The sequence below is a fragment of the Gobio gobio genome, assembly GCF_949357685.1.
Source record: "Gobio gobio genome assembly, chromosome: 21".
Classification (NCBI taxonomy): domain Eukaryota; kingdom Metazoa; phylum Chordata; class Actinopteri; order Cypriniformes; family Gobionidae; genus Gobio; species Gobio gobio.
This window is the reverse complement of record NC_137117.1, coordinates 27114146-27257667: the sequence shown is the minus strand read 5'-3', so window position 1 is coordinate 27257667 and position 143522 is coordinate 27114146. Positions and strand designations below refer to the sequence as shown.

General features: G+C 38.3%; 5 protein-coding genes across 12 annotated transcripts; all 5 read left to right on the top strand.

Annotated features, from left to right (window-relative positions):
* Positions 1 to 1133: 1133 nt before the first annotated feature.
* On the top strand, positions 1134 to 29808 carry LOC307118191 (collagen alpha-1(XX) chain-like). The gene is made up of 42 exons (XM_079803718.1): positions 1134 to 1239; positions 2063 to 2184; positions 4982 to 5086; positions 7042 to 7185; positions 8598 to 8750; positions 10095 to 10283; positions 11596 to 11763; positions 11958 to 12077; positions 12657 to 12821; positions 13863 to 14021; positions 14124 to 14293; positions 14579 to 14708; positions 15141 to 15286; positions 15388 to 15517; positions 18303 to 18442; positions 19082 to 19208; positions 19291 to 19430; positions 19567 to 19699; positions 19785 to 19927; positions 20940 to 21069; positions 21220 to 21336; positions 21456 to 21602; positions 21694 to 21750; positions 21971 to 22009; positions 22485 to 22623; positions 22716 to 22858; positions 22972 to 23081; positions 24515 to 24673; positions 25758 to 25835; positions 25958 to 26044; positions 26172 to 26225; positions 26338 to 26433; positions 26520 to 26573; positions 26653 to 26706; positions 26801 to 26854; positions 26941 to 27012; positions 27163 to 27198; positions 27275 to 27341; positions 27433 to 27621; positions 27734 to 27811; positions 28329 to 28487; positions 28573 to 29808. The coding sequence occupies exons 2-42, from the start codon at positions 2088 to 2090 to the stop codon at positions 28599 to 28601; spliced, it is 4707 nt and encodes a 1568-aa protein (XP_079659844.1). The 5' UTR covers positions 1134 to 1239; positions 2063 to 2087; the 3' UTR covers positions 28602 to 29808.
* Positions 29809 to 30072: 264 nt separating this feature from the next.
* dpm1 (dolichyl-phosphate mannosyltransferase subunit 1, catalytic) lies at positions 30073 to 37491 on the top strand. The gene is made up of 9 exons (XM_079802284.1): positions 30073 to 30237; positions 30425 to 30524; positions 30616 to 30649; positions 30721 to 30797; positions 31456 to 31481; positions 31613 to 31708; positions 31878 to 31946; positions 33934 to 34048; positions 34838 to 37491. The coding sequence occupies exons 1-9, from the start codon at positions 30107 to 30109 to the stop codon at positions 34940 to 34942; spliced, it is 753 nt and encodes a 250-aa protein (XP_079658410.1). The 5' UTR covers positions 30073 to 30106; the 3' UTR covers positions 34943 to 37491.
* Positions 37492 to 38304: 813 nt separating this feature from the next.
* Positions 38305 to 47537, top strand: adnpb (activity-dependent neuroprotector homeobox b). The gene is made up of 4 exons (XM_079802283.1): positions 38305 to 38674; positions 41684 to 41799; positions 43429 to 43521; positions 43616 to 47537. Exons 2-4 carry the CDS (start codon positions 41692 to 41694, stop codon positions 46430 to 46432), a joined length of 3018 nt encoding a protein of 1005 aa, XP_079658409.1. The 5' UTR covers positions 38305 to 38674; positions 41684 to 41691; the 3' UTR covers positions 46433 to 47537.
* Positions 47538 to 60907: 13370 nt separating this feature from the next.
* camkvl (CaM kinase-like vesicle-associated, like) lies at positions 60908 to 107784 on the top strand. 3 transcript variants are annotated; one of them, XM_079802178.1, is made up of 12 exons: positions 60908 to 61099; positions 63413 to 63529; positions 98827 to 98933; positions 99135 to 99266; positions 99622 to 99696; positions 101341 to 101479; positions 102247 to 102367; positions 102453 to 102528; positions 103245 to 103381; positions 103501 to 103579; positions 103653 to 103740; positions 105387 to 107784. In XM_079802178.1, exons 3-12 carry the CDS (start codon positions 98839 to 98841, stop codon positions 106710 to 106712), a joined length of 2268 nt encoding a protein of 755 aa, XP_079658304.1. In that variant the 5' UTR covers positions 60908 to 61099; positions 63413 to 63529; positions 98827 to 98838; the 3' UTR covers positions 106713 to 107784. The 3 variants fall into 3 exon arrangements, with proteins under 3 accessions (XP_079658304.1, XP_079658305.1, XP_079658303.1); XM_079802177.1 differs by lacking the exon at positions 63413 to 63529 and adding an exon at positions 91833 to 91857 and having other exon boundaries at positions 60958 to 61099; XM_079802179.1 differs by lacking the exon at positions 63413 to 63529 and having other exon boundaries at positions 60910 to 61099.
* A 7337-nt stretch (positions 107785 to 115121) lies between these two features.
* On the top strand, positions 115122 to 140971 carry uba1 (ubiquitin-like modifier activating enzyme 1). Of its 6 annotated transcripts, none has more exons than XM_079803084.1 (26): positions 115122 to 115381; positions 122592 to 122708; positions 122957 to 123015; positions 123124 to 123292; positions 126133 to 126267; positions 126400 to 126506; positions 126593 to 126683; positions 126809 to 126941; positions 132377 to 132474; positions 132566 to 132712; positions 132887 to 133063; positions 133185 to 133292; positions 133449 to 133529; positions 133800 to 133952; positions 134376 to 134541; positions 134652 to 134848; positions 134952 to 135016; positions 135111 to 135306; positions 137736 to 137810; positions 137905 to 138094; positions 138202 to 138287; positions 138373 to 138465; positions 138554 to 138745; positions 138831 to 138932; positions 139064 to 139164; positions 139275 to 140970. In XM_079803084.1, exons 2-26 carry the CDS (start codon positions 122592 to 122594, stop codon positions 139408 to 139410), a joined length of 3174 nt encoding a protein of 1057 aa, XP_079659210.1. In that variant the 5' UTR covers positions 115122 to 115381; the 3' UTR covers positions 139411 to 140970. The 6 variants fall into 6 exon arrangements, with proteins under 6 accessions (XP_079659210.1, XP_079659207.1, XP_079659206.1 ...); XM_079803081.1 differs by having other exon boundaries at positions 115142 to 115381; positions 137905 to 138106; positions 139275 to 140971; XM_079803080.1 differs by lacking the exon at positions 115122 to 115381 and adding an exon at positions 120048 to 120382 and having other exon boundaries at positions 137905 to 138106; positions 139275 to 140971.
* Positions 140972 to 143522: the final 2551 nt, after the last annotated feature.

The window sequence follows — 143522 nt, the reverse complement described above, 5'->3', positions numbered from 1 at the left end:
TCCAGGGGGGTATTCCAGAAAGCAGGTTATGTGACATAACGGTATGTTTAAGAGTAAGTTAGCGGATAACCTCAACTTTCAATTCCAAAAATGGAGGTAACTTTCAGGGTATGTAAGTAACCATGGCAACTCATTCTCTGAACATAACCTGCACCAGAGCAGGTTATGTTCCAGGGTTAGTTTCCTGAAAAGGTATTCAGATGTGTTTTATAACATTAATATACTTAACCAAATTTGTTTCAGTTATATAATATACAATATTATATATTCTAAATAATTAGAATAAAAATAAATAAAAAATAAGTTTAAATGTTAATTCAATTAAAATATATTTATTATTTATTTTATTGTCATCTCACACATGAATCTGCATTCAATTAATTAGCATAAAAAAACAATATCATTTTTTAAAGATTACTTATTAAACGAAAAGATGATTGCATAACCACCAAATAGGTGGCAATGTGCACTAAGTAGGTTATGCAAATCGCCATTAAATAAAAGAAGAATGTCTTGTGCATAGATATACATAATAAAGGCTTTATTATGTATATCTATGGTCTGTGTTAACCTGGAACATACTCTGAGTTTGCTGAACTTACTCCCGGACTCGTTTTTGGAACCAGCATACCTTGAGTAAGCAAGGTATATATTCAAGGTATAGGCTATGTGACAGTAAGTTAACTTTGCTTTCTGGAATACCCAAATATACGTAAAAACAGCATTAGAGAAGAATTCCCCATATGCAAAAAAACCCCCAAAAAACAACATTAAATCATAATACAGACTTTTTGAGAGCACTTGTTTTACCCTGTTTAACATAGGGCTTTTGTGTTTAGGACATGTTTTGTCCCTTATCGAATCAGTGTTAATTAAAATAAAGCAATATTTGCGACCTACGCGGACGGTTTTCGCAATGCCTGTTTGTGTATATATTTTTTTTTGTCTAGGCCCTGTGTCTCAAAACATACTGAGCTGTCTACTTCGACAGCTTTTGGTAAAGTTTTGAGACAGCCAACTCTCTCGAGCTTTGCAGAACAGCTGATATACCACCCTGAGTATTTATATTCCCCGCCTCTATATTACTAGAGGAGGGCACTGCACCCGTATCAGATTTCACACCTAACCCAACCAAAGTAGAGACATAAACGGGAGCAAATGGGAAGTGAGTGACCGGGACTCAATGTGTTAACATCCCTTACCTGTGTGGAATGCGCCAGGTACACGCTTCAGCTTCAGGTAAACTGCCTTATTTCCAATAGACCCTTATCAGAGTCAGATATATATTATGCGTGTGTTTCTCAATGCTTTGCAGCGGTTTGCAGTTTAAAAAAAGGGAAAAAATACCTTTTTTAATTCGCTGTGACTTGCTGTATTTTGCTTCTAGTGGTTCATCTGAGTTTGAGCAGTAGCCTATCTATATAAGTCATAGTCGTGTAATGTAAGACAGTAAAGTCTCACCACCTAGCAATGCGCAGTTCATGAGGGCTGCTTCAGTTCTAGGTTTCATAATGCACTTGTGTAGCGGTAATAGCTTTCGACAGTTCACTTTAGGTGTGGTATCACTACAGACTCGGAGCTTTAAAGTTCCACATATCATCTGTTTATTGTATTCAATACAACAAGCCAATGCATGTAAATGCCGTCTTATTATGGCCCAAAGCAAGGGGAGGGAGGGGGTCCAATTAAAATAGGAGACAAATAATTGCACTTCTCACACATAGTATTTGTGTGAATCAGACCAGCACTACTAAGATTTGCGGTTCCCTCCATTTATTGTGGTATTTTATATATATATATTAGTCAGTCAAGGTTTGCAGACATGTCTGGTTATAAATATATAACAGGTGTTCAGCTTTCCCTCCCTCGTCTTGTAATTGACTTCAATGAGCCTGTAATGACCACTTCTGGTGCAGCCTTTTCTGTAAGTGTCTTCTTGTTCTGTCTCTCTTTCTTACTCCCCAGTCCCCCGTATTGTTTAGGAGGGTATATTTAAAGCTGTGTTACATTAAAGGGTTTGGGATACTTACTCGCCTTACTCACAGTGACTATTTTCCCACAGGTCTTTAATTGATACCAGCGCAATCATGATGGCCCACATCTCTCCTTTCATCCTCCCAGAGCGAATGACACTCATCCTGGTGACGATTCTCCTTATGCTGGTTTTTGAAGTTCACACCCAAGGTTATATGTTACCTATATACCAATATTGCAATTTTGGCTGATGTTTGGATTCATATTTCATGTTGTGACTGATAACCGAAAAATGGCTGGTGTACTATCAATGGCTCAATACTATTTTTTTCTGACTATATCTATAGCTATGTCATGCACAATTAAATACCAGCAGATAATGATACACTAAATATAATCTAATTTATATTTAGTTATATTTATAAGCAGCTTCTGTATGTTTTTTCCTGTATTTTCACACACGTCTCTGCATCCTTGAAAATGGTCAGAATTTAAGAGCCATGGATAATTGCTGGTGCCTGGTGCTTCCATAATTAGATGTCCCCTTTTCTAACCAAAATGCAAGGTCTGTGCTCTTCAAAAAGGAAATAAAGGGTCAAGTAGCATTCATGCCCGCAAAATAGCAATCCCCATTTAGCTCTTTTTGAAGGACAGGACTACATTTGCTTTTTCATTCATTTAGAGATCAAGTGTCTAATTCCATAATGTTAAAATATTCCTTGCCCAGTTTAATGTGCAGAAACAACTAAAAGTTCGTTTACATGGTAGTTTCCTAGTTTGGCACAGAAATTATATTCTTAACCGTTAATTCATATATAAAAAAAGAAAATATAATATAGATAGAAGAAATAGATAGAATATCATATTTAGCGTAAAGAAATAAACTAGACTAAATGTTTTCTTCTGTATAGCATTTGAAATACTGTCAGAACACACACAGCTTTTGTTTTGTTTGTGAAATGTCATCTGCATTCCTTAAAATCTAATGGGACCGAATTTACAACCCACATGCTAGAAAAGTATGTTGTTACCCCACAAAACAAAAAACCTGTAACAGTCAGTAAATACACATTTACACTAAACACACTTTTAGCCAAAGTCAAATGATACTGATTAAACTCTGTCTAAATTGTAACTTTCCCCAAGGGAAGGACATTTTTGGATGTCGTTAGAATGCAGACTTACTGTCCGAGGCCCTTGTGCAACATTGCTGAATCCTTAGACAGCTGCTGCACATAGCCCTTGGTGGACGTTGCTACATTTGGGAAAGAAATTTGCCTTAAAATGCTTGGAATAATTTATGTGTCCTTTCTAGGCCTCTTGTTATCTCTGTCTTCCCTAGAGGATACATGCTGTGCTTGTGTTTTCCACACTGTTTTTGTCTGAGCAGTTGGCCGCACATTTGTTGACTTCTGGGTTGGTGGTGCTGCCGTGTCGGCTATAAAGCTTCCTTTTTCTTCTGATCCACTGCCAGTTATTGGAGAGCATAGATATTTATTTGTTGCTGGTGTATAAATGTTGTTACCTTAAGGAGCTATTTCTACCAGATATGACCCTTAAAAATGACTTTTAGTTATTTAATCTAATGCAGTTGTTTGCCATATTTAATAACAACAGCAGTAAGATTTTTGTCTTCTTTTTTTTTAAACTAAAATTAAGCCTGTTAATTTAGATGTTACCACATTAAGCATATGTTTTATACCCATAATATTTTTTTCCAATGCATAATGCCCAGCATTTCACCATTCATCTCGAATGAATGAATGAATGAATACATCAATTAATTAATATTTTTATTTAAAGCAGCCCTGTTAATTTACATATTACCTCATGAAGCATAATTTTTATCCCTGATAAAACATTTTTTACAGTGCATGAAAGCCAGCATTTCAACATTCCCCTGGTTTTGTAATAAAAATACCATATCTAAATTAACAGGTTTAATTAAAGTAAAAATGTTTACCACATGAAGCACATTTTTATTCTTGATAAACTGCATGAAACCCTGTATTTCACCATTCCCCTCATATAATATTAATAATAATAACAAACAAAAGATTTTAGGTTGAATTAAACCTGGTAATTTAGATGTTACCGCATTAACCATATTTTATACCTGATAAAATTCAACATGCATGCATGCATTTCAACATTTCCCGCAGTTTATAATAATAAAAACAGCAATAATAATAATAAATCAAATATTTTTTTTACTTAAACCTCTTAATTTAGATGTTACCTTATATATGAATCATATTTTTTTTATATACATGATACATTTAAAAAAAAAAAAAAAAAAAAGGTATACAGTGCATAAAACATTTCACCATTTCCCTGATTTTATTTCCCCAATAACATAATCCGGAGCTTTAAGACACTACAGTAAGAGGGGACAAAGATCTTCATGTTTCTTGGGGTCATACCCATTGTAAAACTCATCTGGGCTATGATGTTACATGCATGCATGCCTCCCCTTCAGGCTGACCTTCAACCCCACCGAAAAGCAGATTTCCTGTGGTCCTACCCTGCAGGGCATTACAGGGCCTGCTTTGAGTGCTCGCGGACAGCTGGGGAGAGGGGAAGACGGAGCAGGAAACATGAAAGAGGGGATTGTGACAAGCTGGCATGTGGAAATTATGCAGATAAGCTGAAGACAAGGGCAGAGTTGAGCAAGAGAACAGTGATGAAGGAAAAGGAGCAATGAAAAAAAAAAACTTCCAGTTCAAATATTAGAAATTCTCAGAGAGGGGAAGTCGAGGGGGCGAAAAAAAGCCATTGAGAAGCTTTTAGAGGAAGACTTTGATCTTTCTTACATATCTTAATCCTACATACAGGCCTCTTTTCCCATGATTTTCTCTAGGCGTTACATGCTTGTACAGAGGACACACACTTATCAGACTTATCAAATGTCTATCAGGTTAATAGATTGGTTTTCTTTGCTAATAATATGCTGTGAAATTGCATTTCCACAAAGCTGGTTTTGTAAAGGCTTTGAATTCGTTTCCAGGCCGGCTGAAGCTGACTGTTCTGTCTGAAGATCGGCTGCAGATGAAATGGAAGGAGGCGGAAGGGCCAGTGCAGGGTTACAAGGTTCGTGTGCGGCCCATCACAGGTAAGACCACTTTAGTTATTGGTAAATAATTAAGATTACATTATTACTTCTTACTAAGATCACCGTGTTAATTTTCCTTGTTGTTACTTTATCTCACTGTCGGGTCAGTAATATTTTTATGTTTTTGAAAGAAGTCTCTTATGCTCACCAAGGCTGCATTTATTTGATTTATTTGAATACAGTAAAAATGAAATAAATTACTGTGAAGTGCAAAGCTGAATTTTTAGCTGCCATTATTTCAGTCTTTAGTGTCAAATTATACTTATCATCAATGTTGAAAACAGTAGTGCTGCTTAATATTTTTTATTTGAAATATATATTTTTGTAACAATGTAATTTTCTTTAATGCATCCTTGCTGAAGCATTCATTTCTCTCTCTCTCTCTCGCTCTCTCTCTCTCTCTCTCTCTCTTGAATGGGGGTGTATGCAATGTGCATTCATAATGTACATAATGACACAAAAAGGTGCACACTGATTGTCATGACAACAGCAACACTTATTGAAGCCATACCTGCTGGCTCCAGGGCACATTAAACCATCCGCTGCTCTGAGGAAACACCCAAATTTTGTCCGCTACACATAACAGGAACTGGATTCCACTGAAGCACTCAAATTTTTTTCATTTACCAGCAGCATTTTGACACTTTTGAAACAAAATTCTGTATTTGTCAGTAAATAAATAAAATCAACAGAAACGTTACTTATTTTTAAAGTCAGCATGAAACGGAGGTTCCTTATTGTGCCATATAAACGAGTAAAATGGCTTCTCCAACAAGAAAAAAATATTTTTTCGTGAATTTATTGGGTCATTGTTGTTATTTAGATTAAAGATCATGCGGACACATGCATTTAAAAAAAAAAATAATGTGCACGGAAAAATTCTTTTCAATACATTCTTATCCCACTGAGGTAAGCATTTAGAACAGGTGAGGAATGGGAAAGCAGGATTTTTGAGTGCTGATGGAATGAGGATAGTCATAACCTTTGCTCATATCACCTCTGCCTGACATCTCATCTTGTTTTTTACCACTCTGTATGTGTCTTTCAGTGAAACCCCTTCTCTCCCCCCTCTCTCTCTCTCTCTCTCTCTCTCTCTCTCTCTCTCTCTGACTGTCTTTATCTTTGGCTCTATTATCTACTGTTCCGCCCTTGTGCTCAGGTGAGTCCAGACAGGTCTGCTGCAGTCTCGAGAAAGTTCACACAGCAAAACAAACAGCACACATGCCCCACAGTGTTCCAGGCAGAGACAGAAATAGGCAATCATGTCTTGGAATAAACTCTTACACTCTGCCATCTTTTGATTGTATACCAATTTAACTTCTGTGTAACAAGCCTCAATAAAATGCCTCATTCCTATTCTCTATATAACTATTTTCATAATTCACAATTCTTTTTTCCCCTCCCTCATACCTTGAAAAACCTCATGCTGTGCCTCACTTCGAAGTCTGTGCCCTCTGGAGGTCGCATTTGTCAGCAACACACGTCTTTGAGGCTGCCTCATTTTAGAAAAGCAGCCTTTACATTCCAAATTAAGAAAGAAATTTACACCTCATGAGGAATAACATTGTTTTTATAATGGTTACTTTTCTGAAATGACACTTCCTAGATGATGTACTTTTTAACGTCTAAACACTAGATTTAAATTTTGAGCACATAAAATTATTTCTAGCCGCGATACACCGTAATTGAAAATGTGTTTTATTTTTAAAAAAAAATATTTAATTTAGATAGTAAGAAACCCTTTTATATAAAACATTCAAGTGATTTTTAATTCCTCAGCCCAACCAATGGCAGGAGTTTTGGGTGGGTTTATCTACTTATCCATCCAATAGCGTTTATTCTCAAAACCTGTTTAAAACCTTTACTTTTTCAGGTGTTTTGGTGATGCTAGTCGCATAAACTTTACACACTTTACACGCTTTAAAACTAAATCACCCTTTCTTTTTCTTTTCCAGAGGTTCAGCAGCCAGAGCTGATGCTGACGACCACACGCGGCCGGGCCACGGTAGCAGGCCTGGACTCCAGACAGGAATACCTCCTCCAAGTCCTGGTGCTCAATGGGACACAGGAGAAACTCGTTGCAAAAAGACGTTTTACCAGTAAGACCCTGTCCCAAAAGACACACTTCATATGCACTTACGGACTTACAATGGCTGCTGCGTGCGTGTGTTTGTTAAGTCCATGAGACCGTAGGGTGTCCCATTTGTTATTTTAGGTTTCAGAAGAGTGCTCATGAGCGTCCCCTTTTGCAGTCTACATACGCCTTCGATGCGCACTTTTGCCAAGCCCGCACTGAAGCGAGCTCCACAGCAGACTTCTTCCCGACAGTCAAAGTGTTTAGGGTGCCATTTGGGACAGGGCCTAAGAGTGGAGGATGAGAGGATGTTCCTATGTGGTTGCTAAGGTATTTTCGCTAGAATGTTGCTGGGTGACTTGACCCAAGCTAAAAGAGCCAACCATCAACTCCTTCCTGTAACCTCTTTGGAATTTTTCAACCATTTTATCATCTGCCAGGCTAAAATAATAAGTGTGATTACTTAGGAAACTAATTGCACATCAAGCCACATGATTTGAGGAATCATTGACATCTGTACCAAAAATGGTAGAGAACACCTCAGGATTAGAGGTTTCTCATTCAAATTGTTGTTGGAGGTGGGGGATCTTTCCAAAGATAAGGGCTTATTGTGTTCGAAAAGCAAAAAAACTGTATATCATAGTTCCCAGCGGTCAAAAGCTGTCAACACACACCCAAAGTACAGAAACCATTCCTTTTAACACATCACAAACACAGACAGTGTTCAGGGGTGAACTGTCTGTAATTGAGTGTCAAATGGTAGATTCCTGCCAGATTACAGACTGGGACTGACTCTTGTGTCTTTACAGGCACAAAACACTTTTGGAATTCCCTTTAAAACACAGTAATGTTCCACCGAAACGACCACCCTGAAAGAAACCTGATATCAGATGATGAAATGCCGTAGTAAAGAACCTGGCTTTGCATTTGAAAATCCCCTCAGCTGTGAATGTTTTCAAATAAGAATGCAGATGGGAGATCAGACTTTATTTCATAATAGCGTGGTGTTGTCATTGTCAAAAGATGCAGACTATGCCAAACATCTCTCATACGTTGGTATGAGAGATTGGGAGAGTAGGTTACTGTGTCGAGCAATGCAGGTCTGGACAGGCCAGTCATGTGGTTTGGCTAGAGGGTCATGCTTGCTTGTCTGAGGAGGATTATTCCATTGTTACCTCATAAAAGCCAAAGCATCCACTCCGTTTTTCCATGTGGATCTGCTTATATATCCAAAAGGTGTTAACAAAATAGGGCTTAAACACGGTGTACTTGTTTTATATAATCTGATTTACCTAATAGTTTACTAAATAAATAAGCAAAACCTTTTTATCATTCATTCCACATCCTTTCACGTATACAGTTCACATGCTTTATCTGTTTGTTTTCATATCCTCCACCCAGTCATCTTTACTTTCCCTGTTCCTCATGTTCTCATAGTCGATGGGTTGCGTGAGGAAGAGCTGATCCGCAGCGGGAACAGGGAGCAGAAGAAGAAAACTCCCATTGGCTCTGGCTCTGGAGAAGTGGATGACGTGACAGAGGCTCTTGCAGCCCTTCCAACTGTGCTCTACCGAGAACCAACGACTACAGGTAGAGGACCCGCAAACATTGTCTGGCAATTTCTATATATTTATTTGTCAATCACAACCATTCTCAACATTGATAACAATAAGAAATGTTTCTTGAGCATCGAATCAGCATATTAGAATGATTTGTAAAGGATTATGTGACACTGAAGACTGGAGTAATGATGCTGAAAAATTCAGCTTTGCCATCACAGGAATGAATTACATCTTAAAAATATATTAAAAGAGAAGTCATTTTACATTGTAATGATATTTCACAATAATACTGTTTTTACTTTTACAAATAAATGCAGCCTTTGAGACATAAGAATCCCCAAACATTAGAACTGTAGAGTATATGTCTTAATATTGTGTTCTAGGCCTAATTATATGCATTAAACATTTTCAATATATTTAGACTGAGGACTTATGTTAATAATAATTGATTGAAACACTTGACATAAATGAATGGCATTTTCAATGTGAAATATCAGTGTATGCCTGGTTTTGTAGTTTTCGCTCCAAGATCCAGATGTGTGAAATGGTGTTACTAAAATGATGAACATTTCTAAGTGATAATTCAAACATGCTTCTGCCTAACCAGGTGTACAAAGCCAAGGAACTCTGTGCCGACCTTCTGTCCCACAGCCTCTCTGTCATTATATGTTTTTTACTGATGGGGCTACAGATAGTTGAACTGGCGCCAGCTCCTTCACTAACCTATTAAGAAGAGTCCATTCACCCCCAAACGCCTGTAATCAATGCTGCCTTAATGGGACAGGACAGGACAAGGAGGGGATGCTGTCTTTGCTGAGTGTGCATTTAGAACAAGGCGGGGTGTGGGAACTCAGACACCATCACTAGCTATTTTGATATCCCTCAAACATTCTTCTGAAACCATTTAACATACATTCAAATTTTGTTTTGTAGACAATTTAAGCTTTTGATGTTGTATAGCCATTTTTATTTTTTTGTGTAAGCTTTGCTTTTAAATACATTTAGGATTAAAGTTTAAAAATAACTTCCCACTAAATCACCAACTGCAATAGTAATCATTGTATCATCGTAATAATTGTATACTGACTTGCATATGGTCTTCTAGCATTTCTTGTATACAGTACTTGATTGTAATTAGTCTTGCATCTATTTAACCATTATTGCCACAATTATATGTACAAATGTGTTGATTGTCATGCACATCCTTGAGTCAGATTCACCCACTTTTAAGGTCATTCAAATTCAAATTTACAGTTGCAAAAGGATCAATCTGAGAAAAAATGGCTGTATTAGACTTTTTTTAGCTGCAATACATATAAAATGTATATAGCTATGTATCTTTCACTCATGAAATGTGTTTCTGCTACTATAGAGCCTCCTGATGTACCTGAGCTTGAGCCAGAAGTTGACAGAAGCCCCAAAGAAAAGAAAAAAAAAGACAAGAATCGATCCAAGACTGAGGATAAAAATGATCTAGAAGATAATGGAGGGAAGTCAGCCAGAAAGGAGGTCACCAACACCAACAAACCGAGAAAAACCACCCCAACCCAACCTGTCACAGGTAATACCACTCACATTTCAGATGATTTAACCCTCTGGTGCTCTTCGCATGTTATCACATTTTTTTATTTCAATAAAATGAATGTACTATATTTTAGTTCGATAATGTTTTTTATTTAATATTTTGTATTTTTAGGGAATTTTATGGTACTAAATTATATTTATGCTGTAGTTATAAACCATTTTTTCACTTTGAGCATGGACCTGAAAGTGAAATTTAGGGTCCATGCTCAAACAAGTAAAAAAAAAATTACAGAATTTTATGTTTATTGTTTTGAAAAATTCACAAAAATACTATTTTCAAATTTTATATGACATAAAGCGTGTTTTTGAATATATATATATATATATATATATATATATATATATATATATATATATATATATTCAAAAACACGCTTTACTCTAAAGCTGCAAGAAAATCAAAGCTAATACATCTAAACAAGTTGTGTTCCAGATTTGAGCTTGATATCTCACAAAATGAGCTTTCAGTAATATTTTGATTGGGCGCAGTAGCAAAAGTTTCCACTAGATGAAATTCGTCTCCATTTAATTTCCAATGCGGTAATTTTTGACCATGAGGAGTACAAATGTACAAACAATTTTTTTCAGGACCATTTAACCTTTTTGAATCATGTCCATAAAGTTTTTAACCATTCAGATGAAGCAAAAAAAATAAAAATAAAAGATTATAAAAGATTTTTAGTCAAAAATGAAAGAAGAACACCAGAGGGTTAAATCAACCAGATGGACAAACAGCTAGTAAAAAGATAATGTACAATGTTGTTGAACTTATAAATATGCAAATATAAATGTAAAATGCACAATGACTCAGAGAGTCACCCGTGATGCAGGAACATGTTAGGGTCAGTGTTTAACAGAGTTAATGAGCTGTGTTGATATTTCCTGTGTCTGTATGGTGAGGGCTAATAACAGAATTAGGGACAAACTAGAGTTAATGGCACTGTAGGTTGTTATCAAGGCCCCTCGTGTGCCCTCAGGACTGAAATGAGTTCCCTCCTTCCTCTCATCTGTAAAAAACACATGCATAGATAGGAATGCACAATGGAGGAACACACACATACTGTATATGTATTGACAAAAAAAGCTCTTGCAAAACCTCTCCACAAATTGCTTGATATAGGAGCAGAGAGTATTGCAAAATGTTTGCAGAAAAGACTCATGAATACCCCTCACAGCAAAATATAACCACAAACATGCACAGACTAGAGACGATAAAAGACATTCCCACACTAGGTTTGTGTTGCCTTATTTAAACAGCAGTGTTTAAATCTTGCCCAATGTGTCTTAAGCCGTTTCCACACGAAAGCCGTTTGAATGCAGTGCTGGCGTTCAGGCAGATCTGGTCCTTCTGGTGGATGGATCCTGGAGCATCGGCCGCACAAACTTCAGAAAAGTGCGGGACTTCCTAGAGGGCATGGCTGTCCCCTTTCACATCGGCCCGAAGGGCGTGCAGATAGGTGAGATGCTATTTCATGGGGATGTACAATGCGGTCACAGCTGTGCATTTTAGTTGTAACATTTAAACTTTACTCAATTCAATATTTATTTAATGAAAGTTTATACACTACTATTTAAAAGTTTTTGGTCTCTCACCTTTGATCAATTTAATACATCATTGCTGTTTAAAAGTAGTATTTTGTTGTTGTTTCAGCATTATCTCAGTACAGTGGAGATCCACGCACAGAGTGGCATCTTAATAACTTCACCTCAAGAGAGCCGCTTTTGGAGGCTATCAGGAACTTCAGATACAAGGGAGGCAACACATTCACTGGTAACTAGATATTATTCCTTAGCAACCTTATATTAATAAATATTATAACAAGGTTAGACTCTAAATTCTCGTTGGATGAGCTGCACTCAATGCCATTGGACAATGGCAATAAATGCAGCCCTTTGAATGCACATTCTATGGTAATGTATTAAGTTGCTTGGCAACCACAAAAACCCATGAGCATTTGTCTCTAATTTATCAGTTTAAATATACCATCCTATTTTACTTATAGGACTGATACTGATAACATTATGTCACATTTACTAGCCAGTACACGTATGACCAATAATACCAATGCATCCTTTAATATCTATTTAACATCTATGTATTGTAGTTGTCACCATTTACAAGCAATTCTTTTTCCTGTGGTAAAGAGGGTTTCATCATCCCAAAGAACACCTCTTACCCATTTTAAATTCACTGAAATGCACAGCATCTTGTGTCTTATTGTTTTTTGTCTAATAATCTTAAACCAGCAGTGATGAGAGGATTCTTTTATGAAACCAATACGTGAATATGTCTGCAAATGTGAATTTCTTCCCTGTCCTTTTTTAACCTTATATGATGTCTGTACCTAAGGCCAGGCTCTCATCCACGCTCTTGAGAACAATCTAAAGGAGGAGGTGGGGGCACGGCCCAACACCCCACAATTCCTGCTGCTGTTGACTGATGGGAAATCTCAGGATGATGCCATTGCTGCAGCCAATAGGCTGAAGAATGCCGGCGTGGAGATCATTGCCATAGGTGAGAGCTTCTCATCGTGAATTGCACTTGGAGTGTAATGAATTTCAGAGAGGCTTTTGAAGATGGACACTGTTTGTTAATGAATACACTACCATTCAAAAGTTTGTGGGCGGTAAGATTTTAATGTTTTTGAAAAAAGTCTCTTATGATCACCAAGACTGCATTTATTTGATTAAAAATACAGTAATATTGTGAAATGTTATTTCCATTACTCCAGTCTTCAGTGGCACGTGATCAGGAATCATTCTAATTGTCCCTTTTCACATTTCCCGGTTTCTCAGAAGAATCATAGTTTGTTAAACTTCTAATGATGTGAATGAGAGACTACATTAAATATATTTTTTGTGTTCGAATTTGCTCAAATAGCAAAAAAAAAAAAAAATCCACAATACTGTTTTCACAACTTTCAAAAAGAGGAAAAAAATAGAGAGATTGATAACGGCAGTCAGAAGAGAGAAAGATGTCAATTTTACCGTCACTCCCACCATTAAAAACTGTCATCAAAGTCTGTGAAAAGAGTCCATATGCTTATTATCTGCTCAAGGAACATTTCTTATTATTATCAATGTTAAAAACAGTTGTGCTGCTTAATGTTTTTCTGGAAACTGTAATAAGCCTATTTTTTCAGGATTCTTTGATGAATAGAAAGTTCAAAAGAACAGCTTTTATTTTAAATAAAATGTTACATAAAAAAAAAATCTTTATTGTCACTTTCGTTTTGATAAATTTAATGCGTCTTTGCGGAATAAAAGTGTCTTTAAAAAAAATACTGATCCAAACTTTTGAACGATAGTATGTATGTATATATATATATATATATATATATATATATATATATATATATATATATATATACTACCGTTCAAAAGTTTGGGATCAGTATTTTTTATTTTTACTTTTCTTCCGCAAAGACGCATTAAATTGATCAAAACAATATATAAATGCTATTACATATTTAAAATGACCTTTGTTATAGTTATATATATATACACACACACATAAAGTTTTATATTATTTTATTTCTTTCCCACTCATGTCCAGGTGTGAAAAATGCAGATGAGGCAGAGTTGAGGCAGGTGGCATCCGAACCACTGGAGCTGAATGTATATAACGTGAATGATTTTCCTCTGCTCAGTAAACTGGTGGGAAGACTAGCACGTATCCTATGTGGCAAGATTGAAGACCGTATAAAAGCGAAGAGTAGGTCAATCACACACACGCATTCGTTTTCATTATATTGATCCTACAAATTTCTTCTATGCACTCCCTTTAAATGAAACGCCATGTGTCTTTTGTAAAAAGGAATGGAGCGACCCACTCAGGACCCAGTTCTGTCCTATCCCAGCCCAACCGATCTGCAGTACGTAGGACTAGGCTCGCGAGAGGTGCGCCTGCGTTGGACGCACCCCAGCAAAGATCCCCAACAGTACAGAGTAGTGTACCACACAGCTGAAGGACAGAGTCTGAAAGAGGTGAGCCAAGTGTCTAGCACTAAAACGTTAGTCTGCATAGGTTAGACTAAGAGTTGGCATTGATACACACTTGAGGCTGTTTTCCTGTAAAGATGTAAAAAGCTATAATTTCTTGTATCAGATGGCAGTGTTCATTTTGTCTTACTTTTGAGCACCAGGAATTGAGGAAAGGTTGGTTTGTTGGCGCCACCTAAAGGACATTTTCTCTGCTGTAGTTATAATTGCATTCGGAAAACTCACTTCATGCATGCGTCATGTCATATGCATGTTGTTAATTGATCTCAGGTGGTGGTGAATGGAACTAGCTCCACAACACTGCTGACTGGACTGTCCTCACAGACACAGTACCACCTGTCCATCTTCCCCGTCTATGAGAACAACGTGGGCTCTGCTCTCAGAGGCACCTTCACGACGTGTGAGTTTCAGCATTGAAAACGCTCATTCATTATATTTCCTTATATATGCTGCTCCAAGACCACATTGAAAATCTGGGATTTTCAAAACTTGGAAATAAGGAGAGAATTTTGACAACTTTAAAGAAATAAATGTTATGATAAAATGAATTAGAAATATTTCAGGTCACTGATCAAAAAAGCACATTTGTGATATTGATCATGTGACTTTTTGAACATTCGGCTTGATAAACCTTCTTCTACTGAAGCTCAAGGTGCTCTTTGGATCATCTCAAATCATTCAGGAGAACATGATCATCAGGTTTCTGCAGCTCATGTGCTGCTTACATTAAAGTCGTTCTGAAAATTCGTGCTGATTTTTCTATTAAACTTTTCACACATATTTTTATGCTGATAATATAATTTGGTTTAATGAAATGCTCTCCTCTTTAAAGTGCCATTGGCGGTACCTGAAGCTCTAGAGGTCACCGCCTCCTCCCCCAGCAGTCTGCGGGTGCGCTGGCAACCGGCCACAGGAGCCACACAGTACATGGCCTTATACTCAGCACTTAATGATGGAGAGCCTGATGATGCCAAAGAGGTGAGTCTGGAATCCTGTGATGTCTCACCACGTGGTTCAGTGTTTCTAAATATGTTACAATGCTTTGATGCCTTTTCGTATGCTCTTGTTTTTTGTGCCAGGTGAAATTTGGACCTGCTCAGACGGATGTGGAGTTGGTGGATCTGATGCCGTCCACAGATTACTCAGTCACACTTTATGCTTTGTATGATGAGGACCCTAGTGACCCAATCACAGCCATCGGAACCACATGTAAATATTGATTCATTATCTGCATTTACATCGAAATGTATCTACCTCTATCTGAGGTCTGTGTTGGACTGAATTTCCTTCTCATGCTCACTTTACATTTACATGCATTACATTTAATCATTTAGCAGATGCTTTTATCCAAAGCTACTAACAAATAAGGGCAATACGAGCAATCAAGCCAACAATAGGGTGCTGTGACTAGTCCCAGTTAGTCTAGCACAGTACATGTAGCAAGGTTTTTTTTTTTATAGATATATACTGTAGAATAGTAAGTATTAATATTGATTGTATTGAATTATTAAATTAATGTATTAAAGTATTAAATTAATACTTTTATCCACTTCCCGCAATGCCATTTTTCTCGTGGGCATCACAAATATGGTGTTTCCCTGTGTGACAGATCTTTATAAAATGCAAAATTCTATCAACATTTACTCACCTTCATGTCATTCCAAACCTGTATGACTGTGGAACATAAAAGAAGATATTTTGAGAAATGTCTTAAGCCGCTTTTCCACTGTCAGACTGAACGGTTCTAAGAACGTTAAGGAACGGTTCCAGTTGTATTTCAGCTTGGTTCGTTGTGGCACGATTACAAACTGTTCTCGGCCCGGAATTATCAGCACGATTGGCTAACCGTACTGGTAGAATGAGTGGAGTGATTTTGCCACTCAGGATTTGTCACTTGTCTGTTGCCTGGCTGCCGGGTTTCTCTGTAGCTGGCCAAGCTTGCTATTTGAGCAAAGTTAATGATAAAATTAAAAGAAATATCTGATCATCTTCCATAACGCGGTCCCTATTTACATCTCATTCTGTCTGTAAACTCTTTTTCTGTATTACATTCCAAAGAGCTCCGTTATCAATTAAACCATATCCGTACTGGATGAGCCAGATCGGCACAGAATGGAATGGTTAAGCAACGAGAACAGTTCGGCCCAACAGAGGAAAAATGTCTGTGTTTTATTTGTTCGTTGTCCATACAATTGAAGTCAGTGGAAGCTGTTTGGTTACCAACATTTTTCAAAATATCTTATTCGTGTTCTAGAGAAGAATAAAACTCATACAGGTTTGGAATGACATAAGGATGTGTAAATTATGACAATTTTCATTTTTGGGTTAACTATCCCTTTAATAATGTCATAACAGTAGGAAAGAGAGAAACTGCATATAGCCTTTATTTCTGTCATTAAGGAAAATAATATACACTCACCTAAAGGATTATTTGGAACACCTGTTCAATTTCTTTTTATTAATGCAATTATCTAATCAACCAATCACATGGCAGTTGTTTCAATGCATTTAGGGGTGTGGTCCTGGTCAAGACAATCTCCTGAACTCCAAACTGAATGTCAGAATGGGAAAATTAAAGGTGATTTAAGCAATTTTGAGCATGGCATGGTTGTTGGTGCCAGACGGGCCGGTCTGAGTATTTCACAATCTGCTCAGTTACTGGGATTTTCACGCACAACCATTTCTAGGGTTTACAAAGAATGGTGTGAAAAGGGAAAAACATCCAGTATGCGGCAGTCCTGTGGGCGAAAATGCCTTGTTGATGCTAGAGGTCAGAGGAGAATGCGCCGACTGATTCAAGCTGATAGAAGAGCAACTTTGACTGAAATAACCACTCGTTACAACCGAGGTATGCAGCAAAGCATTTGTGAAGCCACAATACGCACAACCTTGAGGCGGATGGGCTACAACAGCAGAAGACCCTACCGGGTACCACTCATCTCCACTACAAATAGGAAAAAGAGGCTACAATTTGCATTAGCTCACCAAAATTGAACAGATGAAGACTAGAAAAATGTTGCCTGGTCTGATGAGTCTCGATTTCTGTTGAGACATTCAGATGGTAGAGTCAGAATTTGGCGTAAACAGAATGAGAACATGGATCCATCATGCCTTGTTACCACTGTGCAGGCTGGTGGTGGTGGTGTAATGGTGTGGGGGATGTTGTCTTGGCACATTTTAGGCCCCTTAGTGCCAATTGGTCATCGTTTAAATGCCACGGCCTACCTGAGCATGTCCATCCCTTTATGACCACCATGTACCCATCCTCTGATGGCTACTTCCAGCAGGATAATGCACCATGTCCAAAGCTCGAATCATTTCAAATTGGTTTCTTGAACATGACAATGAGTTCACTGTACTAAAATGGCCCCCACAGTCACCAGATCTCAACCCAATAGAGCATCTTTGGGATGTGGTGGAACGGGAGCTTCGTGCCCTGGATGTGCATCCCACAAATCTCCATCAACTGCAAGATGCTATCCTATCAATATGGGCCAACATTTCTAAAGAATGCTTTCAGCACCTTGTTGAATCAATGCCACGTAGAATTAAGGCAGTTCTGAAGGCGAAAGGGGGTCAAACACAGTATTAGTATGGTGTTCCTAATAATCCTTTAGGTGAGTGTAGATCAGATGGCTACATTAACCTCTTTGTTTCTCAAAGTTAAACATAAAATGAAACTTGGAAAGTAACCGTTTTTGGTCTAGACACAGATGATGATTGCTCTTTTGTAAGAAGGACCTTTGTGAACCCTTTGGTGATTAACATGAAAGAATCACTGAATCGTTTTGAACCAATTCATTGAAATAAACAATTCATCAAATGGGAATCCACACCTGGAACCTGAGAACTGATTCCCACCTTCAACTCTATTTTGGTCCCTTGCTGCACCAAATTGAATTGAGTCCTGCAGGAATCCCATCGGAATCCAGACCTCTTCCTCTGTCTTTTCTCATTCCCTCTGTTCTTTCTCTTGTCTGTCTATTTTTTCCAGTCCCATTGCCGTCTCCTCTCAGTTTGCAATTTCCCATGGTCAGCCATAGCACTCTGAAGGTCACATGGGTCCCTGGTGCTGTCGATGTACCTGCACACCGCATCATCTACAGCACCAATCACGGCAGTGATGTCAAGCAGGTAAGCAGATCCCAAAAGGCTCTTGTTTGGTTAGGTGCCCCAAACAGCTTCTTTCATTCTTGTCACGTGTTTTTTAACTACCGTTTAATAGTTTGGGGTAAGTACGTTTTTTTTTTTTTTATTTAATAAAAAAAAATTCAGCAAGGATGCATTCAATTGGTCAAAAGTGACAGTAAAGACTTTCATATTGTAACAAACGTCTCCATTTCAAACAAATGCTGCTTTTTGAGGTTTCTATTATGAAAGAAATGTTTCTTGAGCATCAAATCAGCATCAAGGATCATGTGACACTGAAGACTGGAGTAATGATGCTGAAAATTCCATCACAGGAATAAATTACTTGACCTATATTTATTTTTTTGGGGAGGGGAATTTTCACCACTAATGGATCAGGCAGTCAAAGAGAAGCAATAGGGAAGGAGAGAGAGGCACAGGGTCGGAAAAAAACTAGGCTATGGCTCTGACAGAATAAATTACATTTTAAACTATATTCAAATAGAAAGCAGTTATTTTAAATTGTAATATTTCACAATATTACTGATTTTACTGTATTTTTGATCAAATAAATTAAGAATTGGTGATCATAAAAGACTTTTGAGCGGCAGTGTACAGTATGTACTCAATCTCTCTGTTTCTCAGGTGGAGGTCAAAGGTGTGAACACAGTGTTGCTGCAGAATCTCTCTTCCCTCTCCAGGTATCTGGTATCAGTCCAGTCACTCTATGAAAAGGGCCTGTCAACTCCTGTCACAGCCAATGTCACTACCTGTAAGTTACACACGTTTTTTTTCTTTTCATTTTGTGACTCCAGTTTGGAAGATTGTTCCTTAATTGCTCTTTGATATTCCAGTGAGGGTCCCAGCTCCCTCAGATCTGAGAGTCACTAACTTCTCCGGCAGTGACATAACAGTGCGATGGGAAGCCGCGGCGGATGACGTGGTCTCTTATCTCATCAAATGGATCTCCCTCAGTGGAGGAGACCTCAGGCAGGTTCGCTCCAACTCTAGCATTTCCTGTGTTATGTATGTGTAGTTAATATTGATTGAAATAGCTTCAATTACTGCATGAATTTAGAAAGAGGCGATAGTAATTTGGTAATTGGTGGTAATTCATGGGTATATTCCAGTTGACAGTAGATGGGGAGAGTGAGGGGGCAATCTTGGAAGGGGTTGAGGAAGATAAGGAATATCAGATTTCACTCTCCGCATTATATGCCGATGGGGCTCAGAGTGAGGCTGTGGCCATACGATACAGCACCTGTAAGTATATTAACTTGTACGCATATAAAAGACCTTTGACTACAAATCATAAATAACTTTTTTGCATTTTTTTGTGCTGCTTTAGTGTCTGGAGGTGGTCCGAGCAGTTTATCCATCTCAGAGGAGACAGCAGTCAGTATGATGGTCACTTGGGTTCATCCCAACGCCCATGTGCTTCAGTACCGTGTGTCATATGCTCCCCTCAATGGGGATGCAAGGGAAAACACAGTGAGTGCTTTTAGAAGAGTGAAACATCTTATTTTGTATTGCCTGTGTAGTTGAATTGTCTTTGCTCCGTCAACATGTACTATAGATTCCATATTGAGTGACCTGATGTTATAGAGGTTTTTGGTGGGCTCTTAATGCAACCACTCAGAACACTTTAGCAACCATTTACAAAGGCACTTAAATCCGCTTAGAACCGCACCACATCATATTTTCTACAGACAGTGTAAAGTTATCTAGTCTAGTTCTCAACAACTTAATGAAAGAATGTAAATATAATTTAAACTAAACTATAAAACAATTTAGTGACTCTCAAATTAATAAAACAATGACCTCTAAATGATTTGTTTTTGACACCATCACCATCATCTTACAACCATCCTGATTAATCATAAAAAAGCCAATTGATAACACTGTTCAAAACTTTGGGGTCCGTAAGAAATTAATACTTTTATTTAGCAAGTATTCATTAAACTGATCAAAAGTGACAGTAAAGACATTTATAATGTTACAAAAGATTTGTATCTTATATATCCATTCATCAAACAAATAATGAAAAAATATCACGGTTTCCAGAAAAATATTAAGCAGCACAAATGTTTTCAACATTGATTATACTAAGAAATGTTTCTTGAGCATCAAATCAGCATATTAGAATGATTTCTGAAGGGTCATGTGACACTGAAGACTGGAGTCTGAATGCTGAAAATTCAGCTTTGCATCAGAGGAATAAATTACATATTAGAATATATCAAAATAGAAAACAAAAAGGTAAAAAAAAAAAAAAAAAAAGTTATTTTAAATTGTAATAATATTACAGAATATTGCTGTTTTTTATGAAATAAATGGAGCCTTGGTGAGCATAAGACCTCTTTCAAAAACATCTTACCAATATGTTTACTCTACTCATCAAAACTTACAGACCCCAAACTTTATAATGATAGTGTGTGTATATGATTTGTTGTGTTATAAATGTGGTGTGGTGTAATGTAGTCATGTTGTTTATTTTTGATAGGTGTCATTGGCAGGCAGCGAAAGGCGCGTCCTTCTGCAGAATCTGCAGCCTGACACTCGTTACAGTGTGCTGGTGACTGCTGAGTACCGCAGCAGAGAGGGCGGCAGTGCCTCAGCCCAGGGGAAAACCAGTGAGTCTCACACACACACACACACAGACATCAATACAGTATCTTTAGTATTACAATGTGTACTGAGCAAGTATGTACTTTGCACTTCACACTGCACTGCCAGACAGTGTCTTGTACTTAATCTCCTATATGTTATCTTTGCACAACCAGCTAGCCTGCGAGTGAGCAGCGTGAGTGTGGTGCGGTCTGACCACTCCAGTATATGTGTGTCCTGGAGACCTGTACCAGCAGTCAGTGGTTATCGCATAGTCGTCCAGGCCCTCAGAGGTACCAGCTCTGAAATTAACCATCATAAAGCATCAGGAAATGTTTTTTGGAAAACATGAAGAACAGACCATTTATTTTGGGTCATTTATTTCTCTCTCTCTCTGTACGTTTGTGCTCAGACAAACAGACTAAGGAGGAGATAGTAGATGCTACTAGCAGCAGTCACTGTTTCTCTGAACTGCAGTCTGAAACGGTGTACCGCATCAGTGTGCACTCCCGTCTGGGAACAGTAGAGGGCGCTGCTGTTACCATCCTTCACCCCACAGGTCAGAATCCTGTTTGACACATATTTCAGCCCAAAAAATAACTGATGTTATGTTTTGCTCAATGGTAATAGCATGTAATTGTCTCGTAAAGCAACAACTCCTGTGAGAATTCAGGTTCCTCCTCGTCTGCATCCCATACAAAGAGAAGGTAAGAGTTGAGGTCAATTGATACCAAACAAATATTTTCGTGAATATTCAGTGGAAAGAAGATTTTGAATAGAAATGCACACCTTTTTATCTATTAATATCAAACTACTAATAAATAAACTAATACTAATAAATTAATAAAACAAATTAATAAAAATAAAAAAAAATTGGTGAGTGGATCAATCTTTCTTTAAACATAACATGCTGTCTTTCTTTCTCAGTGTGTCCTGAGATGACAGTCAGAAATCATGTGATTAAAGGTATGGTCAGATTTTTGCATTGAATTTTAGGTGTACATATTATAAATTCATGCATTTCCTGAGAATCAAATTCATGACCTTGACTTTTTATTCTCAGCAACCAAGATAATAGCCTACTGCCTTTCTCAGATAGCAATATTATGCTAATGCAGGGCTCAACAATAAGGTTTTGTCTGTTTGCCCATTCAGGACAATATTTCTAATTTTAATATAAAAAAATTTCATTTAATAGATGAATATAATTTTTTTATGTAATGTTTGTATTTAATATTTATTTTAAAATAAAGTATTTTTAACCGTTTTTAATATAAATTAGCTGGAAATTATAGTTATTTTCATTGTTGTTACAGGAAACTCCATCCTTATATTCATAAACTCTCTCATACTAACCCTGTTAAGAGGCCATCCTTGTCGTTCAGCCACAAACTGTGTTAGAAAATGTGAATTTGTGTGTGTGTGTGCATGTATTTTTTAGGTTTCAACATGATGGAATCATTCGGTCTAACTCAGAGAGCTCACTCTACTATTGAGGGTGTGGCAGCTGAACCTTTCATCTTCAGCACCTTGCCCAGTTACACCCTCTATAGAGACGTACAGCTGACCCAGAGCACAGGGTAAGAAACACAAACACACACACATACACATATCATTAAACAGCTCAGTTACACCCTGCAGTCACCACTCACACCCTGCGTGCCTTTCTCAGCTTTATTCACCCGGCTGGATTTTCTCCAGAACACACCATCAGCATGGCCTTTAGGCTCTTGCAGGATTCACCCAGGGAACCCTTCGCCCTCTGGCAGCTCACAGACAATGACTTCCAGCCCAAGATGGGGGTAGTGCTGGACCGTAAGCGTTTTGTAGATGTATTAAAGAATGGTTTGAATTCAAAAGCCAGGCTATTTAATTTTAAATTCCTAGGTAAATTCATTAGATCTCTCTTCTCTCCTCTGTTCATTTAGCTGAGAAGAAGCTTCTGCTGTATTTCAGTCTGGACTACAGAGGAGAGATACAGGAACTGACCTTTGACCAGCCACAAGTCCACTCGGTTTTCTACGGCAGTTTTCATAAGGTTTGTGCGTAAGTTACTGGTTACTGATGCTCAGTCAGACAAGCTTTACAGAATGTCCCACTAATTTCCAACAATGAATGGTTATTATTTGTATGTGTGCATTGTGGCATTTCAAAGCATTATCTGCCATTTTACTTTAAAAATGTTTTTAAATTAAAGGTGCAGTAAGCGATTTCTGAAAAACTTGAAATCACCAAAACAAACACTCCCCTATCTTGATAGCTCCGCCCTCGAATTCACAAACACGCTATTGCTGCTTACCAATTCGCCTACTTATAATCCGACCTAAAAGTATGTACTCTTTTAGTAAAGAAAAAGTACATCATTTTGAGTGTGTAGCAGAAGAGTAGACAAGCTTTGGGACATAATATCACATCATACAATTGCGTCTTTAACGGTTGCTCTGTCGCATCCTGACACGCATCCTGTCACCGTAAACTGGCCTGTCAATCATCTTGTCACAGTTACAATACAGCCACAATTCATTTAATTTAATTTCCTAATGTATCGGAGAGAAATCAGGTAGCACGTGGATCTGCAGATGCGGGTCTTTTATGTGGAGAACTCTCCTCATATTAATGCATAATGATGCATTTAAAAGTTAATGGCCAAACGTTTCTTTATAAAAGTTCACATTGTTATTGCAGATGAAATATAACATAGATAACATTTAAATAAATATTTTTGATGAGGTTAAACTTTGATTATTAGTCACTCAAACCTTTATTTTTATCTTTTTACTCGTGTTTGTAGTTTTGAACCGAATCTCCTCCAAAGCGCGATGGGTTGTGGGCAATATTAGCCTTTATAGTGTCCACAGATCCACACTTCGGAAATCTACCAGAAATAGTAGACCATCCGGGTACTTTTGACATACTCTTTTCAACATACTATGCTTTGGGACACATTTATTCTAATCTCCCATACTATTTAGGATGGATAGCATGGATATTGGGACACATGGCATATAACAGGCATGAGTTTATACACCGCCTACTGCTGATTGGCTGAAGTGTGTTTTGGTGCTCAGTCCAATCCACTTTTGACAGCGTTTCTCAGAAATCGCTTACTGCAGTTTTAAACAATAACTTGAAATCAGAACGGAGGCAAACACTTGTGAACAGCAGCTAAAAAGAGAAAAGCCTCATTTAAAAGTTTAGGGGGGTAAAATGCAGCTCATATTCTTATAGATTATAAGTGTCCCACCTTTACTGTTTTTTATTTTTTTATTTCAATAAAATGGTGTTTAAAAAACTTTCCAAACACACTGATCCTCCTTAGAAAAGAGCAAAAGCTTGTCTGTAAATGGCATAATAGCAACAGTTGCTACGGTAGGATTTGTCAGAAATTATTTAAGGCGGGGCTTAGTGAAGAGTCTTTTAGTAAGGGAAGAAAACACTAAAAAAAATCTCTTTACCTGATTTGATTGGCAGATCCATTTGTCAGTCAGTCAGTTGAGCGTATCACTGTCTGTGGACTGCCAGCGGGTTGGGGAGAGGCCTGCACGTCCCTTGGGAACTTTGCCTACTGATGGCTTTGAGATGCTGGGCAAACTAGTGAGGACACGTGGACCTCACAGCGGATCTGCAGCTGTGAGTCTCACTTCATGCCCAGAAACATACTGTTTACTTTGAATTCAAATATGATGTACAGTACATACAAGGTTTGGGTCAGTAAGATTTTTTAAAATGTTTTTGAAATTAGTCTCTTATTGTCACCAAGGCTGCATGTATTTAATAAATTTGATTTGCAAAGCTGAATCTTCAGCAGCCGTTACTCCAGTCTTCAGTGTCACATGATCCTTTAACTGTGCTGTTTATAACCCTTGCGCATCAATTAAAAAAAAGTTACTCTGAGGTCCTTAGAGGACAAAAATATCAATGTCAAAAAAACTGTCATAAAAATGTGAAGCTTTGGAGCACAGATTTAAGTTTGGTCTCATTTTAAAGAAGACCTTTGGTCGATTTTTGTTGAAGTAAAAAACTAAAGTGAAAAGGTGAAACAAAAATGTAAAGAGGTTTAAGTTCATAAAAATGATTTATGAACATTATTTTATATAAAATATATATTTAATAAAGCATGTTGACCTCAACAAAAAAAAAAATGTAAACAAGCTACATAATTTATGAAATTTGCTCTAAATATCACGAAGCAGAAAACAGGAATAAAGTGAGTATTTGCTTTATTGGCCAAACCTGAGAAAATAGCACCATATGGTAAAAAGTAATCAATTTTAATTTTGTTAAATGGCCCTGGGGACATTTCAATGGGGACATTTTGTCCTTAAGATCCTGAGTTTGACTATTTTGTGTACCAAGTGTAAAATAGATTTATTAAAGGAAATGGGTGTGAAATAGTAAAATTCTAATAAAAATACACACTTGTGCCAAAATGTATGCAGCAAAAAAAAAAAAAAAACTGAAAAAGAAGAAAATGTCCATAAGGGTTCATATATTTTGGAAACCGTAATACATGTTTTCTTTATTTCTTTGATGAATCGAAAGTTCAAAAGACAGCATTTATTGTTTTTGGTAACATTATAAATGTCTTTACTGTCAGGTTTTCTCAATTTAATGCATCCTTGCTGAATAAAAAAATCTTGCTGACCCCAAACTTTGAACGGTGATATATATATATATACACACATAAGGCCATGTGTATTGTATTTTACTCTAGTTTCAGCTGCAGTCCTTTGAGATTGTGTGCAACACTACTTGGGCATCAGAAGACAGCTGCTGTGATCTGCCCTCACAGGTACACAATCAATCTAGGTTGAGTTGACATCTCAATATGGATGGCACTGACTTGCTTATATAGTGCAGGATGCCTTAAAGTTGCCTCTGTTTTGTCACTGAATGTCCGTCTCTGTTCTCTAGAGAGACGAGGAGAGCTGTCCAGCCCCTGCTTATGCTTGCACCTGCACCACCGATGTCCCTGGAGCACCTGGAGACATCGGGCCACCTGTGAGACTGCAAAAGCTGCATTTTAAAACCGGCACAAACATTAGAAAGCTTGTGTGATAATTGTAATAGTTGGTTGGAATAATTAGTGTTATGATAATAATTAGTGTTATGATATGCCTGTTTTCAGGGGAGACCTGGCACTCGTGGGGAGAAGGGAGAAAAGGGAGAGGTGGGCCAAAAGGTAGGGCAACTCGCATACAGACTTGATGGGGTTTGAACCTACTATCCACTAAGTTTCGTTTGAACAGTATGTCTCATTCAACTGTTTCTGACCCTTTTCTGCATCTCTCCAGGGTGAGGTGGGCCCACCTGGTAAACCAGGCCCTGAAGGCGGCTTTGGCACTCTTGGACCTGCTGGTCCACGGGGAATAACTGTAATGGGCAAAGCGGTACGTCTACACTTGTTATACAGAGAACGTCTATTGCATTTGAGCATTTTGAACAGATTAAAACCATCTCTCTTTGTCTATATAAGGGTCCACCAGGAGCAAGAGGGGAAAAAGGAGATATCGGAAGACCTGGGAGTCAGGTGAGCTTCTAGGTCACAGTTGTAGCTGGTCATTTTATTTTCAGGTATATCTCACTCTTTCTTCACGTTGTGTTCGCAGGGTTTACCAGGGCCTCCTGGTCCGAAAGGTGGAGAAGGCATCCCTGGTCCTAAGGCAAGTCTCTGTGTGGCTCAAGGCTCTTATTGTCCTATGTGCATTTGAAATGTTCAGTCTGTCATTCATCTTTCTGTATATACATTTCACACAGGGCACTAGAGGAGTGGAGGGTAACATTGGCAGCCCAGGAATCACAGGACCAAGAGTAAGACAGCCTTACCTATATGCATTCAAGGAGTATCTAATGCATGCTTTCATTGCACTCATATTACATCTGTTTACACTTTGTAGGGTTTCCAGGGTATGCCTGGTCATCCAGGGCCAGTGGGAGAGAGAGGGCCACTAGGTCCTGTAGGGCCCACCGTGAGTAAAAGTCAATTACTCGTTATGTCCTTTATCCACATAATCTTGCCGAGACAGAACTCTAGAAAAAGATTTCTGAATTACGAAGATTTACGTTAAGTAGATGTTCCAGATTGGCGTGTTTAATACTAAAAAAAAAATCTTTCACAGGGTCTTCCTGGAAGTAAGGGTGAGAGAGGAGAGAAGGTAGGTTACAAAATGACTTGTTTGCTATTTGCTATTTAAACAGATTATTTTATTTTAATAATTCTTCTGTTTTTAGGGTGAGCCACAGTCTCTTGCCATGATCTTCCAGCTTGTTACACAGGCCTGTGAAAAACTTGTGCACAGTATGTAGTACACTGTCTACATCCTTTTTAATTCAATCGCAGAATTTAAAAAGCAGCTTCAATTATGAGTTGATAATAAATTGTGTTCTAGATGAAGTTCTGAAGTTGGATGCTTTTCTGAATGAGATGAATCGGAAGCCAGTGCCCATCCAGGAACCAGTAGCGCCACCAGGAGAGCCTGGTATACCAGGGGGAAGAGGGGCACCTGGACCCCGGGGCCCTCAGGGTCGACAAGGAAGCAGAGGGGTGTCTGGGAAACCCGGGTATCCTGGTGAGCAGGGTAAGCCTCAACAATTTCTTTTTTGGGTAAACTCTACATCTGATGGTTGCCATTAATCACATTTTGAATTTACATTCTGTGTTATGCAAGTCATTCTGTGATTAACTTCTAGGACGCAGAGGTATGCCGGGTGAGAAGGGGTCTCCAGGAGCAAATATGCTGGGACCAGAGGGAATAAAGGGTTTTGCAGGTATTGAAATGTATTTGTGTATCGCACAGCTGTGTTTGTAAAATTGATTAATGGGGTTGTCATCCTTTGTATCGTTATATTTAGGTTTCCTGTACCAAAATTGTCAAAAACTTTGCAAAAAAATATTTTATCAATCAGTTTTGGTCTTGTTTTCCAATAAAAATATCTAAACGTCTTTAAAACAAGATACATTTACCTGCGAGGCGCAATTGTTTAAGATAGTAAGACTTACACTACCATTCTGTCTGTAGGATTTCCACATCAATGTTTTTCAGGATTCTGTGAGACATTTTACCAACTCCAAACTTTTAAAATGTAGTGTCTTGAATATTATTATTATTTTTTTTATAATTGCCCCTCGCCCTTATTGTAAGCAGACATCTAATAAAAATGTTTTTGGTTAATAAAGAAAAAAATTAAGATTTTTTTTTTCACAAGACTTGGTCTTACTTTAGTTTCTGCACAAACCCAAATAATATATTTTGTAATGGTTTGTTATTTGTTTCTACTTCACCAGGACCTCCAGGTGAAACTAAAACAGGGGAACCAGGTCCCAGAGGCGAGGATGGAAAAGCAGGACCTTCAGGAATTCCAGGAGCTTCAGGTCAGCGAGGCGAAATCGGTCCATCTGGTGTATGTGACAGCAGTGGATGTTATCAAGGACTGCCAGCTGCAGGTAAAAAAATTAGTAATTGTGACCACCATGAAAAACAGATCTGTGGGTAAAATTACTTTTTGTCTGTTTTTATCATTTTTTTCAGAGGGTCCATACCTTGGATACCAGCCTTGAGTTACTGTTTTACTTCAGCACTGCCAGAATCCTCTTTGTAGAAAGACATTCCGTGACCTAATGGATAAAGAGATTCTGCCAGATGTTGACTTTGAATGAGCCTGTTAGAAGGACTCTATTGACTTTATTTTCTCAAAGTGGTAGTTGATTTCACCTCAATACACCCATTCTGAGATTACCAAAGCACTGATCATCCTCGGCTCTGTCTGTGTGTTACCCCGTATTCATCCTGATCTGGTTAACAGAACAGATCTGGTGCAGAACTATTTGTGCAGCACACAGGAACTCACAACACACTCAGACTCTATTTTACAGAGACAGACATTTTGCTATCCAGACGAGGAACTAGTGTGCTACTGAACAATATCCGCACTAAGAATGTTTCTACTATTTTACTTTATGTATTTTATTGTATTTAATGCACTATATGTGTTTTAAATGTATAGGTGAAGGCATATTACTTTCAATATTTGCCATTCCAGTTTCTTGATCTCTTTCTGGTTTTTGTATTAAGTGTTTTTTTTTTTTTTTTTATGAAATAAGAAATATTTTGCAAGAGAAATATATGTGCTATTATGAAATACACTGTGATATTATATTAATGTCTTTTTACATATGCAGAAGTGCTGTCAATAGTATTTTATGGGATTATACTAAGTGAACTGGTCTTTTGTCTTTGTTAATACATGTTTATGTAAATCTGTACGAAATGAAACTGTTAAAGATCAAAAAAAGTTGACTCACTTGAGATCCAAAAGAAGGAAAGTTACTGTTCGCATTCACTTTGGTTCCAGACAAAATCAGTAGTTATCTCTGCTGTTTACAAAATATCATTTTCACAAGCATAATTTTAGTGCAATGCAAGCAGTAGTGAAATCATTCAAAACATGTGAGATCATTTTAATGGCAAGCATGTCTTTTGATGTAATAGTTTGAAATGACTTGCTGAACAGATCAAATCAACAACATAGCACACAATCTATTTCAGAAGGAAAGCCTTTTATATCATTGTAAATGACAGATGTCAATCCAATTATTATTGTGTTGTTATAAGAAATATTTTTCCATTATTTTTTTTAACTGTATGCCCAGTAAAGGGTTAATTACTTTCAAATGTTGTATTTTAATTCGTATTTGTAACATTTTGCTTACAACTGAACTTCGTACAGTGTTGATTTATTAAAGAACTCGACGTTATTCCAATGTAAAGTGTATCCAACATACAACTTTAATGTTGCAACCATAGACTGTAAAAAAAAAATATGTTGCAACACACAACACACGCTTTAAACTTGTATGCCTCAATGAATTATAGTATAACACATTACTATTGTACAAGTAACTGTACAAGACCATTGCTCGATGTTTTTTAATCACACTACTTAATTTAGTAATATATTTCGCGTTATTTAAACCGGAACCAAAGGATGGAGCTAGTGATTTGCACGGACACCGTATCAGATGTAAACATCCGGTCCGGTGTTTATTTAGTCGGAGACGCCAACATGGCGAGCCGGAGAGGCAATTCGAAGCCCCGGGAGCAAGCTGACAAATATTCTATTTTGCTGCCCACCTATAACGAGCGAGAAAACCTCCCACTGATTGTGTGGTTGCTGGTGAAGTACTTCGGCGAGAGGTAATTGTTTTGTTGTAATGGGCAAGAACCGGAAAAACAACCAGTCGTCAGATTGTAGAAGTCCTAATGATGAGCTGTCACTGACATCACACAACATAACCACCCGATTAGAGAGTCACTAACAACACAATATATTTCATTTGTTTTAAAAGATCATTCTTATTCAAATGACCATGTTTTAATGCAGTGGCTACAACTACGAGATCATAGTCATTGATGATGGCAGTCCGGACGGAACACTGCAGATCGCCGAGCAGCTGCAGAAGATTTACGGCGCCGACAAGATTGTGAGTTGTGCATAATAATACACTCCATGATTGACAGCTCGTCGAATGTTGAAAAAAAATCATGAAAATGTGGCATATCTCTTCTTTTTAGCTCCTGAGACCGCGAGCACAAAAACTGGGATTAGGTAAATTGGCTCACATTTCTTAATTCTTCTCTTAAAGCTACATACCGTGACTTACGTTAGAGTCATTTCAGGAACGGCTTACATCCACGGCATTAAACATGCGTCAGGAAACTTCGTTATCATTATGGATGCAGATCTCTCACATCATGTAAGTTTTCCTAGATTATATACTGTTTTATACCTCCTAATATCCTGGTATTAAGGATTCCTACGGCCATGGATAAGCTGGACATATTTGCAAATATTTGTATTTTCCAGGTCTGGAAAAGTCATGGAAATTAATGTCAGGAATGTTTTTCTTGGATATAGTACAACGTGCTTCCAAGCCTGATTGATAGCGAGTAATATTTATAGACAATGTTTTCAATTAATCGAAGGAAACCCATTTCTGCCACATAATAAACATGCTTTGGTACATCATAATTATGACATAAATTAAAATAAAACATAAAATAAATATTTATTAGATAATGCGATTAAAAAGTCCTAGTAAAGACATCACAAGTTTTAATTATGACAAAAGACTTTACAAAAAGGCATACAATTTTTTTTAGCCAATTATGACTTGAATTATTCAGCAGAAATGGGCTTCCTTAAATCAAAGCATGCACAAAATGAGTCTGAATGACTCCTGTGCAAATCTGTTTGAATGTGATTTATTTTTAAGAACCACTGAAAATGTCTTGGAAATTGATTTGTCAAATTTTTTTTCGATTGGTTCAAGCATGTTTACTCACATTTTCAGGGAAACCTTTTGGAGCGTTTGTGTACGATACATAATTTTTTCTTCTTCTTCTCCCTCACAGCCAAAGTTTATCCCACAGTTCATTGAGTAAGTAATTTCCTTTCTTTTACCTCATGGTTCTGCTGTTAAGACTTTTTATCTGCTCATAGTAGTTTAGCGATAATAGCATTATCACATGCACTTATAACAGCCACTTACATGATTTGTTATGTGTTCAGAAAACAGAAAGAGGGTGGATTTGACCTGGTGTCTGGCACAAGGTACAGAGGAGATGGTGGTGTGTATGGATGGGATCTGCGCCGGAAACTCGTCAGGTATTTGGCGGAAAATTTCAGCTGACTAAGGAAATATATTCTATATTACAAATGTCTCATCATTTTGAAACTCTATCTATATAGATTATTACTGCCACACATCAATGTTCATGTTTCACTGATTTAATGGAACTAGATTGCTTTGTTGTAATGATTATTTTCTTTTTAGCCGTGGGGCAAACTTTATCTCACAAGTGCTGCTCAGACCAGGAGCATCTGATCTCACAGGGAGTTTTAGGTAAGTGCATGTTAATATATGAATTATTGTTTATATATATATATATATTAGGGATGCACCAATATGAACATTTTGGCCGATACCGATAACCGATAATTCTTAATATTTGAAAGCCGATAACCGATATATTGGCCGATAAATCTAAATACAAATTAATAAACTCTGAGAGCCTGATTACAAAAACAAAAGGCTCACCATTAAAAGCCATGTCCCAAACACTTCAACATAAATCAAACCTATACACTACAGTAGCCTATTTGAACCAGTGTGAGATTCCTTACCTTTTCAAATTAATTTTACACTCCTATGGCCAAAATTTTTTTTTAACACTTTACAATAAGGTTTAATTTTTGTTAGTATTAGTTAACCAACAATGAATGAACAATACTTCAACAGGATTTATTAATTTTAGTTCATGTTAATCTCAACATATTCAGACCCAAAGTTGTGTCTTTTAACATTAGGTATGAACTGTGAATGGACTGTTACAAAACACAAACATTTTATTACTAAAAGAAACAAAGGTTATTGCTCTCTGTTTGTTCATGATAATTAATGCATTAATAAAATGAGACCTTATTTGTAAAATGTTACCAAAAATTATATTGTCTAAAAAATAAAAATAATATACCTAAATAATGCAAACAAGTAATTGAACAGCATTACTTAGGCTGCATAATAAAGAATCAGAATGCAAGTGCATGAAATAACCTCCGCACAGACGATAAAGAAATGGTTTTAATCAAACCATATTGTTGATGGAAATGATACGAGAACAATAAAAGTGCTAATTATAAAAAATAATGCTTCTGTGTTTTTGAAAAAAAAAATATGTTTAATATTACAGTAATAGTAAACATCTGTAATATTAGTCTAGTCTATTAGGAATAATGTTGCTGTTTGAGAGCGCGCTGAAGCTGGAGAGAATGAACGAACAACCATAAACTGAAGCGCTTAGAAGTTTAATTAACAACTAAACGCATCATATATGAGAACAATCAGATATTTATACAAAATAAATATAATATTACAACTTATATTAGCACAAAATCACGCATAGGTGAAGGGTTATAACTCCTGTGGATGCTCTTCCCCTGTTTGAGAGTGTGCTGAAACTTAAGATGATCACCGGTACAGTGAAGCACTGCGGGTTATTGACTTAACGAAACACATCCTATATGACTTTAATCAGATGTTTATACTACAAAAACGTAATATTACGACTTACATATGCTTAAAATGACGCGAATGCACAAGCGAACTTGACTGTGCTGGTCAGAATGCGTTGTTGACGCTTCCCACAACAGCGCGCTGAAAAACAACTAAACCCAGAGAATTCACTACGTTTTATAACAGAAATATTCTCATTGCAGTGTTATGTATAGGACAGTCCCAGTAGTTATTAATGCTGTGCATTTCTGTTTGAAATGCGCGCGCCGGTACAATGAAGTGCTTTACTGCATCGTTAATTAACTCAACCAAACGCATCCTATATGGGATTATATACACAAAATAATAAATATAATATTACAACTTACAATGGCACAAAAGGCTGTGAATGCACAAGTGAACTTGACTGTGCTCGTCATGAAGGTGTAACCCCGTGGGCGCGCTCTTCCCTCAACAAACGCGCTGAAACACAACGCTCTTTTACAGCCTATTCTATTCTCATTATCATTTTATGTAGATTATAGAAGACTTGCGCTGCACATGTTGCACATAACTGTATTTTCCTTTTCGAAGTGATTCCAAACATATTTAGAGCAATTCAAACCCATCATGGTGGACAGCGCGTCCGTCTCAGCTGAAGGAAATAATACATTTTCTATCGGCTTGACTATATCGGTCAAATTTTCTTATTGGACCGATAACGATAACATCAAAAATAATCATTTATCGGCCGATAACGATATGTTGCCGATATATCGTGCATCCCTAATATATATAATTACATTATTGTATTACCACCTCCTATCATGTGTTTCAGGCTTTATAAGAAAGAGGTTCTTGAAAAACTAGTAGAGCAGTGTGTGTCGAAAGGCTATGTGTTCCAGATGGAGATGATTGTCCGTGCGAGACAACTGGGCTTTACAGTTGGGGAGGTCAGCACACATCTCTCATTCTACATTTCCTATAAATGTTGTTGTTATTAAAGGCACAAAATGTAAGATTTTTAGATTAAAATATCCAAAAACCACTAGAACAATGTTAGCCTATATATTTTGTTGACTTGTGTACTTTTTAAATCCAGAGATTTTAACCAGTGTAACGGCCCGTGCGCCCATGTTACCCTCAATGTTACCCTTGTAACATTATGTTACAAGGGCCCATGTTACCCTCAATTTCCAGTTTTGGTTAGTCTTATGGTTTGAATCTCTTGTTTTCTTGATTTACCATGAATATAACATGTTCTTTGTCCCATGCCTCAGAGACAATGCTGTTTTGTCAAGTGGCTAACATAGCCACAGTAACAGTAATACAGAATTTTCTCCATCATATAAAATACTGTATTTAAAAAAGAATTGGCATATCGATCTAGATTACTGCAGTGTGCAATAAGTGTCTCATACCAACCATGAATGCACAGAGTAACGTTATAACTTTAATCACACTAAAATGTATTTTTAAGTATGATTACACGTAAAGTAAAACAGCGCTGTGTTACCCCACAATTTTAATTTGTCAGATAAAATGACCTGTTTTAGTAAAAATTACATATTGTGCCTTTTAAAATAAAAAAATATTTCTAGATAATGCATTTACATAATAATAAGACTGTTTGCTGACTGTTCATACTTTTTGAAGGGAAGTTTTTTTTAAATCTATTTCAAAGTAGCAGAGTGCTTTATTTTATGGATCTCTGAAAGTGGTCTTGTCTGTCTATTACGCAGGTTCCTATTTCATTTGTGGATCGTGTTTATGGGGAGTCCAAATTGGGAGGAAATGAAATCGTCTCATTCCTGAAAGGATTGGTCACTCTTTTTGCCACTACATGACCTTTGACCTCTGACCTCATTTGGTTGTGGTTATTGTTGTGGTGTATGATCAGTACTTATCACTGTAATGGATCTAGAATTCATGCTCTGCTAATAATGAGCTCATTATGATGAGTTATGTCGCAAATCAGGCTACAGTAGCTTTTGGATTGCTTTGATTTGCCACCTTCCATTTTCACTTAGTTTGGGTAATTATTAGACTGTATTCTGAGATGTACATTAAAATGTAAAAAAAACACAAGAAAACTACATTTTAATAAAAAGGACCAAATTGACAAAGCTGACTTTCTTTTGAAAAAGTGCTGAGACTTATTTTATATTAAATGCATTTTCTAGACTATACTCTTAAAAAAACGGTTATTTATTGGCATTGATGGGTCCACAGAGAATTTAACTCTTTCCCTGCCATTGACAAGTTCTCATCTTGAAAGCTCTTCACCACATAAGACGAGTTTTTACGGCTTTCCGTGTTTTCACTGTTATAAGGTAGGGGGTGCTATTAGGCATCTTCTGAAAGAGTACTGAATCTCCTGAACAAAACACAGGCCAAGATGATGCAGAAACAAGCGATAACGTATGTAATCATATGTGAAATAACGCAATCATCAACACTAAACAGCATATAAATCAAAACTGCCGAACGTTACTGAATGAAATGTCGACCCAAGACGAGCTATATGACTGTGCAAGCATTAGAGGTGTTGATGGACTCAATCTACTCCATCTGTGTTTTGATCATAACGTGATTTTCTTAGCTTTTTGCTCAATGTTGCTTTTTTTATGAAACTTAACTCTCCCATATTAAAGTGTTTATTAAAAAATTATGTTCTTTCTGTTCTTTCTTTTGATATATTGCATGTTCAGATATTCATACAGTAAAATATTCTGGGGGCCATGAAATTTGATCAAAAACACGGACGGGGAACAGACGATAAAAAAAAAGAAACACTGGCGTGGAAAGAGTTTACCTCTATGGAACCTTTGCATTGAATGAAAAAAATGTAGATTATTAAAACATGGCTCCAGACCGCGACAACAGGGTATGTTTGCACGACAACGATGTACTAAAAACAGACGAAAACGTCAAAATGATATTCCTCGTTCATACGGATCTGTGAAAATTACTAAAATGATGCTGCCAGGCCAGTAGTTGGCAATGTCGCTTTGTCAAGAAACACCTCGCAAACATGTAATACGCATGTGCATGACGTCACAATTTTCACAAATTAACTTTTTTGTTGTTTACATGGAGACGGTAAAGGCATCGTTTTTAAAACCTTGCACTTTTTCAGGCCCCCAAAATGTCTTTGTCGTGTAAATGAATGCCCAAAACGCATAAGTTTCCAGTTTTCAGTTGAAAACGGTGCAACCACCACATTGCCCAACTGATAAGAGCTGCCTTTTCTGTTGCTTATGAGAAACATAAAAAAGGCAAACAAAAAGAAAACGGAACAAAACAGCGCTACTCATTTGAGCTGTTTATAGGCTCTGCCTCAGACCCATAATAGACAACACAGCGCAAACTCGGAACAGCCACGTGACTATTGGCTGGTCTTTGTGTGCAATTCTACAAACCTGGAAGAACTTTTGAACATATATAAGCAGTATATTTCTTTTTTAGAAAGCAAAAAAGTAGATAAAGTAGAATAAATGAACTAGTCTGATTATGAGTATTTTAAAACGTAATATAATCCTATTACAATTTTTGGAATCTGATTACATAATCCAGATTACATTACTACTCAGCACTGGCGATAACCGTAACCATGGTATCGAGGCAGATACCGTGTCAGATTTACTAAACGGCAAATTAGTGTGAGAGCGCACCATAAAAGCGCCAATGGGAGTGGAAAGTTCTGCACAACGTGATCTACTGACAACACGCAAATTAAAGAACACGGATGTAGCCTGTGTGTGATTCATTTAAATACTCTCCTTCGTCTGACTAGCGTCTGAAAGGGAAACTCCTACAAATGCATATGGAATAAGGTCAGCTGCAAAAATAACCCTGTCCTTTTCAGCGCAAATTTTTCACTGCATGTGTTTAGTAAATCCTGACCGTAGTTTTTTTTTTTTTTTACGTCAAAAGAGGGTTTGCGCTGACACAAGTCATTAGAAAATCTGGCCCATAGTGTCTTTACATTATTCATTTCAGGGTTTGTGCAACCTTTCAAGTGCCTTGCACAATTTTTTTCAGTCCTTCCAAGCTTTAAATGTGAATAATTGTGTTGCAGGTCAATTTAAGGTGTGCCCCTAACTTTTCTGCTTGTGCTCCTAAAATTTTCCACAAGGGAGAATTTACAGTGCTCCTAGTAAAAAAAAGTTAGTCTGGAGCCCTGTAAAATGTTCTTCACACTAAGAAAAAAATGGTTCTTTTCAGAACGGTTCACTAAAGGTTCTTTGGTAAACCCAAAATGCATTGCTTGTGAAATTGTGAAAACACCCTTTTGGAACATTTGTGTGTATATTGATTTTTTTTATAGCCCTTCAGAACGAATGTTCTGTTATGAGTGGCTACAGAGATGTTTTCCCTGAAATAAACATTTAATATTACAAAATTATTTTGCTTATTTAATGTATTCTGGATGTATAATACTTTTAACTTACATGGACTTCTGATCAAACTGATAAGGTTGAATTTCACACATCAGTCAGTGTCACAGGAAAACACTACATCCTATGATGAGATACTGCCATCAATCTAGTGTAGTAAGTGTCTACACTGTCATGTGACACATCCATATCCATTATTTTCTCCTATCTGGGTTTAGAGTGTTCAGTCCCAAATGACACACCAAACTTGTGTAATGTAAGGAGTTGCTCTGGGTGAGCTTGATGCTGCCAACCACCAAGGGGGGGAATTACTCCAGAACTCAAGGCCCAGAGGGTGGGGGATTCACCATGGTTTACAGTCTGCAACCCCAGCACTTGGCATGCAGAAGTAGTCCCGGTGAGTTGCGCATGAGCGCGGTACAGCGCCACCACCCGAACTCATGATGCTCCGATGCTGGCTAAGTACTGAGGCACTGTATACATCCGACTCTCTGCGGGGGTAGATACCAGATGCAGAATTGACGCATACGCCTCTACCCAATCAAGTTTCAGCCGATGGCGCCCCCTATGGGTTCATTCCATGCAACTGCACCCAGGGGCTGTTTACACCAACATCGGGAGCATTTAATAAAAGGTTATATGCATGCACAGACACACTTGTGCATTTCAGGTAAGCTAAGGAGGAGGGTAAATATTGGATTGGTGGTGGTCTGACACCTCTCACCACATAATCCCACACCCAACGCCTCTCCGTCGGCACAATGCTTTTTTATGCTAATCAAACACACATGTCACTTCCGCCCTTTTTCACACGCCATTTTGGATAGTATAGGTACTGGACCGGGTCGTATTGTTTAAGTGGATGGCGGATTACGCTAATTGCTGTCAATTATACCGTCCTCGCGCGCCTTGTGGACTGTGCATCATCGCATACGCAGCACGCGCTCGGCGGTTCACGTTCCTTCTTCCTCCAGGACCCCCGTAGACCAGCACAGGCAGTGCTAGATGAGTTGCAGCAGCACATTCCCGGCAAACAGACTGCCCTGGGTCGGCCCGTGACAGGAGTCGAGCTCCCTCTCTCGGCGTGGTGTGTCCGCCCGTTAAGCGGAGGACGAAGCGCTCAACTCGGGAGGCGGGAAAGTAACATTAGGGGCTGCAGCTTGCGGGAGCGCGAGCCAGGTAAACTCTCCCCGTTGTGTGTTTAGGGAACGAAACCGAGTGCGAATCAACTAAGAGACCTGCTAACTCGCTTTTAAGTGAGAGCTGGAGGCAATAAACCCGACCCTCGGGTGGAAAATGTAACGCTAGCTAATTGCATGTGCCATACAGTTGAGCAGTTCACTCAGCTCGTGAATTAAAAGTTTTTATGTGTTCTTACCGTCGTAATTGTAACTGACGTTTTGGTAGCCTACCTGAAGGGGGGTTATCGTTTATACACCGACCCTAAATCCGACCACTCGCTCCAGTTCACGGTTAACGTTATATATTTTGCTATGACAGTTGGGCTAAACTCGTCACGAATAGCTCGCGCTGCAACGAATCAATCGTTAAAGGGACCTTCACCAAAAAAAAAAAAACAATTATGTCATCGTTTATTCGCCCCCATGTTGTTCTTTGATAAACTAAATTAAATATTAGATCTTATGTTAGTCAGTATGACAGCCTCAGTCACCATTCAGTTTTATTGCATGGAAAAAGATGCACTGAATGGTGACTGAGACTGTCATTCTCTGCCTGCCAGCTCCTTTTGTGTTTCACAGGAGAAAAGAAAGTCGGGTTTGAAACAACATGAAGGCGAGGAATAAATGATTTGAATATGATTATCATTTATCAATTAAGCACGAGCAGTTTTACCAATAACGAACTAAAGTTGGCGCTCATTGGATTTGATCGCGTTTGGCATGTCAACAAACCCGAACAGTCCAACGTGTGACTGTTATTGGGCTCTAATTGGCCAGTTGTTCTCCTCGTCGGTGTGTTGTCATTTACTTGTGTACTTTGCTCTATGTAGCTTGTAATAATTGTTGGTCTATGAATAGTTAGTGTGGACTCTACTTTAGTATTTACCATCCTTGGGTGGATGTCATTCAGTAAATCAAATGCTTGAATGCGAATTTAGATATATACAACTGTACTCTTTCATCTGTAGCTGTGGTGTTGGGCCTTTGATGAACAGATGGTGCTGAATGTATTTGACAGCATTGTTTTTCTCATTAACACAGGGCTCCTGTTTTTGGATATGGAAGACCATGAGCTAGATGACATATATTTTATTTTCAGTTTTATTAGTTGAGATTTGCTTGTGTACATGCGTATGTGTGTATATATATATATACACCAAGTCATCTGCATTCTAGGGGTTCATCGAATAACCTCCACCCAGAGCAGACACTGCAGATATGGCTTTCCATGCACTGGCCTCTGCTGTTGCCTCAACAGGAGGCGCCATTCTAAGCCTGTAATGCAGAAGCCTGCACAAAAAAAGGGAGCGGAAAAAGGGCAGGCAGAACAGGGAGAGGCTTATATAACATGGAGGAAGAGCTGTTCTCTAGCGCCATCTACAAAGGATGGGAGAAAGTCAGCGAGGAGATGAGGAACGCCTAACCAAAGAGAGAGAGCCCCCATTCAGTGCCGAAGTGAAACTGCTGCTCTTTGTTCAAGCAGGGTGTACTGTGTGATGCTTGTCATCGGTGAGGCCAAGAGCTGATGCAGGTTTTCCATGAAGACAGGTCAGATAGGTACATGACCTTTGACCTTAGTTGATCTTTGACCTCATTTAAGCGGGCTGCAGTGGGATCGACCTTATTTAGCGGTGCAGTTGTGCATGTTTATTTCTTCATTTACGATATTTGTTTGAGCGCAGATCTGCAGTGCTGATGCTGTAGAATGTTGGCCACAGATTTGTTGGATGTGTTTGTGCTTTTCGGTTGTGCTATCATATTTTGAAACAGTGCCATCCCAACCAGGAGTACAGGTACATCATGTACTGAAGCTCTTTAACTTCATGAAGGATTAAAATGTTCCTATAGATAGATATATAGATAGAAATATATAATATTTTTTTATTTATTAAAATAAATTAATACTTTTATTAAGCAAAGATGCATCCAAAGTAAGAGTTAAGACTTTTGTAATGTAAAAAAAAAAAAAAGCTCAAATAAATGCTTTTGGATTTCTGTTCATCAAATATTCCTGCAAAATATAGTGTAAAGGTTTCCCCAAAAATATTAAGCAACACAACTTTTTTCAGCATTGATAGTAATAAGAAATGTTTCTGGAGCAGCAAATCATCATATCAGAATGATTTCTGAAGGATCATGTGACACTAAAGACTGAAGTATTGATGCTGAAAATTCAGCTTGATATATCACGGGGATACATTTTTAAATATTATCAAATGGAAAATATGTTTTAATTGTAGAAATATTTGAACAGTATTACTGTTTTACTGTATTTTTGATCAAATTAATGTAGCCTTGATGAGCACGAGATTTCTTTCAAAAACATAAAAAAATTGACCCCAAACATTTTTGAATGGTAGTGTATTTAAAGTTTGTGATCTCATAATTGTATAAAACATCAATGCATTCACTTAATTTTTAACAAAACAAAAAGTATGCAAGGTTGTGTCAGTTTGTTTGGATCAATCTTATAGACCACCTGTATACAGAGGTTGATTTCTGTAATTGTTGCCTTGTGTGTTTTCCTTATTCTCATTCACATTCTCATTTGAAGTTACTTTGATGATAACTACATGCCACCATACAAAGGCATCTGAATGTCATTCATGTATATAAATGTGTTGGTGTCAGTGAAGACCTAAGGCATTAAAAGTTGGAAAACACTGTTGTAAAATAAGAAAGCGATATGGTATGGTGTGAAAAATAAGGTGGCCTTTTGTTTTGTGTTTAGCATTCAGCTCATTTTCCCAGGCTGTGACGAGGACTTAGATAAAGATGCTGACTGACTCATTTGTTGTGCTTTAAACAATTTTCTCTCCTCGGGACCATTTCTCTGGCTTTATGGTCCGGATTAGGGTACATTTAAATGGTCAGATTGATAATGTCACCGTGAGATAAATTGATTATATAACCAATCAATGATGTTTTATTCATGTATTATCTGAAATCATTCAAACAATACAACATGTGTATTCATTCATGATGGTAATAATGTGATGAATTTCAGGTGGCAGAATGTTTCAACTCCCAGTGAACAACCTCAGCAGTCTAAGGAGAGCTAGAAAAAATGTGAAGAAAGTGCTGGGGGACATTGGCTTGGAGTTTTGCAGGGAGCACATTGATGTAAGTAAATTTGATGTTTGTCTACATAGGCAAAGAAGTACTACGTACATACTCACGATTATGGACCATCTGATTCCCCTTAAAACAGCTCCAAATGATTTTGTTTCCACATTATATTCAGTGTTACAGTGCCACTTGTTCTGTAGCTGTGAAATCTGTGGCCAACCTTTTTTTTGGTATGTTTTTTTTCTAGGGATGCTCCGATCAGGGTTTTTGCAGCTGATACCGACTACCGATTTCTTGTCATTAAGATTGGCCAATCCTGATCATTCAAACTTTATAAAAATTCAATTCACGTTCAGAAATTTCTTTCTGTGTCTTACCCTCTCGCTTGAGGGTGTCAATGATGGCCTTCTGGACAGCAGTCAGGTCGGCAGTCTTACCCATGATTGCGGTTTTGAGTAATGAACCAGGCTGGGAGTTTTTAAAAGCCTCAGGAATCTTTTGCAGGTGTTTAGAGTTAATTAGTTGATTCAGATGATTAGGTTAATAGATCGTTTAGAGAAACTTTTCATGATATGCTAATTTTTTGAGATAGGAATTTTGGGTTTTCATGAGCTGTATGCCAAAATCATCAGTATTAAAACAATAAAAGACCTGAAATATTTCAGTTGGTGTGCAATGAATCTAAAATATATGAAAGTTTAATTTTTATCATTACATTATGGAAAAGAATGAACTTTTATCACAATATATGCTAATTTTTTGAGAAGGACCTGTATAGTACTTTTCACAATGCATGTCTAAAATTCATGTCTACTCTTCATTACAATTTAGGGTGATCTGTTATCAGAGGTGACTGTCCAAGTAATGTCCATGTTTCAGTAAGTTCTAAGATAATGAAATAGAATACAAAAGAAACAATAAGCTCATTAAAGTGATTATTACAAGATAACATAACGATTACTATAGGAAATTTGGCAGTGTTTCCAAGTAAGTGATATGTAAGCTCTCTGTTGACTTGTTAACTCTACAAAAACAAAAAACAAAACATGGTATCATCAAATACATGGTCTCATTTGATAGAAAACCTTTCACATTTTGAAGAAAGTAGATTTTAAAATAGAAATTATTCATGCTTGACATGATGAATATTAGAAAGTATATGATAGTTCATAAATCATGTTAAAATTATAGAATGTGATTATCAGCCAATACCGATCGGTGACCGATCGATTGGAACATCCCTATTTTTTTCCATTCATCTTTTAATCTAGATTTTTTTAAATTAAATTGTTAACAGTGTGCAATTATGCATATAGCCTAGTGCTGTTTCTTTTGATTATAATAGGCCCAAGAAATTTGAGATTGCCAGAAATAAAGCTGCCTTTATTTATATTTGCGAATGTTTCCTGTGTTAATCAATATATAATTTCTGAAATATTTTTTTAGCTTTATCACCCAGCCCAACATGTGAACCTGTTCTAATACTACTCAGTGTATTTGATTTGCAGTGTTATTTTTCAGTCTCTTCATTGGTTCTATGCCCCTCTCTTTTTGCACCGAAGTACATGTACAAAAATATATGATACAATTATTCTAAAAGACTTCATATGGTCTTGATATTTATTTTATTGAGAAAACCTTATAAATTCTTTTTCACTCTGTACGTTTCTTTTCCCCCTCCAGGACTATAAGGACTTTGTTCCCAATGAGTTCTACATTAAAAACACCGCATGGGACGATGTGTGTATGTGGGATCCCTCAATGACCAAATCACAAGTGAGTAGTATCTTAAGTGTTGCTTAATCTTTTATGTCTGTTTGTTTTTGAGCACATCCCCATTTTTCCTTACCCATTTGTCCTGTCTTCTTAGGAGTACCGCTCAAAGCCGTTCTGTTGTTCAGGATGTACATTCGCCTCCAAGTTTTTCTCTGCCTACAAGAGTCACTTTCGTAATGTGCACAGTGAGGACTTTGAAAACCGCATTCTCCTGAACTGCCCCTATTGCACTTACAATGGGAACAAAAAGACTTTGGAGACGCACATCAGACTGTTTCATATGCCCAACAATGTGGTGCGCCAAAATGTTGGAGGACCTCAGGGAGCAGGGGTTAGTTTGAAAGATGGTGCTCGACTGGATAAGACACGTGATAATATAGAGCAAGCAGTGTACTACTGCAAGAAATGCACTTACAGGGACCCACTATATAATGTGGTGAGAAAGCATATCTACCGGGAACATTTTCAACATGTAGCGGCACCGTACTTGGTGAGGCCTGGTGAGAAGAAGATACCACCTAATGGGACAACAGCAGGCTCTGGTGCAGGGAGCAATGCTGATTCTGGTGGTGCCAACAGTACGAGCACAGCCATCCACTGCAAACGGTGCCTCTTTGTACCCCGTACCTATGAAGCCCTTGTGCAGCATGTCATTGAGGACCATGAGCGCATTGGTTATCAAGTTACTGCCATGATTGGACACACCAATGTAGTGGTACCTCGGGCGAAGCCTGTGATTATGGTGTCCCCTAAAGCTCATGGCGATAAGGGCCTCATTGGTGTAATGCCAAAGGGTACAGTTGTGACTGGGGTACGACCTTTATCCACTCAGCAGGTGAGCCGAATTGTTATTCCTAAAGGGAGTTTAAACTCAAGTAGTCTTCTGTCTGGTGTTCATCTGAAACAGGGGGCATTTGGTCTGAAGCCAGGGACTACACAGTCCTTGACCATTGGAGGACAGCACGTTCAGCTCTCAATCCCACAGCAGTCTCAAACAAGCAAACCACAGCTTTCTGCTAGTCTCCGCAGTTCGGTTTCTGCATCTGCGTCCACTTCAATACTAAAGATCCCTCAACTGAACTCTCGAGTTCAAGCAGCAGCTACTACGGTCTCATCTGTTACCTCCAAGAAGGGCAACTCTGTCATCGGCACATCTTACACTCAGAAATGGAAGATCTGCACCATCTGTAATGAGCTCTTTCCAGAAAACGTGTATAGTTCGCATTTTGAAAAAGAGCACAAAGCGGAAAAGGTACCGGCGGTGGCCAACTATATCATGAAAATTCACAACTTCACCAGTAAATGCTTATACTGCAACCGTTACTTACCCAGCGACACACTACTTAACCACATGTTGATACATGGCTTATCTTGCCCGCACTGCAGGGCCACATTCAATGATGTGGAAAAAATGGTGACACACATGAGAGGGGTACATCCCAATGAATCAGTCGGGCCACGGACAGACTCCCCACTTACTTTTGACCTCACGCTTCAGCAGGGAAATCCCAAGAATGTCCAGCTGATCGTCACGACATATAACATGCGGGATGCCCCAGAAGAATCTGTGGCATTCCATGCCCAAAATAGTGCATTACCGCCATCATTGCAGGTGAATAAACAGGTTACCCCACAAGTCCCAAAGATACCCTCAGATGCCTCAGACGCCATACCGGCTAGGGCTACACCGCAAGCGGCTGTACCTTATAAGAAGGATGTAGGCAAAACACTTTGTCCTCTCTGCTTCTCGATTCTTAAGGGACCTATCTCAGATTCTCTAGCTCACCACTTACGTGACCGTCATCAAGTTATACAAACAGTTCATCCTGTGGAGAAGAAGTTGACTTACAAGTGTATCCATTGCCTTGGCGTCTACACTAGTAACATGACAGCTTCCACTATCACTTTGCATCTAGTGCACTGCCGGGGTGTCAGCAAAACTCAGAACGGCCGGCCTGCTCCCTCTGCGAGAGTTGCACAGGCCCAGGGGGCTGGTCTCAAACGGTCAGGTTTAGCAAGTTTCGACCAAACGGAGCCAAAGAGAAGAAAATCTGGAACCGATGACCAGACTGAGCTTAGCCCACCACTTTCATCTGACAAACAAGATGAGCCTGTAGTCTTTGCCTTGGACCCGAAGGGTTACGAGAATGAGTCCTACGAGACACGAAAAGCTTTTCTCACTCAGTACTTCAATAGGCAGCCTTACCCCACTCGCCGAGAGGTGGAGAAGCTTGCGTCCAGTCTCTGGCTTTGGAAATCTGACATCGCGAGCCACTTCTCTAATCGAAGGAGGAGATGTATGATGAATTGTGAAACATTAAACACTCGGGTCCTGCTGGGATTTAAAATGCAAGACATTGTAGATTTGCATCATCCCATTAAATTTGACTCAAAGTGCTATTTCGAGAACCAGAAACCTGACCATAAAAGACGAACTACTAAGTACCGCATAGGCCGGTCTGCTAATGCCATTCGCTTCCGGCAAAGAGCTACAACCAATGGTGACCTGCAGCAGAAGCATGGGACGCTAGCAAGGGGTTCCGCCAAAGCCTCGCTTTACTCAAATGGTCAAAATGCCATCGTAGGGAGCAACTGCAATGATTCAGTGAAGAGCACCTTAAAACCTGGAGCACTTGTCAATTCTGAACCAATTGCTGTGGACTCAGACAGCGATAATGAGGTCAATGTGCAAAATGCTAGTCTAAATGCACAGTTGCTTAGTGAGGAACCAGAGACAAATGATAAAGTGGATGGCAGTGACTCTGACATCAGGGAGGACGCCCAAAGCGAAAACGGCTATGGGTCGAAAGACTTGTTAAATGAAACAAGGCAACAAAAGGGCGAATGTCAGTCAGGTATCACAAACAAGCTTGAACAATCAGAGACTCAGTTAACCGAGCAACAGGTCTGATTTCTGGACAGGGTTAATAAAATGCACATGTATACTTTTGCTGTACTTTAATGTACACCAACAATGCTGCCTCATTGAACTTCTGAATCTGGACCTTAGTTACGTTACAGATGGTAGCTATAAGGACCTGCTTTTCCCTCAACACCTAAAGCCATTTGAGAAAGGCAAAAAAAAGTAATGTGTTACAGTTTTAAGTATGAAGATGAATGCAAATTGTGTGATTTGTGAAGCTGGTGTTGACCTCAGGATAGGGAAAGAAAACGCTCAACATTCACCAAACAATACATGATTTGCCTTCAGTTTGTTCCTTTAACACCTAGAAACATAACCATACTTGTTCATGTTCATTCAGCCGTTATTTTGGCAAAAGGAGTGATTATTAGAACCGACAGGTATTATTAAATTTAATGTTATCATATAGTATTGGTAGTGTATATTTGTACAGTCTTTTAGATATGTCTATGGAGATGTGTAGGTGTACTCACTGATTTAAAAAAAAAAAAGATTTTCTATACTTTTTGTGCTCACACTTAATGTTCATATGCTCTACATTGGTTCACATAGACAATGGATGTGGCTTCGGTGGCTGTTTTTCCTGTTTACTTTTATTAACAAAAGTATAGCATTTTGCTAAAAAAAAATATATCCAAGTATAAATAATGCAAAATAAAAGAACATAATCTCTTGCTTTTGTTTTGCCTGTTTATAATTGAAGCATCGTTTTTTATAAATATATTCACCATCCTGTAACTTGTGTTTTGCTTCCAGAGCAGCTTTCCATACATCCACATCTGCCCTTAAGAGTTTTTGGCAGTTAAATTGACCACTGTAGCATTGTGCTAAGTAGACTAGCCTGTGTTTGGTTCAGCCTCCGCTGACTGCTATTTTCTTTTTTAGCAGTTGCACACTTTTTTTGTTTCCCCCAGCTTGTGACCTAGGATTCAGAATGAGCATCTCTATTCAGTCTAACTTTCTCTATGTTTAAATTTGTGATCTCGAGTTTATGTTGTCTTTTGTTTATCCCCTTTATTCTATTTTTCTTTGTCACTGCAAGCATTTCTGAACAATAAAGTGCTGTATTGTCCATCTCACAATGCTTCTAACCCTGGTCAGTCTCTAGCATCTTTGTCTTTTTCTACTTCCCTTTGACCTTCTGGTTTTGCTGGTTTGGACTGCTGCAAATGACACATTTCAGGGGTGAAATTGTGTTTTACTTTTATGGGCTGATATTGAAAGTATGATGTATAATTTTCTCTAAAAAGTTGTGTAGGTTGGCCTGATAATTTGAGTAACACTGTTCTCAACACCTCATAACTCAGTTCTCTGATCTGGCCATTCTTCATTTGCGTGGGCACAGAGTTTGTAAGGGAGCTGCAAATTTTAGTTATTAGAAAGTGAGACTTTCTGGACTTAAAATACAGTAATAGTGTTTTAATTAGGTTGCATGTGTTCACTTACATCTAAGTATAGCTTTTGCTTTACACGTCTTTAAGTCAACACGAAACATTGTTCACAACCCATTTCATCACTGTAAGATTACATTTCTGAGTGAAATAGAATATTTAAAGGGTCTTTTAATGACCAGTGGAAAGAGGGGACCGGTTGAAAAACAGGCTTTTACTGTAAACTCCTAAGATTGTCCTCCACTCAGTATGTTTACGTGCACTAATTTTCCTCAATCGGAATGAATACAATCCAATTTCAGATATTGATCTACTTATGAACCCTAAATGTTGCAATCTGATTCACTTATTTGTTTACTCTGAACAAAAATGTTGCGCTTGCACAGTGACCGGAGAAAACCACTGCAATGCCTTGATGACAAAATGTAAAAGAAAGTTGACGTATATCAGAAGAGCTTTTTAGCAGAATTTCTTTTAATATTCTGTCTCTTCCATTGACCATTTTATAAAACATGAGACGTAAATAAATACGCACGTTTGCAAGACGTAAAGTGTATGTAAACATACGCATCACAGCACTCTGAATGTGCACATGGTATTTTTGAATCAGACTGAGAATAGTTACAAGAGTTTAAATTTTTTTTATTTTTTAAACTATAGAAGTTTACATAGTTGGGTAAACTTCTATAGCAGTGAATGGGAGACAACAAATATAGCAAATATAATTTATGTAGTTCCATTTGCTCCAATAGCAAAAGAAAAAAATCGGATCGAGTTTCCACGACTAAAAAATGAGGGGAAAAAATAGAAAGCTCATTGATTACGTTATTGGTCAGATGTCAAATTTACAGCCTCGCAGCAGCGTTCATTTGTTTAGGGGTTTTTTTGTTTTAATTTACTGACAGGGTAATATATATATATATTTATATATATAGCGTTATAAATGTGAATTACATTTTTTTAATTTATGAAAATATGTAAACCTTGATAACTTTGGAAACAAGTCATCACAGTCTGTGAAAAGGGTCCATTATTTTGGGTCTACTGAAATAGTCCCCTCCAATCGAATAAAACAAAAATTCAGATCGAGCTCAGTTGGATCAATAGAGATGTTTACATGAAGAATCTTCATGCGGACTGAGCCATCAATCTAAAAGATAAAATAATTATTTGGGTGCATCATGTAAATGTAGCTACTGAAATCAACTCAGATTAATTTAAATATATATGCCATTAATTCTAAAGATTTGTTTTTGCATGTCATGAATTGTACTGATTGTGACCCTGAGGTCAATCACTATTAAGAGAATATAATATATTGTTGGGGTTTCAAAATGGAGGGATGATATGACTGCACTGTCACTCTCAAAGAATGACTTTTTTCTGCTATGCAAGTCTGAGGGAAAGAACGCAGCATGTGTGCTCCAGTTAGTCGGTGTGGGAGGGTTGGGACTGACGGAGAGAGGCTGAAACGAGACCTATCAGGCTGGCTGATGGAGGCCTGTGCATGTCCACAGAGCAGTATCAAAATGGGGGAGGGGAACACGAGTCTGACTAGAGGAGGGGAAGGAGGATAGATCATGAGAAAGTCTGTGGGGAAACTCTATATTGCCTCCTACAGTCACAGAGGAGCTCTGCCACTTCTGGTGGAGAGGGCCTGACTCTCAGTACAGAAACACTGCTGCACATGCCTAAAATCTTGGCATGCCTAGTTTCTTTCAAGCTATTCTGTGATGTCAAGGTATAGCTTATGGTCAATTAAAATGAATTCATATTAGAAGGAATATGAACACATTGACCAGTGTTGTGGTTGTTAATTGTTTTTAAAATCATATGAAATGTATAAATCATATCAAATTAACTGAAAAATAAATAAATAACTAGAAATAGGCTATTTAAATAAGCACAAAATAAAATTACAAAAACTTACACTAAAAAGAAATTGAAAATAGAAAAATAAAAGCTAATTCTAAGTGTTCAAGAACTTCGAAATCCAGGCCTCTGGTGTCAAAATGATGGATTTGTTTAAAAACAATTATTAAATGTCATGAAGAAGAATGATTTATCATAAAGTGACCAGTTATGTGGCATGTTGTCACAATAACATTATGAAGCAAAATGTAAAAAAAAATCATAAACCAGCAAATATGTAGGTGTTGTAGACACAAGCATGTAGACATGGTCAAGATGATCTTCTGAAGTTCAAACTGAGCATCAGAATGGGGAAGAAAGGTGATTTTAGTGAATGTGGCATGGTTGCTGGTGCCAGACGGGCTGGTCTAAGTATTTCAGAAACTGCTGATCTACTGGGATTTTCACACACAACCATCTCTAGGATTTACAGAGAATGGTCTGGAAAACGAGAAAATATCCAGTGAGCAGAAGTTCTGTGGGTGAAAATGCCTTGGTAATGCCAGAGGTCAGAAGAGAAAGTCAGACTGGTTCGAGCTGATTGAAAGAGCATCTCTGAACGCACAACACATCAAACCTTGAAGCAGACTGGCTACCGCAGTAGAAGACCACACCATGTACCACTCCTGTCAGCTAAGAATAGGAAACTAAGACTACAATTCGCATGGGCTCACCAAAATTGGACATGTTGCCTGGTCTGATGCTTCTCTATTTCTGCTGTGACATTTAGATGGTAGGGTCAGAATTTGGCATAAACAACATGAAAGCATGGATTCATCCTGCCTTCATGAACGGTTCAGGCTGCTGGTGCTGTAATAGTGTGTGGGATTTTTTCTTGGCACACTTTGGGCCCCTTAGTACCAACTGGGCATCATTTAAATGCCACGGCCTACCTGAGTACTGTTGTCCATCCCTTTATGACCACATGCACCCATCTTCTGATGTCTACTTCCTTAAGATCTTAATCCAATAGAGCACCTTTTGGATGTGGTAGAACAGGAGATTCACATCATGGATGTGCAGCCGACAGATCGGCAGCAACTGAGTGACGCTATCATGTCAATATGGACATGAAATCTCTGAGGAATGTTTCCAGTACCTTGTTAAATATATGCCACAAAGAAATAAGGCAGTTCTAAAGGCAAAAGGGCACTCCAACCCGGTGTACCTAATAAAGTGCATACTGTAAAAATGTGTGTTAGTTTAATTGGATGACTTAGTTTATTCCTTTAATACCTAATGATGACCTCATGAAAACCTTATCAAAGTCATCAACATGTTAACATCATGGCTGCTTTTTGTTTGTTTATTTAAAAACATGCACATTGATTTGGGGAGCTTGTTGTTTCATTTTTTCAAAAAAAAGAAAGAAAGAAGAATTGAAGTATTTTGGTCATGGTCAGAGCATGGCTAATGTAGGAGTCAGGGACATGGTCATAAGAGAAGTGCTGTGAGGAAAAGCTGCAACTAACCATAAAAACATTCTTTGAAAGGAAAACAGACAGCATAAGCTTTGCTGAATGGAAAGAGGTCTTTTGACTTCTCAAAACATTCAAGGACGTGCTCAAAGGTTGCTATAGCTCAGAACTGTGTAAAGTATGTTATAAAATCTCGTAAAAGCTTTTTCTTCTGCTCTTCAAATATGAGTCAACATCTGTGGGTCTGATTTTGGAGGAAATGTCGCCAGTCTTTTTCATTCCAATTGAGGTTTTCAGTAATTAACAATTATATAAAATAAATTAAATATAAAATAAGAAAGTTATTGTGAATTGAGTTTATATATTCAGCATTTCCTTCCAGTTAATTTTTTTAATTATAAATTGTTTTCAGTAAGTAACATTTTAAAATATGTATTTTTTTAATACATACATTTAAAATAAAATGGTATTATGCTTTGTTTTGCATCAGTCATTGAACACTGATATAGTAAACAGTATTAAAAATAAAATACAATTTCAAAATCTCTTGCTAACAGATGATAAATATCTGATTCAGGATGAGGTTGTTGTCTATTATCACTAGATGGCAGTGTTATAAAAAGTGTGTTTTGCAAGGCCAATGAAAACCTGCTTTTGCAATGCAAGGCTGAAAACTAAAGCAAGAGGGAAAATAAGAAAAAAGAAGGGTACTAAAATAAAAGAGCTGCTGTAGAAATATGTGTTGGCAGCCTCATGCCCTCATTAAAAGAGCAATTGCTGACTCGCACTTAATATTGTTTTATTCACCAACAGGTAGGAAAAAGTTACTTTTCTGCTCCAACTTTTCTGCTATATACATGGTATATCAGCATGCCATTTTAATTGGTACATGTTGGTTCTGTAAGATCAGTGGTGGCTGTATGATGTCCAGTGGTGTGTTATAGGTCCTGTTGGCCAGCACTGAGGCTGGAGTGCTTATGTAAGGGGAATCTCAGTGGGGCTTTCCATTGCACAGTTGGAACATTCTCCACTCTGCTCCTGTTTTGGTCCCTAGCCACAAGAGCAATCTGTGCCCCGCTCCGAGTTCCTGATGGCCGGAACTATAAACATGGCCTGTTTACCGCTTCACGTACTATGATTAGCTACATACATGCACCACATATCTGATATAATATATGTCCTAGACAAAATATCCCTTTGCTGTCATTTTGCAGTCAAAAATTTCCAGTCAAAAAAATATATCGGTGCACTTTTCTATTTGTAAGATAAATCAATAATTCAAAGAGTTTTTCAGTTCATGCCAATTGATTATTCATTGCATTTTATTTAGAGAGAAGAATGAATGAAATGGAAGCAATGCGATGAAAATAATTTTTAGCCTTGAGTTTTTGGGTCATGAATTATTGACAATTTTTTTCTCTTTAAAATTATTCACTATTCACAGCTTCTGCTCATTATGCAAAATTTCTGCCTGTAACTTGGAGTTGGAGGTGGTGATATGTTACCATCTTTATTCTCATATCACCTCCTTCATATGCTCTTTCATTTTGCAAATGGGTTTTTAACATGCATTTCAGGGACAGATGAGAAACCAGGGTCTTGATTATAAGCAGTTCATAGGTATCACATATCTGGTCAAAGCTTGGTGCTCAATAGAAACCAGTTTCAATCAGTCACTCTCATACTGCCTCAACATGACTCCGATATTCTTCAGCAGAGTGAAGCAGAGTCTTTATCCTCTAGAGATAATACAAGCTCAAGGTCAGCGGAATAGTTTGAGGGAGACAGCATACAAAAGCAACAGCCATAGCCTCAGTTAATGCTAAAAAAGTTGCTGATGGTGTGTCTCAGTGTGTGAGAGAGAAAGAGTGAGAGCGAGAGAGAGAGAGAGCGTGCTACAGGTTAGAGCTTTTGCTTGCAAAAAATTTGATGAGCCAAACTGGATACAAAGGAAAAACCTTGAGTGGGACGTGTGCAAATGTAATGTTTTCACGCAGTTACAGACAAACGTTGTGTAATATGAGGAAGAGACTGATGCTGACAGTGAATAATTAACATTAATTCTGATACTCTTCATTTAATATAGCCTATATTATGTAGCTATTGTAATAAGGCACGCCACATGAGTTAATGCTGTATTGAATAGCCTATAGTGATCTATAAAATGATCTCTATAATCTACAAAATGAATCGCTGAATGAATGTTGTAGGCAATTCCTAATTTGTAAAACTGCTTTGGATACAAGTGTCTGCTAAATGAACAAATGCAAATTTAAAGAGTGTTTTAGCAACCCCTGCCACCACTTTACCTATGTACACAATGAAGTGCTGTAAGTGCTTTTTTAAAACCGTCACCACACAATAAAAAAGGACACCATTTTTTTAATGAAAAATGTCTCTGCTTTCATACCTTTCATATCACTCCGCGCCTCTCTGTTTTTTATATCAAGGTAAATCATCGTGGTCACATTAGCAAAACTTATTTATTAGGCAAAATAAGTCCATTATTCATCATCAATTCATAGTTTTCAAGTGACATCATACCTTTACTTCCACTTAGAGGGCAACTTACGCCATGTCGTAATTACCACAATTACGTAATTTTAACAGGTACAAATCACTCATGTCCTCGTAGAGCTCGTAATTACAGCTTGGAAGATGAGAGCTGAGAGCTACTTGCAAGTGACTGCTGTAGCACCTGACCGCTGCAGATTCACTTAGGCATTGATAGTGGTGCTATAGAATAGATACAAAGTCCAAGGACGTGAACAGCTCCGAATAGAGGGGTACAGGTGTTGTGCCGCATTTTCGACCCTCTGCCAAATTATTACCCCCCTCCATTACAGGGATGGTGTCACTTTGTGGGCCAATCAGCAGTTCACGAGTTCACACTTACATTTCATTTATAGAGAGTAATTCAATGCGTATTTGGCGTGCTGTCCGGGGGGAGGGCTTCGAGCTCGGAATTAGGCCCGAACCCAGAGTACCCCCGTATATGTAAGTGGTTTTAGAGTTAAAAGGTGTGGCGAAGGGGTGGTGGAAGGGTTGCTGAGAACTGTCAACAAACGGAGGTAGGACTGCTGCGTGTATATATACCTCTATTGTTGATTAGCTGAGTCCTCTCCACCTGTGTCAATTATCTGAACGTGCTTCTCCCGAACCTTGTTTATAAAACATAATTTAGCGTTACACTGGTTCCCTCGAGAGAAAAAACCCAATAGCACCCATAGGCTTTTGGATTATAGCAAAAAACAAGCTCTGTGGTCAACAAACGTTTATAATACTTACATGTTTTGTACATCAAGATACATTTCACAGATGAACACCACTTTTATGATTTTTGAGACCTAAATGCAGGCACCAGAATTAAAAAGCGAAAGGTAGGCTATAAACGAACTACACCACGACCTTCAACGTCAGCATCACTAAGCTTCCGACAACTCTTTCAGTTTTTACCTAGGAGATTTTCCCAGAACGTTTGAGTTAGAATAGTTTAAGAGCACAATTATAAGCATAACGATCTGTATAAGCGGACTGAGTTTACCTGTTTCGGCATGATGACATTTATTCTCCTCGACTCTCCTCTGTATCACATTTAGCCATTTGTTAGCAATTATTTGTTAGCTTTATGTTGTAGAAAACGAATTCAAAAAACCCATTCTGGATGAAAAGTGCTAAAACGCTTCAGCGTTTGGCCTACAAAGTGATGTCAAACCTACAATACTCTATACGCCATACGTGTTGTCATCTCGATACTGTGATTATGACATGGTGTGAATGCAGCATTAGGCTACCCTGATAAATAAAAAAATACCTGCCGTGCAGCCGAAGATAAACGCAGAGTTTCTATGGGAGTGCAATTTTGCGAGAAGTTTTGTGAGCCTAATGCAAAAACTTAAAAATACTATCTATAAATATATTCCTCCCATCTCATAGTTTCTCCATCACCGTGTCTGCTCAGGGAAAAGTGGCTAAAAGCTTCTAATATCACCCAGATTTATTTTATGATGCACCTGCTGGCTGTACATTTTTTAATCCCCTTTTTATGGCATAATTTATTAGCCTAAATTATAGACCTGTTGTTCTGTGATTTTAAATATGTTACTCTGTTGGAGTTTAATGAAAGTATTGGAGTTTGAATTTATCTTCGAAAAGACAGTGGTAATACAATTGGCTGTGCTATTTTTACACTTCAACCCCTCCAGTTGTGGAGGGAAAAGGGGGCAACTGATTTTCATGAATCAGGTGTATCTCTTATTATGGGAGTAAATGTACATTTCTATTTGCTTGAATAGTGCATGTATGAAACAGTTAAAAAGCCTTTACAAAACCACCTAGCAAGTGAAAGAATCTCCACTCTGACCCAGTTCATGCGTTCTCTCTTCTGGGTATATCTCTTTTTATTAGTGACCTCTAAAATCTGGGGGAAAGACTGCTCTGGGTCTAGATAAATTCATTTTCTAATACAACCTGTGTCTTCTGCATATCATAATACAGATTAAAACGGAGTTGAAACTGGAACAGAGAAATTCAAGAAGGTAATCAAATATTCATTTATCTGAATTTTGGGGTGGGTTGCGAGGGTCTTTCTCAATATCTATAGTGGTAGTGGCCCTGGTTAAATTGTGTTTTTTTATCTATTGAAATGTAGTGCGCTCAGATTATATTCATACTACACACATTCATACTGTATGGAACATACTTTTTAGCAGTTGTGAAGTAAATATTTATTCAAAACAAGTTCATACCCCAGAGAGTATGCGATTTCGGACACAGCGAAACAGAAACAGACATGATACAGGAGATGATGACACAGAGGCGACTTCTGTAGACCCCCATGACTGTGTCAAGGTCAATAACTCACTCATCAAACAATTTGATCTTTCATTTCGACCCATGTCAAAATTATTTTAAGGAGTATCAAATTTGGTTTTGTTTTTGATGTTATGAGAAACCGATATAGAAAGAGCTTACTAAGAGTTTGATGTTTTTTCTTTTCTTTATTGTGGACTCTCTTATGTCATTGACCCATACATCTTTCTAGTACCACCACAGCTGCAGTTTGATTGGCCAGAATAAGGGCACATCTACCAGCTATTTCAGATGTGCAAGCGACAATATGTGTATGTGTCTGTGTGTGTGTACTCCAAAAACTAGATTTCAATGGCCTCCAAGAAGAAAGAGCAGGCTAATTGGAGACCTCTGTCTGAAGATAAGACAGCTTTTGCGCACAAAAGGCTTAAAAATAGTGCATATTTTTGAGATGCTCATAGAAATCCCACTGACGGCAAGAAAAAAAAATCAGTTTTCAAAATAAATTTCACCTTTTCCAAAATATCAGGCATCACAGAATGTCCCATATTTCTCCTCACCATTATGTCCATGTGATTAATGAACTCATCCGACTCACTTTAGTCAATGTGAGCTAGGACAGAAACCAGCTTTCACTGATCGGCCAATTAAGGACTTTCGCTCACACAAATACGCCACTGTCAATGTGTTCATTTATTGGATCAGTGATATTCAGACACAGATGCTGGACTGGACTTATCCCTTTATGATTTACCTCTATACTCAGTTAATGTCAGAGTAATCCCTGCCCTACATCCCCATTCAAATATAGCTTCATAATTAAGGCCATCTAGTACACGTGACCAATAACCCATTAGCCAGAGAACGATTCCTTTTAACTGTATTGTACGATCAGAAAACCTGTACCAGACTAAGCATATTGCGTAACTTGTTCTACAACTTTTTAGATAAGGATACAGCCTTTTTTCTCCGTAGAAGCCTTTCCTTTATGTATCTTTAAGTTAATTCAAGGACCTGCCGTTTCTGTTTGTGTTAGATTTGTATTTGAAGACACTTAGTTTTACCCGGTTTCAATGGAGCATATTGTTGAGAATAACATCCATCGGGCTCATGATCTCTCAGCAGACACCATTTCAATCTATGTTGTCTTTACTCTACCGCACATCACAGTTACTGCACATTTTTATTATATATTTTGAAGGATATTAGTTTTCTCAGAAGATGGCTTGTCACACAAACCCAAGGCCACAGTGTGAACTCATGTGGGCGAAAGCCAAATTTCACCCTGAAAGGCTATCTGAAAAAGACAAATGCATGTTAGTTCCAGCAGAGGAAATAACAGTATGATGAATAGCATTGCAACGGCTGCCTTCATCCTTTGATCCCTAATTCAGAAATACATGAACAGATCGGTGTGCGTTTGTAAACCACAGCACATACAGATTTCTTATTTATGTGCATTGAACAGATTGTCATTTAAGTCGTGATTTTCTTACATAGATTGCAATTACATTTGGGCAATATAATGATTACAATTAAATGGTAATGCATGATACAGGGACACTGTGTAGCTGGTTCAATGGGTGTGCCTGTGGTCCAATTATAGGTTGTCTTGCACAGGCCTGCCAGTGGGGCCATTTCCTTCCTTCTTAAAACCCAATAACTAATTATAGAGCTTTTGGTTTTATGGACCATGGGTCAGAGACAAGTCTGATTTAGGGCTTTGTTTTATTTTATTTTGGGGTTTTATGTCTGTGCATTCAAGAGAACCAATAAAGTAAAACAGTATTGAAAAGTCTTTATCCAAGACAAAAAATTCACTTGCAAAGCTATTTTTTTTTTTTTACATGATCAAAGTCACACTGTATTGGACTCAAATCTGATTGGCTGAGTGGCATTCCACTGTCTGTGTATGTTCTAGATGGTCAGATTATATGACTGTGTCCGAAATCGCTCATGTTCATTTGTCACACATTTGTTGTATGTTCATTGTATTTATTGTAAGAGAACAAAACAACTGGTTGTCATGCTTTTTCACTATCATGTTTATTTATTATATTAAAAATACACTACTGTCTGTCACATTTATTTTAAATGAAACCATTATTTGGTTATTTGAAATAACATAATAATGATTAACAACAATAAACAAGTGCATGAACATACATTATGTACATAATGTTATGCAGTTGAAAATAATTACTATCAGTCAATGGATCCGTATCATTTCGCTTCACAATATCTTTACGATAGATGTACTTTAATTAGCAAAAATGTTACTCTTACATTTAAAAAAAGTTGTAGGTATAAAGAGTGAAGGAATGTAAGAAAATGGTGTTGTTCACTCAGCATTCGGACACCACTACAAAATGGCCAACACCATATAGTGCACTATATAAGAAATAGGGAGCGGTTTTGGACACAGTCTATATAAGTGAATCAATTGGATTATCCAGTCAAAAAAGCTGATTCATTTAATTTAGGAACAAAACAACTGACTGTCTTTATGAATGAGTCACTGAATCATTCATTCAACCGATTCTTTCAAAATCCCATATTCTTTTGCTTCATACAAAAGCTACTGCTGCCATTTTGTGTCTCGGTTATTGAATGAAGATGACCTCAGAGGACTTCACTATTAATGTTATGTAAATTATTAATGATTGTTTTGTATATTGTAGGCTTAAAAGATATTTTTCTTAAACTGAATCTCAGATTAAGGTTATACAGGTCAAATTATAAAATAGTTTGAATCAATATTAATTGATATTAAATCATTATTTTGTGTACACATTTATTTATTCATATTAAGTGTATTTATCATTATTATTAGTCAGTCTTTAACATTACCACAAAATAAAAGACATCACATTATCCCTATATCCATATCTTTGCTCTATGTTGCTAGTCATAATGAACTCCTTGAGGCTATAAGTGTGTTTAGCACAATGAGTTTTGATGTTGAATTTCTCTCCACATTATATTGCATTACCATCTAAATTAGAGCACGTTAAATTTTCTATTCTGACCTGTCACATAGTTATCATGGAATGACGGGATGGTTGTTTCTTGAGAAAACAAGAATAATTGAGCATATTCACATTTGAAAGCGGGAAGCTACACACGCACAGGGTTAGTTCCTGCGTAATTACACAGCCATCTGTCCGTATCCTATTGGCACACTATAGACCTGATACAGCATCGCTGTCCTGATCTCTGTGCGGTTCAATGGTTCATCCCATTAAGAAGAGACCAGCTCTTCCCAGTGAGACGTAATGGCTATAGACTGGAAGAAAGGACTTCTCATTTTCCCATCTGACTGATGAACTTCATAATGGCGTAAGACCATGTAGATCACAAAACTCATCCTTACATGCTGAGATGCCAGTATTATTTCATTTGTGGAAGACTACTGGTATGTCTAAAGCTTTAATGACAACATAAAACACCACAAAACTCATTAAGAATCTCCAATAGGCTGTATTATCTCTTGTCGCTGCACATTAATGCACAATACTATTGTGCTTTCTTGATCGAGAGCCTATGTGAGTAAAAAAACAGGACACGAGAGTGAGATTTTTTGCCACCCTACCGTGCTTTTCATCTGATGCGCAGATAATGAAATGATGTTTGTTGCAGTTTAATCCGATGTAGTAATCCCGTCGCTTGCAATCTGCTAGTGCTTCTCAATCCTAGTCCTGGAGGGCCCCAGCTCTGCACATTTTGATTGTGTCCCTTATCTGACACACCCAGTTCAAGTCTTGCAGTTTCTACTAATAAGCCACTGATTTAAATCAGGTGTTAAATAAAAGAGACACCCAAAATATGCAGTGCTCGGGTCCAGAATTGAGAACCACTGCATTAATCACTGTAATGCTATTAAATACTTACAAACATACTGTCCCATCGATTACAGAAATATGAGCATATGCTTAGTCAATTCAGTCATATCTGATATAGGGCCTATGTGTGTACAATTATGCATACAAAGAGAGGAATATGTGTAATAGTGTGTTGGACTCTGCATTTTTTTATGAAGGCTCTTCTTGATTGCAGGGGCCCACTGATGAAGGGGCCCCAATAAGGTCCAATAGGGTATTGCCAACAGGTCCAGGGAAGAGGTCCTTCAAATGTAGTCCCAGGCCCTGTGAATTTTAGTGTATTCTAGGCCCTGGCTGCAAGCAAAAATAGTAGTCCCTAAAATTGCATGCATTGTGGGGACCGGCGAATACAAGGAAAATGGATAATTAAACATAATGTTTCGATTTAGATTTTTAAAACGTAGAAATGTTTGTGTGAGGGTTTTGAGAAAATATCAACAGCATATAAACACAATAGAAGTCAACGTGAAACGTGTGTGTGTGTGTGTGTGTGTGTGTGTGTGTGTGTGTGTGTGTGTGTGTGTGTGTGTGTGTGTGTGTGTGTGTGTGTGTGTGTGTGTGTGTGTGTGTGTGTGTGTGTGTGTGTGTGTGTGTGTGTGTGTGTGTGTATGTGTGTACATGTTTTTCTAGCCTGGTGGGGACTTCAACCTGACTGTAGACAGACTCATGGGGACTCGTGTCACCGTGGGGACCTAAATTGAGGTCCCCACGGGCACAAAAGCTTATAAATCATTTAGAATGAGTTTTTATGAAAATGAAAAAAAACCCTCCTGTGAGGGTTAGGTTTAGGGGCAGGGGCAATGTAAGGGGATAGAAAATACGGTTTGTACAGTATAAAAACCATTACGCCTATGGTGAGTCCCCAGAAGGATAGCGCACCAGACATGCGTGTGTGTGTGTGTGTGTGTGTGTGTGTGTGTGTGTGTGTGTGTGTGAGAGAGAGAGAGAGAGAGAGAGAGAGAGAGAGAGAGAGAGAGAGAGAGAGAGAGAGAGAGAGAGAGAGAGAGAGATTCAGTGATCCAGATGAAAGCAGAGATTATTTATTTCTCTGGGGAAGAGGGGAAGAGAGAAAGAGGGAGGGAGGGACAGACAGCAGCATTGCTCGCATATAGTCTTGTCAGAACTGCACCGGTCTAATGCGTCTCTCAAAAACGAGCCATTAACAGCCGATCAAGGGCTCGCAGTCTTCAAAGTTTGGATTTCTTCATCTATCCCGTGCGTACCCTGTGCCAACCCGAGCAGGTAAAACAACTTTAGATGTTTTGGTATATTGTCATAGATTTTTGTTTTATGTCTTATATTTAAAGCGTCATTGCGGGCGGAACATCTGTTGAAACAAACTAGGACATTAAGATTTATATAATTTCGACACATTTTCAAGTTTATAGATTGCTATAGAGTATGTGAGGGAAAACAGTCGTGAAGAAGCCGTATAAAAATCAACCTGTGTGTTGTGCGAGGTTGACATGCTGTTTCTCTGCGTACAGTTCCCTCAAGTGTTGTGTTTTATCCCTGAAGTAATTAGTGCCCTGCTGACCACATTCACACCGAAAAGTTGTTTTAACACGTCTTTTTCAGGCTACTTTTATTTTTATTTTTTTTAAGAGTGAGAGAGCTTTGCGCTTATCGACATTGCATCGTTGCGTGATATTTTCGAAACTGTTTTAAGAGCAGGTGATTGTAGTAGTGCCGAGTAATATAACGACTAATTGCCATCAAATCAAAGCGAAACGGTTTTGGAATTAATTATTAATAAGGCACGAACTAAGACATCGAGTTCCCTAATGGGTTTATCGATGCTTTTTTTGTGTGCTTAGTGATCATTACTCGTGACTGGGCAATTGTGTTCTTGTCGCATTTTTTCCTAATGTCATGTTGTCCTTGCCATTACTGAGATATTCATCCATTTATTGTACAAGTAGTCTAGGCTTAACTCTGGAGTGCTTGTTAAGAGCTGAGAGAAATTCAGGGTCATTTGTATACAGCTTTGTAATAGGCTAGCTACTTGAGGGCCAAATAAAATGACCTCACAAATATTGTGACATAACATAGCGTTTTTCCTTCTAATAAAGTCAACAGGTTTTAGGGGTAATGTAGGTTATATTAGTATAAACCATATAGTTCTCAATAATAGATTGAAAAGTGTGTGTGTGTGTGTGTGTGTGTGTGTGTGTGTGTGTGTGTGTGTGTGTGTGTGTGTGTGTGTGTGTGTGTGTGTGTGTGTGTGTGTGTGTGTGTGTTCTGAATGCATAATAAAATATCCACAGACACACATTGACATTTTTAATTTCCATTAGAGTTCCACCTGTTTTGAAAAAGTTACTGACTCTTTCAAAACACATGCAACTCCAATGGAAATGAATGGAAATAGTTTTTTGGTTTTGTTACACGAATTCAAATTTATGTTTGTCAAACCATTGTTTCTTTCACACATCTAGTTCTCTGTTGTTAATGTTTATTACCAGACCAGAGGTCTTCAACCTTTTTCATGCAAAGGACTATATTTAATGCATTATTATTATTATTATTATTATTATTTTTTTATTACAAAAATTACTTTGAGAGCAATCAATAATGGGCAGACCCAGTACGGTGCCACCACTACAGTAGAATAACAGACTCCCTGATGAAAACTTGTGGTCATTAATAGCCATTGAAGACATGCCTGCACCCTGTGGCACATCAAGTTCATTATTCAGTTCTGTCAATTGTTAAACACTCTGAAATAACTTCAATACTTCGTAGACAGAAACTATCAGACAAATTATATCTGAGATTCTAGTTCTATCAACATTTACGCTAAACTTCATAAATGAAACCATGAAAATTAGGGATTTGGATTGTGTTTAACTATATATAAAGAGCCCATCTATTTGATGGCAGGCTTTCCGTTCAGTAACGTCCTGCCTTGCTGTATGAGGATGCAAAGATTACGGTCAAACCTTCTAGAGCTTTCAGCTGCAGGTCGTAGCTGCTGAAACAGAGAGATATGAGAATTTTACCCTGTGCCACACTTAAATAGTCTTTGCAGCCAGAGAGGTGTTTGTGAAAGTGACAGACGCACCCACAGGTGAGCTGTGAACGCGACTGAAATTTTGCACATCCTTTTAACACATAGCAGCATGATGCTGGAATTCCTAGCTAACACTCATTTACAGGATTTCACAAATGCTAAGCCTCTAGAAGTGATCTGTTATAAATGGTTAATGGCCATGACAGACTCCAATTCAGAATGTGCCAAAAACCGGCGGTTGAGCGGAAGAGCAAATGGGCCACAGTGGATTAGCAATAAAAATAAACAAACAAAACAAAGTTGGTCGTGTGGATGCGGCATTGCATTACAAGATTGAAAGAGACATGATGAAATGCAAATACAGGCATTGGTGGTCTAGAAAATGTTGCCCCATTAAAAAAATAAAACTAATAATGCCCTCAAAATAAATGTTTGGGTAGCATTCAAGACCATAAATGTCACCAGGGTGTTTTTTAGCTTTTTTATTTCTGTAACTTTTTTTTAAAGTTATATTTTTGTCCTTTCTGCCATTATTTCAATAGGATATTTAAAGGAAGATAGGAAACAGTAAGACAGAAGAAGAAGATCAGGAAAGGACCATGAGCCAGGACTTATACTTGGGTCACCCAAAGTGCTGACCAGATGTTGGAGCGCTGCCCGTAAGGAAATATGGCTCTGACTACAGTGAAAAAAATATCCAGTTAAATTTACCAAAACAACTGCTGTGGTTGCCTGGAGTTCACCATAAAAAATACGGTGACAATGTTTTAGTTATTAAGGGATGGCATATTGTACATTTGTCTTCAGAACTGCCTTAATTCTTTGTGGCATAGATTTATCAAGGTGCTGGAGACATCCATATTGACATGATAGCATCTTGTCGGCTGCACATCCATGATGTGAATCTCCTGTTCCTCCACATACCAAAGGTGTTCGATTGGATTGAGATCTGGAGACTGTGGAAGCCATTTGAGTAGTGAACTCATTGTCATGTTTAAGAAACCAGTTTGAGATGATTTGAGCTTTGTGATATGGCGTGTTATCCTGCTTGAAATAGCCATCAGAAGATGGGTGCATGTGGTCATAAAGGGATGGACATGGTCAGCAACAATACTCAGGTAGGCTGTGGCATTTAAATGATGCCCAGTTGGTACTAAGGGGCCCAAAGTGTGCCAAGAAAAAAATCACTCACACCATTACAGCACTAGCAGCAGCCTGAACCGTTCATGGAAGGCAGGATGAATCCATGCTTTCATGTTGTTTATGCCAAATTCTGAACCTACCATCTAAATGTCACAGCAGAAATAGAGAAGCATCAGACCAGGCAAAATTTTTCCAATCTTCTATTGTTCAATTTTGGTGAGCCCATGCAAATTGTAGCCTTAGTTTCCTATTCTTAGCTGACATGAGTGGCACATGGTGTGGTCTTCTGCTGCGGTAGCCAGTCTGCTTCAAGGTTTGATGTGTTGTGCGTTCAGAGATGCTCTTCTGCATACCTTGGTTGAAACAAATGGTAATTTATGTTAGTGTTGGCCTTCTATCAGCTCTAACCAGTCTGGCCATTCTCCTCTGACCATGGGCATCAACAAGGCACATCTACATGCCTAAATGCATTAAGTTGCTGTCATGTGATTGGCTGATTAGATATTTGCGTTAAGCGTTAATCGAACAGGTGTATCTAATAAAGTGGCCAGTGAGTGTATTTTACTTACAAAACTTAAAACATCATCCTCTGGTTTTACAGACAGGGATTAGTTAAAATAAGATTTTAAATTACCTTTTATAAACATGACTGGTTAGTGCAAGTTGCTTTCAGATAAGACAGCTCAAAAATACATTTTAGTCTAGGATTAGGCTTAAGTCTTGTCTGTGAAATCGGGCCATATTTTTCATGAAATTATATAATCTTATATACCAAGCCTACTTGGACAATCAGTAACAGAAAGCCACATGATGAATTAGAGTTCATCATAAGTGACCTGTCCATAAAACATGGCCAATATCCCTATAGAGACTGTGCACTTGGTCATACACACAAAAATAAATTATGCTAAATGCACATGATCCTAAAATAATTAATATTAATTGTGACACAAAATACCCTAATGTACATACTGATAACAAAAATGAGAATAAACTAAACTATTTATATAAAATGTTCATATGTGATGTGTAATGTTGGATCATCTGAGAATGTCCTTAAACTGTTTTTTATTATCTTAAATTATATTGCAATTCGTAGTTTTTACTTGCAAAAAGATAAATAAATCTGAAAGTATTTTACAGTAAAATATATATATATATAATGCATTGTTAATAATTTTAAATCGCAAATGTATGATACAGTAACTTACAGTTAACCAATTAACAGGTTTTAACTATTAGTCTATTTCTGTAAAAAAAATTACATTAGCCTACAAGAATTTAACAATGTACCTATAACTTAAAGGGGGGGGAAACACTCAGTTTCAGTCAGTCTCATGTCAATCTTGAGTACCTATAGAGTAGCATTGCATCTTGCATATCTCCGAAAAGTCTTTATTTTTATTATAATTATAAAAGGAAGATGCGCTGTTCCGAGTCTTTCCGAAAAAAGCTGTGCGGCTGGGGGCGTATCGTGTGGGCGGAGCTAAAGAATGTCGAGCGCGCGCCGCTGTTACTGTGTTAAGTGCGTCTGAAAGCTGCGTCATCCCTAAAAGCGGGAAAAAACTTTATTCAACATAAAAAATGGCTTTTAATCGGATACAGCCATACATCTATGATCCGGAATCAGACCCAGAGGCTGAAGTTGAACAGGAGCAGCAGCAAAAACGACTAGAGCAGGACATCTATGTGGTATAAGTTACACTAACTATATAATATGCTTAGCGGCTTGTGTTATTTACACATTTATACTTTAATTATATCGTGTGTGTGTGTGTTTACGCGTGGTTTGTGTAGACATGATTTGTAGGAAGCGGACTGGTTTTGCGCGTCAGGCTAGTGTTTACATAGAAAGACATGGAATAGTAGCGCATTTGAATGAAGAAGCGCGCTTATTTAGTTCAACATATTTCCCCATTCTTTGTGTATTGTTGTTTGGAGTGCTTTTACAATACACAAACATACACATATAGTGGCCAGCTAAACAAATGTACACACTATACATCGCATGCTCCATTGATCAATACGTGGTCATGTTTGGGCTACTTGATGGGCATAGGCAAAAACAGACATTTGAAGCAGTCTTACTCAGTGCCTGCGGTTCCAACGTTGGGACCTTTATCGTTGGGACCGCTCCATCCTTCAGTATTAGGCGATTTGAAAATCCGGAAAAGCAAATTCCATCCACTTTTGCCTTAACGCGGGGTTATTTGGCTACGAGCCAGCGCTTTGATGGGCGTAGCCTATTGCTTTCACGGCCCATACAAGGAAATTCCGCCCTGTTGACGTCAAGCGGACCCATGATCGAAAAAAACTTTCCGAAACTAATTTTGGCAAAGAAATACTCCCATCAAACGTCCACCTTAGCTTTTGAAACTGTGTCCATGTTTAGCATGGGAATCCAAGTCTTTGACAGTGCAAAAAGATCAGTATGCATGAAACAGCATTTCACCCCCCCTTTAAAGGTAGGGTAGGCAATGTTCTCTATATGTCACTCAAACACCCCAAACACCTCTGATAATTCAGAAAAGGCCCATGAGAATTGGTGAGTTGAATTTGCATGCCACTCCCCTGGAGATGGCTTGCATCCACTCATTCAGATTTGTTCTTCGGAGCCGAGAATTCCCCTGGGCGCTTCAACGAGCTACTAAAAACAGAAAGGTTCAAAAGAAAATATTTTCTAATATTCTCTATTCTCTCTGAGTTTCTCTATAAAAGAGAAATTTCTTCTAAAAGAGCAAACATAGACAAATAACTTGTTTTTTCACCTGTGTATTTCTGGGTGCGATCAACACGTCTCCATCAGATGCAGTTTGAGAAGGGCCATGCCCATGCGGGAGCAGCTTTTGTGAATCTGTCACCACTCTTTCAGCTTTTGGACAGACCTTGTATTTCTACGTGCAGGGGTTCTCTTAGAACAAGTGTCCAGATGTGCTGTGGTTACAACAGACAAGTCCAACACAGGCGGGGGTGCTATATGCTTTCTGATTAAAGTCAGGGAGGACAAAGAACAGGTTGTGTTGGTTGCGCCGTACTCGCCCATCTAGACTTGGTTCTCGGAGCTCACGCCCCTTGAAGACAGACACCCCCAAGGTTCCCACTACCGTTTTTAGGGATCAGGTGGTGAACCTGCAAGCGCTTCCTTGTCATGAAGCAGACCCAGCCTTATCGTTGCTATGTCCGATATTGCCCTGCTTGTGTACTTGGAACGCACAGAGAACTTCAGATGCTCTGAGCAGCTCTCCTAGTCTGGTTTGAAGGACAGCTAAAGGGGAGAATTGTCTCCAGACAAAAAGAGAGATTAGCCCACTTGATTGTGGATGCCCTTTCTTGGGCATACCAAACCCATGGTGCGCTGTGCTCCATTGCATCCTCCAGGACACTGACAAATGGTGCCTCTCAAAACAGACATCTGTATAGCAGTGGGGTTGGCTACACCTAATAAGATTTTCCAATCTCCAGGTTGAGGCGGTATCGTCCCGAATGTTATCAGGTTTGAACAGGTAAAAATCGGGCAACTGGCTGGGAGTATTGTTTGCACACAGGGCCTTTCCACTACCTGAGGTATTAACATGCATTTTTGTGGTCCATGTGAGTTTCCTGTTTGGCAAACCCTGGACATCTTTCTAACCTTCAGCACCTATCGGTAGCCAAATTCAGCGGTGGAATTTTCCACCAGGCCCATTACTCATGGGATGCAACTTTTCAGGTGAGTCTGCGTAATTGGGCTCCATATGTGCTGAGTCCCTAGTGGTAATACCATATGATGTATTCTCCACTGTTCGGTTTCCCTGTCACTAAATCCTGTCCTACCCTGGGCAGAGCCTCGCTCTGCCACCGGTCACGGTGTCTGTAGAGCTCATCCCTTTTCAGGTACTTCCTGTTCAGTAAGTCCATGTAATGTATTCTCCACATGCTAACCTACCTTCGGGCAGGATGTGGTCTCCATAGTGTCCTTTCTTCTGCATAGGAGAAAGAACCCTTCCCCAATGCTAACTCTTGTCTGCACAGCTGTAAGTTTATCCTTATTTTAGAAGCAAAAAACAGAAATGGTCTGGAAGTGGCTGAAGCAACCTATTCCCATTGTAACTACTGTTCTCTCTGCCCCTGCGTGGTACGAGGGACTCTGCGGCATGGGGCATTGGGAAGGTTGCGATGTAGCGAGTGCACTTGTTACCCTCCACACCGCAGATTTCCGACATCTGCACCGACAAACCTCGTAACATGGTTCAACTTGTTGTGGCGTTTTCCATTGGGAACCCTAACCCCCATTGTGTCCTTCCTGCCACAACACTGAACTACCTGCTAATCAGAAGCGTTGGGGCTCCCAAGTGCGACTCCCTAGGGAATCCCTCCATCAGGGAATCGAGGTCATGTCTGTAACTAAGACAATTTTCATAAACACTTTTTGTTGTATTGGTTGAAACTCTACAAATCCTGATAGCAAACAATAATAGAAGTGGTCTAAAATATTCAAAGTGTACATATATCTTCTGTGGAAGTCTCAGGACCGAAAAAAATGTTCGCCCAATCATTCCAAATGCAATTATAGGATGTCCTACCTGCCTGTCAATCTGTATTTCCATACCTCCGCGTACCCTGCTCACGCAGACCTCACACGTCATCAGTGCATTCCGTAAGGCTTTGCTGAGTTGTAGACAGACAGTCACTGAGCGCCTCAAACAAACAGCACCTTTTACCATTCCTCCTGAACCAAAACAATAAGCTGATGATGTTTTTCCTGCCACCTATACATCTGCCTGAAATGGACTGCTCTTATTGGTTGATTCACTAAGTGGCAGCACTCATTTTGACTGTTGCGTTTAAGAACTACTTGAAGAAGAAAATTGAAAATGGCAACAAAAATGTATATGCGATAACAACAAATATGTATATGGGAGGAGGTGAAAAGGTATCTGCATTCGTACAACTTGAAACAATATAAACATGAAACAAACATCCTATGTGGCTCATTGATTGTCTATAGTAATTAGTGGTCAGTAAAGTATACTAAAAAGCCCAGAACACTCAACTGTGTGCAAGACAACAGCAGACAAAGCAAACCCCAGATTTTAGTATGACAATTTTTTCAGCCGTCTCACTAAAGATGCATATCCTTCCATCCAAAGGGGTTAAATCTGTCTGATCGGGGGACTCTCACAAAGGTGGCAATGAAATCAAGTCAAGACAAGCATCAGACAAGATTAAATTCCCAGCAGAGGTTTCCAAGATGCCCATGAACGTCACTCCATCTTTTTACAGTCACTCTGATTATTTTGGCTTAAAAATTACATTAGACATGATCAAAACAAATGTAACACACTGCAAGACACCGGTTCACTGTTATATTGACATAATGGTGCATTGAATTCATATAAAAGCTCCCCAGAGTTCACTAATATGCCGAATGTCAGCATCATTATCTGCGTTTCTACCGGACGAAGCTCTGAATCATTTCAGCCCCCATCCTGGGTTCTATCACCTCAGCTACTCAACAAATTACGCCACTTATGAGAGAAAGTGCTGGCAACCCTAAGCTAGACAGAGTGGAGAACCTCTGCGAGAACATATGTTAGCGAATTCACATTTTTCAAATGGCTTGTTATCACAGTGTGAAAACATTACAGACTACAGTCTCTATAGCACTAGTGGAGGGAAATCACAATCAATGAGTCACAAATAAAGCTTTATATGCAATTGGTTATTTATAAACATGCTAATGCCCATTAGCACTGTGTCACACAACATTGTTTTCACCTCTTGGATGGTGCCAATTAAGTGGTTTCCTAATTTTGGAGACTCATCACAGCAGCTACCCCCAAGATCTGAGACAAAAATATTCAGCGAAAAACAATACATACATGCAACCCGCCGAATGAGCATTATACAAAGCCTTTCTGTTCAGTTTCTAACCAGTGCAGCATTCAATCCGAGTCCTGTGGGCCACCTTGATGCTAGACCACATATAGCAAACACTTTCAAGTTAGATTCGTACCTTTTGCCCACACACTACACACCTCCCACAGATGCGTTTTGTAAATGGACGGGTGTATTTCAGTACTCCAAGCGTCTAATTCTCTTGTCCAACATTCAGCTCATAAGCTCAGATGTGCTGTTTGCAGTTTTAAACAAATGAAGTATACATGTGTTAATCATATCAGCCTATAACAAATGAGCTATTCTACTTGATGGATTGTAATCTCTATAAACACCCTCCCCAAATGAAATATGATTCATAAGAAGCTTGTGAAACATATTCTCATAGGTTTTATAGCTCATATCTAATCAGCTTTACAATAACTATAAAATTGTGATTGGGACTGTTTTATGTGCAGCCTGTATAGACACAGGGTGCTTTAAGAATAAACCTGGCCACTAACACACAAGCCACTCTGATCTCATTAATATTTTATGTATTCATACAAAATGGTGACATATGCATTGTTTGGATACAAGAAACATATTATATGGATGTATTGACAGCATCTAAAACATAAATGTCTTTGTAATTTTTTTTTACTTTGTAAGTGTAAAAGTGTAAAAATCTTTACAAATCCTTTATATTATATTTATTTGTTAATATTATTTAAATTTGAAAACATTACATTTATATTTAAATGAATGTAAATATATTTCTATAGTGTAATATTATTTAGATACAACATTAATTATTTTATATTAATAATAATAATTTACAATATTTTTAGTTACAATATACATTTACAGTATTTACTCAATTTTTTTACTTGCACCTTCACATTCATGCAGGCGCGGCGAGTATAAACCGAGGCTGCGTATGAAATCACATACTCTCTTGAGTAGGTACTTATTTTGACTGCTAAAAAGTTCTATATTAAAAAAAGTAGTTCTATATGAATGTAATGGACATACTAAATTCCATACTATTGTCATGATCATGTGATCTACCAGCGTCAGTTGTGTCGCTTCACTACCATTCATAAATCCTCTCCCGTGACCTCATGGTAAAGTGTCCATCGTATGCACACTTCACAATTTCGCCAGAAGAAGTAGGTCATTTGGGTACTTTTTACCTACTCTTTTATAAGTACTGTGAATTCGGACATACTTCTCTTGTCACATTCGCTGTTTTTCGCCTGCTATGTAGTAGGGAAGTATGTGATTTCGGATGCAGATGTCTGTTGACAAATATTTATTTCACTTCAGCTGTGATCAAGTATGCAAATAATGCAAGCGTCACTACGGGAAGCAGAAAGTGTCCAACTTCACGGCTCCGTTTTCAGCTCCTCCCCTACACGCCCTGTTACCCCCCCCCCCCCCCCAAACCAGTACAACGCAAACTCCGCCCCACAGCCGATTATTAAGATTTCACTGGTCATGTCAATCACAGTGCCAGAGGTGGACAAAGTACACAACTCCATTACTCGAGTGAAAGTAAAAGTATTACTGGTCAAATATTACTCTGTTACAAGTGAAAGTTGTTAAAAACAATTTTTACTTAAGTAAAAGTACAGAAGTACTTGCTTTTAAAAGTACTTAAGCATCAAAAGTAAATTTCCTTTTTTATGTCAAGGCATTATTTTACTATTGTTGCATTGACGTATAAATGCACGCTATGCCATGGTAGTTTAAGCCAGTCAGTGATGCTCCATCCGACTACCTTGAACTAATTAAAATACTTAAAAGTTAGAAAGCTTTTTACAAAGCTGCTGTCACTTTAAGGCAGAATGCACAAATCCTACACACTGATACACATCCGATATTCCCCCGACTGTTTACGTTCACTTAAGACATAATCAACTTTGTTTACGTGAATTCTTTCCAAAATGAAAATGTTTACATTTTGTGTGTATTGGTCTGTTTAAGTGCGAAAAAAAACACAAAAGAAAGCTCTATTCAGTTCTCGTGCTCTGGCATCTCAGAGGCACAAAAAAAACCCCAGACTGAACTGAACTCTTTCATCATGCTTTTTCAGATTCATCCATATGTCTATGCTTCTCTTTCTCCCAGATATTTACATTTTGCAAAAAAAAAAAAAACTTTTAAAGAAGAAACAAAATCATCCACTGACTTGCAAAGCTGCTACAGAAACGACTTTTGACTTTGAGGACCTTGATAGAAATGTAGTGGAGTAAAAAGTACGATATTTGTCTTTCAAATGTAGTGAAGTTAAAGTAAAAGTTCCCCTAAAAAATAATACTTCTGTAAAGTACAGATACTCAAAAAGTGTACTTAAGTACAGTACTCAAGTAAATGTACTTCGTTACTGTCCACCTCTGCACAGTGCTGATTTTCTTGCTACAACAACTGCTAACCCCTAAACCAACCTTACACCCTAACCTTAACCAATTAAATTGACTGCAGGGCGGGATTGGCGCTGAATAGCGTGCTAAAGAAATTCCCGCTTATATCGTTGACCGGAGGTTCAAACTCCAGTCTGAACCCACTGGCCACAAGCTCCAGGCTCCTCTCTCACAGAGCATATTTATTTATTTATATATATTTATAAATATTTACTTTTATATAGCCTAACAAAAATAACTCAATTTCTCATATTAGCCTATGCTCATATTGCCCACCCCTTGCCAACCTGCACATACCAGCTGATAAACAATGTAGTCTTGATTTGGGTGGTCACTGCATTTGAAAGTTTAAAAGGGTTTTAAATCTTATAAATCAAGTAAAATGACTCAAAATCAAGTAATTTAAGCATGCCAAAGTCAACTTTAATCATAAAAAATGTAATTTCCAAACGGCAAAATTGTGGCCAGTGAAAATTCTGAGTGGCTGGTGATGAGCAAAAAAGTTAATGTCAAACCCTGTGGGTAACCAAAGAGTTAATGGGCCCCATTGGCGTCCATATAAAAAATACTATGGAAGTCAACCGTTTGGATACTGACATTCTTCAAAATATGTTCTTTTGTGTTCAGCAGAAGAAAGAAATTCCTTCAGGTTTGGAACAACTTGATGGTGAATAAATGATGACAGAATTTTAATTTGGGTGAACTGTCCCTTTAAATTATTAGTTCACTTTAAAATGAAAATTACCCCATGATTTACTCAACATCAAGTGATCACCATCCTAGGTGTACTGTATATGACTTTCTTATTTCTGATGAAAACAATCTGAGTTATATTAATAAATATCCTGATTCCAAGCTTTATAATGGCAGTGCTCAAAAAAGTGCATCCATCTATCATTAACATACTCCACACTGCTCCGGGGGCTTAATCAAGTCTTTCTGAAGTGAATTGATGGGTTTTTGTAAGAAAAATATCCATATTTAAAGCTTTATAAAGTAAAATATCTAGGTTCCACCTTCCGTATTCAACCTATGCAGAAAGTGTAACGCTTCTCGCAGTTAAAAACGCTTACGCGCCAGTTACGCTTTTTGAGCTTCAAACTCGTGAGCCGTATTCACTGCCATTATAAAGCTTGGAAACATTAATCTGATTGTGTTCATCAGAAAGGAGAAAATCATATACATATATGGCTTGAGGAGGGAGTAAATTGTGGGGTAATTTTCATTTTAAAATTAACTAATCCTTTAATAATGTTAATGTATGTGTGCTAGAACAATGCTTTACATACAAATACCTGTGAATACTAATGGCATATTATAAACACATCATCCACATTCATTTACGCTCATACACACGTTACCTATTAATACATTAATGAGCTCGGGGGACACATATTATGTATGTTTTAACATTATAGCTCAAACAGTAGAGCATGTTGCTAACAATGCCAAGGACATTGGTTTAATTACATGCATGATAAGTGATAAAATATAGAATTTGAATTGAGTGTCAGTTTGGATAAAAGCATGTTTGTATGTGCATCAAAAGAAGAATGATTCCGTGCTTCAAAGTGGCCGGAATGTAGATAAGTAGGAAATATATGTCTTGATCTTGTTAGAAGATGTTAATTGTTGCTTTTACGTGGCCCATTACCCCAGCACATGCCTTCATTCATGATGCCAGCTGAGGTTCTTCTCCACAGCCGTTCAGTGAACCTGTTCTGAGGGTCATAAAGAGTTAAGCTCAGAGTTTACAGCACTGCTGAGATGTCGTGATCTGCTGCAGCTGTGTTGAACACCAATAATTTCCACCCCCTGTAGCACTCTTCACTAACATATTAAAGAAAGATAATACAACATAATTATTTTTCACCAATATGCATAGGCTCCCCTTAAGACCACCACAGCCCAGTCATAGAAGTGGCATGATAGCCCCTTTAGCAAAAACGAACACAGGAACAGAGTGGCAATTATACTGTAAGCGAGATACACTGACAACTAAGCCATTACGAGGATCATGTGAGTCTTAACGCACTCATTCACGCTCAAAACATTCTCTTTCTCCATCAAATTACTTTTAATCACCTACATTATATAATTTGAAGCAGAGGCGCTTTCCACCAACTCCACCTCGCTTAGGCACCTTTTTCAGCATAATTTTGTTTCCGATTGCATGCAAAATAGACGGAACATCTTCCACTTCACCATTTGTGATAAAACAAAGCAAAAAAGAGAGAAAAATAATAGTGGTTGGGGGGAGGGTGGGGGGCTGGCAGGGCTTTGTGAGCGAGATATGCAAGTTGAGGCTTTCCGCATCACAATGAAAGCTGGCGCTTTTGTGTGCGCTTTTGTGACGGGTGATGCTTTCTATTACATTCAAAGTGCGGTAAATACATGCGGGACATAGGAGCAAACATAAATCAGTGATGAGGACTCTTCCCTGTAGCCTCGTTTTGTCCGCCATTACTCCCAACTTGAGGATAAAGAGAGATGGAAAAAGAGAATGGAGAATGAGATGAGGAACAAAAAGAGATGAAGCCTTTGCCATTGAAATCTTTATTCTCATTATGACAGTGGTGTGCTATACACGCACTCTTGTCATTTTAATGCTGTCCCACACTGAGCCATTTATCTTCCTCTTTCTGTTTATTTATGTTTATTTATGTAGGGAGGAGGAAATAAAAAGAACTGGAAATTAAATTACTGCTGTTGGTGTCATAATATAAATGTCTGGTAATCTAATTCTATTTAAGGACAGTGATAAATCACTGGTCTTTTTAAAATAAATAAAAAACTGATATCCTTGAACGGGTAGGGTGTGTTATTCGCCTTACCACAAAACAGTGGGCATGTGAAAGAGCTGGTGAGGACAATTTGGAGCCTTTGTCCATGTTTTAAAAGAAAATTGTGTAAATTGTAAGCCTTCCAATCATTAAAGAACAGTATAACTGAATTTGTGTGTAATTTCTGCACCTTTGTTGGCACCAAACTGAACTTATCACGCTTTAAAAGCATTACTGGACAATTATACCTTAGCAACTGTTACCAGCCAAGAGTTTGCTCTGCAATTTAAAGGACATTTTTACATTTTCTTTAAATCTGTCTAAAAAATTAAAAAAAAAAAGTATGGTCATAGATCAGTGTTATTTTATTAATATTTTTATTTTATTTTTTTATTAATTGTATTAATATAAAAAAATATTATATCAGTGTTATTTTTTAATATTAACATTGAGATAATATTATAGGTATTTTATATATTTTTAAAGTCGTTTTTATTTTATATTTAATTTTATTAGCTGTTTTTATGTCTATATAGTTTTTAGTTTGAGATATTTTAGTACATCAAGTTAAACTAAATGAAAATTAGAAATGAGAAAGTTTTTCAAATTATATTTCAAGTAATGAAAATGTTCATTTATGGTTTTAGTTTTAGTTAACTATTATAAAATGGTTAGTTCCAGTCCTTGATTTTGATTGGTCAATAGCTGTGTTCTGTGTATCACTGCACAACACCCTAAGCAACCACTCTTAGTAACATAAACATGAGTATTGTGTGAGAGAGATTGAGTGACCGAGTGTACAGATTTAGCATTTTCCTTCAGGTCAGTTCTATGATGTTCATAATTTAAAAAATGTTTTTGAATGTCGCTGGGATATGACAGCGCTAGTCAAAGCATTTGTCAGCTGCATCTTGTTCCCGTGCTCACAGTCCTTAAAATTCTTCGCTACTGAGTTACTCACTCATGAAGACATCTAATGGCGTAATAATGTCACTTCTCTTGCTGTTCACGGTCAGGGACTATTTTTTCCAGCGGAAGGAAGGCTGATTTTAGTGATTTTACGTGATTTTTAAGTTGCATTGCTCTGCGTCGTGCCTAACAACACCCCTTAGCGGTTATAAATTCACTGTAAACCATGGCTTCTTGGGGCTTATTGCTTCATAATAACTCTGTCATGGATTAAATTGTTTTAGAATCATTAAAAACTGTTTTGTTGTTATAACTTAAAATCGTCAGCAAATGTGGCTGCTCTTTTTTTCAGTTGATTGTGAGACGCATTTTTTTTCACTTTTAAAAGAAAAATATCAGCTAAAAATTATTTTTCAATGTCACACTTTATTCCCGTTTATGTCAGAATACTATCCATTAAATCTTTACCATTTTATGAGCACATTTTACTGAAAACCATGCCGCCAGAAAGGAGTCCAGTCAATACCCATGGGATGCTTTGTAAAACATGTCTGAGGCCCTGTTTCAACACAGCGTTTTAAAATTAAAACGATCCTCGTCCATACTGGTTTCTATTGCGTTTCAGAAAAAAATCTTCGTCCACACTACACGACAGAAAAGGCATGTCACATGACCATTAATGCACACTGGGCATGCGTGTACAAGTATAAACAGTTGCCGATTGCTCTAATAATAGCTTGGGCATGTAGCTGCAGTATTATAAAATGTAGAGTTTAACTGCACAATGGCTGCTAAAAAGGACAACAAAGTCAGCAAAGCTTGCAGTTCCGTCTCCATGTTATTGTTTACATGGTCGTCAAGGCTGGTCTGTTACAGAGCCTTTGAGAGAGACGGCTCTGGTCTGTTATTGTTGAGTTCCGGTAGTGTAATGGTCATATGATGACCACTGACGAATCAGGGAAGGATATGCAATGATCCAGAACACCGAATGAGGGAGCGAATGTGGGCAGCCATGCCTTTTCAAAAGTCTCCGTTTTTGGTCCGTCTATACAGAAAAGCAATCCTGGAGTTTTCAAACTAAAACAGGGTCCAAAAGTCCAGAGTAGTCTAGACAGCAGGCATAACCGTAGCAAAATAAATGCTTTTTAAAATGTAAATGCATTAGTGTAAACAGGGCCTGAGTTAGCAACAGTAACCAAGGGGGTGGGGACTTAGGGAAGGGATAAATAAAATAAAAGATCATTGATTGATAAACAAACCAACCCCCTAACACACACAATATTTGTTGACAGTGGTTGTGTCGGGATGGTAGGGATGTTCAAATCATATTTTTGCATGTTTTTCTGCATACGCTAGAATGGGAGAAATGGGAGAAAGTATTTAAATATCAACAAAACTACACCTTTTATTAAAACTTTATCGAATTAATGTTGCAGCGTAGCGGATGAAAAATCATATTCATTTTTCTTCCAGCCATAAATAGAAAAGATTGATGTTTTAATATAGCTGTACAGTCAAACAATGTATTGTTTAAACATATTCACAATCTGACTCATGTGTTCTGTCCTCCTACAGACGTTCTTCGTATTCTGCCCTTTGGCCTCTTGTCTCCTTGTTTTTGATCTCTTTGTTTTCCCTCCTTCTCCTGTCCTCCTTTCTGCTGTCTTTCCCAACCAACTTCTTTCTTCAAGAGCATTTACCCATCCGTGATAGCAAGTCAAGTGTCGTAGCATCATACACATAGTCATGTGCACATCAAGACAGTCATGCATATGCTCTGTTGTTAATGTATTCTGTTTAAAACCCATTCCCCCCTCAACACACACACTTCTACACGCTGTCCCTCTCTGGGCGTACTTTAAATAACCAAACCTTTGATGTCTAATCTAATGTTCTAGATATGTATGATCTGAGACGATTGACTACTACAGGACTGACAGAGAGGAGAGCTATTGCACAACGCATTATTGGAGTATCAAGCGAATACAATGGGAAGGAAAGGGAAATGAGCTTGCAATGTCTTTCACTGACCTGATTTTAGATAATCCACCTACTTAAAACTCTGAATCGTCACCCCTAGGTCCTATATTTGGCTGCCTTGTAACCAATGTGCCTTAGGTTAGAGTATGGGAGATGACGCTAATTGCTCAACTGTTAGCGCTGTGAGTTTTTGTGTGTTGGTGTGACAGACGGCCTTGACAGTTTACTGTGAGAGAAAACAGCCAAACTCTCCAGATGGGTACTTTTCAGTGACTTTGGCCTTCTGATTCACTTTCTTCTGCAGTCGGCACTTCTGACTTTCATTCAATGTGTTTTTCTTCATCGAGGTAGCACTGTGCTAATTAACATATGAGCTGTAGAGGTGAGCATTTTATAATTGTATCTCTTGAGGGGACAAACATCAGAGCCTGTAGTAAAACAAGTTAAAGGGTTTGTTAATTTACTCACCTGTTGTACTAAACCCGTAAGACTTTCGTTCAACTTCGGAACACAAATAGATATTTTTGATGAAATCTGAGCGATTTCTGTCCCTCCATTGACAGCTCCCAACTACCACTTGGGCGCTTCAAAAAGTTCATAAAGAGATCGTAAAACTAATCCACATTAATTGAGTGGTTTAGTCCAAATTTTCTGAAGAGACTTGATTGCTTTCAATGATGAACAGATTGATTTTAGGCTTTTATTCACATATAAACATTCATCAACTCACACATCAGTTGTGGTAAACGGAAGCTGTTCGCTTGACGTGTGAGAACCAATGAGGTTCATTCTAGCGTTAAGCAGCACGTTTGAGCTTACGCAAGAACCAATGAGGTTCATTCTTGGGTGTTATGCAGCACTTTTGAGCTTCTGCAAGAACCAATGAGGTTCATTCTCATTTTATATGCAGCACGGTTGAGCTTCCGCAAGAACCAATGAGATTCATTCTCATGTTAAGCAGCACGTTTGAGCTTCCACAAGAACCAATGAGATTCATTCTCATGTTAAGCAGCACATTTGAGCTTCCGCAAGAACCAATGAGGTTCATTCTCATGTTACGCAGCACGTTTGAGCTTCCACAAGAACCAATGAGGTTCATTCTCGTGTTACTCAGCACGTTTGAGCTTCCGCAAGAACCAATGAGGTTTGTTCTCGCGTGTCAAAGCATGTACGGTTGAGCTTCTGTTTATGCTCACTGATCAATGTTTATATGTGAATAAAAAGCCTAAATTTAATCTGTTCATCATTTAAAGTAAAGTGAAGTCGTCTGAAAATTTGGACTCAATTCATACAGATTCGTTTTACGATCTCTTTATGACTTTTTTGAAGCGTCAAAATGGAAGTTGCGTAGCTGTCAATGGAGGGACAGAAAGCTCTCAGATTTCATAAAAAATATTTTCATTTATGTTCCGAAGATGAAAGAGAGAGATTGGAACGACATGAGGGTGAGTAATGACAGAATTTTCATTTTTGGTGAACTATCCCTTTAATGAGCTGTTAAGTACCCGTTGCAATAGTGTGGGAATTTTTTCAGCCCAATGGTTAATTTCAGTCTGTGGGCACAAAGAGGATAAATGACGCTGAGAGTTTTCGCAACGTGGCCACCATTATCTTCATTTCAATCATCAGATCTTGCTTCGCAAGGGAGTGGATTTCACTGCTGAATATTTTACACTTGCCTTTCTGTTCTCTCCTCTTTCATTTTCCCGCTCTGGTGCTTTCTTGCAGCTTCCCTGGTCTTCGATCTCTGAAGCTGATGCCTTTAGCAGAGGACTTGTCCCTTCATTACACTCTCCCAACATGTAACTTCTCTAAAAACATTCTACTGTGAAGTCTGAATTTGGAGTACTGTGGCTGCTTATTATATTTAATGTTACTTTTTTCTAATCAATGATTTTATTCATTGAATGATTTTAATCTGAGTGCAGTTGAGGAAATTGGCTGCACAAACCAAATTTGGCAGCCTGTTGATTGACATTTGTATTATGATGAGGGCAGGACACATTAGGCCTGGGTAAAAATTTTACAGTTAATCACATCTTGATTTGAACCGACAAAACATCTATGTACTGCGAAATAATGGACATAAAACTCGTCTTTCTATTAAATTGTTTTGTATGGATGCATGCAGTAATAGAAGGGTCGATTGTAATCCGATTCATGACCAAATTACTCTTTTGAACTGGTTCTTTGTAGTGAGTCAAAGCATACAATATGAGCTATAGCAATATTGAAGAATATAGATCCCATTCACAAACAAATATCTAGTTCACTCATGAAACTAGAGGGCGCAGGCTGATAGGTCCTTTACATGCAATCTTCAAGCAATTACATCATTACCGCATGACACAAGCTGATTGGCCTCTGCTGATCCTGCATATTGACACTATTCCCAAGGATACATTTATACACATTGCCTGTTATTGTTAATTTTAGTACATATTTCCAATTTTCCTGCTTGGCACATTTCCAGGAGGCCAGCAAGATTTTCATTTGAAGTTTGGTCCCTTTGGAAGTCCCTTAATATTTCATACATCTATTCCAGCCACTAACTAATTACCCCAGTACAGTGTCAAGCCCTACAGTACAGAGCGAGAGATGAAACTGTGCTTTTGAATGACTGAAGGGGGGATGGAGGAACACATCACCATTAGTTTAGCTGGAGAGCTGTTGTGGTGTGCACAAGATCAGCAGTTTGCTTTTGAAAGGCATCACAAACATCTATTCTCCCTTGTGTAAACTTTAGTACTGCAGTTATGCTGGATTCATCGTTCGAATGTTATTTCACATAAGCATCTGTACATCATTCCAATTTGTATAGATACTTTCAGAGTCTATGCAATAAAACGTCTTGCTCTGAGTTTAAATAAAAATAAAAATTAAATATTTTTTAAAATATATTTTAAAGTTCTCATGTAAAATCTGTCATATATGACCATATAAGAAACTGTAACAAAAAAATTCCAGACAACACATTTCAAACATGCCAGCAAAAGCAACAATAGTAGTGAAAATAAAACTTACATTATGTATGTCCCAGTGCATGCTGGGAAGAGGGTGCACGGGACCGAACTACAAAGCATTTTTTAGGTTAGAGATATTTGACAAAAAACAATTAATCATATATAATTTATAAAAAAGCGCCATTTACCGTAAATACAATTATTACTTTATTTATATTGATAGTTGTTAGAATTCGAAGAGACTTGAAGTCAAAGCATTTAAAACAACAAGCATTGCACTGATGCCGAGCTGTTTTCTCTTGGTACCTTCCACTTAAATCCTTTCAGGTATTTTTTTTCTCTCTCTCTCCTTCATCCTTTACTTTTAACCTTCTACTTTGTTCACTCCATCCCTTATCCCCGTTGTCTTCTCTAGTTCACTCGCTTGTTCTTGCTCTATCTCTTATCTCTCTCTTTTTCCCTCTGATTCTCCCAGGAGCCCAACTGACCTAATTCTCCTCCGAAGACATGGCTGCACTCGCATGGGCGCGCAACGCTGTTTCTCACACTTGCATCTTTCATATCCCAGATTCACCTCACCTTGTGAAAAAACAATATTTTTTATTTCATCAGCTGTTGTAGGTCCATGCATTGTCCTCATTAAACTACCACGAAGCCCTTTTTTTCATTCACAGCAACTTCAGCAAGGTGTTAGCAGTTAACAACTTTGTTTCTGGAGTTTACTTCCTCAGTGGACTCATTTCTTATGTTTGTTGCCAAGTTCTTCATTAGCTTGAAGACCCCTCTGTTAGGGAGGTCTGATTAATGAAGATGAAAGCAGTGGTTCTAATTTGGTGGGTCACTCACAAACCAAAATGGGTCACAAGTCTGTTCTGGTTGGATAGCAAAGTAAATAGGCTTATCAACATGTTTCCTATATATCTGTTGTTATTGACATCAAACCCATGTGTCCAGTCAAACTCAAATTCTCTTTTCACTTTGTAGAATCAGTAATCGACAGCAGCGAGGCTAAATTTCAAAGTGACCTTGAAATCAAAATTGACAATTCTTCTTTTTTTTTTTACCGAACGTTGCAGTCTTCATGACGTGTGTCTCAACTGACTGTAAATTGACATTCAGATCTGCCGTGATTTAGTTAGCAATACCCAACATACCCTACGATACAATCAATTCTCAAAGGACGAAATCAAATCCCTTCTTACATTTTTCTCATTTCAGAGCTGAGTTAAATTCTACTTTTAGACATTCACTTGCGAACTTCCCTAAGCACTTCCCCTCGGGGAATCCCCACCGCCATTTTGAAGTGTGTTTAACTTCGTCAAGTGGGCGAGGGAAGTTTATTTGGACAGACCTTCGACCCCTCGTTTTTGACTTAGGGTGCGAGTCTACTCAATATGTACACTTCAGGCAGATCCATAGACCACAATGCAACATGATTGTGTAAATTCATGATTGAATTTAACCCCACCCCACACAACTAGTGTATGATAATGGAGTTATTTTGACATTTAACCACATAATACTTGTAGCTACCTTAAGCTGCCTGTTATTGTTTATTGTTATCATTTTCGTTTGTGTATTTTTTCATATTTTCTCCGATAGTCTAAGCATAAATAGAGGCCTATAGAATGGAACGTAAAACAAATCCATAAAGAAAAACACTGTAAATAATAAATGAGCTCCATATCGGATTCCATGTGATCAAGGGCTTAGGGCATTCCATTTAAACACATTGCAAGGGCTCCACCTGTAGTGGGCACTCGTGCAATGTAAGCAATGACGTACATTCGAGTAAACGAGATGGAGGGAAGTTAGCAAGCCAAGAAGCCGTTTCACTCAGATATACACTATGTTGCCAAAAGTTTTGGGACGCCTGTCTTAACATGCACATGAACTTTAATGACATCCCATTCTTAAACCCTAGGGGGTTTAATATAGAGTTGGCTCACCCTGTGCAGCTATAACAGCTTCAACTCTTCTGGAAAGGCTTTCCACAAGGTTTAGGATTCTGTTTTATGGGAATTTTTGCCCATACTTCTAGAAGCGCATTTGTGAGGTCAGGCACTGATGTTGGACAAGAAGGCCTGGCTCACAGTCTCCGCTCTAAATCATCCCAAAGGTGTTCTATCGGGTTGAGGTCAGGACTGAGGTGCAGGCCAGTCAAGTTCCTCCACACCAAACTCGCTCATCCATGTCTTTATGGACCTTGCTTTGTGCACTGGTGCGCAGTCAGGCTGGAACAGGAAGGGGCCATCTCCAAACTCTTCCCACAAAGTTGGGAGCATGAAATTGTCCAAAATGTCTTGGTATGCTGAAGCCTTAAGAGTTCCTTTCACTGGAACTAAGGGGCCAAGCTCAATCCCACACCAAACTTTACACTTGGCACAATGCAGTCAGGCAAGATTATATGAGATTAACATAAATAAGTGAAATGTTACCCTCTAGCTCGAAGATTTTTTTTACAAACATAGAATTTACAAACATACTCAGATGAGGTAACAACAGGTTTATTGATAAATAGTTAAAGCACTCCATTAATATGAAGATCTGCAGCCCAAAAAACATTTTATAGAAGTTTAGAGGGAGAAGCATCGTGAATTATAAACAATGTGCTTGTTTGTAGCTTGGAGATGGGAACATTACATTTCTAATATACATTTCTAATTCTCTTAAAGCTGCAGTCTGTAACTTTTTTGGGTTAAAAATTATCCAAAATAAATTTTGGAGCAAATACATAACCAGCCAGTGTTAAAAAATATCTGCTCACCGTAGCTCGATTTACAACGGTCGGTAAACTTGTAATAATGTTTTTAATTCCAGTGGTACTGGTGGGTTTCCACTGGAAATTCAAGCATATCTTTGCGTCATTACGTCACATCTGTACACATAAAGAAGGCGTCCTGGCTAGTAGGCTATATTGCGTGTGAGGATGTAGGATGTGGAGATTTATAGCCTTTTCTCACAGCACTTGATATAATTAAACTTATCAATTTGATGGCGGATCCAGAAAGGTTCAAACCGCAATCTCCAGTGACAACCGGAGATTCACCCATTGTAAAATGGAGAGTGGCTACAGAAAAAAAAGAGACTGCAACTGAGCCCATGCGAAAACAAGGATAAAAAGGGCTTTTGAAAGGTGACGTAAACTCAGTGTTTTGAAGGGGTTCAAAACACACAGAGACATCTTTTTTTCTGCTGGACAGGTAAGACATTTCAATGATTCAATTATGTAACAGTAGCAGACTTGCTCGCTTAATTGATACAGTTACAGAGTTTTCTTTGTTGTGCCTTTCTCGTTTTGCTATGTGCATTATGGTAAATATCAATTATTTTGTGCAAGCTATGAGAGGGAAAAATTCTCCTCTACTCCACATTAATTTGTTGTATGACAATTAGAAATTAGACTGCACAGAAATGGAAACTGAACTACAGGTAGCCCTAATACACATTAAATGTAGTCATGCAATGCTGATGTTGTTAACATTAACAATTTGAAAACGTTTGACGTGATATGATAAGCGATCGTTAGATTTAATCGACGTGATTTATTGCAATGCCTTTTTTCCCTTAGTTGGTCAAAACAAAAGTGGATTTTATCAACTTACTTGTTCAGATGACTAGCCTGACAAGCCAGACCCACATCAAGACCATTGGCAGGGCTCAATCTGAGGGGCGGGATAAACGGTTGTCTTTCAAATTCCCTCTGCACGCAATAGGATAGCGCTACAACCAACCAGAGCAACGAAGAATGTGAAGCGGAGCTAGTTGATAGATTAAATTTTCGCTGTATCCGGTCGGCAAAACTCCGAACACATCTTCCTTTCTTAAGAATGTCTTCAGTGCCGTTCTTTGTTCTTTTCTCAAAGAAAAGCTTAACTCCAAGTCTTCCAGAGTCGCGGCCAAAGCCGATTCAAGACGCTGTTTGACAGCTTCTTTATTTACAAGTAGCACGCGGAACCGCCGCTACTCTACCATCATTGTTAAGCCCGCCCACCGACTCCCTGACCAGAGTTCGTTTTTTCCAGCTCGCAAGCCAACGGAGAGTAGCTAGACGACCCTGGGGGGCGTCTACATTTCTAGGCTATCAGATGACATTTTCCGGTGAAAATTCTTATGTTGGTCATAGGGGTATGACGGTTAGTATATAACCGTGAGACCGACGGTTATAGTTAAACACCGTCATTAGAACTCTATAACCGCCAAAACCGTGTTATTAAAATATTTTTTACAAACATAAAAAAAAATATTTATATATTTTAGATAAGATCATAAGTTGAAGTCTGGAGTCCGGGGGGAAATTGTATCAGCTGACGAGGGAAACGGAGGCGGAGTTAGTGGTGCTTTGGAGGCTGCTACTGCTGGAGATGATTCGGGAGAGGTCCGTGCACCACCCCCTACCAAGAAGAGAAATCTTGGAGATCTGAAAAAAACCGGAGGTCTGAAATCTCTGCCCCTTTACCGATCAGAGCGCGCACTGACACAGAGTTAGCCCGCAATCTCCAAGAACACCCAATTGACTCTACGGCTAATCCACTTGCATGGTGGAGAGACAATGAAACACGCTATCCGCTCTTAGCAAAATTGGCACATAAATACATGTGTATTTGTGCTACAAGCACAGCATCAGAGCGAGTTTTTAGCACTGCGGGTAACATAGCTACCCCTGTCAGATCGTCACTAAAACCGAGTAAAGTGAACATGTTGGTGTTCCTGTCACGGAACTTGGAAGTCGAAAAAGATTAGGAATTTAAAATGTCAATGCACTTTTTTTGTTTCCTGTATTTAGTTAGTTTAATTAAGGTATTATCACAACAGTCGTTGTTAGACTTTTTTCTTTTTCTTTGATAAAGGTATGTAGATTTTATCATTTGTAATTTAGGCCTAGGCTACTCATTAATTTTTATGCAGCTCTTATAGAATTTAAGTAGCCTACTTGTTTTAAAGGATTAGTTAACTGTGTGTGATTTATTTAAAACAAAGCATGTTCATTGGAAAGGTTTTTTTGTTTGTTAAGGATTTGTACTGTGTGTATATAAATAAACTTATAGCAAGTAGCTAATCAGTGTCTGCTCGTTTAGTCAAACTAATTTGTCCTATAACAGACGAACATCATCACATCACCCCCCCCCCCCCCCCCCCCCATACGACGGTTATGTTACGAACCGTCACATTTGACTCACATCATAACCGTCATCACCAATTCTGAAACCGGCACACCCCTAGTTGGTCATACTTTCAAAAAGTAGAATCTGTCATTCCGATTGACAGTATCCACACCGGCACGGTGACTGACAGCCGCACATTCTCCTCAAAACATTGGATTCATCCTCGCTGTGCCGTGCCGAGGCACAATTCATGTAAAGTTGATAATTCCGCAGATTTCGAACAGAGATGGCAACCAAGAGGAAAAAACACGGACTGCAGCTTTAAATACTATTCTATTTTGTAGGCTACTTCAGTCTTGACAGTATGCGGCCATGAAAAAGGCCACATTATTGCTTTATCCCATCAACAATCAGTAATGCACTTTTTACTTTTCTTTTGTAAATTTTTTGTTAATTTTATCGTAATGCTTTGCTAATTATTATTTTTTGTAGTTTGTAGCTTCGCTAGAAAGTAGCTTGCCTAACACTGTGTGTGTGTGTGATCATGGTTTTTGGTCACTGTGTTGATGTCTGATGTAACACTAGTATCTTGAAGCTGAATGAGCTGATTATTGGTGAGTGTAGAAGGGTGTGTATATATATAGCATGTGCAAAAGTCTCATTTCTATAGCAAGCACGTCTGAGGCTCATACTGCAGATGACCAGTTTACAGCTGCTTTTTGAGATCATTATAACTATATGATATCATAATGGCTGGCATATGATAAATTGGGCATTTACAGTATTTGACCTGTAAACTGTTTTGTGGGTGTGTTGTAAGGTATTTCTACATTTCTTTTAGTGCACCATATCATTTAGCATTTTTGTGATTGTTACAAACAATAAATGACATAACATTTTTTAATTGGCTGTGTGCATAACAGATGCTCTCCATTTCTGTGGCCAAAATTTGAATTGTATAACAACATTTTACACAAAGCCTTTGTCCAGTGCTGATTTAAATCTGAAAATCGCATCATCCCAGGTTGTGTCCTTTATTCACACTACTTTTTATGCATATTCTTTCCACTTTCACATTTGAAAACAGAGGCTGAGCACGGAAAGAGGGAGCTGGGTAAATGAACAATTGTATAAAGGATCAAAGCTTCATGAGAATAGAGAGATAGTGTGGAGACAAACTGTTTAAAGTACAATCATCAATTGGGGTTTGAGGGGAAAAGAATAAACCCCAGCTTCTGTAATGGTTAATTTTACATGAAAATAATAAAGTAGTGCAAAATGGAGTAGCTGAGGCATTTTTCAAACAGAACCTTGAACAGTCTGCAGTGTTAGTTTAGCATCACAGCTGGTGAAAGAAAGTGCCAGAAGGATGTGTGTGTGTGTGTGTGTGTGTGTGTGTGTGTGTGTGTGTGTGTGTGTGTGTGTGTGTGTGTGTGTGTGTGTGTGTGTGTGTGTGTGTGTGTGTGTGTGTGTGTGTGTGTGTGTGTGTGTGTGTGTGTGTGTGTGTGTGTGTGTGTGTGTGTGTGTGTGTGTGTGTGTGTGTGTGTGTGTGTGTGTGTGTGTGTGTGTGTGAGAGAGAGAGAGAGAGTGGCAATGCATGTGAATGTCTATAGGTGAACTGAGTGTTGTGATTTTACTTGCACATATGCAATTATTAATCAGTCAACCTCAACATTATGTACCAGAGAAGGTTCTTATAAATCTCAGATACAAATCAATAATTATTACACTATAAAGTCTTCCTGTCCACCACTAAATTGAATCAGCTGACAGGCCCATTTAATGACTAGACATTAGAAAGCAGAGCACTTTACCTTATTTAAATGTTTTTCTTGATTTTTATAAATTAATTATATAAAAAAATTAGATTCTAAATAATCATGCTCTCTGACCTGTATGCAAATGTAACATTTTCCTTCCATCTGAGCAATTCAAGGCTGAAGTAGCACCTTCCTGTTTTTGTGGCTCGTCAAGCTGTTCTTTGCTGTAGGGTCAAAACGAGTAGGTGAGGTTTATTTTTAAAGGAATGATCTGGGTTTAACAAGTTCAGATTTATCAACAGCATTTGTGCCACTCTGTCGATTACCACAGACAATTTTTACTCATCCCTCAGCTTGTAAAACTGGTCGAAATTATTTTCAGTGGTAATTGACAGTATGTCACCAATGTTTCCGATAAAGCTCAATTTGTGCTGAACCATAAACTTTCATTTTAACAAGGTGTCTGATCACATCAGTCTAACCTTTACAGTTTGTGTGACACATTTCAGTGCGGTTTGTTTAGTGAACCTGTTGGGTTAATGGTAAAGGCTGTTATTGACTATAACAACTATATTAGACCTGACAGCAAACCCACAACCTGTAAGGATTGTTACTCATGTCACATTTGACATTTACATAGATGTAAGACACAGTATAAAAAATTGGCCCATTAAAATTTAAGAATTGTCAACGGCATGTGTGGCATACTGTCAAATATCACAAAAAATTCAGTTGATAATAAAATTAACAAAATGTGTTTTCGTTACTGCAGTTACAATCAGTGTTATGTAATTAGCCTATTAATAACCTGTTGTTTTAGTAAATAATTAATATTTTGAATTAGCTTTTATTTTTAAATATTCAGTTTTCATTTTAGTTTAAGTTTTAGTCATTTTTTTGTGTGCCTTTGTCACTTTTATTTATTTTTTTCAAAATATTTCTATAAAGCTTTAATTTATATTTATTTTAGTTACTTGCCAAAGCAACATTTAAATTTTTTGTTTAAATTGAATTTTTTAATAGTTTTAGTTTGCACTTTGGAAGATGTTTTGGGTAAAATGTAGCATAATGTCCATACTGACGATTACATAAAGAATCAGTGTTCAAAAGTGTCTTAGCCTTATCCTGATTTAATACGGTAAGCCTCCAATATGGATTAAAATTCAGCCTATATGGTGGCAGTTATGTTACTTCCTCAGATTACATTTTCATTATTGTCAGACATTCTTCTTACTCTCTGTGGTGAAGAATGGCAGATTCACACAAATTAATAAAATGTTGAAAACAACTACCATGAAAAACAACAAGAATCAAGTATCTTGCAATAGAGTTGGTTCTGTAGTCAGGCGTTACTGTAGTCTGGTGCTGTAATAGACTTCCCAAAGTGCATTCTGTTATGACAACTCTCGGGAGATTGGAATGGTAATATTGATTGGCATGGTAATGGATATGGAAATGTTAATGTATTTGGTCTTGGCGGGAATAGAACTGCAGCGCTTCTGCAGAGCAAGTACTGCCAATACATTCACAGACATTGCTGTGAGCATGTAAGACATGCTGCTGTTGCTGCACATTTAACATACATGAATTAGCCCCCAAAGCAGACAGGTGGAGCTGGGGAAGGTGGAGGGTTTCTGAAAGCGTGCCGCAAACTGCTAACAACAACCCTACCGGTATTTGTTTGAATGTTGAGCCGCAGCTCATTGGCCGCCGGTGCAACAATAACCAATCAGCTGTGCTATTTAGATAATGACGTGATCGCCAAATGAGTTCGACCTGCACCATCTAGAGTTTCATGCCAGAACTAGGTTATTATTGCAAACATGTTTTTTTGTTTGTTTCCAACCGAGGGACAAAATAAAACTACTCCAAAAAAAAAAACTCAACCTGTTTTTGTTCCTTTTTCCAAAAGCTAAATCTGCTAATCAATCATCAAACAAGAATAAGACGTTACGTTTTATTACACCCCTATCCTGACTATAGCCGTTCCTTACTCGTCAAATGGATTTTTGCTTCAGTCAATTGCTGCTTTTATCCGCAGGTGTCCATTGACCAAAGGTTACACACACCAGCTCCTGTTTTAGCTCCACTGTCTCCCCTCTGGGAGATAGACAGTATATCTATAGATGAAGAGCCTGTAGGGAGACAGAGAAAGGTAATGATGCGAATGACTTGTATGTGGCCCCGGCTGCGCGAGACCCCAGGGACCTCATTTAGATTCTGCTAGGACACAGGCATCCGTGTTAAAAAAGCAGCAGAATTGCTGAAAGAAGGGTCTCATGAAGGGCCCTTTTACCACAGCTGCCAGCATGCTTTAAAAACTCGTTATACAGCAAACCAGAGCAATAGTCACATCCCCTGCTGTACCGGGTCGACGAGAAGCCCATCTTCTAGCTTTAAATAGCTTCGGTTGTATTTGATTTCCAGTAATGGGTTTAATGTAACTTAAAAATGTTGGGGGGGACCAGTCGTAAGAACCAGGACCCATTCACAGCTCTGTGTTTCTGCCGCAAAGCAAGTGGCACGACCATCATTTCATCGAAATCCATTTACAAGGCTTCATTTGCATTTGTTTTGGAGCTTGGTTTTAAAATATGTCCATAATTCTGACAAAAAATAAATAAATACACCCGCCGTTCCTTCCTCAGACTGATGATGTAAATTTACATCGGCACAGAGCAAAGTTTGCTTATTATAAGGCAGTTGTAAATTATTTTCTGCTCTTTTGTTGCTTGCAGACAGTTCAGTGATGAGGGAACTATGAACTATGTGGAGATCGCTGATTATAATTGGGTGGAGGGTTTGCTCATGCAGCGAGCAGGCAAACGGCTTAAAAAAGTAAATGCAACATTTGCATTGGCTTCTCTGACGCAGAAGAGAGTAAGGAGAGCAGCAGGAGTGCCTCATTATACTGTGGCAAAACCACAATGAAATCAATTTGTGTCATCATAGGAAACGATTCCATTTAATATTAAAGACAATAGGAGCAGATCGAAGACTCAGACAGGAAGATGAATGAAAGCTTTGATGGTTTCTGTCTTTCTAATGAATAAAATCTGTCATCCCACAGTCTTGTTGTACCTGCGGCCTTTTAACACGATGAGTTCCTCTCCTCTGCCTACACGAGTCTCAAAATACCATTATGGATACTTTAACATTTCTTATGAATCATTGAACCGATTTTTAGAGTATATTTGGAGTTTTCATTTGATTTAATAAGATGTACACATCAGTAGCATGAAGTGGAATTTGTTATGCAATTTTTTACTTTGCTATCAACAAGAAAACAATATTTTTGTTCAACATAGTACTTATTAAAAATAGTATGTTATGTTCCTGTAGCTTAAATAGTAAAATATGATAACAACGCCAAGGTCATGGATCTGATTTACAGGGGTGTTCCATTTATGTATTAGTAAAATGTACATCTTGAATGCAAGTCCCTTTGGATAAACGTGTATGCCAAATGCGTATATAAACTATATATATATATATATATATATAAATATATATATCAAAACAAAGTCACATTAATGTCTCATTACAAAATGTAAATTCTGTCATCATTTACTCACCCTTGTGTATTTGTTTCTGCTGTGGAACACAAGATATAAAAAAAATGTTTTAGGTTTATATATATTATATATACACTCTAAAAAAAAGTTCTATATGGCAACAAAAATGGTTCTTGGCTTGTAATCATAGGGGAACCTTTTTAAGTGCTATATAGCACCAAATTTGGTGCTTCAGTGGTTCTTCAGCGGTTCTTCAGCGGTTCTTTGACTAAAGTGCTATATAGCACCGCTAACTAAGGTTCCATATAGCACCGCTACCATATACAGAACATGTTAAGATATGGTGCTATATAGCACCAAATGTGGTTCCTCTATGATTACGACGAAGAACCATTTTTTTGTTCATATAGAACCTTTTTTTTTGAGTGTATACATACAATGAAAGTTGGTGTAGACCAGTGTTTTTTACACCATTGTCTGGACAGTTGAAACATTTCTCAAATGATCTTCTTTTTTCCACAGACGACAGGTTTGGAACGACATGAGAGTGAGTAAATTATGGCAACATTTTCATTTCTTGGATGAACTACCCCTGTTTTTGACAGTGTAATCCGCTAATCACAATGACGTGGAGGCACTGCCTCCTTTCATGTGACTTTTCACCATGCATTAGGACCTTCAGTCTTCTCCTCCATCTTGTACTGTTGATTATTTTCTCCTCCAAATCTCACCCTGGTAAACATTTGTGTATGTCACAAGTGGTCTATTCTCTCCCTGTTCTTTTCAGTCTATTCTCCTTCCAGCTTGTGCTCCCTGTGTCCTCACCTATGTGCACTTAAGCTCAGGGATCAGGCTCATTCTAGACACGTACATCATGTATGACCCTACAGAAAGAGGCAAAATCAACATCCATATCTTCAGCATCAGTCCTGGTCAATTCGTAGCATTCCACCTGAAGGGTAACAGATTGATTTAATCCAGGCCTTCACTGCCCTTCCTGTATGGAAGCTGTCCTTTTGCATCAGCGCCCAGATTTCTGAGCCTCCCTCCTGAGGAGCAGACAGTTTGGATGAGCATCTTGTGTTTGAATGAGAGCCCTTCCCTCCTCCCTCCCTCCCTCCCTCCCTCCTCTGATCTGTGGAGCATCCAGCTGCTCCAAGCAGCAGCCCAGCTGGACTCTCTCAGCCAGGGTGGGGTTAACACTGCCCCCTTTACATTCATGCCAAAGTCAATTGATTTTGTTGGTCCAAACCATGGATGAGTAACTCTGAAAAAAAACAACAAAAAAAAAACATCCAAGGCTGTGTTTACAATTGGTATTAAAGGAATGGTTCACCCAAAAATACATTTTACTCAACCTCAAATTGTTCCAAACCTGTAGACATTTCTTTGTTCTGTTGAACACAAAAGAAGATATTTTGAAGAATGTTGGTGACCAAACAGTTGATGGACCCCATTGACTTCCATAGTATTCTTTTCCCTACTATGGAAGTCAACTGTTTAGTTCCCCATATCCCTCAAAATATCTTCTTTTTGTGTTCAGCAGAAGAAAGAAATTCATGCAAGTTTGGAACAACTTGAGGGTGAGTAAATGATGACAGAATTTTTGAGTGAACTATCCCTTTAAAGTCTGTCTTGAGTGATCCGTTCACAAGTGGTCAGACCAAGACCTGTGTGTTTCTGCATTTTGATTCAGAAATTTTTTTTTAAAAGTAAAGATTGCCTGTTGCTCACAGTATAATTCAACATTTTAATGTCACCACAAAATGTGATGTTTTAAGTATAAATTGTTATTTTAGTTTAGTAAATGAACTTGGGACATGAGTGTCAGTATATAGAATATTCTGGTCACTCTCTTTCAGACAATTAAAATAAGCTTTCAAGTTTAAAAAATAGGATAAAAGTGGTCTGTCTGTATACGGCTCATGAACTACATGTCAAATGAAAGTTTTGTAAGACAATACATATTTAGTAATTTCATCGCTTTGACTGCACTGACACTATCAGATGGTCAGAAACTTGAACTGAATAATGAATCTGTTGAGCTGCTTTAAGCTACATTTCATTTGCATCATAATTAATCATAAATAATTTGGCAACATTAACATGTTATTTTCACAATCTGTATTGTCTAAAAAGCACTGTATAAATAAATGTGACTTGACTTGTGTGAGGAACAGACTGAAATTTAAGTCTTTACCATCAATATCCACCTTGTTCTTGGCATGTTCATGAGAGAAGTAGCAAAGTCCAATTTCCGAACGAATCATTCTTTTGAGTCAGTGAATCATTTGGGTAGATTAATTAGCATTTTTGGGTGAGCTATGACCACTTGGGATCGAATTGGATGTTAAAGTCGGCATGGAATGGAAATTCACTGTATCTATTTTATTTATCTTATAAATAAATCCTCCATGCATGTTTCTTTTTTTTTTTTTTGACCTTACAATTTTTTATGAAAATAACTCTCTGGTGTCATTTATCAGACTTCTCCAATCATTTACTTCACTTAAACCCCGCCCCTTTCTTACAAATGACAGCAAACTTATCTGCCTTCATCGACTCAACAACTGATGAATTGAACTGCCATACCTTTTTTTGTCACAATACGGAAGTAAGGATTTGACGCTACTTTCATTACATCACAACTTTAATACAAAGTGTAAATGTTTATATTTCTCTTAAAAGCAAACTTCCAATTCTCTTTGATAAAATTGTTGATTTCATATGAAATGTAATTGTGACAATTCAAGAAGCTGAACCCAAGACAGAATATTTGCTTTACTAGTTCGAATGAGTCTTTTCTCAATATTTTCACTACATTTGAGGTTTCATCCGAGGCTCTGGCAAATATTGCGCTTAGTGGTGCCAAAATTCTGTTTCGGAACACCAAATGCATAATAAACCCAGCAGGATGATAATGATTATGGTGTTTGTCTGTGAGAGGTGGACATGAAAGCGGGACTGCATGCTATAATTTAGCACCAGATTAAGCAAGGGGAAGAAGGGAGGACATCAAACTTCTACGCTCCATGCTGTGACTTTTGAACTTGTTGCTGTGCTGGATTGTGAGGAGGTGTGTGTGTGGGGGTTTGGGTTCAGATGTGTTTGGAGAACAGCACAGCTCCTCTCATCCATCCTGTGGGATTGGCTCTGGTGTTTAATGTGTGTGCCTCTAGAGATGAAGATTCATTGCTTTAATAAGAACAGTACAGACAGGAGAGAGAATAGCGTACCATTACAGAGAAGTGTCTTGGGGAAGGCTGATGGTGAGGGTCTTATGATCTTTAATGACGGAGAGAGGAATCTGTTGCAAGCTAGTCTTTGTAGATGGCGCCCCTCAACCCTTTGTCGCTTCCTCGTCTTTGTCTTGAACTCAGTCTCTGGTGGACGCGTTGCTTCGTGCTGGCTGGGGGAATGTTCGAATGCTAATTTTGGACCGAAAGATGGGTGTCTGTATGTAAGGGGTGGGCGTGTGCAAAAAATAGCCATTATGAATATGCATGGACCCTCAATTAAACCAACATACATTTTTGCCAGAACTGATCTGAGAAATCACAAGCTCTGAGACGGTAATCCTTCATCCCACAGCATCCCATAATGGTACATTAACAAATCTGTCTCTACAAGATTTACTTTTTTCACACCGGAGAGGGAAGGATGTGCGATTCAGAACGTGTGTACACACACAGGGCATGTATTGAGTGTAACTAATGAGCGAGGACTGTCAAATGTGATCCATCTTTCCAGTGCCAGGTTCCCATCAAAACATGCGCATCACTTCCCTAATGTAAGCATGTCACCTCCTGTATTTGCATCCAGCTCCAGAGGGAATCCACAATCGTTGTGAATATATCTTGTCAGCGCGTTCATGCCATACGGAAAGAGTGTTAAAAAGTGTCTGTATGAGGGAAGTAGCAACTCTGGCTCAACGTATAACTTCCTGCACTACATCCAACAATGACAAGTCATTTATTTATTTATATGTTTCATTTTTTTTAAATATATACAATTAAAGTGACTCTCTCTCCCTAGTGCTGTCAACGATTAATCACATCCAAAATAAAAGTTTGTGTTGTGTAATATAAATATTTTATATATAAATATAACACATTTTTCTTAAATATATACATGCATGTGTGTGTATTTATATATACATAATAATTATACACAGTACACATATACTATGTAAACACAAACTTTTATTTTGGATGCGTTTGATCGTTTGATAGCCCTAATATATACATCCATGATGCAAATCTTCCATTCCTCCACATCCCAAAGGTGCTCGATTGGATTGAGATCTGGAGCATTGCAGGCCATTTGAGTAGTGAACTCATTGTCATGTTTAAGAAACCAGTTTGAGATGATTTGAGCTTTGTGACATGGCATGTTATCCTGCTGGAAGTGTATGTATGTGGTCATAAAGGGATGGACATGGTCAGCAACAATACTCAGGTAAGCTGTGGCATTTAAATGATGCCCAGTTGGTACTAAGGGGCTCAAAGTGTGCCAAGAAAAAAACCCCACACCATTACAGCACTAGCAGCAGCCTGAACCGTTCATGGAAGGGAGGATGAATCCATGCTTTCATGTTGTTTATGCCAAATTCTGACCCTACCATCTAAATGTCACAGCACAAATAGACAATCATCAGACCAGGCAACTTTTTCGAATCTTCGATTGTACAGGTTTGGTGTGCTTATGTGAATTTTAGCCTCAGTTTCCTATTCTTAGCTGACAGGAGTGGCACGTGGTGTGGTCTTCTGCTGCTGTTGTCGATCTGATTCAAGCTTTGATGTGTTGTGCATTCAGAGATGCTCTTCTGCAGATCTCGATTGTAACAAATGGTCATTTGAGTTACTGTTGCCTTTCTATCAGCTCGCAAGTCTTCTCTTCTGACTTATTGCATTAACAAGGCATTTTCACCCACAGAACTTCCGCTCACTGGATATTTTCTTTTTTTCTGACCATTCTCTGTAAACCCTAGAGTTGGTTGTGTGTGAAAATCCCAGTAGATCAGCAGTTTCTGAAATACTTAGAATTTGGCACTGTCTGGCACCAACAACCATGCCACATTCAAAGTAACTTAAATCATCTTTCTTCCCCATTCTGATGCTCAGTTTGAACTTCAGAAGATCCTCTTGATGACGATCCAGATCGTCATGTCTACATGCCTGGTGGGGTGGGTGGGGAAGGTGGGATATGGCCCAGGCTCAAACCCCAGGTGTGTCCCCACGAGCTCTGCAGCCCTTTATATTTCAGAAGCAACGCACTACCCTCTGTGCCACAGCTCTGAAATAAGTGTTGCATTTTTTAAGATGACATGTCAAGTTAAAAAGAGTCTAACTTTTTAAAACACGTCCGTGTTCTGTTTCATTCTGCTGCGCCTCATCTAGTTAAATTTGAATGCAAGAAGACATCTTATGTAAAGACCCCCTACGAAACGTTTCTGATTGGGGTCATATGATTCCGAAACAGCCTGTTCAGGAAACTAGAAGATTTTAAAAATATCTCTACTTTTCATTTGCTTTTCCAGAAAATATGTTGCAACCTGCAGATTAAATATTGTTAACTCAAAATGTACAAAACCACAACATTATGTTCTCATCTTGACTACATCTTAATTTAGACACAAGCCCCTTGACTATCAGGCACTCTTGTAACATGTTTTTTGGGTGTCATATTTTATTTATTGAAATGGGGAAATGTTCAAACAGGCCTGTCACATACAAATCATCGTGGCACAATTTCACTTTAATTGACTGCTATCGAGTTGTTTGTGTGATACCAGAAGGCAGGTAACAGAAATAGCTATGCAAATATAACAAACATGATATCTCGGAAGTATGCGTAATAATGGCATGTTGACTTTTCTATAGGATGAACAGCTGTCTAGCAAAAGCTAGGAAGTGAATCAATGATTTGAATGTCTTCACTTCCTTTTCTTAGCAGACAAAACCTCACAATATAGATATCACAATATTCTATTTTGTCACTTCATGTAAGATTTTCAGCATAGTCCTACAAAATGTTCCAGTTATGTAATATTTTGCTTGTTCCTGACCTCTCGTACTGTATCCCGACCCCTCCCTTGCATGGATCCATGTGAGGGATTAGGGATTAGGGGCAGGAGTCGGAGTCGGAGCTGGATTACACAGCTGACAGTCCAGTGCTCTCTCTTCTGATAAAGATGCTGTCACTCTCATCACGCTCTTCCTCACTGATACCATCAGTCTTAAATATCTTCGGTTTCCCTGCACTGAGAAACATGTCCTCCCAACCATCTGTTGAATTATTTTCACTTGAGCATTATATTTCTGGTCTTGTAATTGTGTGATACATCCGAAACCCCTTTTCACAAATATTGTGATATACCTTTTAAAAAAATACAATAATGATACAAATCATGCTGTTTGGATTGGACAATTATATATTATCAACCAAAAACATGATTTTCTTGTTACTGCATGATGTTCTCCCTATTTTAAAAATGTTTGTGTTTGGACAAAATGTCTCCACAAAGACAGCAATATCCAAAATCCTTGACCTTGCGGGGACATTTTTTGGTCCCCATGGGGAAAACAGCTTATAAATCATACTAAGTGTTTTTTTTGGAAATGTAAAACTGCAGGAAGTGTTCTGTGATTGGTAGGTTTAGGGGTAGGGTTAGTGTAGGGGGATAGAAGATACAGATTGTACAATATAAAAAAGTCCCCATGAAACATGAAAACACAACGTGTGTGTGCGTGTGTTTGGCAATTGTATGTGATGTTGCTTTTTTCATAGGGAGAAAATCATGCGGTTCATTATTAACTACTAATAGTTATATGAAAATATAAGTTTATTATTAACTTAAATCTAACATTTGGTCCTAAACTAGCTGGCCACTAGTGGCTTAATCCAGGCAAAATCTGCAGTCCTGTGATTTTTAACCCTGTTATTGTTTTTTTTATTCACTTGTCTATTGCTAGAAAATAGTGAAATCACACAAATCGAGATTTTAAACTGTATTCAGACATGGCCCAACTTTAAACAGAGTTGAAAATCCCATATAAAATGAATGGAAAATAAAATATCTCACACAATTTTTAGTTAGACCTCCTTTAGAAACACATCCTCTTACTGACTATTTTTGTGGGAAGTGTCCAATAATCAGTGGGCCTTATTCATGAAGCACAAGCATGATGAATTTCTGTGTAGCAAATTGTCACATTTCAATCAATGGGACGGTTTATGTAGAAATGGACTGTTTTACAAGAATGTCTGTGTTTTACATAGACAAATTGTTCTGCTTGTGTTGGATGAATAATATCCAATATTTCCAGTTGATATTTTCCAGTTGATATATTTTAAAAAATTCATTAGCATTCATTAGCATTTCGCAATTTCTGTGTGGTGGGACCTGTCTCTGGGAGGCTATTTGTGAAGACATGCTCCTCTAGAGTGAATGGCATTAGTTTTATTGAGATTGATAGCTGTATGTGTATGTGTATGCTTTTTCTCCTCTGGACAGGTGGATGCTGTCATGCCATTTGGGTGCCTTGCTCTGCGAGATGGGCGGACATACAACAGCCTGTCAGACATCACTGACAAATACGAGATTGGACAGGTCCTCAAGGCGTGAGTGTGCATAGATCTGCCATTATAGCCTTAAGAAAGCCATTCCATCAATTACAGACACGTGGTCTCATTAAACATGAATTTTTCCCCATACATAGGTATTTATCTCAAAAGTGTAGTTATTTATATAGACCATTCAAAACCATAAAGGGTATTTATTGCAGCATAAAATTCAGCATTCAGTATAATTTCTCTCTGCAGGAAAGAATTTTGCGAGCTGTGCCTGGTGAAGGAACGACAGACGGACAAGGTCTATGTGTGCAAGAAATTCCTCAAGAAAGATGGCAAGAAAGTGCGGAAGGCAGCCAAGAACGAGATCATGATCTTGAAAATGTACATGGTGACTCAAAACATCAACAGATGATGTAGGGTTTTGTGAGAGTGCTGATCTGAAAGGACAAAGAGAAAATTTAAAGGGATATTTCACCCAGAAATCAAAATTTTGCCATTGTGTCATTCCAAAAATCTAATTCATCTTTTACCTGTAGAGCACAAAAGTAAAAATATAGCTGTATGTTTTCATTTTGGGGCGAACTACTCCTTTAAGGATAGTGGGGTGGAGAGAAAGATGGAGAGGCTGAATGTATTACTTGTGGCGTGATTATTTCTGTCCTTTCTCACTCTTTACTCTTATTTAACGTAAGATGAAGAAACTATTCAGCTTTTTGCTGTCATGTGTTTATTCCAGGGTGAAACACCCAAACATCTTGCAGCTGATTGATGCTTTCGAGACCAGGAAAGAGTTCTTCATCATACAAGAACTGTGAGTCTGACCTCACATTTGCCGTGATCAGTCACGATCTCTTCACGGTGCCTTTCAGTAGGCCAAGGACACCATCTCTCTACACCAGAAAATGCACTTCTTCTGTCTCCGCTCCTCATGCAAATATCCACATCTAGCCAGAACTAAAACTCTATTAAAACCCTGTCATTTGATTGTGCATGAATGACTTTGACAAGCTATTACAACTATTAAGATTACAGTAATGAGTGACTAATAGAAAATACAGTTTTTCGACATTTTGTCATTTACCATTTCCATTTTGACCTTAAAGATCATATAGAATGATATTATATTTAGCTTGCAGGATTCCGGTTGCAAATGTGGCATTTTGGTGGCAGTGATTAGATGTACAAGATGTCAGAAGTAGAATTTAATAGGTTAGATTATATTATTGAAATCACAACAATTTGAACAGTTTGAGAACATATTTGGAATTTCACATTTGCGCATCACTTATGTATTAGCAAAATGTTCCAATCCAGATTGAAATGTTTCATTTTCACTTTGATTTAAAATGTAGATTTTTTTATAACATGTGAAAACTGAACACTTTTTTTTTTGGATTTAGCAATTTTGGACTGGTCTTTATGTAATGGTTCACCAAAATCTTTCCAATATAATGATATTTCCTATGTTTTAAAATTCTCAAATTGTTTTATGTTTGGTGACTAACCACAAGAGTACACAAGGCTCTGGATTAATCCTGAATGTCCTGAAATAATCCTATAAAGTAGTTGCCAAAAGTGATGTCCGGAAGGGATATTTGTTTTTAATGACCCTACAAGTTTGAATAAACCATCAAAATATGAGGAAAATATTTTATATCTTTTAAATATGAGGGAAGAACAAAGCACTAAACTTGGTTAAGGCTTTTATCTGACAAAATTATTTGGCAAATAAAGGCAAACTACAGCTAAAGGTTTTATTTTACAATGCAAACAAGAAAAAAAGAAAAGATGTGTAATAGACATTCATTCATCCAAACATTCATGACGTCTAGGCTAAAAAAAGGTCAAATTTGGTGAAATCAGTGAAAATTAATGAATGAAATGAAACCCAACACCTTGTGATCACTGTTGACTTTGCTTACATGATGGAATATTGTACATCTCGCAGGCAAAAATGACATGTAACCAAATTCAAGGTTATTTGGCTAGAAGTGTTACTCATAGCCGGACTATATCGGGTCTATAGTGAACCGAAACAGGGAAATTGCTTGCTGGAAATGCTCACAGGCATACATTGACTATAACATAGTTATTAATATTTCATTGGTTCTCTCTTGTTTTTGCATTTGTTCACAATTTCTTTGTATGACAGCTTGGCCAGAAATTTCGTCTGCACATTTTGGCTATGTTTCATTGCAAGATCACAAATATATATATATATATATAGTTCTTTCTGTATCAGATTTACATTTGCAGTACCTTGTTTCCAGCTGTCAGTCCATCTCTCACCTCAAGGTCCCAGTTAGTCAAATACCCTTGAGCATTGGCCCAATTGCATAATCCATCCCTTACCAAACTTACTACTGATTAAATACAGTTTAAATAAGAAGTAACTTCACACACATATCCAGATCTCCCTTCTTTTATCTTATTTTTGACTGTGTGTTCATCACAGGGCCACAGGTGGAGATGTGTTTGATTGGATCTTAGACCAGGGAAACTACACAGAGAGAGATGCCGCCAATGTGATCCGTCAGGTTTTAGAAGCAGTGGCGTACCTTCACTCCCTCAACATCGTCCACAGGAACTTAAAGGTTGGTATGCAATCATAATATGATCATTTTTATTTATGGAAAGTATATATATATATATATATATATACGTGTTAGTGCATGTGTGTGCTGGGGATGTTTTATCTGTGGAGTATTAAATGATAATGAGTTATATTAATCAAACGCCTAGTCCTTTTTGACTCATAACAATGTACAACTGTAATATCGCAGGTGCTCCCTGTGGGAAATATGAAAGGAATAAACAATATTGCCACCTCCTGTGTTTCTAATGCTTCAAACTAAAGTCATTAAGGTTATGATGCTGTTTGTTATGAGACAACATGTGTTTATAGTGCCCTCTAGTGCACGGCAGATACACGCTGTGCAGGATATTAGCATCAGACATTCTCTATTATGTGTTATGCATCTCATTTGCTCAAAGCTCAGACTTGTCAGTAATGCATAATTCTGTGTTGCCTCCTGGGTGTTTTTAGCTTTGATGCATTTCCTTTTAATGCTTGTGCTTGAAATATCACAGACTGAGATTCATATATTATACCGAGTAGGTCATCTGTGGGTTTTCAGATTTATCTTTTAAGGACAGAACTCATTCTTCACATTGCGAGTGGGTGAAGGACGTGTCCTGCCTGGTCTCTACTGGCCAGAAGCAAGACGAATATCCACATTATTTGGACACAGCGACCTCTTATTCAGTCATACTTTGGCCTGATGCCATGTCTTTCCTCCTATCAGTACTTATATATTAAAGTATTGATTTTTTTTACCCTCTGCCTTTTCTGTCATTTCAGCTGGAGAACTTGATGTACTATAGAGAGAGTAATCACAACAAAGTCGTGTTACGGGATTTCTACCTGTCCAGGTTTGAGAACGGCTCAATCACTGAACCTTGTGGGACACCTGAATACCTGGGTATTTATTACTCACATGATCTGTATTTTTCTTTAACTTTGAGTATGCAGTAACCTTCACATTTGTTTCTCATATTTCCTGTCAGCCCCTGAAGTGGTGGCGCGTCATCGCTATGGAAGACCAGTCGATTGTTGGGCGGTGGGGGTCATTATGTACATACTGTGAGTTGGTGATTCAATTGGTTTGTCAGGGATTCTTTATTTTCTTTGTGGTTTTTTTTAACAGGGGTCTGGGGCAGAGGAAAAAAAAATTTGTATTCAGTTTTTCAATTTCAATTTATTTGTATAGTGCTTTTTACAGTATACGTTGTTCCAAAAGTTTATTAGGCTATGTACGGTTGTGGCCAAAAGTGATGTCAGGAGGGGATTTTGTTTTTAATGACCCTACACATTAAATTAATCCATACAAATCTGAGGAAAATATTTAAAAAAAAAATTTTTTTTAGATATATTTTAAATATGAGGGGAGAACAAAGAGAACTGCCTTTATATTTTATGGTCATATTTAGGAAGAAGAATATTTAGGGGGTTCTTTGGCACCAAAACATTTGAAAACCCTTGTTTTAAACCACTAACCTTTCATAGACAAGGCTCAAACCTTGTCCCAGACTAAAATGCATGTTTGAGCTGTTTTAACTGAAAGCAACTTGCACTGACATCTAAAAATATGTCAGTGCCGTTGTTTTGTCTCGGGATGCACACCAGTAATGTTTTTTTTCTAAGGCACGTTTATAAAAGCTGCTTAAATTTTCTAATTAAACTAAGGCCTAATCCTGGCTTAATCTAAGACCTGTCTGTGAACCAGGCCTATGTAAATTTACAGCACTTTTATACCTAGATACATACTCATGATATTTATGAAGAAATCTGATTTGTAGGTTGTCTGGAAACCCTCCCTTCTATGATGAAACTGAGGAGGAGAACACCGACATGCACAACCGGATCATCTTCTGCCGCATTGTTGGTGGAGAATTTGAATTTGATTCCCCGTACTGGGATGACATTTCCCCTGCTGGTACTAAGATCAGGAACTGAGAAGCTCCTGATCCAAACGAGTAATAATTAAAATGTTTTTATAATTGTATTTTATTTTTGATGCTTTACCCCTCAGTCTCTTTCTTTCATGTCATGCAGCAAAAGAGCTGGTCTGCAGACTTATGGATGTTGACCAAATGCTGAGAATTACTGCACAAGCTGCACTTTCGCATGGATGGTAAGTCAATATACAAACAAGTTGATTTCTTTCAGAGACAATACCTTCACTCATTTTTTATTTATTTTGCTAGGATCGCTGGAAATGGGGCTTCGGAAAAGAACCTGAAGGAAGGAGTCTGTGCTCAATTTGAGAAAAACTTTGCAAAGGCAAAGTGGAGGGTAAGATCAATTTCATTTCACACACACAACAGTCATGTGCATTTGCCAAATGCAACGAATAATTGCATTACTCACTTTTCTAGCAAACAGCACAATAAATATTAGGATAATGGATAAGGAAAGTAACTGTAAAGATTATCATCATGGCAAATTAAGCTGTTGTTTAATAAAGGTTCTGATGGTTATTATATTAATGTTTGCTTTTTCCTTGCATGTGATACCCAGGAGTTGAAGGTACTGTTGATATTCGCGGGGCAGCCTAGAGGCAGAGATTCTTTTCTCTGTATAACAATCTTTGACTTGGGCACTCATATTTCTTCTAGCACCATATCTAGTGTACGTCTCATAGCCTGGCCTGATTCTTCAAGCGACAATCATTCAGGAAATATGTAGTTCAAGTCGGATTGTTGGAAAGACTCTCGCTGTACTTAAGCCTCCCTGTATCTGCACACCAGTAACTAACAAATTTATCACTGCCCAGCTGGTCCCATGTGCATTCAGTCATATGCCGTCTGGCTTTTACTCACAGTGTCCTTAATATTCCAGTTTGAATTCCAGTTAGTCCTTCATTCACAGACAAATCTCCAGATTGACTATTCATCGTAGTGTCACATGTATGTGTATGAAAATTTGTCCCTGTGTTTGTGTGTGCCAGAAAGGACCACAGTGGTTCTAATGAAAAGAGAGAGAGAGAAGGCAAAGTGGTTTGTCCTCAAATTACTTACCGTGGCCCTGATTCATTTATTCACGTCATGCTTTTGCCAATAACACATGCATATCAAATTGGGGATCATCCTGTATGTGTGCTAGGGATGGGCATGAGCAGTAGAGCACTTGAAAGTGACAGCAATTATCGAGAATGACAATATTTGCGGTACTTTACTTTTTTTAAAATATATAAATAGCCTAAAAATAGGGATGCATGCACTGATATAAAACTTCTGGCTCAATACTGATCTGATAATAATTATGTATTTGCTGATAACAGATAAATGGCCGACGTTAAAATGCTGTACTATTTTGTCTAAATAAATGTAAAATAAAACACTTTCACAATTTTCAATGCTACAAATACATTTTAGGCATCACAAAATGATATATACAGCATGAAAAAATTATTTAAAAGTGTTATTAAATTGAAGATTAACTTTAAATGAGCTTTAGATGACGGCAAAGGTTATCTAAATATAAAAATAGGGAAAATGAGCATGTATAGTTAAATATCCAACTTCTCTAATACCGGCCAATAATTAATAAGCTACCATTATATATTGTGCATCCCTTCTTAAAACATTTCACTCAGATCAACTGCCAGTAACATCTATAATTTTTTGGTTCTTGCGTTCTCACATTCGAAAACAGCTAGAACTAAATATATCAGAACAGGTTTTTGAATTAAACTATTACAGTAACTCTTAAAAAAGAGTTAAATTTCGATACGCTGAAAAAACCAAGACGCCTCCCTCTGACACAACAAAATGACTAAAACGCCCATCTCTAATGTGTATGTCTCTTGAAAGCAAGAGGGAAAACTGATACCCCAGATTTCCACACTGTTAACTATGCATTTCACCTCCATAGCAAAGAAGACCTTACATTACTTTATAATTCACTGGGTACTAAGTTGTTTTTCATTTCACTTACAGAAAGCGATTCGTGTCACCACATTCATGCAGCGCCTCCGAGCCTCCGAAGTTGGAACGTCTGATGGTGCTGTAGAAGGCCAGGGCAAAGGGGTCAAAACTGATGGATTAGATGGTAAGGGGATACAAACAGACTCATGTGGCGTTTCTACTGTGAACATGTCCCATGAGGTGTCCGTCGAAAGCCGACCCGTGAAGAATCAAGAAGAGGACAAAGCAGGACACAAAAAAGTAGAAGAGAAAGAAGCAGAGACCCTTGCCCAATCAAACAGCTCTTTAAAAGTACAAGCAGAGGAGCCGAACAAGAAAGAGACTAACGAAAGCACTTCTGAAATGGAGGACAAATCATCAACAGGAGCGAGCCAGAAAGAAGCACCCATCCAGCCGATCAAGACCTCAGACAGACGAGAGAGCAACATCCCCACAGAGCCAGAAGCCACAACTGTTGGCAATGTTGAGAAGAAATCACCTCTCCCTGATACTCCAAATCGGCGCAAGATGGCCGCCAATCTCTCAATGGATCATGGCTCATGTTCAGATGCCAAAACCGGTACCTCATCAGCGGAAAAGGAAACATCTCTTCAGTCAGAAGACAAGAAAGACACAGTCCATGATATGTCCGCAAGCAGCTGGTGTCAAACACAGCTCCCAGAAGCAGTTGCAGAGAAGCCAGCAGAAGTTGGGGCGACTTGCGAGGTCAACCCCAAGAGCAGAGAGTTGAAGAAAGGACGACCGGACAAGGGGAGCCAATCGGTGAAAAACATCCAGAGTACGTATGCGGGATTGGGATCTTCAAGTCTCGGCCGTGATAAATCAGTATTTGCGCAGGAGCTGGAGGACATAGTCCATGGTGCATCAGGTTACGCAAGCCCATACTGTCCAACCTACTCTGTCGGACAGTACAGTGGTCTAGATACAGGAAGTGGAGCCAGCGCAGACTGGCAAATGGATTGTGTAATCGAACAAATTGAGAAGCAAATGGCTGCCGTGCTAGAGAAGATCGAGGGGGACATGCCTTCTTTGCTGGAGCAGATCAGCGATCATCCTGAGACCCTTCCGAGAGCAAAGAGCGCCAGCTCGTCCCCTTCACCCCGACCTCGCTCGTACCATCATTCAACGCCACCACCCCTTCCCACCACACCTCGCCCAGCAATGCCTTCTCTACCACACCTGACCATCCCGCCTCCCTCGTACCCGCCACCTTCCCCACCCAGTCAAGTCCAAGGTCACAGCCATCCAACTACTGACGAGGGAAACAGCGATGGCCAGAAGTCTACAAAGCGGTCTGGCCAATCGCCAAGGGGAAGTGTGTCAGGAAAAGGCTTGTAAAAAGGCTAAGAGGATGTGAACGCTCAAGAATAAAGTAGGTGCACCATACAACAATAAAATCTTAGGGATATGGATTATGGATGCACGCGTACAGCATACCTTTTGGGGCTGTACAATAATATTTGGGGTTTAAACGAAAAGAGCCTTGTTATTGATTGTATGTGGCGGATAAGAAGCTTTTTTTAACGTGTAAAGAGGAAAGTAACTGAGCATTTTGTATTATTAGAGGAAACAGTTAAGGTTATCCCACTTGTAAATGGTTCTACTCTACACTACCAGATCATAGCAAACACTTATATGTTTCCTAAATAACAGTTTCATAATTGTAATGTAGAATCTGTGGAGAGTTTGGATACAAAAGTTTATATAACTTGAAAAAACCCCACCTTTAATGAAACCTGTTCCCTTAAAACAAGTTGGCATCCTACTCTGTTTTGGAGAACCGCTGTGCATTTGCTCTTCACCAGGTACTGACTTTGGAGGGTGTTATGATTTTTGTCACTTCATCCATCTTGGATTTTTGCTCTGAGATAGTGAAGTTGAAGCAGTGCATCTGTGTACTCTCATCAATCATTTACCTTCTGTAATATTTCCAATAAGAGTAGTTCATTTATCATCCTTATTGTGTATTCTCACATTTTACAGTAGTTTCTATAAGTCTCTGCCAAACATGACAGTCTTTCATTGTTTGAGAATAATAATGCTCAGAGTGCGATAATTGATCATAACTTTGAGTCTACTTAACAACTATATTCTCTTTCCCGGCTTTTTTTGTTTGTGTTGTTTTTTTCTCTTGTATGTGTCCATATACATGTTTGTTTAATTCTCATTCTCTCACTCTCTTTTCTCAGTTTATGATGCATACTAGTATATCTTTACAATGTATAATACTTTTGCTAATATATCCTAAAGTAAGCTCTAATGTCTATATGTAAAGTCCTTGCAAATGTTTGTGAATTGTAACTGTGGCTTCCACCTTTCCAAATATTATATAGTTTTTGGTGATGTGAATATTCTTCCAAGTTATTTTTTGCACTCTACACAAATATTTCAATAAAATTCAGATCAAACCATCTTGTTTTATAGGCTTTTCTTTTGGCTTGACTTTTTATTGAAATAAAATGACAGTTACAACTAGCCTTATAGTAAATATTACAATTCCGAACTGATATTGCATTATGCTAAAGTTGCTTAAAAAACTTTGTGAAAGGGCTAACATAGACACTTGCCATCTATCAAGTTTGTTACAAGTATAGATGTTGCTAGTTCAGCAACGATATTCTAGGTATAAACTTAAGTATTTGGTGATATTCAATTCAACTTTATTTCCAGACTCAGGGTCCATTAGAGAAGAAGAAACAGACAGTAACAGACAGTATGAAAAAAAAGAAAAATATGTTGTTTGGATTTAAATAGGCAAATGCAAATGCTCAAATTGTGAAAGAATGGTTGGGAGAGAGCATGAAGAATTATTTTCACACATGAATTGGCACCTCTCTGAGTCCAGTCCTTAAATTCATTGTAAAGTCGACTCAAGCACTCTGAAAGTCTTTGGGATGTGCTGGACTCTTGAATTGTCAGTACAAGATCTTGACCAAAAATGGATGCACCTCTTAATGGAAATAAATGTTGCGATGTTATTTCCATCAAGAGGTGCGTCAATTTTTTGATGCAGCACATCCCAAAGACTTTCAATGAATTTAAGGTCTGGACTCAGAGGTGCCAATTCATGTGTGAAAATGATTCTTCATTCTCCCTCTCAACCATTCTTTCACAGTTTAAGCCTGATGAATTTTGACATTGTCATCCTGGAATATGGCCATTAAGTGTCTTCCTACATGGTTAAATGAAAAGTTATACACTCCAGCAGTTAGGGTTAGAAGAACTGTTGCCAAACATATAAAAAAACATAATCACTGCAATAATGATCCTATTTAAATCCAAACAATTTTTATTTTGGCCGGGCAGCATGCAATACCATACAAAACGTTTAAAAAAGACAATTATACCAGTATTTTCTCCTCGGTGACTGGTATTGCACCACATTATTCTTAGGGTTTGGCAACAGCATAATAGCATTCTGTGAATCATCCAGCTGACAAATAAATTTATACATCAAATTTCTCATTAAAGCCAGAAAAGATTTTACTCTCGCCTTACGAAATAGATCACTGGCACTGCTGCACCTGAGTGCAGCCTTTTTTTCAACAGAATCCTCAGTCATTGTAGGCCACCTGAAGATTACATAGGTTCATTTTTTAAACTTAAGTACAATACGCTCTAAAAAGATTTATGTTAACCTGATCCAAACACAAACAATTTTCTCACCAACATATTTGCTTGAGCATATAACATACAACGCTGCCTATACATGTCTTCATCATCACACATTTCATCATTAAAGACATACCCCAAATAGCATACATAAGGTGATTGGTTAGGATATTACCAAGCATACATCCAATCCTACAGTCACTTAATTGTTCCGACAATCCATTCATACAGACATTAAAAAGGGCTGGCGAAAATAGAGCCGACATAGTGCTCTGCAGAGCAGATGAGCAGCAACCACGACTCCCGGACCTGCCTTTATACGTAAAAGCCAGGTAATGATTGTGGTTACCCTAGACCTCAGCACTGTTTGTCACCACTGTGAAATTAAACCACTATTTAAACATCTCAATACAGCCAGCCTTACTCCATTAAGCTTAACGAGTGAGCTAGTCTCAACCAAAATGAATACAAATGCAAGATATGAATTGCCCTTGTGAGTTCTTTTTATGTGGTTATAACATTATACTCTAGCAATATCACACGAGCGAGAGTGCTATTTTCTCGAATATCAGCGTAATTGCAAAGTGTGATATTAATTTTATACAACAGTTCAATAAAACAATAAAGCTGATTATAGGATTTAGACACGTTGTCAATTTTGACTGTTTTTGCTCTATTTGGCAAACGGAAATAGTTCCAAACAAAGCAGAAAAAGTGCATCTCCCAGCAACACACTGTGGCGTTTCGTTATTGAATGATTCGCTGTTTTTTTTAACTAATTGGTTGAGTCAATGATTCAATGACCCATTTATAAAGGTTGAATGAATGTTTCTATGATTCACTTATTATGACTTGCTGCCACCTACTGGCGGTTATAGTTTCACAATAGTAGCTATCATCTAATTTTTCCCATTTCATATTTCTATATCCAAAATGTTACATTTAGAACATTCATCTCATAACATATTATGGGAAAACCGATAATCTTTTGAAATAAGTGGCATTACCCAGAGATGTAATTATGTGTACATGTGAATTGTAATGAAATTGATCATGGAAGAGCTTTTGGTGCTATGTATAAAAGATATTGTGGGAGTGTTAAAGGCTAAGAGACTGGATCAGAAAATGTTTACCAATGCTAGGCATAAATATGCACTTCATTAAAGATTCACAATTGATGTGAGCAGACTCAATGACAGAACATCGGCTTTGTAATAGCAAATGATTTCTGGGAGAGTGTAAGAGCACTAAATAGGAGCAATGTGATCTTACCGTGCTCTATAGAGGGTGTTTCTGGAGCAGGGAATATAGTTGAACTGTGGAGGCAACATTATTCTGCCTTCTTTAACTGTGTAATTAACGCTCCTTATAAAGTGAAAATGGTCTCTTGTACTAACATGGAGTATAAAAACTAATGAAGTTTATCAAGCAATAATTCAGCACACAAGCTGGTGGCTTAGATCAAATTACTGCACCAAAAATTTGCGAGCCCTAGGGTTGCGGTTCTCCATGTCATTTACTTTACTGGCTTGATGATACATGGGCTGTTGCCAGAGTCTATGATGTCGGTGGCCTTGTGGCCTGTTATCAAGGATAAAGCTGGAAAGGCGGGAAGTTTTGATAACTATATAGACCCATTGCAGGGCCATGCACAGACATTTTGAGAGGCAGGTGCTCAAGAGAAAAAAGGGCACCCCGAAATTTAACTATAAAAAGTAAAGTTATATTGTTGATCATCTTTTAATTAATTTACACTATTTAACACTTCACATTATAGGGCTGTTATACCAATAAAATTAAATCAGTATCACCACTATCTTTACCATTTATTAAAATCCATCTAAACTGCAATTACAATTGCAGATATAATGTTAGGACATCCTCTTCTGTTTTTTATTTTTTATTTTACCAAGCCAGCCCTCTTAAACTCACATCTCAGGCAGTCTTTCAATATCAATAATTATTCAAAATGGTACATGATCAGATGTAGATGCCTCATAAAGAATTCTGATTGATTGTAGAGTAGAATGAGCCTCACTAATACAGTAGTAAAGCCACGAGGCTGTGTGCCAGGCTTCACTTATACTGTAAGTATAGCTATCCAAGAGCAATTGACCATAAAATATCTTGATATAACAAATTAAAAGTGTTTTGTTTTCACTTTTCACTAGTAGCCCACCTGACAGTCCCTAATTCACCTTTGTCTTAGCATTTTGTCACTTTCTCGATCTCCTCTTGTAGTGATGTAGTGAACAACACAAGCCTACAATACATTTGACTTATACTGAACTTTTTACTACAATACAATGTCTTCTTACCTCAGGAATTCCTATTATACTTAGAACATTGTTCAGCAGGTTTCCAAAATGTTACATTATTTACCTTTGTGTTTACGTACTCTATGCCTGTGATTTGTTTGCACAATCTATTGTCTGTATTGTCAATGTCCTGCAATCCGATCCTCCTCAATGTCTAGAAAACCCTGCTTTGAAAATGACAAATGGGCAATTGACATGAATTGTGTTGACACGGAGTGTGGTGTGACATGCTACAGTCCATTTTAAGGCTGGAATACACTACACGATTTTTGCAGATTCCATGGAAAATCGCGTGGTATATCATGGTCCTAGACTCCGATTTTTTAGCTTCAGATTTTGATTCCATCCAGTCGGAGGATATCAAACATGTTTAATATTTTGAGCCGATTTTAGAACACGTGTGAGGCCCGCCCGGGGGTGGGGGTGTATTAACGGGGTATAGGGTAGAGTGGGGTGATTTGTGCCAGGGGGGAAGTAGTTCCACCCATTGTTTCTGGAAAAGAAACCATGGAAGAAATTGGTCATGTGACCACATAATTTTGAAAAGCCATCAATTTTACTCATCCTCTAAAGAAGGGAGACACGTGGTATGAGAGGTTAGCACATTTTAGCTCAAAAACTGTTTTTTTCCTTTCAAAGTAAAATTTCTCTGATCAAGGTTTTTTGATTGTAGCGTCTGAACAATTATAGACAAGTTTGAAAACATTTCACACATGTTTTAGTGCTTTAGCAGGCTACACAATGAGTCTATACAGTTAACATAATGTTAGCTCTTTACTGCTGGATCATGCTAGTTTTTACAAACTTGTGGGTCTGGGGTGATTTGTGCCAAAGGGTCTGGGTTAAGTTGTGCCAAAGTTGAAAGAAGTCTGTGGATGGAAAGCCCATCTTTACATTGAAAGAAAACGATGAAGGAGTTTTCTGAAACGATTTATTTCAGATCCAAAGTTATTGTTCTCAGGGATGCACCACATCCTGAAATATATGTTCATTCTTAAGTTGAAGACATTACTATCCCTAGAGGTGATGTGCTCAAGAAACTACCCATATCCCAAAAACTTGGTGGTACAGCCAGAAGAGAGCAGAAGTTTATATTCCCCTGCAACATTGACAAGTGTAGTAGTAAGGCCAGATCAAGACCACCTAAATCTACACACCCACAGGGGATAATCTGGAGAAGTGAGGAGATGGGCATGCCTCAGTGTTTGACTCACCTGCCATTTGTTTAATTTAGCTAACACTGATTTCAGTTTTGTTAATAAAGATACATTTTATTCTGTTTTTAAGAGGCCTAAGTCACAATAGGATGTTTAGAAATGAGCCTTACTTTATTCTTATATGTTACATATTTGACAGGCAGCTTTCTATGTATGCCAACAGGCATTTATTGCCAAAGCCTTTTTGCCTGAAATGATTCACAATTATCATATATTGTGTTTTTAAGTGTTTTGTGTTTTCCCAAAAACTACAAAATATGACTTATTCCAACAGTTTAATAGGGTGACAATATCTAAATAAACCTTAAATTAGTCATTTTGTATTGAATTTGTCTTGCTTTCATATATCATTACAGTTCATAACATTAAAATGTTCTCGTTTACTTCAGAAATCACTGGCACAATTTACCCCAACATATTCTCCCCAAAGGCACAACTTACCCCTCACCAGAGGCAAGTTGTGCCACGAGACCACTTTTTTTTCCCCAAAAGCTATATTTCTGAAACGATTTATTTCAGATCCAAAGTTATTGTTCTCAGGGATGCACCACATCCTGAAATATATGTTCATTCTTAAATTGAAGACATTACTGTCATGGCCTCACTTTAAAGTTACTTTGAGTAAAAACTGGCACAACTCACCCCACTCTCCCCTACTGTTGCTATAGTGACAATCAATTTGTTGTTTATGTGGATATATATATTATATATATATATATAATATATATTGTTTGCAATTACAGAGGTCAAACGTTTCCTGTAGTTTTTCACCAGGTTTGCACACACTGCAGGAGGGATTTTGGCCCACTCCTCCACACAGATCTTCTCTAGATCAGTCAGGTTTCTGGCCTGTCGCTGAGAAACACGGATGTTTGAGTTCCCTCCAAAGATTCTCTATTGGGTTTAGGTCTGGAGACTGGCTAGGCCACGCCAGAACCTTGATATGCTTCTTACAGAGCCACTCCTTGGTTATCCTGGCTGTGTGCTTCGGGTCATTGTCATGTTGGAAGACCCAGCCTCGACCCATCTTCAATGCTCTAACTGAAGGAAGGAGGTTGTTCCCCAAAATCTCGCAATACATGGCCCCGGTCATCCTCTCCTTAATACAGAGCAGTCGCCCTGTCCAATGTGCAGAAAAACACCCCAAAGCATGATGCTATACCACCCCCATGCTTCACAGTAGGGATGGTGTTCTTGGGATGGTACTCATCATTCTTCTTCCTCCAAAAACGTTTAGTGGAATTATGACCAAAAAGTTCTATTTTGGTCTCATCTGACCACATGACTTTCTCCCATGACTCCTCTGGATCATCAAAATGGTCATTGGCAAACTTAAGACGGGCCTGGACATGTGCTGGTTTAAGCAGGGGAACCTTCCGTGCCATGCATGATTTCAAACCATGACGTCTTAGTGTATTACCAACAGTAACCTTGGAAACGGTGGTCCCAGCTCTTTTCAGGTCATTGACTAGCTCCTCCCGTGTTGTTCTGGGCTGATTTCTCACCTTTCTTAGGATCATTGAGACCCCACGAGGTGAGATCTTGCATGGAGCCCCTGTCCGAGGGAGATTGACAGTCATGTTTAGCTTCTTCCATTTTCTAATGATTGCTCCAACAGTGGAGCTTTTTTCACCAAGCTGCTTGGCAATTTCCCCATAGCCCTTTCCAGCCTTGTGGATGTGTACAATTTTGTCTCTAGTGTCTTTGGACAGCTCTTTGGTCTTGGCCATGTTAGTAGTTGGATTCTTACTGATTGTATGGGGTGGACAGGTGTCTTTATGCAGCTAACGACCTCGAACAGGTGCATCTAATTTAGGATAATAAATGGAGTGGAGGTGGACATTTTAAAGGCAAACTAACAGGTCTTTGAGGGTCAGAATTCTAGCTGATTGACAGGTGTTCAAATACTTATTTGCAGCTGTATCATACAAATAAATAGTTAAACAATCATACATTGTGATTTCTGGAATTTTTTTTTTTTTTAGATTATGTCTCTCACAGTGGACATGCACCTACGATGACAATTTCAGACCCCTCCATGATTTCTAAGTGGGAGAACTTGCAAAATAGCAGGGTGTTCAAATACTTTTCCTCACTGTATATATACACACACAATGTATATTCAGTTTATCAGTATTAGGTTCAACTTCAAGAAGTTAAACTGTAACTGAATTGCGCAATCTGCACATTTTGACGCTTAAATTATGTTCTAAATTATGAATGGGTCAAACGCGTTTGCAATACGGCCTGAATCCGTTATTTTGGAGTGCTCTCTTACGGAATCATCTGAAGTAGGCTATTGAGAGAACAGCGCTGTTTTTCAGTTGACGCGCGTTTCAACGTATAAAAACTTCAACTCCCATAGTGCATATCGCAACCCAAGCTTTGGGCGAGTCTATTTTGTAACTCAGTGGGGGGGATATCAATGGTGAAATTATGGTTACGACAAACAATATAAAACTTTTTCGTTATTACCCCATTGCGTGTGTTATAAAATATTACTTGAAACGTTAGATATCTTGCCATCTATACAATGCATGTATCTGGGGGTCTAATATGAGCACACATTTGTGTTATTTCCCTGTATCTTGAATAATAGCACAATCTCAACTCAAACTCTGCACATGTTGGTTCTACGCTCCTAAACTGAAGAATACTTGCTGAAACTGTTAACGGTACAGGGAATAGCCGGTCAGGCAACCGTCCAGCCTCCCCTCACACTGGAAAGTCACGGAGCTCCCGCCACTTCCAGGGATAAAGTTACATAAACGGTTTGATTAGACCTTTTTGTTCTTTATCTTTTGCCCGCGAGGTTTTTCTGTATTCAGTACCGTGGAGAGGCCAAGTAATATCGGATGTGGTGAGTTCTGCATACTTATGTGCCTAGCTAATGCTAACTAGCTAACGTCTCCACAAGAACACATCTAGCCAAATCCAAGTTTTACTGCTGAAGTCAGCTAGCCAGGCGCAACAATTTGCCTATAATTTTTAACTGGCCACTTTAGGAACAGCCAGCTAACGGCATGCGCGAGACAATGCGCTCCATGCGCGCATCACGAGCCGGGATAAAGGAAACCAACTCGTCCTTGCGGGAAAGTTGGCTTGTTCTCCCGTCATATGGTTTAGGTTATTTTTCACAATTCCTTCATGCTCTGCAAGAAGGTTGTGCTAAGCTAACAAGCTTCGCTTTTGCAGGCTAACGTTATCGCAAAATGTCCTCGCATCGTTTCCAAGAAAGCTAGTCTGGATAGATAGCGAGGTAATCTGACTGCCCATATATCTGCAAAACTGATTGTATTACAGTCTTTTAAACGTATCTCAAGGTTCACATGAGGAAAAATAGACCAAATACTATATCAAACTTGTAGGGATGTGGGGTACCCGGTCATTGCTTTGCTTGTCTGGTTAGATCACCGAGCATTAAACCTCAACCTGTTTATGTAACCCTGTAACGTTACATTGTTAGCATCGATTTGCTATTATGTAAACTGCAGCTTCATTAAATCCCACGATGCCCTCTTTAGTACGCATATAACTGCAATCTCAAACTATCATCTTAAAATGGTGTTTTGCAGCGAGCTAACTGGCTCACGCCAACTGTGAGGTTTTGACTATCAAGTGCAGGTGCGTGAGCGGCAGAATGATGCGATGCGTTGGGGGTTGTTTACATTGTTTGTACCTGCTGTAAAGGTAACTCTCACACAGGGGACATTTGCTTCTTTTATGCACCATATGCGAGAATAAGCGGCCCACTTGGGCCTTTGTCACAAGTATCACCCCATCCCCCAACGCTTATTCCTCTCATTTACAAGAAAGCCCATGCCTAACCCCTCATTTTAGCACTCATTGCTTTGAAAAGACATTTTCTGTGGGTTGTTGGCTTAAGAGAGGTAAGCTGATCCATGCAGTGCAACAAGGGATGTTCTTCAGAGGTTATGAAATCATTATTAAACTTTGGATAAGTGTAAACGTTCTTACAGGCTATTATTTTATGTCATATGTTATTGCTTTATTTTACGGCACTCTTTATCCCCATCTGCATGGGTGAAATATTTTACTCACATGGTTCATGTCAATTATGTCTGCTCCTTAATAGTTGTGACCTACTTTAAAGAGTCAGCTGTCAAGAGCAGGTTGTATGTTTATATTAGGTAGAGTGAATAAGTGCAGCACGTGTTTTAGTACATGATGTCTATTAAATCATCTCATACAAGCACTTTTCAGTTTTTCCATCAGTCATTGAAAAATATTCTGCTGATTTGAATTTTTTTTTATTGCAAAAATGTTCTGCATTCTACTGTAATTACCAGAGTGCTGAATTGATGGGAGGTTAGTTCATACTGTTTCCCATGCCTAGTAATAAATATTCATTGTTATTACCAAAATCACATGTACATTTAATTTTGGCTATTAATTGTAAATAAATCACATCTTTACATTGCTGTAGCCTAAAGCGCCATTGAGAGACATTCTCAACAATGTCCTTAAAAATTGTGTCTTTTGGAAAAGTCAAATGTATAAGCGTAAACATTTTCCAGCCACACGATTATAATTGTACTGTTTACATATAGAATTTGAAGCATGTGTATAATCCTTAAATGGGCAGGGACATTAAATATCTCTGCACACATTAGGACTCAAATAATGTGTCATATTTTTCTTCAAAACTTTGCTTTTACTTTCAGTACTGTTTGTATCTCCCATGTAAATCCAATAGGATATAAAACCCATTTAAAATAATAGTTCAACCAAAAAAGAACATTCTGTCATCATTTTCTCACCCTTCATGTTATTCCAAAACTGTTGGAATTTCTTCTGCTGAGCATGTTGGTTACCAAATAGTTTTGGTCAGCATTGACTTCTATTGTATGGAGAGAGAGAAAATACATTTTTCAAAATAACTTATTTTAAGTTTCATAGAAGAAATTCCAGTAATGGCATGTGCCACTAAAACTTGTGCCAATGGATTGGGTCATGTGCCACTGACATGTTGACAGATGAGTTGAGCAGCTATACCGATGTAATTGTGACACAGAATCCTAAATAAATAACCTAATTTAGTGATTTTGTAAAAAAAATTGGTTATATTTTTTAAACATAGTCAGTTGGTGAGTGGCATGTGCTGAATGAATGTTTATGTTATGTCCACTGAAGGTTATCTAATACCAGTGTTACTATATTGTTGATTACGCAAACTGCCCATTCTAGGAAACACACAAAATAAATGTATCATCATGGGTCACTATGAATACCATATTAATAGTCGCATCTGTTACTGTAAACCGTTATTTTTGCATGATGATGATGCTGCATGCCTGCTGGTAGGTGTCAGTAGTAAGTGTACACTGGCCAGCGCAAGATAAACCAAAACTTATGACAGTTGATGAAGATCCAGGGGTGGTGTATTTGTTTGTTAGTTAGACGATAGCAAAAACAAGTAATCCAAGTCTGATGTTAATCTAAATTAATATAGATATAATTAAGTATGTGGTTAGTGATTCTCATCTAAGGCTTTAATATTTTGCAAATAATATTATGGATTTATGTAATAAGAAATATAACAATTTTTAACAATGTGAACATGCATTCTTTCTGAAGATACCTGAATGTTTTGACTACATACAATAGACATCCAGTTTAATATAATATCTAGAGACCTTCATCACTCTGCATTGTGATGAGCCAGTGTCAAGGTCTAGGCTTTTCAATGGTTGGTGCCAGTTTTCATAATGCATTTCAGAATGGTACGTTTTCTTATTGTAGTTTACAACATGAAATACCTAATTGTTAAGTGTCAATTTGTGGTGTGACACACACACACACACACACACACACACACACACACACACACACACACACACACACACCTTTGCTGGTTTCCCTTTTGTGGCCACCTATCTAAATAGCGTCTGTTTTCTTTTATCATTCCAAGTGATACAGCTGAACTGTCAATCTTATGCAAGTAGAATTTTTTTTTTGAGTTATCAAAACAACTGAGTATTTACAATATGTATTTAAAGGGTTAGTTCACCCAAAAATGAAAATTATCCCATACCCTCAAGCCACCCTATGACTTCCTTCTTTCCACCAAACTATAAAAAAAATACAAATATAATATAAATATAGTATAAAAAAATATCCTGGCTTTCAAGCTTTAAAATGGGAGTGAATAGAACCATAGATTTTGAAGCCCAAAAAGTGCATCCAGCCATCCTAAAAGTAATCCATATGGCTCCAGGGGGTTAATAAAGGCCTTCTGAAGCAAAGTGATGCGTTTTTGTATGAAAAATTTCCATATTTATAACTTTATTCCGGTAATGGCCGTACGCAAGTTTAGTTGTGGTGGAAGAGTGACCTCTGACCCGAAGCATGATGTATTGATGAATGCGTTGGGTCAGAGGTCACCCTTCTGCCGGAACTTGACTTGCATGCAGCTGTTACCGGAAGGCAGGGATTTGTAGTTTATAAATATGGGTATTTTTCTTACAAAAAATGCATTGCTTTGCTTCAGAAGCACTTTATTAAGCCCCTGGAGCCGTATGGGTTTCTTTTATGATGGATGGATGTGCTTTGGGCTTAAAAAAAAAGGTACCATTCACTCCCATTATAAAGCCTGATTGTGTTTAGCTGAAAAAAAGTCAATCACGTAGGATGGCTTGAAGGTGAGTAAATGATGGGATAATTTTCATTTTTGGGTGAACTAACCATTTAAATAGGCACATTGTGTTATATATATATATATATATATATATATATATATATATATATATATATATATATATATATATATATATATATATATATATATATATATATATATATATATATATATATATATATATATATATATATATATATATATATATATATATATATATAAATAAAATATACACACACTCTCTTATTATAATAAAAATAAATGCATACAACAGGCCACAAGGCAGAAATTAAGTATGAAAGCCTGATAGCTGTTGTAACAATTAACGCTCTAAACTCATGCTTGAAAGCTACTTATTTTTAATTATCTACATGATGCATGGCAGACAGTTGCATGTGTCACTGCTATTGGTGGTGCCACAACATACGACATGCTCCGCAACAATGTCAGTGGCACCTGGCATGTCACAAGTTTTAGTGACACATGCCACGATCCACTGGCACATATTCCAATGACAACTGGATGTGGCACTAAGCATAGCGGCATGTGCCAATGGCTTCTGTGCGTTCCATGCCACTTATGTATTAACACCACAATGTTAATACCGCCTCTCAGAATTTTTTCAAAATAACTTCTGTTTCACAGAAGACGTTATTCAGTTTTGGAACATGAAGAGGAAATAAATTGACAATTTTTGGGTGACTATGTGCTTAGTGCTCATCTTGACAGTGGATAAAGTGGTTCAGTTCAATATGCGCATCTGAATATCAATTATAAAACCTTAAAAGTCCCGGCATGTGCTGTGTACGTACTTGAAGTAGGCGGGTTTTCCGTAAAGTCTTAGGTAGGGCAGCCAATGGGCGACTGCAGAGGATTGCAGCACTCTTGGCGAGACCACCTTTTCCTGTTCCTCTTTATCCCAGCAGCTCCGCCCCTGTGCCACAGCTGCCATTTTGGTTTTGTTCCGTTCGCTGAAACAAACCCAGAAACGCGATACAGGCAGGCAGGCAGCAGACTGAACGACACAGTGACTCGGCAGGATAGTGAAGGGGGCTTTCTCACAGCATCTCGCCCAGCGCTGTTCGTGCTGTTGCTGTCCGTTTTCTCCTCGCATCTACATCAGCACACAATCCGCACCATCTAAGTTAGTTTCACACGAGGAGCGCTTTGCTGACACTGAGAGTGGACTGAGAAGGATTATTGGTAAGAGACAAACAATTACGTTATACGCTAACTCAGTGCAAGCAGCTGTCTGATTCAATAGAGCTTTATAGCGTGTATTTCCTCGCATATGCTCGTATAATTATGCTCTTTTTGATCAGCACAAAGCTGATCGTTGTGTTTGTGCAGGTGCGGAGTTCTTTCATTCACTGGTTAGCATGCGAACTTGTGACTAGTGAGCTAACTTAGGCCTCAAGGCTCGGTAAACTGCCTGCACCAACTATTACAAAGCATGTAGCAGGCTAGCAAGCTAACGTTGGGTGTTTGAGAATCCCCTCGTTGCCTGCTAAGTGATCACCCGGATAAAATAGTTAAATCTAATTAGCGGCCCGCGACATGTTTGGATTTCACGTTTGGCGTGTCTTGTTTAATCTAACAATTTGATGTCTTGACACACTGCAGATGGTTTTTCTGTCTCGTCGAAATGGAAGTGAATATCTGAAATGTACAAAGCAGGTGTAGCCGTTGATTGTAGATATTCTGTTTTTTTGCTTATGTCACGCACGGCTTTATTCATGTTTCGGGTTTGCTTGGGTCATCCTAAATCTGAGGGCGGACACCTCAATCTGCTCGTACCGTAATTTTGGTTTACAAGATTACGTCAAGATATTAAGTTGACCGTTTGTATGCTAATGGATTTGTATGCATTATTTTTATTGTATTAAAGAGACGGTTCACCAAAAAATAGTCATTTTCTTACCGTCACGTTGTTCTAAACCTGTATGACTGACTTTCTTCCGGGGGGACTGTCAGTCTGAATGACAGCCTCAGTCGGTACTATGGGGAAAAATGAAAGTGATTGATAAGTGCTGTCGTTTTCTGCCTAACAACTCTTTTAATGTTCCACAAAAGTCATATAGGTTTATAACATCACGAGGGTGAGTAAATTATGACAATAAAAAAAAGATAGTTGAACTATCCCTTTGAGATAGATGAACTATGTTAAGATGAGAGAGTTCAAAGATAGATGAACTATCCCTTTTTTAAAAAAACGAAAGTGTTCTGTTGACAACGTAACGATTGTATGCGGAATTTCCGCTCGAGCGCAGCCCGTGAGTTTGAGGCACGGATGAATATAATTGTGTGTAGATCAGTGGGTTGTAACTTAGTCCTTCTAGAATATACGGTTTGATTCGAGGGCCGTTGAACTCCGCAACTAATGAGCGTTATGAAGTTTCGTTTGTTTTTAGTGAGATATGGCCAACCGTAATGTCACAAGAATTTGTGTTTGTGCTGCACCGGCCTTGGGATGTGACATTCACTGCAGTTTTGTTTTAATGAATCAGCGGTTTTGTTAAGGCAGTGGATGAGCCAGTAACGTAGATGCACGAGCCATTCACCATAAACACAACGCTTCTGTCCGCGAGCTATTTATAGCCGAAGAGCTTAATCTTGCGGCAGAAATCGTGCTCTTTTTGTGCTGTGGAAATACAAACCTTATTGTTGTAAATCCTCATTTGAGTGATCTGAATGTAGTTTGGTGTTTTTCTTCTTGTCATAGTGCAAGCTCATTCAATCACCTTGGTTTTACAGACCAGAATCCCCTTTGCCCTTTTTGAATCACAATGACTTCACTGTGTTGCTCGTACAATCGTTTTTACACTCATGAAGGAACTGTTCAGTGCTGAAATTGCAATTTATCTATATAAGGACATATTTCAGAATTCTCATAAAAGCACGTTTTATACGGATGATTAATTTTCTGTTTTCTTCTGAAAGTTACTTAATTTGTGCCCTTTTGTTCCATCTTGGCTGTAGACCCAGATCTTAAAACATGTTTGTTCAATAGTGAGTAAAAGTAGTACAATTAGTAGGGTTTTTTTTGTTTTGTTTTTCAGGTGCTTGCACATTAAATAATGTATTCAACCCATCTGGATGTTGCTATTATTTCTCATTTACGCCACTGCTTTCCATTTGTTTGTGGGAGTAACCACAAGAGCTTTTGGCAAGACCTAGAGCAAATAGCTTGAAAATGCTTTTAAGCCTCTACTAAGATGTTAATTGGTTTGTTTAATCTGTGAATCTGATATGTTATTCCACCAAAATGAAGTGACCTGGAAGATGCTGTTCTTTTTATTTTCTCTGCAGATGTTTAATGTGATCTGCAGTGTTTGCGTGACAATATTTATGCACTTCAAACACTAATATTTGCTTGGAAAAACTCAGAAATTGAGTTTTCTTTCTTTTTTAGATGTCCAGCTCGCCGCTGTCCAAGAAGCGTCGCGTGTCAGGATCAGAGACGAAGACGGGATCCCACTGCTCCTCCTCTAACTCTGTCAGAACCGAACTGTCTCACACACCAGCTAACGTAGGTTCAAGTCAGGCTTTTTATAACTAATTTGTTTGGATGTAACTTTGACATCTGGATTTTCTAAATTTATATTGATTGAATTGATATTAAATATTCAGATGTAGTAATTTTTTTGTTGGTTAAAATCATCATTCTTTATTGTGCCTGGTTATTGAAAGTCTTTTTTTGTAGAACAGCCAGTTTAATAAGTTATGAGCTTGACTATCTATTTATAGTCTGTTAACTGTGGTTCTCGGTCTCTGCAGGGCATGGCTAAGAATGGAAATGATGCTGAGATCGACGAGGGTCTGTACTCCAGACAGCTGTGAGTTTGGCCTTCATTTCAGTTTGATGTTTCCTCATAACGTTCTTTTTAAGCAAATAAGAGGCTTGATCATGTGAGTGGTGGCTAAATTTAGTATGTGTCTCTCAGGTACGTACTGGGCCATGATGCTATGAAGCGAATGCAGTGCTCCAATGTTCTGATCTCAGGGATGCGAGGTTTGGGTGTAGAAATAGCCAAGAATGTCATTCTGGCCGGAGTCAAGAGTGTCACCCTGCACGACCAGGGCGTGGCCGAGTGGAAGGACCTTTCATCACAGGTTAGTGGTTGGTCATGACTCATAATAACTGTAAGTGTGTGAATGCAACACACAGCCTTTGCTTGTAAGCTATGAAAGGGGGCTAAATCTGAATACAACTAAATCTGTATTTGATAGCACAAACAACAATTAAATTCTCATACAAAAGTTTGGGGTCTATTTTTTTTAAAGGAAATTGGTGCTTTTATTCAGTAAGGATGCATTAAACTTGTCAAAGTTAAAGTAAAGTAAAGCAATATACAATGTTTTCTACTACAAATAAATGTTCTTTCAAATCATGTTCGGTTGATCAAAGAATCCTGAGAAAAATGAGTTACAAAAATATTAAGCAGCACAACCGTTTTTAACATTGATGATAATAAAAAAAATCTTGAGTAGCAAATCAGCATATTAAGATTGATTTCTGAAGGATCGTGTGACCCTGAAAACTGGAGTAATGATGCTGAAAAATCAGCCCTGCCATCACAGGAATAAAATATATTTTAAAATCTAAAACAGTTGTTTTAAATTGTAGTAATATTACACAATATTACTGTTTTTACTGTATTTTTGATCCAATAAATGCAGCCTTGATGAGCATAAAGGCCAATTTATACTTCTGCGTCGGACCTACGCCGTAGGCTGTGTGATACGCCGTACCCTGACGCGCACCTCTCCAAAAATGTAACAACGCGTCAATTCTACGCGGACCGCAAGCGCTGTGATTGGTCTGCCAGAACCCCTCCCTCAGGTCAATAAATAAATAAAAAATCTGCGATAGGAGAGTGTGTGTGTGTGTGTTAGGGCTGCTCGATTATGGAAAAAATCATAATCACGATTATTTTGGTCAATATTGAAATCACGATTATGTAACACAATTATTTCACATGACTTTGGGAATGTGTTGTATTTATTAAAAATACACCTTTCAACAATTCAATTGAAATTGTAACATTTGTTGTACTTTTTGAACTATTAAAATAAATAATATAACATATATTCAAATCAAAGTATAAAAGTATTCACGTAAAAATGATAACCACAAATAAATAAGATCAACAATATGGTTCGGCTAGATATGCTTTTCAGGTACGTCTAACATTAGTTTTCAGGTACAGAAATGTATCAAATGTAAAATAACATTGCATAGTTGAGTGCATAAATTAAAGATGAATCCTATTAAACTTACAAAAGCTATTCAATCCGGATCGGATTGTTCACTTAAGGCATATACAGACTATGTCTGCTAGGATACTCATCAAGATGGACATGTTGACATACGTTTTGTGTGAGTTTGTCCGTTCAAGAGCAAGACTTGAAAGAGAACTCAATATTTGCGCGCTGAGAGACGTGTGCGCGCTCTCGGATGAGTGCACAGAGACACATTTTCTCACAGCGCGCGCCACTTCTCATTCGCGTCTTCTGGCACTAAACCCGGGTGATGACGGGGAAAACGACTGGTCATATTCAAACATACGGCAGCACTCGCATGCATTAAACAAAGTTTACAAAGAGAGAATTATTTGAAAAATATGAGGGGAAAAAAGGACGTTTACACGGCACCCCTGCTCTCGTCAGTTTTTGTTTCTTTATTAGATTGTCATAGGTCACTCTGTGTTTAATTTTCAAGTGGTTAAACAAATTCGTGATGTTCCCTTGCGTTGCAGCCACTACCATGTAGCAAATCTTGCACGTAGCATGTTTCTGCTCTTCGTCTGATTCCTCGAAGCCAAACTGTTCCCAGACAACGGAGTTGGTTTTGCCTTTTTTTGCTCACCAAACGCTGCTGTAACTGCCCTCCTTCTGCCATCTTTACTCACGCCGAGTTTTTAAATTCCAGCGGATGATATGCACACGAGACTCACGATCTGAGAAAGTTTGTGGCTTCGGGAGGGGCGGATGAGCGCGTGCGCGTTTCATTCAGAACGCAAGACAAAATAAGAGTGTTCTTGCAAAACTGAACATGGCAAAATAATTGTTTTTTCTCGATTGTACTATTTTGGTGATCGTTGGGAGGCAAAATCGAAATCGAAATTCGATTAATTGCACAGCCCTAGTGTGTGTGTGTGTGTGTGTTTGTCCAGAAATGGGATGATAGTTCCTTAGTACGTCTGCTATAACAATATTTTGTAGTCCAGCGATTCTTTATGCTAGTAAATAAATACATAGGTCCGCTGAGTATAGTTTATTTATTTTCTCATTAAAACCAAAGATGTTAATCAGTAATTGTATATCAAGAACAGGGACACATTAGGGTACATTTCGTGAATGAAGTCTCCGCAACAGCAATCGATTGCTCGAGCCACCACTAGTGAAAACAGCGGCCACGAGCACTCTGCATGATTTCACAAACGCATTCCAGCGCCAGATCGCCTTATTTAACTTTACTAATCAACTAGAGATGCTTCATTTGTATTAGATACAACAACTCAAGCTGCAAGAAAAGCCGCTCTCTCACTGCTGCTGATATTCCGACATGAATGTACACGTTCTACACAACAAGCTGCTTTTTCGGCTGTTGTCTTGATTACACCAACATGCCCGAGGACGCTGCCTACTAGCGTCTGCATGTGTAATTGCACATTGACGCGGACAACAGCACAGAAGTATAAATGGTCACGACGGCTACGCGCGTAGCCTATGGCGTACACTACGGCGTACACTCGACGCAGAAGTATAAATTGGCCTTAACTTTTCAAAAACATTTTTTTAAAATGTCACCAGCCCCAAACTTCTGTTTAGCTGTTTACCTTAACATATTAAGACTAAGTTCAGTGGAGTAAAAATATTAATTAAATTGAAACACAGGAGTGTAATATTTATAGTAGTAATAATAAAAATGTGTTTGTTACATGTCTTAGTTTTACCTGCGCGAGGAGGATCTCGGGAAGAACCGTGCAGATGTCAGTCAGACTCGACTGGCAGAACTGAACAGCTATGTGCCTGTAACCTCCTACACTGGCACCCTCACCAACGAATACCTGACCCAGTTTCAGGTACTGGACTACACCCATCAGCTGAACATGTGGACAAAATCCTACTTTTCCTACATGCATATGGAACTTTGCATTGGTTGATGTTTAACTGAATTTGAATGAGTTGCCTAAAGGGGGTTTGTGTTTGACCAGGTTGTTGTGCTCACCAACTCCAGCCTCGATGAGCAGACACGCTTCGGGGATTTCTGCCACAATAATGGTGTCAAGTTGATTGTGGCAGACACACGTGGGCTGTTTGGGTAAGAATACCCCCTTGATTTGTTGAGTTTCTTTTTTTTTCCTCTTTTTTTTTGATAATTCTTATGGATATTCTATGTTTGAATAGGCAACTATTCTGTGATTTTGGGGAGGAAATGACAGTATTGGACACCAATGGGGAGCAGCCGTTGAGTGCCATGATTTCAATGATCACAAAGGTAAGAGCCTGTGTGATGGTAGCATTAAGCCATGTTATTGTAGTAGTAAAGTGCCACATTGTCAATTGTTACTTTTCTGGCTGTCTGAATCTTTTGCTATTTTTGTGTTGTGTGTGTGTGAAAAGGACAGCGCTGGTGTGGTTACGTGTTTGGATGAAGCACGACATGGATTTGAGAGTGGAGACTACGTCACTTTCACAGAAGTGCAGGGCATGACGGAGCTCAATGGTTGTGAACCAGTAGAGATCAAGACACTGGGTGAGTTATCAGGGGTTTTCTTGCTGTTACAGACCCATGAATGCCCACTCAGACTCTGTCAGCCCAGGAACCACCAGAATACAAAATGGTGAAGAAAAAATCTGTTGTTCTCAAACTTTTTGACTTCCAAGCCCTTCCAATTTTAGAATTCCAAGAGTTTTAATTGCTGACCCCCCCGGTTTCAGACTAAAATGCATGTTTTTGACACTGACATCTTATATATCAGTGCCATTGTTTTTTCAGACATTTTAAGAGATGTCAGTGCAAGTTGCTTTGTTAAAACAGCTCAAACATGCATTTTAGTGTTCTGAATTGGTGTTCTAAATGCACATAGCATTTTAAGATTTTCTTAGTATTCATGACCGTTTTTAATCACACAAATGTAGGCTCCCTCATATTAGGGATGGGAATTTCAAGCAAAAACAATATTCAATGATCTCTGGGAATTATTCTAAAATCGCAACTTCTCCCTCCGCATGCACGCGTATAGACTGCACGCACATTAACATTTTCGCTCTCATTCTGTATGCAAACAAACTGTTTACCAAGTTCTAACCTGCACCCACTCCCACTTAAAATTCACTCTGTGTTCACCCGCTATCCGCTTAGTGATTTTTCATCCCGACCAATCCCACTAAATTTAGATCTCGTTTTCAGAATCTCACATTTAAATTTCCCCTAAAGGAAGGGAGTGTTTGGGGATAACAAATATAAAATGTTGGATATACAAGAATTGTTTATTTGTCTCATGATACTGTCAACAACGTAAAAATGTCACCGAAAAAATAGGCTAAATTAAATGCATCTCTCACTCAAAATTATACAAATAAACAAAAACTGTTGGCTTACTAGCTATACTGCAAAATTAAATATTTGAGAACAGAATGTCGCTGACTGATGACTGTTTCAGTACCAAATGTGTCTCCTCCGAAATCCGACCACAAAGGCTGAATGTTCTCTCCGCAGGTGCACTCATGACCGGGATGCAAAGAACATTTCTTGCCAGGTTGCTAAAGGCAGGGAAATGTGTGAACGCCACCTTACTTCAAGTTCAAGCGCAAATGTGCTGTTGTCAAAGGATGTTGGGAGTGGCCGGGCTATTGTCCGACCGCCCGCTCTTGTCCAAAGTACACTAGAGTTAGCGACTGCTACAGTCTTTCATTTGGAAATATAATCTCGCGCTGCAGGAAATCTGATCGAGAGCCGCATGAGAGCAGACCTCTAGTGGGAACTGAGGTTTTTCATGGTGTGAATTGAAGTTTTATATGTATATGTGTTCGCTTAAGGCGAAACAACTATTCTTTAATATTTAATGTGTAATTTAACAATTTTGAAGTCAATTTGAGGTCCCAATGGAAGTTTAACATTACTACACTATTTAATGCTTAGAGCAAAAGTTAGAAAGCTAGATATTATTTAATAGTTAATATAAAGTTGTGCATATCTACTCCACAGACCCCTGATTAAAAACTAGTTGTAGATGACACAAAACCGTTAAATAAACTATTGAATGTCACTTAGCAAAATAATTGAAAAATCTCTTTGTAAAGAGCTTGTTGACAAACTTAAGTACTAGGGCTGAACGATACATCATTTTCATCGTCATCGCGATATGAACTTGCGCGATGAACACATCGCAACAGACAGCCTGAAACGATGAATAAGGGAATACAGTTTATTACATGCGCCAATCTGAATAACGTATTCTGAATACTTGGATTACTTCCATTGACCTATCGGTAAGCCCCGCCCCTCGAACGCAGATGAGCCAATGGCAGTTGAGTATCACAAAGCTTTATTTAAAAAATAAATAATGGGTTCGCAATTAAATGTTACATCACAGCCATGGAAACATATGGATTCATGCCGAACGAGAGAGGAAGGCTGTCAATCGATTAATTTTTTATCTAATTAATGACATACTGTGATTAATTAATCTAAATTAATCGCATAATTTTTTGCTGTGAAAGTATTTTAAATATTTCAATTCAAATGAATCAATGAATAATCAGCATTAGTGACATTAAAGTTCAAAAACTCTTATTATTTTCACTGGTCAAATATTGGCCATAACAATAAACAATATGACCTAAATGCTGAGGAAATAAAGTGCTGAAGTGCTTCAGGAAGAACAGTTTTTTCACTGTACATACAAACAGGGCTTGACATTAACTTTTTTGCTCACCAGCCACTGTGGCTAGTAGTGGTTTTCCAAAGTTACTAGCCACTCAGCATTTTCACTGACCGCACTTTTGCTGCTTGGAAATTACATTTTATATGATTAAAGTTGAATTTGGCATGCTTAAATGACTTTATTTTGAATAATTTTACTTGATTTAGAAGATTTAAAACCCGTTCAAACTTTCAATGCAGAGTGACCACCCAAATCAAGACTACATTGTATATCAGCTGGTATGTGCAGGTGGGCAATATGGCTAATATGAGAAATTGAATATAGGCTAAATAAAAGAACAAACAAGCAAATTACATGTATATGTGTATGACACGCTCTTGGGTAGGATAGTGGACATTGCAGGACATCGCAGACGACTTTATTTTTATCAGCACTTCCATCAGGCCGTTTTTATATAGGCTACGTAAATGTTCCAATCAATGATCCAGGCAGCGTGTTCTCGTCTCCCTCCTTCATTTTACAGCTCAGGGTCAAAGTCCAATACAGAATGGATTGATCTGCGTTTTTTTTTTTTTACACGTTATTTTTCCTCAGATTAATTAATTGAAATTAACGCGTCATTTTGACAGCCCTAATATATAATTATCTCAATTAAATAGCAAAAAACAAAAAATATAAACAAATAATATATTTAACGAATATATAACTATATAAAAAATATAGGCGTGCATGCGTGTGTAGCCGCCACCCCCAACCACCGCGCCACTGCACAGTTGCACTGGCGTGTTATATTTCGTTCTCCCTTCTCTTTCTTTAATATGAAATGCTGTTTGAATTTCCAAGATAGAAACACTTTCTTGCCCTGGCTCTGTTGTTCTGGCTCCATCTCTACCTCTAGCTCCCGCTGCTCCTCTTCCGACTCCATCAGGGATGGAAATTAGCACCCGCCACCAGCCAAATACGGGTGATTTTGTGTTGTTGCGGGTAAACTCGCTTCACCTAGCGGCTACCGTGGCGGGTAAATAAAGATAGCATAGCCTACTGTTTCACCTGGATGGCGGACACTTTTAGAGGAGGCACACCTTCAAAAAAAATGTTTGCGTTACAAATCAAATTCACAATAAGTAGTAGAGAAGTTAATTTGCGCGTGGTTGCGTTTTAGCGGCTTTGCCATAGCGGCGGAGTCTCGAGAACATGAGCTGTAAACTTGCGCGGTTTTTTAAAAACATATCGAGCTTGCGTCGCGTCCACCGTTTGAACGCAAGAGGATCTCCAGATATAGAGCTGAATAGGAAAAAAAAGGTATCAATGGGTCTGTCCAGTAACTCGTGATGAACCTCAGGCGAACTGCACACTTTGCAGAGAAGCATTTGAGTTGCTCAGAGTGACTGATTTAAAGCAGCAGCGCTGACAGACCGGTCTATGTGACACATGAGACACATCCGTGCTTCTAAAGGTATAGGCCTATTGTTTTTTTTAAATTGATAATATATTTATATAATATTCCATACATTATCAGAGCTTGGCAGACAGAATTATTATATATTTTTAGACAGATTAATTAATAGATTATAGCCTAAGTAATGTTATTATTAATGTATCATTTTAATCACACATAATAAATAATCCTGCCATATAAAGTTTGACATTTATTAAAAGAATATTTAGATAAAAATGGGACAAATAATTACATAATAATAGTCATAATTTAAGTAAATTGATACAAAAATTAACATTTTTGAATTTCAGAATTGTCAAAAAAAGTGATTACTGGTTCAGAATGACTGCTTAAAGGGACAGTTCACTCAAAAATGAAAATTGTCGTCATTTACTCACCCTCAAGTTGTTCCAAACATGTATACATTGCTTTATGTTGAACACTTTGGAATATTCATTCCTACTATGGAAGTCAATGGTGCCCCCAAAGCAGCCTGGTTACAAACTTTCTTCAAAATATCATCTTTTGTGTTCAGCAGAAGAAAGAAACTCATACAGGTTTGGAACATCATGAGGGAGAGTAAATGATGACAGAATGTTTTAGTTTTGGGTGAACTATCCCTTTAAAGTGCACCAAATAGGCTACTAAAGAGTTCTTTAGAAATAAATTAAATAATCAATTGTAAAATATAACATTTTATATTGTCATGGTGGCAACCTTAGTAGGCTGTGTCGTCAACACGCTTCAGAAGATGCCAAAACTAATAGTTTCATTGTTGGGTCTAAAAACCTAAAACTGGAAGCCATAAAAGACCACAAATCATCAACCATAAAATGCCACATCCATTAATCTGCCCTACTCATTTAATGAAATGTATATCAGTTCATGGTTTGTGTATGTATAAGAGAGAAAGAGAAAATGTCAGTATTTCATGGAGACTTGAGATTAAATATACTGCTTAAGTATTGTAGAGCTTGTAGTATTACTTTTCACATCCAGTTACACATTGTCGATTAAAAACAAGAAAGTGACTGGTAAAAACATTGAGTGGCTGGTAGATTTTGAAATCCACCAGCCACAGTGGCCGGTGGACAAAAAAAAGTTAATTTCCATCCCTGGACTCCATTGTGACTGATCACGCAAACCGTGCATTTTTTCGTTTTCATTTTGGGGCTTCTGAGAAATGCATTGAGTTGCCTTAATTTATTTAGAGAGTAAATAAACTCATGAAACAGAAGTATCGTTAATGCTATCCATTGATTTCAACTGTATTCTAAATATCAACTATTTAAATTGTAACTGTTACACAGTTATGTATTCTGAATACGTAATAATGCCGGTACATGTATTCCGTTACTGCCCAACACTGAACACGACCTATTAAAGCACTAAGACATGGGAACAGTATAGCTAACATTCACATTTGAATATTTATCGCAAGTCTTATCGTCATCGCAATATTAAACAGTGTTATCGCACATCGCAGCTTTTCCTCATTTCGTGCAGCCCTATTAAGTACTCAATGTGTTACGTGGATTATTCTATGCCTCTGTCATCCTCCTCACTGTGTTTTAAAATCAATGTCGATTAAAACCGTTTCAGTCGTCTCGAGACGTCTGGTTTGACAGGTTTTTCTGCTGTTTATGTTGCCCTACATTTTAAAATGTAACTGGATCAGCATAAGTGTCAATCAGTTAACTATCTTTGTCCTGAAGGAACAGGATCTGATGAATGATAGAAATAAACTCCTTGAGTCTAAGGCCAAAGCATTGAACTTTTTATTTTTTGTTTTAACGTTACAAATGTTTTTTTACTGTTTGAAGATCAGTGGGCTGTTTTAATGTGACTGATTTCTGTCGTCAGGTCCTTACACCTTCAGCATCTGTGACACAAGCTCATTCTCTGACTATGTGAGAGGTGGTATAGTCACACAAGTGAAGATGCCCAAGAAAATTGCCTTCGTAAGTTGATGCCCTTGCTGGGACTAAGGATATGGAAATCATGTAAAGTGAATATTCTACTAGATTTCATATGCACACTTTCTTTGCCCAGAAATCCCTGTCCTCCTCCATGGCTGAACCAGAGTTCATACTGACTGATTTTGCCAAATTTGATCGTCCAGGCCACCTGCACGTTGGCTTTCAGGCGCTGCATGCGTTTGAGAAGAAGAACAGTCGTCTTCCGAAGCCCTGGAGTCAGGTGAAGACTTTTGTTAGTTTTGTGTAGCCAGATTTGACTCCGCGTATGGATCAATCCACATTCACACTTATTCTGGCCAAGAACGTTCTCAACCAATACAATGTGTTGAGTTGTGGACATCAGACTCCGTGACTCAGCAGTGATGTCTTTCTCTCTCGCTCTCTACTGCTGCAGTCGGATGCGGACGAGCTTGTGACTCTGGCTGATGAGGTGAATGCTGCACAGACCGGATCTGCCAAGCAGGAGCAGCTGGACCAGGCAGTCATCAAAAAACTGTCCTGCGTGGCTGCTGGAGACCTGGCACCTGTCAATGCCTTTATTGGTGGGCTTGCTGCCCAGGAGGTTATGAAGGTAATACAGTCTCCCATTATTGTCTTTGAGCTTCGGATCAGTGAGTTATATCAGGAACGTGTTGCATTAGCCTCATCTGTCATGGTCTGGTAAATGTTTCTTTTTCTCTTCATCTGCTCAGGCCTGCACTGGGAAGTTTATGCCCATCATGCAGTGGCTGTATTTCGATGCTCTGGAGTGCTTGCCTGAGGCTGAGGATGCTGTTCTTACAGAGGAAGAGTGTGCACCTGTGAGTGCCTCTTGTCAATCACCTTCCTTTTTCAAGATATTTCCATGTCTTCAGTATTTGTCTGATATTAGTGGAGTTAGTCCAATTTTGCTGCTCCCTTAGAAGTTTGTGGGTTTCATTCAAAGAATAATTTATTCATTTTTCTGTTTTCTACAGAGGAACTGCCGGTATGATAGCCAGATTGCTGTCTTTGGGTCCAAGCTGCAAGAGCTGTTGGCCAAACAGCGATATTTTCTGGTGAGGAGCTGAAACAGTCCGTTACACCATAATTACTCCTGCATAATTACTTTGTGTTTGTTGAAATGCTAAAATTACTAACTGACTACTACCAAATTAATCTTGAATGAAATTATTATAACCGTAAGCTAGTTCAAAATATTAAAAAGTATTGTAGTTTATAAATTATACTAAAATTAATAGCTTTAGTCTCTGTAATTTTAATTTTAGTGATTTTATTTTATTTATTTATTATTATTTTTATTTTATTTTTATCCCCCCTGTGTTCAGGTTGGAGCTGGAGCCATTGGCTGTGAGCTGCTGAAAAACTTTGCCATGATGGGCTTGGCCGGTGGTGATGGCGAGGTCATAGTCACTGACATGGACACCATAGAGAAGTCCAATCTCAATCGACAGTTCCTCTTCAGGCCCTGGGATGTCACGGTGAGATTGACCTGACACATTATTAGACTGAAGCAGGATAGAATTTTGGGGAGAGAACTTGATTATGGCATTAGTTGGGTGCACACTGTATGATTTTGTCTTAAAAGATTCCTCTAATCCTAAGCCTAAATCTGAAGTCTTTGATTGCTAGTTTGATATGTTCGCTGACAGTGGCTGTGTCAGCAGTTTATAGGCACAGTCCTGCAGTGTGACTTCTACGACAAATCGTCAAATCAAAAACCAATAAGTTTTTTGCTTTTTGACTACCGTACAGTCTTGACATTTGACAACTGAGATCCTACATTGTAACGTGGCTTATACCGGGGATTGTGTTCATACAGTCTGATAAGCAAGAACTATTATAAATCGTATGGTGTGTACACGGCGTATGGTTGCTGATGACTTTGCTCCTCCTTTGAGCAGAAGATGAAGAGTGAGACCGCTGCTGCAGCCGTGAAGCAGATGAACCCGACAGTCCGCATCACAGGCCATCAGAACCGTGTAGGGCCGGACACAGAGAAGGTCTATGACGATGACTTCTTTGAGAGCCTTGATGGAGTGGCAAATGCTCTTGACAATGTAGATGCCCGTAAGTAAAACTTTTAGAGAGGAAAGTGGCTGGTCGTGGAGGTCACTTCAAAATGTAATGGTCAAATAGCTGCTTGTGTGAAATCCACTCTGCATGCTTTGATTTTACAGGTATGTATATGGACCGGAGATGTGTGTACTACCGTAAGCCATTGCTGGAGTCTGGAACTCTAGGCACCAAAGGGAACGTGCAGGTGGTCATTCCCTTCCTGACAGAGTCATACAGCTCCAGCCAGGATCCTCCAGAGAAGTCTATTCCTATCTGCACACTCAAAAACTTCCCTAATGCAATCGAACACACCCTCCAGGTAACAATTAATATTGTAATGAACTTCTGTTGTCTTGAGCCTTAAGTATTTGTATTGACCTAAACTGACCTTTTGCTGTTTATCCATCCTCTCACTCTCTTAGTGGGCTCGTGATGAGTTTGAGGGACTTTTCAAGCAGCCTGCTGAAAATGCCTTGCAGTATCTGACGTAAGTTCCTGTCACCCTAAATAACCCTGTAAATGTTCCACTCATGGTGCTGTCAGTTTTTTAAAAATAATGTAATGTTCTTATCCCTTCCCAGAGACCCAAAGTTTATGGAGCGCACACTGAAGCTCCCTGGGGCTCAGCCATTGGAGGTGCTGGAGGCAGTATACAAGAGCCTGGTGACAGACAAACCACGCAACTGGGAGGACTGTGTAGCTTGGGCTCGCAACCACTGGCAGTGTCAATATAACAACAACATCCGTCAGCTACTGCACAATTTCCCCCCAGAACAGGTGAGGCCTGCCTGTTCTCATTTTTACAGCTCTGTGGAGGACATTTTCTTCTTCTGAACCTTAAAGGTCTATGATATGACAACTCTTTTTCCTATTAATCTAATTGGATTTATTTATTCAAATGCATTTAAAAATGCTATTTATACTTAAACACCCTTTCATTAGGCTTTGTCATGGTTTTTTATATTTCTGGATTTTGTTGAGGCATAAAGTCAAAATTGTCAAGGTTATACAACTTTCCTGAGGTCATAATGAGAGAGCCTCATTGAAATTAAAGTTCAGTTCAGATGGTAAGATGTCATATGGTGACACCTCCCAAAGCTTAATAAAAAAAAAATGTACATTTGTGATGTGGCTACCAGTCATTTCCTCTGAATTGTCACGGAAACGCATCCATAAAATTGATTATTAAAAAAGAAAAATGTAGGGCAGGGGCTTGGTTCCTGTTAATTGGATATAGGAAGATCTGAATGGCAGCTTGCAGTCGATTGAAAGGAAAGGGCAGACTAAAGGATTGGGGAAGTCTAATATACATCACCAGGAGATGCATGGATGAATCATTTATAACAGTGGCCAACACACCCTACCCATTATCTTGTTCCCTTTCCCTTACATCGTTTAAAAAGCATGTCACTGGAGGCCACGTAACAGATTTGATTTTGACTGGATAGTTGAAATACCTTTATCATTTGTTTCCAAGGAGCAAGAAAGCCATGTGAATAGAAATATTTATGAGTGTTAAATAAACGCTTTAGAAATGTGGCATTGAAACTTTAATTGCAGTAGATTATCACAAGAAGCATTCATACAAATTTTTCCAACAGAAAACAAGAAAAATCATAGTTATACTGTCTGAATGTTAGACGCAAGTTGTTTTCACTGGGAGTTAGGCAGCTTCAATACAGAAAGCTGACAGAAACACTGAAGTAATTTGTCGTTGCCATGTAAATGATACACCAACGATTCTAGTCGCATTGGTGTAAACTGGGAGGTTACACTTTGTCTATATCGGACGTGAACGGCACGACACATCGCATCAAAACCATGTATAAGAACTAGGGTTGGGAATCGTGAGAAATTTTCCTGTTCCGGTTCTGGTTCCGGTTCCGCCTAACGATTCCGGTTCCGATTCCGGTTCCATTAAAATTATTAAACAAATAGTGGTAAAGGAAAAGGCACAAAACGCAACTCAAACAATCCTTTTTGTGTTTATTACTTGCTCTCAAATGAATTTACAGTTTGGCAATATCAAAAAAAGTCCTGTATTGAACATATTACAGTAAGCCATTCTTGCAAAAGAAAAAGGAATTTATGGACATTAAAATTAAATGTTCAAATGAACACCTCTGAAATTACATTTTCTCTCTCTGTCTCTGAATAAAACCAAGTTATAAATTATATTTATTAGTTATATTTATTCATTAGTTGTAGCCCGCCCACACTGACAATTGATTGGTTGACTTAACGAAACAGGCCAATCAGGATGCTCTGTCTTACATGCGCTTCATTAGGTGCACACTAGCACACACACGCAAGGTCTCTCGCTCTCTCTCCCTCTCTGCCGTGCGCGCGTACACAGTCTGTGTCTCGCATGCGCGCTCTTGCTCGCTCTACATTACGGGAAAATTTAACTAATTTGCGGGCATCAGGGAGCCGCTATCAATATGCGGGAGACTCCTGGAACTTCCAGGAGACTTGGGATGTCTACATACTTGTGACTTTCTCTTCACCATGCGAAAATATCTGACGCAAAACCGTGAATGTGTAGTGCGAGGGCTTTCAGTGCTGAACTGCGTTAATTGGTTGCACTCCTGAAAGCGGCAGGCAACGTAATTAATATTCATGATGAGGGGAGCTGTCGCTCGCTATTAAAGGATACGCTACCAGCGCTTCGTACACACACATTGCACCAGAACCGCTTTTGGAACCGAAACTTAGGAATTTCGTGCGGTTCTGGTATTTTTCAAAAATCAGTATCGGTTCTGCATAAGAACCGGTTCTCGGTTCCCAACCCTAATAAGAACCTTATTATAATCAGTAATTCTGTCTTCACTGGATGTGCTCCAATTTAACGGATGCTATGTTCTATTTCTGACACTCTCGATCACACTCCCACTTGCACTACTGACAAATGGACAATGCATTTCTAATGTTCACTGTGTCCAAGGATGCTCCGCTGTAGACACGGTTATAATGTTGCAGACCATTTTCTTTTTCAAGTAATCAAGTTTTATCTCTTAAATCTTTGTTTGTTTAGTGTGTAAATAGCAAAGATATTGCTTCCAGCGCCCCCAATGTTTTCCAAACGCCCCGTTGAGAAACACTAGTTTATAATAAGGTCTATTACGTGAATTTAGAAAGTAGGGTAAATTTCCTTATTTTCAACTTTATTGAACATTATTGTAATATCTTTTACTCTCTTTGTCCAGCTTACCAGCTCTGGGGCGCCATTCTGGTCGGGTCCAAAAAGATGTCCTCATCCATTAGAATTCAGCACTAACAATGTGAGTATTCACTGTGTGAGAACTCAAATAAAATGGACTCCTTTGGAAATTTCACGTTGTAAAAATGAGCGATGTTTATTATTGGGATTGGCAGGATCTTCACATGGACTACATTATGGCAGGGGCTAACTTATATGCCCAGTCATATGGAATGCCGACCTCAACTGACCGCCCAGCTCTGTCCAAGCTGCTGCAGGAAATTAAAGTGCCTGAGTTCACTCCCAAGTCAGGAGTCAAGATCCACGTGTCTGATCAGGAGCTGCAGAGTGCCAATGCATCAGTCGGTAAGAGAAGAGGTGATTGAGAACATTCGAGTGGACGTGGATTTAAAACAACTATTAAACTATTGTGAATCGACACTATCATTGATTCAAACTCGTTCTCTTTTCAGATGACTCTAGGCTTGAAGAACTGAAGACACTGTTGCCTTCTAATGAAGCGACTCAGTTCAAGCTCTGTCCCATTGAATTTGAAAAGGTGCCGTTTATAACTCAACCCCAATTTTCTAGCCAGTAAAACTTCTGAACTTCAGTTAAAACGCTAATGACGTTCTCTTCCTCAGGACGATGACACAAACTTCCATATGGACTTCATTGTAGCAGCTTCTAATCTGAGAGCAGAGAACTATGACATTCCACCTGCAGATAGACACAAGGTGATAGGGCAACTGAAATGGTTTCTCAACTGTCTTGGGAGTTAAATCCCATCATTGCAGACCCTCACCTTTTGTGTTCTTGTTTCAGAGCAAGCTCATTGCTGGGAAAATCATTCCAGCCATCGCCACAACGACAGCTGCGGTGGTGGGTCTGGTGTGTCTGGAGCTGCTGAAAATCGTTCAGAAACACAAGAGTCTTGAGTCCTACAAGAACGGCTTCATGAACCTTGCTCTACCTTTCTTTGCCTTCTCTGAGCCTATAGCTGCCCCCAAGCACAAGGTACGCAGCATCGTTCTCCATTACCGCTGCAATGTTGGCATGCCTTTAAATGACCACGCTATTCTGACATTCTCGCCTTTCGCAGTATTATGAGATTGATTGGACACTTTGGGACCGCTTCGAGGTGAAGGGCATTCAGCCCAATGGAGAGGAAATGACACTCCGACAGTTCTTGGACTATTTCAAGGTAATGTTTGATAAATTGTGAAATTGGTCCATATCGCCCAGCACTATTCGTGCCCATCCCTTGGAGAAACAGGCAAACTAGGGTCTTTTTAATCTTGTGTACTCGTGGTTCACACTCTGTTCCTCCCTCAGAATGAACACAAACTGGAGATCACTATGCTCTCTCAGGGAGTTTCCATGCTCTACTCCTTCTTCATGCCCGCGGCCAAGCTTAAAGAGAGGCTGGAACTACCGTGAGTTTTTTTCCTATCTTTTTAGATGTGCTGATTTCTATTCATATGGGCAGAAGTGAGGCATATAGAATTGCAGAATTAAATTTTAACCTCTGTTTTGCTCTTCATAGGATGACTGAGATTGTGACCAAGGTGTCCAAGAAGAAGCTGGGGAAGCATGTTAAAGCACTAGTTTTTGAGCTCTGCTGCAATGATGACACAGACGAGGATGTCGAGGTCCCTTACGTCAGATACACCATCCGCTGAGAGGGCTCTTAGGGTAGGGAAGGGGACATGTCGGAGGAGGGAGAGGGTGGCCCACTGGGGATGGGGAGCATCAGTATGCTTGGAGAGCCCAAAGAGAATTCAATCTGTTTTTTTTTGTTTTCTTTTTTTAATCAGTTACAGAATAATAGGAGCATTAAATCTCAAACACCCCTCTTTCTCTATTGGTGGAACTCTCCAGGGTGTGATTCTTTCAGGCTGGTTATCATTTGGAATTTGGGGAGCATGTGAATCTTTGGCTGTAACTTATTTGAACTGGTTGTTGTAACACAGCTTCAGTGAATGAATTATTCTGTACACCAATTGTCACTCCCTCCCTCAGAATCATCTCTTTCGCACGGATCTCTGTTCCTGTCCTCATGACACATTTGTGGGCAGCACCATCTTGCTTTGTATTCTGGAGTAAAATATTGACTAATGCCAAAATATGGAGTACAAAGGAAAAATATCAGTTTTGTTCGCTTAATTTTTTTTTTTCTTTTCCAAATCGCTGCCTTGGCTTGATGTCACGTTAAATTGTAACTTGAAATGCTCTTTTTGGCCAAGGTTTTCTTGGAGCGAGTTGGTCCACTTACTGAAATCCTGCTCTCCCATATGCCCAGTGGGAACATCCCTTTTACCTCTTTGGTTTCTGTATGGGTTGGGTTCAGGAACTTGCACATAACTTTTTTTCTTTCTTTTTTTTTTTCCTCCCCATTTTTGTTTTGTTTTTTTTGGGGCAAACTTCTGGTGTACACCGTGTAGAACATAAACTCTGTATTCTTTCTACTTTGTTAAACTCCAAAAAAAAAAACATTACAGTACAAAAAAGTGATTTTACTCTGTAATGGGAGCACTTAGCGTGTTAGTGAATAAAGTTGAAAACGTTTCTTTGCTTAATTGTCCTTTCTTTGCTACTGTTGTTTTTAAAATGTATCTATAAAGTTAATAAAAAGAATCTGCAGTTAAGCAAACTGGTTATCAGGAATATTTCAGTGTTTCTGTCACGTTAAGTTGCACAGTACACATTCAATTCTGTCCTAATATATAATCACAATCTTTAAAATATTTTACAACAATAACTAACAGAAATAAATAGTCTGGGTCAACATTAGATAGAATCAAAGCTATATAGATATAGATATCTTTTCTCCAATGTTTGACAATTGCTTGAATTTTTGTGTGCTGGATTGTGAGTGGGCCACTTCATGACATTAACCTTTTTGGTTTAAATTCACTCCAGTTTGACTGTTAGTTCTGAGTAACTATCTTATTTTAAATTAAATGATCAAACCCCCACATACCTTGCAAATTACAGCACATTGTTTTTCTGTATAAATTGAACCTTGTCCCCCTTTTCTATTGATTTCTCTTAACCCTACTGCAAAGAAGCTCAAAGTGAATTTATTTCATTACAATAAAAATTAATGTACTATTTTAGTTTGATAATATTTTTAGGGGATTTTATAGTACAAAATTATATTAATGGAATAGTTTTTATTTTATGTATTGCCTGTTAAATAACATGCATTAAATACACACTTGAAAATGAAATTTCTAGCTTAAACTGCCGTAAATCTTGAATGCTTTTGAGCACAGACTTAATTTTGGTCTCTTTTTTTTTAATAAGACACTTGGCAGATTATTGCTGAGGTGAAAAGGTTTTTTTTTTTTTTTTTTTTAAGGGGGGAAACAAAAGTTATAGAAATGTATTATGTAAAATGCATACAAATACAGTTTTTAAATTTGATAGGAAATGTATATATTTTCAAATTATGTTTTACTCTAAAACTTTGAGAAAATCAAAGCCATTCATCTAAACCTAAAAAGCCACAAAGTTGTTCCAAATTTGAAAATCTCAAAGATCTCAAAAACACCAGCTTTCAGTAAGACTTTTGTTTGGGTGCAGTACCAAACGTTTCCACTAGATTAAATTAGTTTCCAATGCGGTAATATTTTGTGACTCTTTGTCCATGATTTTGTGTTTTTGTGTGTATTCACATAGCAAGTGTCAAAAGCTTTACAAAGTTTCATACCATTCCGATGAAGTAATACATTTCTAAAAAATCTTTTTTTATTTTATTAAATGACCCACCAGCACTAGAGGGTTAAGGGAACTATGAGTTAAACAATTACAAACTAATATTTGGTCTCAAACAGGTTAACCTCTTCTGAGTGACCACTTAATTTAGGCTAAATTTGCAACCATGTTACTAATTCTAGTTTTTTAGTTATTGCTAGGGAATAATGAATTTGGATGGATTAAGGTTTTACATTTTGGTAACGGCTGCAAAAATGTTCAAACTTCATTTAAATAAATAGGTATACAGGTCCTTCTCAAAAAATTAGCATATTGTGATAAAATTTCATTATTTTCCATAAAGTAATGATAAAAATTAAACTTTCATATATTTTAGATTCATTGCACACCAACTGAAATATTTCAGGTCTTTTATTGTTTTAATACTGATGATTTTGGCATACAGGTCATGAAAACCCAAAATTCCTATCTCAAAAAATTAGCATATCATGAAAAGGTTCTCTAAACAAGCTATTAACCGAATCAGATGCGCCTCGCCTGAAATTCAGCCGAGACTAGGCGGCTGCAGTGAGGGGAGGAGTGAAAAAAGTGCAGGCAAGCCGGACAGTTCTCTCTTCTCGTAGTGGATCAGACACCTGCGAGATCAAAGGCGGATATCGCGGGATTCACACTCGTGCGCTTTGTTGCTGATAAACTGGATGTAATTTAAGTTCTGTTACTTTTATATGAAAATAAATATTATGAACAAGACACCCAAAGTTTTTGTTATTTATTTCCATTCGAAAGACGTGTTTATAAATAATTTTTACTTTAATTAGGCCTACATACATGTTTTTTATATATATATATTTTATAAATATGACAACAATCACATAACCCACAGAGAGATCGCCTTTGTTAGAGAGTTTGGGAATATTCACACATAAAAACATGATCTCAGAGTTTTAAAATCAAACATTTAAAAAAAAGAACCATACATCACGGTTGTTTAAACCAATAAGCATTAAGCTGTGTCGTCAGCAAGTCGTTTCCCATCATGCTTTTGCTCCGCGCAGTCGGTGGAGAGCAACTGCGCTCAACTGCAGAATCCGACACATCCGCCTTTCGCTCGCAAGAGTTTTTTGACATACGTCAGCATGGCATCAGAGCAAGGCGGACCGCCCTCGGACACTTTTCTAACCGGAATGCATCTCGCGCTGATCACCGGTGGTCGGTTCTGCGCAGATTTCGCTCATCTCATACAAGCCTAGTCTCCCAGCCTGGTTCATTACTCAAAACTGCAATCATGGGTAAGACTGCCGACCTGACTGCTGTCCAGAAGGCCATCATTGACACCCTCAAGCGAGAGGGTAAGACACAGAAAGAAATTTCTGAACGAATAGGCTGTTCCCAGAGTGCTGTATAAAGGCACCTCTGTGGGAAGGAAAAAGTGTGGCAAAAAACGCTGCACAATGAGAAGAGGTGACCGGACCCTGAGGAAGATTGTGGAGAAGGACCGATTCCAGACCTTGGGGGACCTGCGGAAGCAGTGGACTGAGTCTGGAGTAGAAACATCCAGAGCCACCGTGCACAGGCGTGTGCAGGAAATGGGCTACAGGTGCCGCATTCCCCAGGTCAAGCCACTTTTGAACCAGAAACAGCGGCAGAAGCGCCTGACCTGGGCTACAGAGAAGCAGCACTGGACTGTTGCTCAGTGGTCCAAAGTACTTTTTTCGGATGAAAGCAAATTTTGCATGTCATTCGGAAATCAAGGTGCCAGAGTCTGGAGGAAGACTGGGGAGAAGGAAATGCCAAAATGCCTGAAGTCCAGTGTCAAGTACCCACAGTCAGTGATGGTCTGGGGTGCCATGTCAGCTGCTGGTGTTGGTCCACTGTGTTTTATCAAGGGCAGGGTCAATGCAGCTAGCTATCAGGAGATTTTGGAGCACTTCATGCTTCCATCTGCTGAAAAGCTTTATGGAGATGAAGATTTCGTTTTTCAGCATGACCTGGCACCTGCTCAGAGTGCCAAAACCACTGGTAAATGGTTTACTGACCATGGTATTACTGTGCTCAATTGGCCTGCCAACTCTCC

Bases quoted from the DNA above. Each gene is read 5' to 3' on its own strand.
- LOC307118191 (XM_079803718.1), top strand. From the start codon at position 2,088: ATGATGGCCCACATCTCTCCTTTCATCCTCCCAGAGCGAATGACACTC. The intron at 12,822-13,862 runs GTGAGAGCTTCT...ACTCATGTCCAG, and splicing joins CGTGGAGATCATTGCCATAG to GTGTGAAAAATGCAGATGAG. The intron at 22,859-22,971 runs GTAAGCGTTTTG...CTGTTCATTTAG, and splicing joins GATGGGGGTAGTGCTGGACC to CTGAGAAGAAGCTTCTGCTG.
- adnpb (XM_079802283.1), top strand. From the start codon at position 41,692: ATGTTTCAACTCCCAGTGAACAACCTCAGCAGTCTAAGGAGAGCTAGA. The intron at 41,800-43,428 runs GTAAGTAAATTT...TTCCCCCTCCAG, and splicing joins TTTGCAGGGAGCACATTGAT to GACTATAAGGACTTTGTTCC. The intron at 43,522-43,615 runs GTGAGTAGTATC...CTGTCTTCTTAG, and splicing joins CCTCAATGACCAAATCACAA to GAGTACCGCTCAAAGCCGTT.
- uba1 (XM_079803081.1), top strand. From the start codon at position 122,592: ATGTCCAGCTCGCCGCTGTCCAAGAAGCGTCGCGTGTCAGGATCAGAG. The intron at 126,942-132,376 runs GTGAGTTATCAG...TTCTGTCGTCAG, and splicing joins AGTAGAGATCAAGACACTGG to GTCCTTACACCTTCAGCATC. The intron at 133,530-133,799 runs GTGAGGAGCTGA...CCCTGTGTTCAG, and splicing joins CCAAACAGCGATATTTTCTG to GTTGGAGCTGGAGCCATTGG.
- dpm1 (XM_079802284.1), top strand. From the start codon at position 30,107: ATGGCGAGCCGGAGAGGCAATTCGAAGCCCCGGGAGCAAGCTGACAAA. The intron at 30,798-31,455 runs GTAAGTTTTCCT...TCTCCCTCACAG, and splicing joins ATGCAGATCTCTCACATCAT to CCAAAGTTTATCCCACAGTT. The intron at 31,947-33,933 runs GTAAGTGCATGT...CATGTGTTTCAG, and splicing joins GATCTCACAGGGAGTTTTAG to GCTTTATAAGAAAGAGGTTC.
- camkvl (XM_079802177.1), top strand. The intron at 101,480-102,246 runs GTTGGTATGCAA...CTGTCATTTCAG, and splicing joins TCGTCCACAGGAACTTAAAG to CTGGAGAACTTGATGTACTA. The intron at 102,529-103,244 runs GTGAGTTGGTGA...TCTGATTTGTAG, and splicing joins GGGGTCATTATGTACATACT to GTTGTCTGGAAACCCTCCCT.